Source organism: Hypomesus nipponensis, chromosome 12 (assembly GCF_054491055.1).
Source record: "Hypomesus nipponensis isolate SF chromosome 12, ASM5449105v1, whole genome shotgun sequence".
In the NCBI taxonomy this organism is placed as follows: Eukaryota; Metazoa; Chordata; class Actinopteri; order Osmeriformes; family Osmeridae; genus Hypomesus; species Hypomesus nipponensis.
Window position 1 is genome coordinate 10,333,525 of NC_140372.1, and position 121,896 is coordinate 10,455,420.

At 41.7% G+C, this 121,896-nt stretch overlaps 1 protein-coding gene and 1 long non-coding RNA gene across 4 annotated transcripts; both read right to left on the bottom strand.

Annotated features, from left to right (window-relative positions):
• Positions 1 to 47,781: 47,781 nt before the first annotated feature.
• LOC146261043 (uncharacterized) lies at positions 47,782 to 93,444 on the bottom strand. Of its 2 annotated transcripts, none has more exons than XR_014724793.1 (4): positions 93,307 to 93,444; positions 93,151 to 93,208; positions 48,395 to 48,537; positions 47,782 to 48,269 (listed from the first exon to the last, which is right to left on the bottom strand). It is a non-coding gene; the product is annotated as an uncharacterized LOC146261043 (long non-coding RNA). The 2 variants fall into 2 exon arrangements; XR_014724792.1 differs by having other exon boundaries at positions 93,303 to 93,444.
• A 4,641-nt stretch (positions 93,445 to 98,085) lies between these two features.
• LOC146261044 (E3 ubiquitin-protein ligase Midline-1-like) lies at positions 98,086 to 121,488 on the bottom strand. 2 transcript variants are annotated; one of them, XM_084667844.1, is made up of 10 exons: positions 121,340 to 121,488; positions 113,590 to 114,343; positions 107,705 to 107,800; positions 105,147 to 105,254; positions 103,831 to 103,979; positions 103,400 to 103,527; positions 102,524 to 102,667; positions 100,488 to 100,649; positions 100,005 to 100,212; positions 98,086 to 99,793 (listed from the first exon to the last, which is right to left on the bottom strand). In XM_084667844.1, the coding sequence occupies exons 2-10, from the start codon at positions 114,280 to 114,282 to the stop codon at positions 99,445 to 99,447; spliced, it is 2,037 nt and encodes a 678-aa protein (XP_084523970.1). In that variant the 5' UTR covers positions 114,283 to 114,343; positions 121,340 to 121,488; the 3' UTR covers positions 98,086 to 99,444. The 2 variants fall into 2 exon arrangements, with proteins under 2 accessions (XP_084523970.1, XP_084523971.1); XM_084667845.1 differs by lacking the exon at positions 121,340 to 121,488 and having other exon boundaries at positions 113,590 to 114,388.
• Between the last annotated feature and the right edge of the window lie 408 nt (positions 121,489 to 121,896).

Below are 121,896 nucleotides of genomic sequence, written 5' to 3' on the forward strand. Positions count from 1 at the left end.
AGCAGTTATAGCCACATGGCCCTTAACATTAATTCTGTCTGTCTGATGTATGTGGTCACTTAACATAGGAATTGAATATACATGAACCATAGTTTTGAAGTGAGAATTTCTACAGAACCAATAACTCAAAATGTCAGTGTCCTAAGCTCATAAGTGCATTAGAAAGCTGTAGGTACTAACAATCTTTAATATTGTGGGAGATAGGATCTCAGGATTAGGTTTTAGAGTAAGCATGGTAATTATTGGCATTTATTAGCATTCATATTGAATGCTAATTTTTTTTTAAAACAGGACAAAAAAAAACATCTATATATATATATATATATATATATATATATATATATATATATATATATATATATATATATATATATATATATATATATATATATATACACACACATGTAAACTACCCTTGACTGGTGTCTAAATAGAATGTGCTTTTCTTGAAATTGGGACTGAAATGAGAAGCAAAGCACATTAAACTCTTGCTCCTCAGACCCCATGAATGACATACAGGCACACCTTGTTTCACATGGACATACTTACTATACTGTGTCACAGTACATGCCCGTTTCCCCAAAATTGTATTTATTTATGAAACCACTCAGACAAACCTGTGACAACACTTGCAAAGTGACTCCTTACTGGGAATTATGCTTTTAAAATCAAGTGGCCCTTGAGTCATTTCAGTGGGGTCTCCATATTCCTGTAATTCGGCCAAACGATTCAACCTTTGATCACACACAAGCTGCTCTGTACTTATATGTGAGTCCTGAAAGAACAAGTGCATCGTCTGAGATTGCCAGCAATAAAGGGCTCTCTGAGCGCTTGAGCTTCAATTCGTGGTTAAAGCCTCAAGAAATACGAAAGCCAGAGCAAGTATGACATGCGTTCACATGTTGGTCTTAGTAAGGTAAAATGTTAACCAGTCTTAGTAAGTTCTATCCCCCAGTTGTCTTTCCAGATATCTCTTTATTTTTTGTATTTTTTTTTGTGGGGGGGGGGGGGGTGGGGTTCAATTCAGTTGAACTTCCTATGTTAGAAAACCATTTGTGTGTCTATTTCCTATGGCTGGACAGAGCAGTAAGCAATAGAATGTAGGAAAGCACAGCAAACTCCACAAGGGTCCATCGCAGCAGTTTAGAGCCGTAAGAGGCTTTGTGGCACAAAAGTATGAAGACGAGTCAAAAGAACTCCAAACACCATTGAGAGGGAGTCAGCACCTTGGGCTGCTTAAAGACCCCGGTCCTTTGTAGTGGAATCACAGGTCTAAGTCCCTCAACACAGTGAAGAAGAGATCAGAAACCTATGGAACGGAAGACCCATCCCCACGAAACAGGATGCATTTAGAACTACAGATGCTTTGCACAATAGCTTAATAAGGGGAACATATGCATGGATGCTCAGCTCCTCACATTAATTAGCTGAAAATACCTGCCGTGCTTATTATAATTATTGACCACTCTGCCACGGGCTCCTTGGCATGCACGCTTTAATTTAAGATGGTCATGCATGCAAGTGAAGGATGCCTCTGAGATATTGGATATGTGGTGAAAATACAGGTCACTCCATGGCTTTCTTCTGGCTGGCCTTCATGTGGTCCCCATAACTTGTTTATTTAATCCTAGATCTAGACAATGAAGTGGAATCAATATTGTACACAAGACCGTATTAAATAAGGTCAAAGTTTTGCTGGTCAAATGAAAAAGCCATGTGTGCAGGCACACCAATGAAACTGCCACACTATGTGTTCTTACTTATAGAGCCTATTCTAACAGAAAATGCATTCAGTTACGCTTTCTTGGCAGCATGCCGTATTGTCGATGTACACAGAGATGCACAAAGCTGTTGTTTAAATTCTAACCACTGTAAGACATGTCCCACCATTCGACGTACATTCCCATCTGACGACTGATGAGTACTGATGAGTCCACTACGATCACCTCTTTATCCAATTATTATATATGCTCCTTTTGAGCAATATCTGGTCAGTTTCATTGCTGCTTCACATGCGTGTGTAAACCCATCCACACACAAACAAACACACACACACACACAGTATATAGTACAAAGCTCTCTAAGATCTATTGTTCCCCATAGCACATTCTTCTGAAATACGCCGCCTAGCTAAATGCTGTGACACTGATCTGTGCATGATTAAAACAGAAGAACGGCCACCCCTATCCCTCTCATCTTGTCTATGCTTCAGCAGTCACATATTCTTTGAAGGAGAGATTTAATTGGATCACTTCAGTAGGTGCTGTCGGATTAACCATGCAGAAAAACAGTTTGGCTGGTCATGCTGTTACCAGGCCCTCATATTGCTTCTGACAGACAGCAATCTGCATAATTCCATTGAAACATGATAAAAAGAAAATATTGGATCAAAAGCATATACATTTTAAATCCGATGTGAAGGTATTGCGATTGGGAGATAGGATTATACAGTAATGATGCACCCTTGGGGACTCGTTTTATATGGAAATGATCTGTGCATGGGAACTGTTGATATATGTTTGCTTTCTCAAATGTGGTATTCTCTGTAAATTATCAAATTAAGTGATGCATACACCAGAGACTCAACCACCAAATTCAAACACACACCTTTTCCGGGCCACTCCCTTATCCAGACCTAAATCAAACTATTTCAGTTTCCAGTGTGATGCCATCCAAGGTGACAATAATTCATAGTGACTACAGTATGATGTAGTTGTGAATTATATTCTGACATTGCCAGATACAATGAATGAAGGTCAAATAAAGAAAGAGGCATTTCAGCAAGATATAAAATATGGTTTTCAGCTTCATGGTGTGTTGGATTGATAAAATGTGGTATTCTGTTGGACTTACTGTGACACTACTGTACTGAGAGGTACTTTACATCTAATGTACATAGACTGAAGCACTGCTGGTTTTCTTATCAAAAGTATTCGTCATTGTCAGTTTGTCCATGAGGAGAATGTGCACTGTGTGATATCGTGTGAAACCAAGACAGGTATCTATGCTATTTCAATCTCTATTGTTTGCTACTACATTACTTATTCTTGTATCCCGGGAAGGGTGATGCTTGTAGCAACTGTGAAATTTAAGGATGTCATCCACAAATTGCTCTCCACGGAAATGTCCAAATAAGCATGAACGTCAATGAAAGAATAGAATAGCACAGTTGTTGCTTTGTTAAGTGCACAGGTAGGCAATGTACAATATGCAATCAATTCAGTATATACCATTATCAGAGTAATGCATGCATGTCAACAAATGCATGTGTCCATTTATTGTCCTACTCCTGAAAGCTAGAATTAGTCCGGAGAGACCTGCTAACTGGTGACATGTGTTTCTGATACACAACCATCTGCTTGAATGTATGCTCTGTGATTTCATAAAAGGTTTCTGGTGGTACAACTATGAATACAAAAAGATAATGTATCCCATTGATAGCATAATGAAAATTATATTTGAACAGGGATTTGTATGAGGAGCATGACTAGTGTTTGTTTCTGGCTTTGACATGGTTATGGGGAGACTATTTGATTCTGACTGGAATATGGCGACATATAAACCAGTCAGACAAATGGCTTTTCCTGCCCTGTTGCTGTGATAAAGCTTTTTTTTCCTCTGGCTGAGATTATAAACCGATTCGTAATTATATACTTTAGGATATGGGTAAATATATGGGTCTTTTTGGCTTAGTGCAGCAAAGAATTGCATTCTAGAAAATTGTAATTCAATTTATAGAATGTGTCAACGGTTTTAATTTCATACTTTATAATCTGGATGTAAAATTAGGCTGTCACTGTATTCAAATAATATTGTTAATTGCACTACATTATATTATATATCTATATATCTATTGCCATCCTAATCCCCCCAATGTCATTTTAATTTCACCTCCCATCAACACAATAATGATAATATGATAATCTATCACTAAAGTTGTAATAATGTTTAGTGACAAATGCCAAATATTGACAATCTATACAGGAAATAGATGCCAATAAATGTTCTATAATAAACATCATGGTATTCATTAGAGATCTCTATCACCCACATAATACAATTTTCTTTTCACCAGCTACAATTTATGACCAATTCCACCTCTGGACTGGCAGAGACAGCAGACACTAAGGATGTCAAATGGAAGTAAGTGATAACCAGAAGCTTATTGGTGGTCTTGTTGTGCCTTGACCACTCACAACAGCCATCACATTAGTGCATGTTTCTATTTGATGAGGGTCTTGTGTGGAACTCGAATCAACACGGAAAAATCCTACTGAGAAATAACTCATGAACCCCATTAGTCAGTGGTGTATTATGCATAGGGTCCACGAGGAGTATGATAAACTCTCCTGTTGGAAATTACTTTTGATGAAGGTCATATGGTTAAAGACTTTCTGGATGCCTTTCACATATTTAATGTGGTGTGCAAGTGCTGCAGTCCACATTTCCAACACATGCCCCATTTTGCCTGGGCACAGAGGCCAAGGGAACACTTTTTAACAAGAGGCATATATGTAATTACATTAAATAAGGTATAGTGAAAACCTACCTAGCACAAGTTAAATCAAACACCAAGTATTTCTCACACAATTGTCAAGCTCAGAAAGTTTAACTTCAAAATGTCAATTTGAATGACAGAAACAATCTAGACAGGGTAACATGTCCACAAATAAAGAATGTATAATGTTACAAATGGCATTTACTTCATGCCAATAAAGTATATGACAATTGTTTTGAAAGGTTCAGCATTAATTGATAATTAATGTCATGTTTCCAACTAATCCAGGCTGTCAATGGCTATGCATGTTGCTATGCCGTAAAATGTTTAATTGGTGTTGACTGCCAAGGTTGCCACACTCTCCATCTGCAGTCGATGAGTCAGTGTATTTCCTCTACATACCTGAAATCCCCCCCTATCCTTTTGAAAGGTCCAACCCCTTCAATACTGTGCATTTCATTTCTCACACACTTGACCTTATAAAAGGTCACGTCCGCATTCAGCAGCTCTTCTGTCAATGCTTACTAAAAGCTATTTTGTCATAAAAGCAGGATATAAACCATTGTCATTTTGCATGCACAACTTGTTGAAAAGGACACAAGCAAGACGAATAGGTGGCAAAAACTGGAAGCAAAGAAAATAGGAAGAATCTCCAACATGTAAGCACGTAATCACAATAGTTAATTGGAAACAGACTGAAAATAATTATTGCTGATGTCCCTTGAGAGCAGTTAACTGATAACTATCTGACATAACTCACTGATCCATTGCTTTGATGTTGGGATTGATTACAAATTCTTTGAAGTGAATTATTACTAATGTTTGAGATTACAAATGCATTTCTGTGTAACGCTATACTGCACATCTACCAATGAAGGGGCTAGCAAAGCATTCAGAGTTTTAGAAATGTTGGTAATTCAGTTACTAAAGATTCACCAATCTGGATTAGATGAGCGATTACAGTCAGATAATCCTTATTTTCCAAAAAAGTGTAATCTTTTGTTTAATCAATTTGGGATTATCATGTTATCATGTTGCCCACCCCGACTAAAACATTTGAACCATTGTATTTTGTAGGATGACCATTGCATACCACTGAACAATAATATATATATATATATATATATATATATATATATATATATATATATATATATATATATATATATATATATATGAGAGAACAATGGTTGTGCTCGCTGAAGGCTTGAGCATACCCAATAACTATGCAAAGACTCCTTACCCTCACAATCTTAATCCATCTACTAAATCCACTGCTGAGATAATATGCATAACATTTTATAATATTCACACTTTGCACAAGCAATCTGTAATAGATGATAATTCAAAGGATTTTCTGTGCAAGGCACATTGTGCATACATATTTGAGATTTTCTTTAATGTCTTTTATGACTAATGGCATGTGTATTCCAACAGTGTAGAGATTTAAATGACTCACTCTCCAAACACAGTTGACTAATTATGCAAATTACCTCTCTCAATCTAAATTTTACTCATTCCGAGTCATTTCATTAATGCTGTCTGCAGAAGTTCAGAGACTAATAATACTGTTTTGGTGCCCTTCTGTTGCAATCACAAAATATCAAAACTATTACATGTGGTAATAACATTTAGAAAAGTTACTTTTTATATAATTGCAAAGGGTAGTCTGCACACTTTTTTTTCACATGTTCAATGTAATCAATGTTGTCATAGTCCCAACCATTGTCTGTTTATAACAATATTTGTGGAATTACAATATGTAGTCATGTCTTTAATAGGTTGTGAATATTAGCCTTGGACCTGAGGAAGTTCCTAATTGTTCTAATGATACAGTAGATGTATGGGTTCCCATTACCTCAGGACTGTTCAACCATATTCTCTGACCTATGGGGATAGCTGTCTCTAACTACTTAAATTGCCCAAACATCTCCAATGGGGCCTAATTAGTGGCAAGCACCCCTCAGCTAAACATAAAGCAGTTACCATTAAAATAACTATTGATTGACGGTGAGGAGTTCACCCTAAGTATATCTCAGTGAAATAAATACACTATCCAACTAATTACCAGCCATTACAAATTGTTCTAAACTTTTTTTTTTTACCTGTCCCACATGAATGTAACATTTATTAAACTCTGTTGAATGTCAAACAGTTATTGGTAAGCTTACTTTAAGGTAGTGTTTCTCTCTGTAAACAAACGTAACTTGTTTTCGTTCCCGTGTCTTCGGAGTGAACTGACTCAGAGACAGGAGTTTGCTGGCCTAATACAAAAAGTGGATGCATTAAAACTCATATGTTGACAAGTTTGTTTTATACCCTCTGTTTAATGGCACCAATTAACCTTAATCGGGTCACCTCTTCTATGTCCCCTCATGGACTGCGTACCTCTGGCAGTATGCCAAAATGTCAGTAACCACAGTCTGTGTGGAAGCTTGATTGATACAAATTATTACTTAATAAGTCCTTAAAAGGATTAAATTATGCAAAGAACAGGCAGGTCACCTTAAAACAATACCTCCTACACCAATATTAACCAATGTCCCTTCTTTACCTCTGCAGCTATAGACGTGAGGGTGAAACACAACCACTAACAGTGTGCTTAATTAACTAAATGCATGTCTGTGTTTTGTTGTAGTCTGTGGACCTATTCAATTGAATAGGAATCTAAATATATCTTTAGATTTCTTGTGTCTAATCTACCTCACATCTTTTGCATTAGAACTACCATATGTCAGTCCTATTTAATGGCAGTGCCTATTTGCAGGGTACACATGCACAATATGATTCGTTTTGAAGACTTGAACAAAGCTCGGATATCATTACGTTTTGATCTCAGTGTCTGAACATAGCTGGATGTGCCTAATAAAGTGATCAGCTGGTGACTCATCATCTAGAACTCTGCATCTAAACCAGTCCATACATGTATACGTCTCCTTGGAAGCGTTCCTGCTGAAAGAAGCCGCCAGTTGCAGTAAAACATCCTGATGAATCACATATACACCAGCATATTTAACAGGATGTTTATTTATCTCTCTATGGAGAGAACACAAATCTCTATGGCAGCCAGATCACACACACAATATGCTACGGAGCCTAGGACATTTAATATTGTAATCACTGGCCAATAGGATATTTTGTTCCAGGCTCTTTAATATAGTTTGGTAGTGGTATGCTTGACCCTTGTTGAGTAATAATGTTCTCGTTTCTAAGCTGGACAAAAACATGCATAATGAATTTGATGTAACTCTTGTAATACATATTTTAGAAACTAACTATAGGGAAACATGGTATAAATACATAATTGAACAGTTGATGTTACCTTACAGTCCCAGAGTGGGCCTTTTGTTTTGTTTAATGAGACATGGAAATGACAAGGATGTCTGTTAATTCACCACTGCTGAGGCATCTGAACTGTGCTGCTGGAATGATCACAAATGAACCCAAAGTCTGGCAGTTGCCAAAATGAATGTAGACACCTGTTTATTCTATGTAACATACATAATTGTATCCTTCAAACCCAGAGGTCTGGAATTGATGGTTACAAATGAAATGGAACTCAATATTTTGCGTTGTGACAAAAATGCAACTGTGTCATAAAACCAGTGTCAAGATTCAACCTAACTCCAAAGCAACAGCAGGATTTCTGTCAGAGAAGGGGAACTAATGCTTTTATCACACACTGTTTATTTCTGGTACAGCAGTTAAGTCAATATTGCTTTGTCGCACCTGCTCAAGACAGGGCTGTTCAGGTCGGCTTTGATAGTGGCACTCTCCCATTCTCTTTCTCTCTCTTTTTCTGCACAGCAATCCAGCACCCTCATGGCACACAACTTAATCTGCTGTTGAATAAGAGAGGGCAAAACATTTAGCTTCTATATCTCCCTTCTTTTCTTCATCCAGTGCTCCCATTCGCAGCAGACTACCTTGTTATAGGCATGTCCGTGTGCCCAGACATGACGTTGAGGCCAATGATAACTGAAGGGGATTGCTGGATTTTCTCTAGATTTACATCCATATGTTTGACAGGACATTTCTGTCTGAGCTGTCAGTTATATGTTTAAGTTTTGAACAAGAAGTGCTACTCAATTGATCTAAATTGCTATCATACTAACTGTGTTTGTAAATGGCTACATACACATTTGATCATGATTTATAGCATAAAGGCAATCTCACTTCATCCATCACCACTAACAACACACTAACAAAAGAGTTGTCTATCTTCATGTCACAATAAAATATTGAAGATGCAGATGCACTAGGGTCACTGATGATACATTTTGAGAAGTTTTGTACGTTCAAGCAAGCTGACTGTGAAGGGCATTTGAGTAAGTGAACATTATTCTCAAACTAGTTGATGTGAGACCAACTACTGTGAGAATAAAAATTCCAGTGAGATTTAATGGATTCAAGTGTGCCACATACCAGAGGGAATTATCTTTATCAGTTGGAAAACTAAAATAATATCTAGACTTCCTAGATCCAATAAGGAATTTAGATTAGAGTGGGATGCAACAAGGATGAAGAACAAATGAACGATGTGGCCTCTAGCTAACACCCATGCTGGGGTTTTTATTCCCTTCGTAAAAAGCACTATGAAAATAGTTTGGGAAATGATTATGGCATGTAAATCCATTATTCTCTCAGATACAACTGTCATGTTCATTAGCTCTTTGCAAAATGTCACATTGCCAAGATTTGCCTACACTTGGCATGAACTAAAATAATTGTCCATTGGAGAACATTTCTTGGTCCAGGATACCACACAATTACCTGTGGTTATATGTAATAGCAAACTTGAGTTTAGGGCAGAATGGGATCTCCCCAGTTAATTGCTTATCAAAGAAACAACGCAACATAAAATCAGATTTAGGCATAATCCCAAATATTTGAACATGGTGATAAACACCCAGAAAAAGAAAAGGAAATACTGCAAACAGAGTTTGATGTGATGTCATATTCATACTCTGGAGACAGATCCATTTCAACAGACATCCCGTGTCGATTACGCTTGTGTTAATTATCTGTCTCTGAAGTGGACCGCAAACCGATTATCCCCCCTTCATTTTAAACATAATGAACAGAGAAAGAAGGCAATGCCAACAAACAGATTGTTTCCATGTCCAGCAGAATGCAGGTGAGGATGGGCTCCAGGAGGGGTTTGTCCTCTTCCCTGGTAGAGAGATTTCGAAGGTTAAACACAGATTATTTGGCAAAGACAAGCCAAAAGGAACATGCAACCGACTGTTTCGCTTGTATTTGAAACTCTTTATTTGGCATATGAGTGAATGAATCGCCAAAGCATTCGAAAACGTGGAGGTGTTTCATTCAAATTATTTGCTTTGGAAGTTTCATGAGATGAAAAATGATTTGGTCTGCAATGGCAGCTAATTGGTTGAATTGTTTTGGTCTCGCTCATGAAGGCCTAATGAAAGCTAAGTAATGATGCATGGACCTGATGGCATTTTCCTTACCTTGCTGCGGTAAACTAAGCATCTCAAGAACATTTCAAGTCTAGGCATGTTTGATGCTACTTTTAGTTTTATTTGTTTGCAATTATGTTTGTCTCTCTGGCACTATTATTCAGACATTCACTGTTTGCCCTGTATTGTTAGCTAGATCTTTATTGATCCATCTTCTTGACTTGCTACCAGACACAGTTGGCCATCATGGTTAAAAATTGTTTAATTATTATATCATGCCTTCCTTTAAATTGGCTTTTCTACAAAGCAAGTGGTTGATAGAGGTCTCATAATGTTTCTGACTACCTAGATTAAATTAGTTGCCATCACACCAATCACCTGAGCTCCTAAAGGACACATACTTCCATTTGTTGCTGTAAGTAGGACACTGCTCTGCGGCATATGCAGCCCAGCTTAAAACCCATCTGAGAGCATACGGCCTGAATGGTTGAGCACGAAAAAACCTGCTGGCATACATAGTTCTATTTTTGAGTCTTTAATGGTTAAGAAGTTTAGATGTATCATCATGACATAATAAGTTCCTGATTTGTATGATGTAAAACTGTTCTCATTTCAGTTCATGAGTAATGCCCCTCTGGGCTCTCCTTTTTGCAACGGCCTTTGTGTAGACATTAAGGTCAAACAGTTTTCTGAATCATTTGTGAGTGCCAATATTCACAGAGAGCAAGGCAATCTTAACCTTGCAGTGACTTGTTTTAAATGTAACGGCCACACTGTACCAATGTCCTTAACATTTGTATTTTTGTTTATTGCCAGGTATCTAATGCTCAGTGGATAGCAGAGCAGTTTATGTGGCTATATGGACACTACAGTTAATGCTTAATGTTTTAAATGCATAAAGATTTGGTCACATGACATCTGGTGAGCCTGTTATTTTCCTTCAATTGTTTACTTGGTAATTGTTAAACGACAAATTCCCGACCATTCCACACAAGTCTTAACGTGCATCTCATAATGATGACTGTCACTTGACAACAGTCACCACAGTTACGTCACACAGGTGTCAGTGTTGGACAGAGCTGTCAGGCGACAGTACACTACATGTCTTGGTTGATGTATGTATCTGCAACAGACATTCTTCTCAAAAGAATGGCAGTGGATACAGAAGTACTTATCATTCCTTTTCCCCTCAGGCTTTTGTCTCTCTTCTCCAAAATTGAATTTAGGATATTTGTCAGGAATTGTGAATCCTGCTGCACTCTGTGTTCACACTGTGACTCACTATGGAAATCGAAACTGTGTCACCAGAGCTGGAGAGGTTAATCTTTCTAGACAGAGAGTGGGCAGTGGGCCTGAGAAGATAGACTTTGGAGTTTACCGCTCGCTATTTGTCATAGTAAGCCTTCCTTTAGATGAGGCTACAGGACACTTTGATCCGGCTAAATTAACTGTCAACATAAATGCTGCAGTGGGGAAAAAATAAATAAAAACACCCCACAAAAGGAGGGCTTTTGGATGGAAAGGTCGACAGGCAGCACAAGAGCAGACAGCTCACAAAGATGAGGTTTGAGTTGTTCTAGATCCATAACACAACTCCTTAAGGAAGAGAAACCTGGAGAACTTGACCTCAACCACTGAGGACTACCAATATGGCAGTGTGACCCTTATATAGAAAGCATAATTGGAAAATCATGGCTGGCAGATCATCAATGTCAGGTTAATTCAGACAAGAACTACATCATAGAGAGAATGCTTATGAGCATTTGAAATAGATGGTGTAGTTTGGCAAAGCATATTTTCACATAGAGGAATTTGCATTTAGAAGTTGCATCTATGTGCGTTTAGGGTTAGTATAGCATATTATTTATTGTTATCTGTATATTTAGGACATTTTAGTATTAGGGTTAGTATAGTGGATTATTTATTGCTATCTGTATATTTAGGAAGTTTCACTTATTTAAGCTCAGCATAAATGTTAATTATGTTCTGTGTACGTTATGTTATGCCAGGTGCTTGCATTGTCTTGTCTTAAGAATTTCAGTGCCCAGTCTGACCTTGTGTTGTTCTGTGTACCTGACAAATAAAAGACTTGAGTCTTGAAGTTGGCCAAACTTTCCATTGCAGCAGGTGGCATTCCAAGGTGGCATCTGTAAACAACAATGCTAGTAATTGTGAATGCTAGAAGCTGAAAAAGAGCAAGGCCAACACATATTCATTGGTGAGGGTTATACATTTTCTTTACTTAAATCTGGGAGTTCATGCTAATTAGATAAGATATATGGAGCCATACTTGCTCTGCCATATCTTACAAGAGGACAGACCTTGTAACAACGAGGTGAAGTCAAGCTCAAAGAAAGTAGAGTGGATTTTTGCTAATGATATTTTATATATGTATTTTTTCTTCTTTATACTCAAGGAATTTAAGATATATATAAGCATCCTTATGAAATTGTATCATTAAAACTTGGATTCATTGCTGCATATTTTCAATGAAGTGCAGTGGGTCTTACGAGTGTCTCACCAGACACAACCTGGACTGGGCTGCCTGAACAGTATGTGTAGGATCTTTAGATGTGATATAAGTGTTATAGCCATAATTGCATAATGTCTGTTATTATGTCCCATGTAAGTATTCATTTGATCATAAGTGTACAGTATTGGGGACAAAGGAGGTGTATTGCCCGAATGCTGTCTCCAAGATAAACGCTGAATTGATATTATCATATTATACATTGTCTATTAATCTAACTATTTATGTTCTCCACAGTTGATCCTTCGTGAAGCATAACAGAGAGCACGACCCACAGTGGAAAGAAAAATAGACTACATCAGAAATGTCTTGGCAGAAAAAAAAGATTCTGAGAATTACTAATGAATGCCTGACATCTTATCCTCTTCTGGAGACCATAAACTACAAAAAAATACGTCTAGTGTGTCTAGTTTTGCAGTCAGACAGAGCTGCCTTGCTTTTTTTATATATCAAATAAACACACTGCAGACTTGATGGTTGTCTTAGTATGAGTAGTTTTGCAGTCAGACAGAAATGCCTTGCTTTTTTTAAATATCAAATAAAATAAACACATTGCAGACTTGATGGTTGTCTTAGTATGAGTAAATTCAGAAAGAGTGCATACCTAGAGTGATTTCCTTGTGGCCACACCTAGCAGTAAAGTAGAGCAAAGGTTGACTAGGTCTCAAATTGTATGCAGCAGTTTCATAAAAGGTGGGAAATTGTGTTGGTTTTCTCTGCCGATATGCAGAGCCAAGGTGAAGGGCATCTCCCTGAATTCTCTCTCTGCTACACCAGAACAGATTGGTGCCTTTATAACATAGCTGATCTATGGGGGTAGTGGGCTACATAAAAACATTTCATGGGAGATTGCAATAAGAAGCACACAATTTAGGAGCAGTGTGTATGCATGCATGCATGGAATATGGAAACATCTTTGTCCACACAAAATGCATGTTGTCTAGACATGTCAGTATTACTTTTTTGATCTTCAGAAGTAAAGTATGATAAAAATGATGACATTATTGCAATTAAAATACTATGGTAAAACACGATTAGAGCCAAAAACTGTGATTATTTAAATCAAATCAGACTTCAGACTTAGAGCTGACCTACTTCTGGAAATATCAATGGTGGCCTGCATTGCAGATGTTCAAAGAATACACCTCAGTATTTAGGTAGAAGCGTTCAGATCATAGGATAGAGTGAGGGAAACTAGTCTGGTCTCATTACAGCACTACTCGGAGGCTCTATACATGGGTCTGTCTAATGTGAGTTCACAGTCCAAGCTCCTGGTTAGACAGTGGAAGAGAAAACCAGTTAGTGTTGAAATACCCGCTGTTCTTAAGTCACTTTCTCTCATCGTCTGAAACACCACACACACTCGCACACACACGCACCAAAGAGCACACACAGACTCAACCCAAACACAACTGCAATGAAATTTAGAGCTCATACATTAGATACAGTTTACTATGCAAAAATCTGCCCTTGTCCAAACCCTCTAAATTGATACATCAATTTGTGATCAATCATTGTTGTGTTTGTGTGTTGTCTGCTGTATAGATGAATATGGTGCAATTCCTGCATTCATTACACAATAACAACATTACATACATTACTTTTAGGTAAAACGAATAAAAAATGATCCTCTCATCCTCTCAATACTATTGGCTAGTAATTATGTTCCTGTGTGGATAGTAATGATGTTCTACATGTGTTTTCTCTGTAAAATATATAATAATTAAAACATAAGAAAACAAGGTTTGGAACATAATTTAATGCATTATTATTATTCTGGGCCCTTGTTTGTTGGTCTATTTAACTGCTTGTTGATTTAGGCAAAAACAGGTTCTGAATAGTCTGGAAGGTTTGGGGTATGCTTGTTGCATTGTTCAGATGTAAGTGCTCTTGACAGTGAGAATGTAAGTCTTCTGGGGTGCATGTATTCCTTTTAGTATGATAAGTACTGTAGAGAGCATAATAGGCTATCAGACAGTATTGTGTGAATTTAGTGGAATGTGTCTATAGGATAAGGATTAATTTGCATTGAAATTATTTAGCCTAAAAAATACTTAGCTCTTTACCCCGAACACTGGGTACACCACCTTATCCATTCCCTTAGGTTATTTTTGACATGTAGTTTAATTGATTCCGTTCTAATCTAATTCAGGTGAACACAACTCTTATCAAACAAATGGTAGGTTGCCCATCTTAAGAGCTCTTTGGATGCTCAGAAGAGACCATCCTCAGGTGATGAGAGTCCAACATATGGAGTCCCAGCAGAGTTCATCTAAATGTCCCACTCTGGATGTACTCAAGATTATTTTATAGCTATGATACTGATAAAAAGGTGAAAAAGTGAAAATATGGTCTTCCATATTTGGGCTGTACAGGGCCAGGCATGTTTACCTCTACAGTTGCTAGCAACAGTGTTGCAACAATCCATTAGAAACATCCCCACTATCTCTTACATTGCACTTCTATCTGCATCACAATATATCCTCCACTGAGATTAACAACCACAAAGGGAGAAAGTTGAATAATTAATGCAAAGAAATCGTAAAAAGACTTGAACATAATGATTCTGTTCAACTGCTGTTTGGAGAAGCTCGTTCCCGTCCATGAATGAGTTGTGTCAAGAGAATAGGTAAATAGATGAACCAGCTTTGCTGTCAGTGGCCAGAACGAGACTCTTTCGAAACAGTACCCTTGGGTTTGTGTTTACCATAAAACACAGGGCTTATTCGGGACGGAACAAGAGAGTAGAAAATAAAACAATAAACCATATGATCAAGGATAACAGTGGTCTGCTTTGGTAGGCAATGGGACGGAGCCACAGCACAATATCTCCTAATTTTTTTGATGAGTTATATGAAAACGTTACTGCAATGATGGACATAATATGGCCTGCCTCACTGTAATGGCATCGGGCCTTAAAGAAAGTTTGGGGCTTCCTCGGAGGTAAACACAGGATGTGAGGTCAGAGGATTACAAAAAAAAAAAACAAGATGGTTGTTTTCTGATTAATTGGGCCAAATACTTTTGCTTGGTACCAAAGGTGATTTTGGTGATTAGAATCCTCGAGACGTGTGCCTTTCCTAGAGTCCAGGCTTAAGATCAGCAGGCTACATCAGTCAACTGACACTTTACAGATCACTGTGGTTCCTGCCTCATAAAATGAACCATAGCACAAGTGACCCAGGGTGCATGAATCAGAAAGCAACGTTACCTCTAACACTCAGTCTATGTGCACAAAGCAACCAAGGAAACGACCAGTGGGTGGAGGTACAGGAAATAAGCGAGCCAATGACGGAGTAGCTCTCCCCACTGCAGTTAAGATATAATCCATTACTTCTCCATACTGCAGTTGGAAATCTCCGGGCAAATTTGATCTGTGAGATTACAAACCCCCCACGTACTACTGTACATCATTTAAAGCTCATTTCAGTGGCCTGAGAGGAGTACAATGCATTATCCTGCTGAGTGTCTATCAATTCCTACTGGTGCAGAACCAGTAGATTAGATGAGTGAGGAGTTTGTTGAACTGGGTCTGGACTGTCAGGTCGAGAGAATGTGAGACACGGACATGTTTAAATGAGTCTTTGAATGGGCGGGGATTCATCATCCTGGGGTGGCAGTGGCAAGCGGGCTGGCCTCGGTGGAAGCTGACCGTTAATGATGAACAGGAAAACGAGTGTCTCGGAGCCCTGGCTACAGCCCCACTTTGGCTGCAGACTCTGAAGGGCACGGCCACTTATGTAATTGGAGCACTGAGGAAAAACCGACTGTTACGTAACGTTTCCATCGGGAAGATGATAATCCCTCACCTATTGCCAACTTTGATGGGGAATCCAGGTTACTGTTAAATTTAGTGTCTATGAGAATGTGTTGAAGCATGTCCAGTAGGTTTAAGTTTAGCCAGTTCAGCCTCAGCAAAGCTAGACACAAATATACATTCTTACTGGCCGCTGCTAGGGTAAATGTTATCCCAAGTATATTTTGGATTTGTCAAGGCTACCGGTGAGTGGGTTTACGTACATTTAAAATGGCTGTAGAACACTATCATTTCAGGTTAGGCCTGAAAGAGAGAAAGTACAAGCGTTTACCAGTTACAGTACATTCACTGTACGTATTCAGTAATTTAGATGAATGAAACTGAAAGAGAAATTAGAATCTCTGTTAGATCACCAGCTTGGTTACTGATCTATCATTTGACATTCCGACAGGCTCGCCATTAACACACATTACCATTAACTCATTTGCATTGTGGTCCAGTTCCAGTGTTAATGTTACAAAATATTCCTTTTGAGAAAATTCCTATTGGGAGCCAAATGGGGATTTAAAATTTGCCCTCAATTATTCATTTGTTTGCCTAGATGCGTGTCCAGATTTGTAAACAATTCATTAGCCTCTCTTTGTAAAGGGCACCTGGTGTTAATACCATGAATTTGCTCTGCCTGTTCCCTTGTGATTGTGTCAAACACATCTGACTGCTGCTGTTGCAAAACCTTCCTCAATCCTCAAAATAAGATACAGACATATAACTGTTTGGTCCATTACCACCATGTCAACAACATAGAGATTTTAAGGAAGGTCATTTGAAAACACTCTCATAAACTGATATATACTTCATGATGGACGATCAAATGTCTCATGGCAGGGTGAGGTCAGATCTATAAACGTGTAATGCCCACGTCTGAAACGACTGATAATGATTAGGCCCTCTAAAAGCTATGCAAGTTAGAAGACTGATTTAGCCTGAAACAAGCAAATTCAAAGATATAATATTGCCTGTGTATTATATTAACATCAAAATGTGACGGATCAACAGAAATATTTCCATAAAATCCGAAATAATCTGCCTGAAAATAAGAACAATGTTTTAGGCAGCCTTTTGTTCAATATTTAAATATTTTCTTGATGTTTTTTTCCTTTCCCATCCCATCATTAAACTACTGAGTCCTATAGCAAAATCATAATGTGAGTTTTGCACATCATCTATTTTGTCTTCTTCCAAGCAGATGAATAGCTTAAGGTCAAACCATCAAATTAGTGGCGCCCATTACTCCCCAGACACTAATGGTGTCTTCATGAAAGAAACTATATGTAATCTTTCAAAAAGCTTTCTAGGATAAAACACTAAGACATATTCTCTGAAGATGAACTGTAGTAGGCTCCCGTAATGGAAATGCATTTAGAGGCTGACTTACATTTTTTCATCTAAAGGACAGTAATGTGTGTGTATATGTGTGTGTCTTTAATTATGGTGTTTTTCAGGGCACACAAGGTGCTTTTGTGGGGTCCCAAAAAAACAAAACTGACATAAATTAAATGCATAAAGAACACCATAGGTCACAGGATTTGAGAATGACTTGATAATTGAAAGTCATTTCACTGGGTACCATAACAAGCACAAAAGTTGTGTCTTTGAGGTGCATAATTAGCAGCATGAAGGTGTTTTAGTTTCCCATCCAAATAGCTTGGTATGTGGCTGGACTTGTGCCAGAACAATGTGAAATCAAACAGCTTGGCCTCACAGTTAGACCTCCAGTACAGCTCTGCTAGTCCATCATAAGGTCACCACCTGAATCCATCTCTGTCATGCTGGTGTCTGGTTTGGGGTTGATGGGCTAAGCATCAGCTATCAAGTCTATCATTACAACAACAGTAACTTAGCTTCCAACTGCAATCCCACCAAAATCATTCCCTCACTTAACCTCTATCTCAATGGGATGCTTTTGGTGGTGCTACCTGGTCAAAACTCTGCATTTCATTTGTTTAGGATGGATATTTCCTTGTACAAAACAGGTTAATGATTTAAGCTTGACCAAAAACCTAATGATTAAAGTACTGGGTTGTTTAAGGAAACACTCAAATGGTAAATATCATAATGAGAAATGCCTTTCAATCAGAAAGACAGTGACTCTAAGAGTATAGCATGTAGCTATTAACTGGGACTTTCATAAACAGAGGTAAGTGAAGTATTTTGCAATGTATGCTTAAATGTTTTAACAACAGTAGTGCATTGACTAATAATTGTATTTCTGTTATGAATTGTGTTGCAAAATGAATACAACATCTGGGACTCATTGAGTGAAACCTGCCAGGACTCATTTGTGTAAAATATCCATTCAATGCTCAGATGCATTTCTCAGAGTAAGGGCAATTAACAAGCTAATTACCAGGGCCGCGAAGATCATGCTAATCAGGAGAAGGAGTTTAAAACGTATTCAATGGCAGATGAAAACACAGTGGACATTCCAAAGGGGACTTGACCTATGCAGAACTTTTGAAAGTGATGCAGTCAGTGATACATCAAATTGATTGCTTCCTTGTGACATGGTAAATGCCAGAAATTGAAATTGTTTTAAAGTTGTAAAGTTTTTCAGGACATAACACCTTATGTATTTCCATTGAAAATGACAAAAAACCCTCAGTCATATGCTACATCTATAGCAAGACAAAAGCTCCGGTCTACAGCAATGACATTGCAAAGTACAGTGCTATGTATTCCTACTATACTGAAAAGAGGGAGAGAGAGTGTGTGTGTGACAGAGAGAGCTTCTAACTTCTAAGTCAAGAGTGCCTCAGTTAGCCATCTGAAGGTGATCACTCATAGGAGTCAAATGCCCAATTTAGTGAAGATGTGTGACTTGGAAGGGGAGCAGTGCCCTCCACAGTTATTTGTCTACCCATTTCCCTACTCAAATGTTAGAGTGAGGATTTTTACAAGCCTATTGACTTCTGAGTTTGCATCATGTGAAAGTTCAATGTCGCCAGCCAAGACATTCCACATAAACAACTTCACAGGTTTTACCTTTGGACACGTTCACAATAAAACATTTGCTCTATTTCCAATTTTTTGGATCATTGTAATGAGAACAATAGCATTGACAAAAGTTAACAAATCATCCAAATTCCAATCGTTCTATGTATCTTTACCTTGTTAGATTTTTTAATCAAGCACTTTGGTTTGATCTCTTGGGTCACTGTGCTTGGAAATAATACTGAGTTGAGCAACTTGTCTTTCATTAAACATCAATATCTAATGTTAACAAGCTGGAACTTATTTTCATCTGGCAGATACAGGCTTCATCTTACTAAATGTATTCAGATAATTAGGCACTGGGGACACAATTATGCAGACAGGTACTGTATGTGTGCCTCAGAGTTAATTGACTGATTTAAAAAGGCTAAGTGTGCAGAATAATGCTATCTGCTTGGCTACTCTTAATGAGTCAATTGTTCACATGGGTAAGATCAGTGAAATCATCATCCAATACACCAAATATTGGATTATAACCAAAACAAATATATTTACAACACAACATAATTATAAACCCAATTGTACTTTTCACTCAACAGGGGAGTTGATATAAAATGACACAGTAGAGTGATTGATGCAATATACTATATGCATGTATAGGTGATAACTGTAGTATCACTGATGTCATAACACAATCGCTTACACATTTACTTTGTGTACAGGCTTCATAAAAAGGAAAATGGCCTTCTGATTTGCCTATCAGTTCTGTACTTGTTTCATTGGTTTATTTGCTATAGGTGAAATTAATATAGGGCACCCAAGTATATGACAAGTATGTGCAAATAACATTTGACCCAGGTTTAGATGTTAGGTACTGAAACTTATGCTCTTGTCTGCTGCAAACACTACCTACTAATTGCCGGCAGTATTTGCCAGGGCATGATTCACTGGATCCAAAGTACAGTCAGCAGGTAAGGAGGACACAATGAGGTGTACCTGCTGAGATCAGAGTGTGACACACAGGGTTGAAAAGAGCCTCGAGGGTTGTCTACTTAACCACACAGAGGTGTAAAGGTGCAGGCTTGCATACACAGCGTCCTATCCCCAGATCACCCCTGCAGTTATAGGACACCTATTGTGCAACACTAGATCAGACTGAAATCCTTTGCCACACAAAGCTGAGGACTGAGCTTTAGATTATTGTGTTATATTTGCAAGTCTTTCACTAATGGGACTAGGAATACCGTTTATTTTTGCCAACCTAAAAATTGATAAAGCTGTGTCTCTAATTGTCACAGATATTTACTGTGAGCGAGCAGGTTGCTTTGTAATTATGTTCTTATTTGATCTCACCATGGCTCCCCGTCCCCAGTTAATGTTGCTGTATTGATTGTGTGCTCTAATAAGCCTGGTAAGATAAGTGTAAACACTGTTTTCAGCTCTGAAAATACAATTATGAGTCTATCATGTTCTCTTATTCTCAGTGTTTGTTTCTACTCCCAATCCCCAATCATTAGAGAACTGCTGGGAAGAGTAGGCTGTACTTGTTTGTCTTCATGACTATAAGGTCTGCATATAAATAAGCTCCCTCCAGTTACGTGAAGCACTAACTCAGACATTCATCCGGGCGGTAGTGTCAGCAGTTCAATTATGTCACAACACAGGTCTTTGGTTTTCAAAAGTATGAGTATTTCATCCATAAAGAGCACTTGAGTCTGGAACTTTAGAATCAGCATTGTTGAAGGTAACACAATGTAATGATATTGTCATTAAAGGTGACAAAGTCTGAAGTTGTTATGGCTGCCTAACATTTTGTTTGTATATTGTAATAGTTTAATGTGTTTTTTTTTTTCTTCAATATCTAGCGGTATCTCCAAGTGAATAATTGCATCATCCTGTATTGTACAACACAGCATAATAGTAGATCCTCCACAACTTAAAATATATGAACCTAGAATTAGCCTATTCATGAATTGGTTGAGTGGATTATTCATGTCAACATGGATGGATGGACCAATACATCTCACAACTTATTGGGATATGATGTTACAGTATGTTAGCCTGACAGTAATAGTGCATTTTATCATAACCTAGACACGGCCATATCATTAAGCGTTTACATGACACAAACCCAGAGCTCAGGTCGCTTCACACACAATGAATGTCATGTTTCATCTTTTGAGAGTTTGGAAAGATAAAAATGGTAATGAGTTTTGAAATAGAATTGTGTTATTTCCCAACTGCCCATTGATCAAAGATTTTGTAAAACCTTTTTTCCAAGATTGAACAACAATTTAAATACCATCTTGTTTTACAGCGTCTTGTATCACATTTGAATCTGGCTTTGCTGTAACAATGGTATTTCCAACAACAACAACAAAGTTAACAAAGTAACTATAAATAAGAGGATGACTTCTGGGATCAAACTACCTACTGTATATACCGGTATATATCGTTGTGAGTGACTGGAGGTTTGCAGTGGTGATGGAGTGAAATAGGAATAGAGGGCAACAGGTTTCCCACGAGCCACACTCTTATTTTTACTTTAGGGATCATCGGAGCAAAGAAAGAGAGTGCAGGAGAACAAAATTGAGAAATATACTCCTGTACTCCCCGGCAGAAGGATAACAGTAGCTCGGTAACCTTCAACTTGACAGTGACCACAACAGCTTTTATTTATTTATCTCTGTGCAAGAAGTCAGGGTCACAATATACCCTTGGATTAAAATGATTACTCAACAGTAAATCCCAATTTTGGAATCCTGTGTTCATATGAATGGTAAGACTAAGTAGTATCACTTGTCATTTCAATAAAATGTGGATGTACAGTATGTGATGTAAAGAGTGACTATTGCATTTCCATATAACATTCTGAAATTAACTTTGTGGTTTAGAGCCAATAACTCACAGGTCACGGCAAGCGATTATACTTTCAACAAACGGCCCCATGGGAGAAAAGCCTGTTCAGCAAAGGCTTCCTAAAGATTGGTTGGGAACAGAAATAAAACCATCCAAAAATGCAGCTCACATTTGTTTGTACGATTGTGAGCTTCTGGAATAAACACGATTATTTGGAAATGTAATGTGATTAGCCTTAGAAAGTGTAAGCCTCAGATCTCAGAGTCAGAATCAGCTGTAAGCGCAGGGGATAGAGGAGGCTCTGGAGAACATATATCATCTGCTACCCCTCTAAAGAGGTTACACATCCCTCTCTTTAGGAAATGTAATGGGTCACTGCAGGATCACTGCATTGAGCAAGTGTGGTATTGACTCCCCAACAAGCATATCATTTGCCATTAGGTTCCCATTCCATGGACTCAGTGGCATTATGGGTAGCATGAAAAAGGCTGAAAGTAAATGGTCCCCTTAAAAGAGCTCTCTCTGTTCAGACAAGGATGATGCAGCCTAATAGAGCAAAGCCTCTCTGAATAGCAGACAAAACAGCGTTCCCACTCTGATGCAAAAGCAACCGTAACACCACTGTTGGCTAATGCAGTACCAGTGCTATTCCTCACTGTTCAATTACTGAATTTATTTTACCTTTCTCAGCATGAAGCTGCAATGATGTAACCCGATACACTCAAATAACTGCTGTTGGTGGAAAGGAAGAAAAAGTTGCAAACGGTGCAATCCAGCAACACTCAGCAATGAATGCAAGAACGGTCTCACTAATGGTCAAATAAGACCAATGAAATGAATCATCGCCAATAAAGATTCCATCCTTGAGCCTTACGGTTGCCATGCGATTTAGATTCTTTAAGCATTTCTGCACACTAGCCAGAATCAAAATACTGTGTTAGTGGGCCAACCAAATTTCTACCTGAGGCGATTGCCTAGTTAACCTCACTTGGTTTCCTTTCAGCTCACAATTGCATTCATTATGCAGGCTTCTTAGAATCGCACTTGACTGCATCCTATGAAGGCATCAGCAGCAACAGAAAAATACATGAGCTTTTAATATTTTACTGTCAGAGTTCATTTATGTATTGCCCAATGGCTTTTCTTCACACCACCAAGCTGTCCAAGATGTGATTGTGGTGTCAATAAATCTGTAACCTATAGTTTAAACAGTGGTTAGAATGCCACACAGTAAAACACGGAAAAATACATATTTGTTTTCAATAAATAATTCATCAATGTTAAATATTTGATAGAATGTGAACCAGAAATGTATAGTAGCCACATGACCATGCAAAACGATCTAACAATATATGAATCAAGTACACATAACATCAGGTGTCAGATGCTTTAAAAGACGCAAAGAAATGTAAAGAATAAAGGTACTGAAACAAATCAATTCACGAAATAAAGTCTTAGAGAGGATTTAAGTTAGCTATGGTTGAATGAAGATTCAATTTGCTGATATTTTGTGCCGCAACACATTTAGTCATATTGACAAAGAACAAAAGAAATCAGTGTAATTAACTATACATGGTTAAATACATTTGGTCATACCCTCATTAGAGGGAGTGAAGCTGTATGCCAGGGATGAACGTCAAAACCACTGAAAAGAAATTAAATGAGGCTCAATGACAACGGCAGACAACATCTGTTTTCTGAGTGTCAGTGTGCAATGGAGTGCTAATTGCAAATGCCAGAAGATACAAAACTATGGCAAAGGTCTTTGGCAACTTCACTTCTGCTCAGTTGTGGCTGCTTGGGGGGTAAACACGAGATAAGCCCAGTAGCTAAACAATCACATTATACTGCAGCACCTCACGCTGTTGTTAGTGTGAGTCCCTACCTCAGGCTCTTTCCCCAACCAGACCATAATATGTCCCTGACAGGGACTGTCATATTATGGTCACACATTTTCACTCTTTATCTTATAGTGTCAGGAAAGCTCATCTACTGGTTGTTTGGTACTTGGATGTTCTTAGAAATGCAAGCATAGCATGTGCTTGTATTTCACACATTTTCATATCAAAGTGAGATGTGGTTACTTACATTGTGGTTAGTAAAGACAGATTCTTCCTTGACTGATCAACGAATTATCGCTGGAACTATGCACTCCTGATCCTTGATCTTCTGATGTCCTTTCTATTTGCAGTAGGTGTCTGCTAAATGAACAAACTGTAAATACAATGTCATGTTTGTTTGTTTTTTCTCTCCAAAATGTCCTGTTAATACTTGGCCCAGTCCTTCCTAGATATATTATGTGTTGAGTGTTTCTCCCATAGGAGCAATAACCCTTCTTCCGTTCTTCACTCTGTGTTCCTTCACTGTTAATTTCATGCAAGCCATTTATCAGCCAGATGTTTCCAATCAGTCACAAGATTAAGTACCTACGGCGATAAATGAGACTTTATCATTCATGAAAAGATTTGTATGGCAAAACTGACTTTCGACGTCAGTATAAATTGATGTGTAGGTCAAAAGAAAAGTGTCTATGATGCAGTGAAAAAGGGAGCAATACTTAACATGAAGGTTACGAAATAACTACATGGCAAAATATATAGCAAAAAAATGATAAGTACCTAGGAACTGTTATGTAGTGAAATAGTATTAAGTGGCAGCAATATACAAAAAGTACATGAAGGGGGAGGGGTGTAGGGAATAAGTGGATGTTGGAATAGGCCATTTAAAGGTTGTGTTGCTGTGATGGGTCATTATGTTGGGGAACAAAGTAACGTATAATAGTTGGAAAATTAAATGAAGGGTTAGCACTGATTAGATGGTTGCATTGTGGACCAAATACTTGATGAAGAACAAATACTGACGATTTAGAAAAAAAGGGGGAAGCGTAGTAGGGATATTGTGGTGTTGATGTTCAATAGGTGCTTGACCCCAGAAGAGACCAGATCCCAGATGCAGATTGGTTGAGACTGAATTGAAAAACTAATTTGGAGTCAATACTGCTGTGCTGAATTTGGTGGAGAGAAAAGAAGCAAGATGACATGGGGGGGGGGGGGGGGGGGCATCACTCTCAGTGGACCAGCTTTAAATGCTCTATATCCTTTAGTCATGTTCTTATTGATTACCTATATGGGTAAGGTGGAAATGTATGTGTGTATTTAGACAAGGAAGGAATCAGAGTTTTTGACCTGGTAGACCATTAAGGTTCCTGCTTTCCAAGATCAGTCACTACACACCTTTGTGTATGCTACATTAGCTAAATATATTCTGTAGTTCCCATGGGTTAGATGTCGACTGATAAACTGATAAATATTTTATGAATTGTTTTCTTTTTGTAAGTAAGTAATTACGATTGTAACTAAGTATGTAACTTGTTGGGAGTATTTGTAGTAGCATTTCTGAATATAATGCTACAATTCAGTCTACTGTTTTGATCTGTTGGGGATCACACAAAGGGGGCCTTACGGGAAAAGGGTTTGGAAACTAACACTTGGTCTGAGTTGACTGTTACCTCTCCCCAGGTGGCATTACCAAAACCAGATCAATGTTAACACTCACTTCTCCCTGAAAGGTCAAACCTCCACATACAGTGCCAAGTTTCACTTGTGTAATAACTTGTACAGTTACATTGTAATGAAGTAGCAGCTTCGATGCAACTACAATGCTGTTACTATATAAGTGCTACATAGTAACATATATGGGTTTATTAGGGCCTGTGGTGAAATTTCTATGAATAAATGTCCGAGGTCAGGAGAATTTGTCTTTATCTGTTTATTCTTGCAAGGAGGAGCAGTCCTAAAACAGTACCATAAATGATGTCTGGAGTAGAAAGGCTCTAAAAATATCATGATCTGAGCACTCTTTATAAAGTAATTCCAGACAGTTACATCTTTAGTTCAATTGTTAATGTCTATTAAAAGAGAAACTCTTCAATAAACAAGAAAGTAAAAAAGGAAATAAGTTGCAGAACTTGATACAGATGCTCAAAATTAAAAACATAGCTTGAGACAAGAAAGAAGAACTTGTCAGCAAAAATCTCTGGAGTATGGGCAAAACAACCAGGGTTAAACAGTCAAATTTGTTAGACGTTTGTCAGCAAACGGAAACTTAAGCAATTCTGTCTTAGGCCAAAAGGTTATGCTAATTTCACAAAAGTTAAAACCTCAGCAATAATTGTTCTTGGCCAAATAATAGTATAGACGTCTTAAAGAATTGTAAATTTATATTACAGGCCAATCAAAAGTGAGTGACTGACTGCTTGTTGAAATGGCCCATCAGATTAATATCCAAAGCAGGTATGTTGACAACACTGGTTGGTGGAATAGTTTTCTTTCTGTTCATGGGGTAATTCATAGTGTTGAAAATGAGAAATAGATCCAATGGCACTTAAGAAAGTCCACAAGTCCACCACGAGTCCAGCCTAACTAATGTGTTGTATAACTACCTTTGTATTCAACCATGCTGTGACTAGTATAATATGGATTCAAACAGCAATGAATCATTCTCAAAAGTGACCATATAGACATTTATATAGTTCCTTTTTAAATCAAAATAGACCATACTCAAATTTGTAGCATACCGAAATGATAATCATTACGATTATCCTGTTTCATTATACGCAATATCCATGAAAACCATTTTCTTCATGCATGGTCTAACTGGATTATGTATGATGAGGAGTTTTGACAACTAATGCATGGTGACTGATTCCATTACCATTACACTCAGGTAGACAATGAAGAGATTATTTCTATAGTTGTCTGTTTCTTTACCTTGAATACTTTGGAAGTTTTGGGGTTAAAGTATTTGTGGTTGCTATCCTCAGATGCACTGTAGATCATCATGCACGCAGACAAAAATCACCTGCATTTCTGAAAATTGAAATGGAAATCCTGACAGACCCCTGCAGATCTTGGTCAAAGGTGGTCTGTTCACACTAGGACATCAATAGATGCAGCACTAATGAGGCTGTGGGTGGGAACACCCCCAATAGGTGGAGATCTGATTGGGGTCCGTGACAGGAATACCGCCTTCCTGTTGGATTCCTGGTTGCCAGCAGAACCCTCGTAAATTTCCCACCAACTTGCACAGTTTGCCTCCAGCACAGAAAAATCTGTTCACATGGTGTGCAATGGAACTTGGGATTCCCTTACAAGTCATTATCAATATGCTTCTTTCCTCAGATTCGGTAAACACACACACACACACACACACACCATAAACACAACGACAATGTACAAATAAGCATGCTCGCATTAAACTATTTTATTGATTATTAATATGATTATGCATGCCGGCACATGTATGATAATATATGTGGATATTATCATGTGACATGGCAACGGGGAAAAAACATGTAAATAATGAGTTGCTCTTCCTCTGGGACATGATTACAGTGATTATAGTGAACTGTAAAATACTGTTTTGGTTTCTGAAGCAATCAGATTGTCAAAACAATCAATGATTCAAAAAAGACTTTTTTGTGAAAGCTGTAATTCAAGCTGCTGTCACTTACAGCATGTAGAGGAATTTTCTAGTGTGTCATCAAAGTTTAAATGTGTCAAAACCATAGGTAAATCATTCAGTAGCCTGGGATTATCCTGTACCCATTTCCCCATGCTCTCCTAATAACACATAGGCATACCATTCTGATCTTGGAATCCAAGCCAAATGGTTACATTTAGACAACAATTATTAGGTAAGGCCTAGAATTATGATAGACGGAATGCTATGGAAACGCATCCACAAATGATGACACACTACTGTCACATTCAAGTGCTTGGCCTCCAAACTGAAGAACCAGCTATTGTCTCACATTATTCGGTTGGTTATTGGTATAGTTACTTCTTCAGAATAAGAAAAACAATTATATGTAATCTTTGAGGCCAATGTAGTCCATTTCAGCCACATGAGTTCACTTATCATAAGTGTCTTTGGTTATGTCCAGTGTATCCTGGTAATGTACTGCAAAGGTTATTCATCTGAAAACAGAAGTCATGTGGAGGAACCGCTGTGACAGATTCCAAGACAAAAGAAGATACTGGCCTGTCACAGACCAAACACCGATTTGACATCCCATCTAATGCATTATTTAGGGTAAGACAATATGACAATACAAAAAAACAAGCTAAGTTGTATGATTCCACCCTCCGCTAACAAACCGATAAGCGAATACCATTCACATATATTATCTGCATTGACGAGAGCTTACCCAAGACAGTTTTGTCCTGCACAGAGTGAGGAAAGCTTAAGGAGCTGGAGTGTATGCATGTTTTTTGTGTTTTTTAAGTGTGCTGCAGTTGGGTAAGCTTTTTACTTTTGCAACAAAACCCCTACAAACTGCAACAAAACCCTACAAACTGCACAATAGCCATACATTAATCAGTTACTTATTTAATAAACTTAACTACAATTCAAACTGTAACATGATATAAAGGCAACTGGAAGTACAATGGCGGTCTCAAGAAACCTGAATCTGAATAGTGGAGTGAGACAAGTGTCTTAAGCCAACAAAGAGGATGATGACAAAAACCATCTGAAAAGATGGTCTCCCTTAGACCCACACAATTACAAAGATACACAGAAGGCTCGAAGAGGATCAATTGCCTAACACAGGTGAAACAGCGATCATGTACAGTAAGTGGCCACACCCTGAGCAAAGGTTAGTCTTTTGTTGCTAATTGGCTGAACCGTTACTTGGCATCCGGTTGCCAAGGTCTAAGGGTCAGCTGTGAAGTGCAGACTGGTAACACATCATCATCTGCAGCTGTAAAATTATTCTGAATCCTGTAACCTTTAACTTGATGTGGGTTAGGTTTTCCCACAGTAGTTTCTAAAACGTTCTAAAAGTTTCATTTCTTTAGCTATTGTTTTTCTTATATCCAATAAAAACATTAAATAGATTCTAGTGACTCCAATAGTAGGTATGGGTAAAACCCTGATAAAACATAAACACTGATTTAAGTTTTGAATCAGAGGCAAATGATGGGAGCAAATCCCAGTCAATGCTTTATGATTTGATTTGATCTAATCAAACATTTCCCTCGACTGCATTAACAGTTGAAATCCCCAATGAAAGCTGTCTCTTCAAAAACACTTTGTGTTTCGGCTCTGTAAAATTGTTGTTTACCTGTGATGCCTGTGATTTAAGGAACCAAACATGTAAAAAGTGATGGTTCCCACCACTGATCAGCAATAAAAATGCACAATAGTTCAAAATTACCTTGTCTTTGGAAAGGAAGAAATAAGGAAAACTGAGAAGAAAATAACATTTGACGATTGTTTATCAACCATGGTTTTGATTTTATTGATACCACTCAAGAATTCAAATATTGTAAATTGACAGTGTACATTTCATATCCTTTCACTGGAATGAATATGGTGAAAAGAGACCATTAATTAATATCTCTGTACTGTACTGTCCTTAATGCATGCTCCATCAAAACTTGAATCAAACAAAGCAATAAACTAATGAATGCTAACTGGGACATTAGTAATTGATGAATACAAAGTGGTTTATTGGATTTTCGTTTATTTACAATGCCAGTACAGAAATGATGGACAGGTACGAAAGGAGGATGAACATAATGAGATAAACTTTCCTAAGGAATTACTGAGGGCTTAATTAACACTTACTGGCTGCTTATAACACTGTACCATTCCTAGGCATAAGGACTGCAAGATTCTTTACTTGAGAAGTACAAGGACTGAACTTGACACCACTTGGATACAAAATGTCTCATTCTAAAACCTTTGTAAGTGTCGTCTTTGCACTAAGGGACTGCAGGATTTTTGGGGGTCAATTAGTTGGAGATGGTAACTCCTTTGCTGTGTTCAATTTCTTCATGCCATTGAAAAAGGCAGGCCTACAATTCTTAGTGGTAGTGTAGTGGGAAATCCATCAGCAAGCACAGTTCCACGCATGAGAGGATGCTGTCAAGCCTCTCACTGAGGAAAATGGCCCCGGACCCCTAATTTACCGCTTCAGTCAAGGAAAGATCCATTGATGCAGTCAGAACTAACTAGCTGTGTTCAAAGATCCATCTCTCTATCCTATTCTTTGCAGCTGTGCAATCAGATCTAATTGTGATATTCTCTGGATAGGGTATATTTCAGTTTCAGACACCCTTTTGTAATTGAAAAGAATAAGGACAGGTAGAAAGAGTTCAAGACACAGGTTAAAAGCCATTCAGGTTGCATACTCATAATTGTGGTCATGATTGTTCTATGCAAACTATTTAAAAATACCTAGAATACAACCACATAATGCCCCAATTAATGAAGCCCACTTCATATGACAAATAGATTGTTGTTAAGGTGATGCGTGAGGCCAATGCAAACCAAAGCCGAAGTCAAACTGTTATATACCCAGTACTTTGGAGAAAATAAATCAATATACGATTAGAAGAACATTCTCACTCAATGCAATGTGTAAACGGCATGATTATTTTCATACAGAGTTGTACTGTCCTGTTGTAGAGGAGAGGAGAAAAAAACGCTGCATATAGTCCACAGAGAAATGGGTTGAATATAGTGTGTTCTTAATAGTCTAGTTGAATTGAAACAAAAAAGAGAAAGACTTAGCTACAAGGACTAAAATTGTTTCACGGTAACTCTATTCTGAAAAAAGCAATAAACTGCACAGTCAAAAATTTACAATCACCCAATGAAAAGAGGAACCCAAAATCTTTAAATGCCAATACAGTAGTCTGCAGTTGTGTAGTAGCAAAGGAACAAAACAACACCGCTTCATCACTTGCATGCCCAGCAACAGTCCTTCCCTTGAATATTTATTTTTGCTCGGGTAACCAAGGTAACCTCGGAGCAATGGGAACGCCCCTCGGTTTGAATTGAAGAAATGAGACGATACCGCTACTGTAACTATTCTTGAACAGCAGCAGTATTAGCATCTGATTCTGAGAAAGCAGTGAATGTTATGCTAATGTGCCCCTCGATCTCTCTTCCGAAAGGGACTGCATGTGGAACAGTATCCATGGAAACTCACAATTATCGGTGACATTGACAATTCATGTTGAATAATTTTATCAGCAACTGCCTATAGAAACAGCAGCCTCATTCCCTCACCCCATTTAGTTCTCTGCTCATCAAGCATGCATTTCAGCGAAACGCAGATTTGTGAGAGTAAATATAGCATACTGGAAACAAATTATGCCAAGCAGTGGGATGACATGCTGAAATAAATAAGAGAGATCCCAATGAGTGGCTCTTCTCTGCTCCTGATACTACCTTTACTCAGGCACTGAACCCACAGAGGCACAATTATTGAGACTTGTTGTTGACTATACTGTTTCCCCCCCTTCCCTCACAAAAAAAAAAAAAAAAACGAACAAACAAGTGAAACAAAGGGAACTTTTGATTCAAGTGCCGTGACCAAGGTCAAAATATTGTGTCACTGTTAAAACCTACCCCTGGTGATGTTCTTTTTTGGTCATCAAGCTCTTGGGTAGGACTGCATGTCATCAGTTTGGAAGTGTGCTTCGAAAGTCAATAACACACTTTGTTGTCTGTCTAGACATAATTAATAAAGCATTTCTCAGCCTCAAAATCCCCAGAATTCTTTTTTGCATTCAGTCTAGAAGGCGTCGAGTGTGAATGTTGTGCCAGCAGAACATGGTGGCCTCAATGTGATCATCTAAAGCTGTGGGCTTGATGGGTTTGATGATGTGTGTAAAAAGGGGCAGTGCATTGTCGTGATTTTAAATACACTGCACTCTTGTTGAACTGAGCAGTCAGACAACAAACACGACTGCCCTTTTGTAGGGTTCTTTTGTTACCGGTCTCAGTATCCCACCCCCACAACTACCGGTGTGACAAGAGCATCACTGGCTTCAACGACAGGCCCCTCTGCCACACTCTTCCCGCAGTCGCTAATCTCCCTTTGAATTAAGAGCAGCGGGATATCGTGACACCCCTGTACTGTTGAAAGACATTAACGTCAGCGTTAATGCAGTGGCCACCGTCCACTGGTTATGCCCCGGATCCTCATCAGACTGGCGGGTCGCTCAAGCCTGCACTGCGCCTGTCCCTCTCAGGCCTAGTCGTTAAAGCGCGCTACCATACAGCTACTGGGGAAAACGCTGTGAGGCCAGAATCCCTGGGCCATTACATAAGCTAAAAACGCAATGTCACCGAAAGAGAGCGAGGGTGGGTTATGCAGGTGGCATGACATGACAGACGTTAAAACACACATGGCCATGTCACAGTGCAGGGATGGGTGCTCAGGGCAGGGTAGGGTAGGAGTGCTTTTAGTGATCCTCAGGAGAGGGAGTGTTCTTCCAATCATTATAATTCATGTCTTCGTTGTTGCTCTTGAATAAGATATGGTTGTAGTGTTGCTGGGAAAGGGGGATGTATTTGTGATGCTTTCCTCTCTCATGTTCTGTAAAGTACAAAACTCAATTTTACCTATTCCAGTCTCAACAGAATTGATAGCTGTAACATGTGAGAAGAAATTGACTTTCAGCATTGTGTATACACTTCCTGAAAGATCTACTGTGCTAGCCACACTTCCATTATTGTAATCGCACACAGACACACATACCAACAAAAAAAAAAGTAGAATTGTTATGAATCAAAACTATTTTTTCCATCCTTTCCAATACCAAATTCCCAGACTCAATTGATTTCAAAACAGGTGTGAAGCAAGGATGCGTCACTGAACCAACCTGATTCTCATACTCTTGACAGGACTGGTAAATGTGACAGAAAGCATCTTCCCAAGAGGCACATACAATGCCAACAGGGCTGAAGGGACTGTTGTTAACCTTGACTGTGTCAGTGTTTATGTCTCAATGACGTCCACATAATATTGATGTCGTGGGCAGTGGACAGGAACTTGAGCTGTACTGTTTGCGCATCAAACTTGTTCACAAATCCCACTAAACCTGGCTCTGTTTTGTATGACAACTGGCAGGACAAAAAAATAACACTGTCCTTGGACAAACATCCAGCATTCAGATTGAGGAGATCTTAAACGCCTCGCCTTCTTGGCAGGCCAAATATATAAGGACATCTTAAATTCTTACGATGCATAATCGCAGATAAATGATGATGAGAGGAAGGAACAGACCAGGGGCACAGATATAGGGCATTCCTTAACACTGTTAAAAGAGGACACTGAATGTGTGGTCGTGGAAAACTGACTTCATCCTGCTAGACGACTCTTCAGCGGTGACACGGCTACCATTACAGCACATAGTCAGCAGTCTGTATTAGCATACAGTATTTCACAACCATGGTCCATTTATCTGATTCCAATCTATATCCCTATCAACCTGTAATTGAAACTTTTATTGAGATGGAGGAGATAATGGCAGTAAATGGGTTACAGTAACTGCACCCTCCATGAGATGTGGTGTAGAGCCATCCAAAGACATAAAGCCCAGTCCCTCCACTTCAGAGATGGCCATGTCATGTAACAAATGCTACCATTAGGACACATGCCAGCAGTAACAGTGCATCAAGTTTGTACGACTGTGCAAGCCCTATTTGTCTAAGACCAAGTCTGTAATTGCAGAAGACAGGGTTCATTTCCCATTAGGTCTTTCTCACGGTCTCTCTTCATTAGATTTATTGCAATTTGTTTAGATGTGAAGCATGCAAATTCAGTGACAGCACTATTGCTGGCAGATCCCATACGATGATGCCTGTAGAGATATGTACTGCATCGTCCCACATGACTGAGCTTCAGCACACATGGTTGCTGCTTTAGAATTGTCAACCAACTCGTTTACACTGACCGGGCCATGATATCTGGCTGTTTATCATTGTTTGTGCTCAGCGCTACCTACCTAGTGGGACTATGCAGTGTTTGCAGAAGTGCCTTGCGTACTCGACCCAGCAAAAGGGAAAAAAGGTAAAATAAGATGGATGGATCTTAAAGAACCCCATGGCCTCCAAATAAGCTGTAATGTAATTTCAGTTCTTCTGTGATTTTCTTCATGACCCTGTGTGAGTAACAATCAGCAACTTTCCACGAGGAGGGGTGCCAAGGTTCAAATATCCCAAAGGAGGGGGGGGGGGGGAGAGAAACACACACAACAGCTGAAAAAAGTGACCTCGGAGTGAAACCCTGGAAACAAAGCAGGGGTGACCACTTGAATGTGCTGATGCACACTCTCTGTTCGAGGGTTCTGAAAATGAACCGAGATATTGCAAGGGGACAACAATGTTATGCTCGACTATATGAAAGGACTGTATACTGTGCATATTTAGATGCCAATTGTACATCCAGATCCACTTATATTCTGGCAAATACATCAATGTATGCGCTGTGATGAGGTGAAGACATCATTGTAATTGAATAGTCTACCAAAACAACATATGCAGAGCTCTGTAAGAGGCCTGGACCTTTCTTTCCACCAGTGTATTCTGTTCGTGTATTTCATCTTCCCTGTCATGGAGCGGGATCCAGGCAATCCTTCTGAAGTATGGCTGGACAGACAATTGCCTAGTCATGTTTGCGATGATACCCCACTGGGTGAAGATCTGAGAAAATAATCTCAAACCTTTGAAGTCTCTCCCTCCCTCTCATGAATTCCCTATCCTGCGATATCCGACTCAGACAGCACAGAGTAAGCATCACCAAACAGGAAGGATTACACCCAAAAACCCAAGGCTGTCCACTAGCTTGCTGCTGAACTGGCTTGCCAAACGTGCTGTTTAGGGGTTATATCTGTGTGTGTGTGTGTGTGTGTGTTTGCGTGAGCGTATGTGGTTGAGATTCACTCAAGAGTTACCAACACAAATCAGTGACTGCTAGTTATCTGACTGTTTCCTATGCGGCGGACATAGAATAGGGCACAGCGTGAGTGCTGACGGGACGCCCGAGATTGTAACAGCTTTGTATGTCCTTTATCCCAACCATCTTTTAATTTGCCCGCTGTAATTATTAAAACATATCTTCCCTATTCACAACACTGGGCAGATAGCAAAGCTTTCGCGTCACTCACTGTCTGTAGAGGCACCTAAGGACAAATCCTCTTTGGTTCTAGATCAAATCCCAGTGATCGTGACGCACCTGCATTGGTGGGTCACATCAAACAAAGCAGACAGAGGCTATCAGTATTTTGAGTGTGATACAGCAGAAAGGTAGGTATTAAACCTCAGCGAATGTCTTGGAAAAGTCTAGTGTCTCAGTCTCTCCTGTCATGGCAACATTCACTTGGTGGTTCTGAAAAAAATAACAAAGTGGAATCTCACGTGTACACTTTGTCTGATTTGAAAGTCAACATTTGACCAAAGGGTAGGACAATTGCACAGTAAATCCAAACTATCTACTTTCGATTAAAAGGAGCATGCCTTTAACTTTTTGACATTTGATGTTTTGTCTGTTTAGCAGATGCAGTGCAGAAATAGTGGATATCAAAACAAATCCTGAATGCCCTGACAATAGAGCCAGCCTGCTTATGGGAGTCTTAGCTCTTGTTTGCTTCAGGGGGTCAAAACAAACAACAAAATTGTGTTTGAACAGTTCAGACATGGACAGATGTAGAATCCTTAAAAAGCAAACCAATTACCATTGTTTGCAAAATTATAGGAATAGTTTTAACTGTCTAGTTTATAAACAATGCAAATGTATAATGTGGAAAAGATTGTGCTCCTGATATACTGAGTTTGAGTTGTTCAATAGAGGGTTTGTACCATGTCAAAAATGACATTTAAACAGACATTCGTTTTTCAGTATGTTTTTTTTTTTGTTTCACTAAGGATACCTAAGGAACGCTGCAGTCATCAGGGTGAATGTAATGACACCTGCCACACTCACCCCTAAGAGGTCAAATGACATTGAGCTCCAACGGAGACTCCAATTGAACCCATGAGAGCTAAAATCCCAGTGGGGCCAGTTCCAACCACTGAGGTTTTGCACATTGACCTATACGACATCACAATGGGCTCGTAAAGACGGTCTTGATTGTAGTGAGGCCATTTCTAGGCAATACAGCCTGTCGATATTGGTCATGCTGCAGGCTATTTCCTTCGTCTTTTCTTTAGCCACAGACCCACAGTCCCCAGATAACCTCCTCATTAAAATAGCTCAGGTAAAGTGTTTAAAGTCCAATTTCCTTATAGATTTCCCAAGACAGCCTCAAATCACCCCACCCCATCTTCCCCCCCTTCAGAAGTCCACAGGGACGGAACGACATAATTATGCATGTCATTTGAACATGCCGTGGATTCCTTCACTTTTGTTTGCACGTTGAAATGGGACGGGGCAAAATTCTAATTGATTTCACACTGATCTCGTCTGATCCATTTTTTAAAAACCCAATCCTCATTTTTATGTTAACTACATTAGTGTCAGTCTCATTATGTCCTGTTTTAAGAATGAAAGAAAAGCTAATTAACCATTTAAATCAGGATGGTGGTGTCTATTTTCTTCTGAGTTGTCTGTTTTCTTCAATGTACATGACAACAGTCAAGGTCACAGAAAAAGGGGAGATATGTGGACACATCATAAGTAAATATAATGTGTTGAAGTGACAGAAGCCCTGGGGCTTGTGCTGAACTCTTACACATCAACCATATTTAAAAGATTTAGAAATATTTGCTGTCATGTAATATCAAAGTTGATTTGAAAGGCATTGTTTTGAGGTATCTGAACTAGATATGTGATTCAGAGGGAGTGACAGACAAGTCTATCACTCTAAATAAAACTTACCCTACCCTTGTCCAGACTCTCAAGGGGTACAGAGTTGTCTTTCCAATCACTGATGTGAATGGAACTCCCAATCTCCCAGAGTAGAAATGCATGTGACACAAACAAACACACCCACAAATAGAGAGGGTGGGGAAGAGAGAGAGAGACAGAAACAGGGAGAGAGAAAGAGAAAGAGTGGTGATCTTTATTTAGTTGAGTGTGGAAGGATTCAACTATTATGCCATGAGTGGTACTTGGACTGATGAATACTTTGTTTAAATAGACATTTTCAAATGGCCAATTAAAGTTGCACAGACGGAATGTAAAGAATCCGTCTGTGTGTGTATGCCTTATTTCTCTATAAAACCCTTTCCCTTGAAAAAAAAACTTGCTGACAAACGCCTGTCATAGGATTTTCGAGATAAACACCTCCACTTTACTCTGAAGAGGGTCAAACAATAGGCCTATTTGAGCATGCAGTGCTCGCTTGAAGATGGTCCCTCTGTAACGATCAGAAACGAAGGGCAAGCGCACACAAGCACACGTCCCACACCAAACACGTCCCACTCCAACACATCCCACACATCCCACACCAACACATCCCACACCAACACATCCCACACCAACACATCCCACACCAACACATCCCACACCAACACATCCCACACCAACACATCCCACACCAACACATCCCACACCAACACATCCCACACCAACACATCCCACACATCCCACACCAACACATCCCACACCAACACATCCCACACCAACACATCCCACACCAACACATCCCACACCAACACATCCCACACCAACACATCCCACACCAACACATCCCACACATCCCACACCAACACATCCAACACATCCCACACCAACACATCCCACACCAACACATCCCACACCAACACATCCAACACATTCCACACCAACACATCCCACACCAACACATCCCACACCAACACATCCAACACATCCCACACCAACACGTCCCACACCAACACATCCCACACCAACACATCCCACACCAACACATCCCACACATCCCACACCAACACATCCCACACCAACACATCCAACACATTCCACACCAACACATCCCACACCAACACATCCCACACCAACACATCCAACACATCCCACACCAACACATCCAACACATCCCACACCAACACATCCCACACCAACACGTCCCACACCAACACATCCCACACCAACACATCCCACACCAACACATCCCACACATCCCACACCAACACATCCCACACCAACACATCCCACACCAACACATCCCACACCAACACATCCCAGACCAACACATCCCACACCAACACATCCCACACCAACACATCCCACACCAACACATCCCACACCAACACATCCAACACATCCCACACCAACACATCCAACACATCCCACACCAACACATCCCACACCAACACGTCCCACACCAACACATCCCACACCAACACATCCCACACCAACACATCCAACACATCCCACACCAACACATCCAACACATCCCACACCAACACATCCAACACATCCCACACCAACACATCCCACACCAACACATCCCACACCAACACATCCCACACCAACACATCCCACACCAACACAGCCACACCATACTGGCTCTTGGTACTTTATACGTGGCAAATATGCCAGCGAGCTGAAACCACTGCATTGCATCAGTGCTCCAAGATGTGAAGGTAATTTCAAGTTCACTCAGTGAGGGATGCCACTCCCGCCCACCCCAAAATATAGAGCGGGAAATATCCTTATCCTCAACTGCTCGTGTGTGTGATATTTTTGGCATGTTCACCATAATGAATTATGCATTGATCCTTGAAAATTACTGATTATATGTAATGGAGGATGTCAGGTAAATACATTTCCCGCTTGATCCCATCACTATTATTAGACCTGTATGTGTCACTGGCCAAGGTACACGAAAAGTTCATTAAGACATGTCAGCCATAAGCACTGAGATGTTGGATGCCTTCATTAGCCCGGCCTGCAGATTTGAGTAATGTGTAAGCAGTGTATATGTCACTGCAGACAACATTCAGATATATGTAGTGACACAGTTTCAATAAACAGAAGATGCCTGCCTCTCTCTACTTTCGACAGGATACAAGAATAAATTGAACGCCATTCATTTGACATATAGAACAGCCATTGAGTTATATGACCTTTGTCTCAATGTGGCATATGCTATCGGAACAATCCAGAAGTGATATTATAGCTGAGAAAGATACAACTGCGTTTACTCAAGTTGGTATATGACTTGGTACCAGTCTCTTCTTTAGATTGGATAAAAACGGTTTCTGAACAGTGCAACAAAGCACACTCTTTTGGCAAACTGTCTAGACAGCTAATACAAATATGACCCTGTGAGCGATGGGTTTGTCCATGGAAATGATTGAGAGCAAGGAAGCTTTTACACTCCAAAATGCCACAATGGAAGGATAAAGCTCCATGACTCAGATATGGAAAAAGATAATGTCAACAACACAACTCACTCGGTGCTCCGATTTCTAATATCACAATATTGGTTTTCTGCAGCTGTCAAGGAGACTACAATTAATGCTGTATTTGGTAGCCATCCCTTTTTTCCCCGATAGCAATAATAATCAAACAGAAGCGCAAACAGCCCTGACACATCCTTTTCTCATCACCTATTCCCACCAACTTCTTAAACTGTGAGCATGTCAGTATGTGAAATCTATACATTTCTGAATTCCATTAAAATGACCATATCCCCAACCAGACATCATTCTGAGACAAAATAGAATATGAGAGCAAGTCTGGGTGTGACATAGCTTAGGCTGGCTTTGCTCTCTGAATGCGAAATGTCGCTTCCCCCAGCGTCCTAGAAACACTGAGGGTTACGCAATGTTGACTTTCCACTGTTGTCATGGTCAGACCAGGGAAATGGAGTCTGACTCGCAAGATGCTCTCTCCAGATGTCTGAGTACCGGAAGGGGTCACCAAAGGTCAGGAGAGCTGTTGATTTAATCCATGTCTGATGTTGTCTCAGCTTACTGAAGCTCAAATGACGGCAGTGGGGAACTCTTGTCACCTGCCAAAGAGGCAGATAAGACTCACTGAGCCTGGCACTGATGTTGGTCACCGCACAGACATGAGTCTTATGAGTGGACACGGTCGTTTTAACACTGGGGAAAGAATAAGATAGGATAGAATATGATAGAATAAAAGTGCATTAACAGCAGCCTCTAAAGCTGTTGAGAACCACCGAAACGGCCCTGTTCCAACAAGCAAGCAGCTGTCTTTGCATGCCGTTCATTTACTTTTAGATGATACTTTGGAATGACAATGAGAAGTCGAATGAGTATTGACTGACTTGGTGATCCTCTTTTTCTCCTGCAAAATACGTATGAATTTACACAACAGTTTTTTTTTTTTTTCCCTGTTCTTTTCTCAGTCAATATTACCACAGTTTTAGAACAAGGTCACTCAAGGAGATGAACAGCCATGCTACTGATTAAGCTTCCTTTTGGGCCTGTGGCAAAGCATTAAATTATACATATGTTCTCATTCCATTACGACTCTGCTCGGAAAGAGTTCCCAGCATTTCCATTACCAAATTGAACTTACACAAACATGAAATAAAAACGTGGCCCACTTCTTTTACTCTAATAGAGCTAACAATGATTTTACATTCACGGAAAGGACTGTTTGTGTGAAAACTATCCCTTTCATGTTTTATGCATTCATTCATTTAGCTGATGCTTTTATCCAACATGCCAATGGTGTACTTATCATTCAAATTTCCCTCTAATCATGTATCAATCATTAGTGTGTACTTGTAGAGTGACAGACATGCAGTCAAGACTTCACAATAACAACAAAGACTGAATTGAAAACACTGAATTGTTTTCTTCTTAGTGTTTCAGCCTCCATAACAGTCATTGTCTCTTCTTGTATCGCTACCTGACAGGCAATTCAGATTCCAAACACTACCACAAAAGGGTGGCGTCTTTTCAGGACTATCTGCTTTTACAATGGAGTGTGAGAATGCAATCATCACGGTCGTTTCGAACGGGGAGAAAAACAATTTAAGGCAGAAGCGGCACACTCCCTGGCATGTTTATGGAGCCTTCAGATGAGAGACGGACGAGAGAGGAAAAGAGAGAGAGAGCAAGAGAGACAGACAAAGATGTATATAGAAAGACACCGGAAGACAGAACGAGAGCGAGGGAGAGAAACAAAAAAGGAAAAAAAACCAAGAGAACACCTCCTTGTCCGCCACCATCAGTGCCATGTAACCCCCACCATGTCATTTCCTGCAGACTCGCTTACATCATCAGCGTCTCCCTCAAACCAACCCCCGACCGCCACCTCCCAGGTTTATTAATCCGCCCCACTCCCTTTTATGTTACGGCGGAGCCACCATGAGATTGATAGCAGTGCTTTGAGTTTTTTCCTTCAGTTTTCTATTTCCGCCGTTTGTTTCTCTCCCTCACGGCAGACACTTGCTGTAATAAACTAAATGAGGTTGGGAAATGGCAAGACTCAAGGTGATATTTCAGCCCACACTCACAGCGACAGTCGGAGGGCTAAGATGTTGAATGAGATGTTGTTGTTGTGGTGCACAGTCAATACTATGGAGCAACAACATAACAATAACCTTGTGTAGAATTTACAGAACCATTTCCGAGAAACAAGCTGCCCTTTGAAAAAAAAATGTTTATAGTAGAAGTTTAGAAAGGTACATTTGCAAGCATTTTGTGCTACCATCATCACACTGAAGGAGAATTATCTCAAAACTATACACTGTATATCAACGTGTAAGCAGTTAGGGTACTTTCAGTGAGCATGGCTCTAAGTGGATGTCATTATATAATGAACAAATATTTATGTCCCCTTTCAATATTTTCTAGTAGCCCTTCAGCCAGCATTTTTACTTTAAGCTTCTGGTAAACTGAGGCAATTTATTACAGAGTTGACTTTTATTGTGCTTCAATTGAATGCCTCCAGGGATGCTGTAGAGGTTTGTGAGAGAGTGCCAACAACAAAGATATACTCCAGCTTTTATATTGTTCATTTGTTGTCTATCTTCTTGTGGATGGAACTCTGTTCAGTCTCTCTCTGAGTACAATGACTTCCCTGTAATAAACATACTCCTCCACAAAGACAGCTTGAAATCAAGGAATGCAAAGAGTCTGAGGGTTTGGTTTCCTGAGCAGGGGGTCAGGGTGGCTGAGCCTTCCAAACAACAAACTCTCCACTCCAAACTCGATGCCTCCGGGGTCTTCTGGTGCGCTGAGTTGTGGTTGCGGTGACCACTTACCAAAGAACTTTGTCCTCTCCCATCTGTCTCTTATTGCAACTCTTTTTCCTCAAAACCCTGTGGCTATGCATATATGTCAAGAAAAGCATTTCCTTGTTCAATGATGCCTGTCGCTGTGAGGTAGGTGGCACCAGCACATGAGGTGCCCATCTGTATCATCCGTGGCTGGACCAACCTGCAACATTTAGAATTATGAAATGAGAGGATGGCTGGCACTGGGCGCCCTCTCCATTTGGACCAGGTTTTGATTCAGAGTGACACATCACGCTCCTTTGTAGGTATTCCATTTGTAACTTGGCTCCTCACATTAGATCATTATTTGGCAATGGCTTGATGTCTGCTTCAACAAGCCTGTGTTTTCTGGGCATGCTCTTCTTCCTCAAAGTCCCTTTCAATAATGTAAATGTCCCTCACCAGAATCCCTCCCATCCCCCCCTTTCCTGTGTAATTGTGTCTGGCTTATCTATGGGGCTATGCTCATTCATTGTGGCATCTTGCTGTTCATAGATTGGGCTGGGTTATTGGAGCTTTTTGAGAGGGGGAGGGGCAGGTGCAATTGAAATGGCAGGGGCTGCGATGCTAATCAGTTGACTGATAAGTAAGATGGAGACAACTTGTTTGGTTGATGTATTGCATGGTTTGTGTCTTAGTTTCAGTTCTCCCCCTGGGCTGGAATGTCTGTGAAAATACTACTGATGCCTTTTCATAACAGGAGAATATAATTGGTTATAGATTCATCTGAATGCAGGCAGGAACACAGTGATTTGCGCCATCCTTAGTGAGATAAAGTTGTTTATGAAAATACTTTTATAGGAAATGTTTTGAATAAGTTGTAGCACCAGTGTACAGATGAAATCGAAGTAATGGTATTTTTTTTTTTTTTCATTTATCTTATTTTGGTAGCTTTATTTGCTTGGTGATGAGAACCTTGAGAACTTCTATAATGTCTATCTACTGTCTGCGTTGTTTCTAAAATGTGTGTCAAGATGGATGACATCTACCGCAAACCAAATCTACCTATGGGTACAAATAAAGTAACCTGACATCATCCAGCCATATGTACACACTTGGGTCCTTCGCTCTGTAACACCAGGTAGTCTTGGGATCCCTGCCCAGAAAAAGAAGGGTCCTCGCACTCCCATCATGCAGTGCTTCTCCTTCCATGCTCCACAGTGGTGGAGTGACCTCACCATTCAACTTTGCACCTTTCTGTCCCCATGGTCATCCCGACATGGCCTTCAGATGCTCCTCTTCTTCACTTCAGCCTCGGCTAACTACTCTTTTGCCTGGCACAATGGTACTAAAAGCAGAACAGCAATGCATTATTTCTCCTGACGGCTGCTAATGTGTCCCTTCTCCGCATGTTGTTTTTGAGATCCTGTTGTCCCACGGTCTAACATGAGACTGCACCCACAAAGTTGTCTGATGTTATTGTTGCACTGTATTTATTGATATTGTTCACTGAGCCTGGTTGTTGAGATGTGCTAACGTTGTGCTGTGACAGAGCAAGGCCCTGAATCAGAGCAAGGCCCTTTTGCTCCTTGATTTTCTGCTGTACTCAGTATAGATTTATATTTTGCTTTGAGTAAAACTGTCAGCTAAAGAAAAAGAAAGGTTAAATGTGAATATATTCAATCACTGCATTCATGTCGACTGACTGCAAGTATGAACACAGTTATACCATGCAGAAACGGAGCTATCCCGTAAGGCCATTGAAGGACTGATTTGGAGGCTCCCCACCACCTCTTCGAGCATGTCAATAAGGACGGTTGGTGCTGATGGATGTCTGACAAGGACATTACGAACAGTGGGTCTTTCGGAAGCATCAGCATTTCCCAATACTGCGAGGCATACACACTGAGGCCTACAGAGTTTCCCTCAATTAGTAGAACCATCTGTTTTCCCTCTGTCTATCACTCCACAGAACCAGCTTCACCTAGATCTCATTTATCCCCTCACCTGGTGTGATGGCTGTGTATTGGAGAAGAGAGACTGTTTTTCACTTTGCTTTTTGGCTGTTTTATACCATTGATTTATGTGTTGCTTCTCTCAGCACAGCTTTAGGTGAATGAGTCGAGCTTTAGTGTTTTGAAGGGAAAATGTGAGTTTTTCCCAGGTGCTTTAATACACATTGAACTACTTTAGCAGTTTAACATAATTGACCTATCTTGTACTCTGTATGAATGCTGAATAAATGCTCCTCATACTTTGTTACTTTATTACTTTTTATCACACAATTCAAATGTGTCGGCGTCTAAATATTATGTTTTCCTCCTGCTTTAGCGGGGCTGTTCTGGGCCTGAATTATGTCTGACTTTCGCAAGGTTATGACGCACATTCCCGAATGCTCTATGGTACCATACTTCTTTATAACTGTTTCTGCGACCCTGGGTTTCCATTGTAGCAGGGACATTTTCGATTGTTGGTATTGCTCCAAAGAGTGGCTGCTGCCTTCTATCAGACCCAAGGAAATGAGCAATTGCTTTTCCCACTTCTCTCTCAAAACATCTATGCTAAATTTGAGTCAAGGACTGTGTGGTTTCAGCAGCCATTGGTTCCAACAGCAGACAGACATGGGGCTGCACTGGTAAGTCTACCCTAAACTTAGGCTACTACTGTATTTCAGAGGTGTCTGAAATACAAAAAAAATCAGCAGATCCAAAGTATGACATTTTCAGTGAATGTGATTCCCAGGTTTCCTGATTTTCTTAACAAAATTATGAACATACAGAACAGCAGTCTTTTTGGTTTGGTTCTGGAATATCTTAGCATGGTTTTAAGGCTAGAGAGTCCAAGCTGTTGCCAACCGTTTTCCACCTGGTCCTATACAGTCCAATTACTGAAGGGTATTCAACGGCATGTGCCTCCTACTGTATATCTATTTAGCTTTAAAGTTTCAGGAGAGGCAGTATGCAGATGTAAAATACCCCCATGATAGGGAGAGAGCAACGTGGCCCCTGTCAGTTCTAACGCACAACATATTGAGCCTCAGCTCTCCATAAGCCAGAACTAATAGAAGAGTCATATGTCCAATGAGCAAGCAGCAGTAATTGGTCCAGAGAGACTTCTGTTTTGTCAGTGTCAGGAGAAACTCAATGAGGAATAAAAAGGGAGATGCACAAAATGAAAATGTTTGATTATGCAAACATTCTGACCGTCAAAGAGGCAAAGTCTGAGCAGGCTGTTGGGAGAAATTATTTCTCTGACAGATGATGATCTGACACATTAGGGGATAATGAGGCCGGTCCATGATCAAGTGTCAAAAAAAAGAAAAAAAAAAGAAAAGTAAGAAAGAGAAAATCAACACTATGTCGTCAAAAGACTGGGAAATAATAACCGATCCCAAATGTTTCTATAGAAATCTATAGTTCAATGCGCACATAGATTCTTCTCTGTCTAGAATATGACACATCTTTGAAACCGTCCAATTAATTGACGAGCTATGAAACCCTTACACATGCCTAAGGGACAGAACTCACAACCAAAGTTCTGCTCAAATACCAGCAGCCATCCCTCAATTAGATGAACGATCAGACAAGGGACTTCACATGCCATCAAAAACATGAGATGTGTGAAGACTGCAGAGTCCTCTTTAATTCAGACTCACAGACACTGAGTTCACCATGTACCTCTCCATTCCTTAATTCAAGAGAGCCACATGCATATCCACCTTTGAGTGGATGATACACATTGTGGTTGTAAAATCTGTACCCAGGAAACAACTGATTTGATGATAAGGATCTTCACAGTGCTATGGTCGCAATGAAGTCAAGCTTATTTGCAACCAAATTGAGGACTGAAATGCATGTTGCCTACCTATGATGCGTTTGATAGTGGTTCTTGTGTATGGAACAAGGCAAACATCCCTTGAATGTGAATGGTACTTTGTCGACATTGCACGTCTTTCACTCTGTAACAAACCTGAAAGTCGCTATTTCAAATGGGACCCGGGGGCACTCATTTCACCAAGGTTCTGTGAGGCTACATGAGCGTAGCGAGGCTCTGAAAGAGAAGTAAGATACACCGAGACATTGATAGAAGATGAAAACCGACAGAAGGCATAGTGCTGTTTTAACTAGGGCTCATTAAAGACGGCATCTCACTGCTTTGCAAAAAGAAAAGTTTGCTATGGAAGCATCGCTCATGCCAGGGCTTGTTTCTTTCATACTTCAAGACGAAGAAGACAGAATTTTTTTTTACTCTTCAGTATGGGCTCAAAGATGGGGGAAATTTCCTTCTTGGAATGAATGCAATAAATGCCATGACAACAACACACCCAAGCCCATGTAGTACTTGTGGCTGGTAGGTAAGGACATCACCCTTAAAAAGAATGATTAGCTATATTTTTTAAGTCTATCGGATATGGTATTCTTTGTATACGTTATCCTTTTTGGTCATACGTAAAGTAGGCTAAGAGCTGATAAGTGCCTCTCTTAAAGACTGCTGGTGAGCACTGAGGTGAGAAAGAGGAACAGAGCATAGTGGGAACTTATCCAGACAGGCAACGGTATTGCATTTCAAAACAGTCAGACTACATCGATAACCGCCACATTTATCTCATCCTTCAATGTTATTCACCTCACACCAGAAATCTTGGAAAAAAAACTACAGTATACAGTGACTATGAGGAGAGGTAATGGAACATATAAATGTAGGCAATGTGAAATGTACTCTGAAAAAGCCTGAGGACACTTATGTTTATAAATGGTAAAACTGGTTTGCCTGTGCTAGTAAAATGCAGTTAAAATGAAAGTTGAAGTTCCATAAAGAAATGTTTCTCTTCCCTCTGAGCCATGTAGTAAGTCATTCTATAGCCCATCTCTAGTCAGTTTCCATTTTATACTGTCATCTAATGAGTCTGGATTTTGATCTGATGTGAGGTTGATGTTCAAATGCTCGATGAAGAACCTAAGGCATTTGTTTTACAACTTCTCTGAGTTCCCTTCAAGCCAAAGAGCAGGTGGTGTGAGTGGCTCCCCAGTGACACAGTAACAAGGATTAAAACAAATGTTGAGTTGACTTGAGTAGCTGCTTTGCTAACAGTCAGACTTAATTCCATGATCAATGACTTGCCTGGTTAATATGTATGTAAGTGCATGAAACATGTTACACAACAGGAAATTATGCACTAATGAAAGTCAAATGAATGCCACAAACCATGAATACACACTATTTCAATACCTGATATTTCAATAGGTTGCCTTTTAGCGGAATATTTTGCATTCAAAATCATTTTGGCGCTGAGCTCATTTGCAAAGCATATTAGATGACAAACTGTTGTTTCTCTTCAACACTCTGCTGACAGACATTTTAATGTTGATCAGAATGGAAATATACCAATCGTTGTAAATAAAGTTAATTGCCCAAACTTGTTTAGACTTCTAAGCTGAATGTATTAACTGAAAATACTGAACATTCAGAAGTGGGCTTCACTGATGCATAAACTGTCTCCGTAAACTGACATTTATGTTTCAACCTTGAACAGTTTCTTATACACGTTTCCCCCCTGATGAAACCCTTGTTTGATTTGGCCTTTCTTAGATTGAATGTTTTCACTCATTATTAATTTATTTAACCCACAACTAAATTAAAAGTTTCTGCAAACAAAATAAAATAATTTCACTGCTAAATTGTAATTACAAGTGTCCAATTATGGCATAATTAAGTTTCCAATCAAGCACTTTAGAACTCGGCTCCAATTAAGTGAATCAAAATAGCTAAGACAAGTAATGATGCATCTCGTCGGAAATCTGAATGCTATACGGATATGTCAGTATTATTATTTATTTATTTTACACAAATTTAGCAGATTATTTTTCCAAAGCAATTGTGTTCATTTGTCTTAGTTGTTATATTTTGGATTTAATTTGATGGCTTCTGTGCGACCACTAACAACAAAAGCTTAACAAGACCAACATATTCACATACAGTACATGAGGCAGCACAATGACATGACATATACTGTATATCTGGTCTGTCAGCTTGTCCAGGTTGTGGAAAAACTGTACAAATCTTCGGTGACCCCAGTAAATCCAGTCCTTGGTGTGAACAACAGGGGGAACCTAATCAGGCTTTTGATTAGTGTGGTGTCGTCTAATTGACAGATTGATCTCACTCTGCATTCTCTGTTGCCCGTCCCCTTCCTTGCTGAGTCAATTATTCTATTAGTCAGCTCCCAACACTGGGCCCTGATGAAATCATGTGGTGTAGGCCTCTGTCTTAACAGCCTCTTGAAAATCTAAAAAATAAAGAAAACGGTAGTGCATAATGTCACACAAAAAACAACAACAATTGATACAGAAGAGCAAGACACTGATTTTTTAAAATGTTTTTAGCTGCGTCACAACATGCATTCATACATACTTGGAGAATCCTCCTGGATGCACTCTCCTTTGCTTCCCGACGAGTCACCATACTGTCTCCCAGTCTAGAAACACACCCTTGTTTTCCGTCTGCAGCTTTGTTATTTCATCTCGATTGTCAGATATTGTGACAGGCTCCCCTTTCTGTTACAGAGGAAAACAAAACCAAGCGATAACGGTTCTCACTTGGGTAAGAAGGACCCAAAAGAAAGAAAAGGAAAACAATACATAAGACACTATTGCATTGATCCTGCACCTGTATATATCTGTATATACTGCATATTTGATAGATGCGTATTTTATCAAAAAGAGAACAAGTTTGGAGCTTTTTAATAATAACGTAATTGCTACTCTAACTAGAAAAATAAGGTTAGTATTGAAGTATTCACAAATTGCTAAGAAGTCTCTCCTGGATTACATTTGTTCTTCATCATGTACACCCTCTCTATTTTAGAGTTATGTTTGATGACAATATAACGGTCCCCAGAAGCTCCAGACACACCCTTGCCGATCTCTACTCCGTAGAATTGCAGGCCTGCCTGGTGTTTTGTATGTTGCTGTCTCTGGTCAGTAAGGAAGACCCTCTTGTCATCTACTTTGTCACTGTCTGGATGAGAGAGATCATGAAATAGCACAGAGGCCCCAAAGGAGTAGTTTGTTTTGTACAGCACAGAAAAGCCCATCTGTCTTTAGCCTGGGAAAGAGTTACCATGTAAAAATAGTAGCATATACATCTCCTCTCACACAGCCTCCAACACACTGTTGTGATGAAAGGAAAATAAATTGCACGAGGCATTCATACTGGATACTTAACTCCATACTATGCGCCTACAGCAGTCCTTTATAATAATGCGTCAAGAATTACAGTTCCATGATTGGATTTTTTATGTATGTTGTCATTTCTATGCAATTTCTTAAGCAACCTTGTTAATAGCCAAAGATTGATTAGAATGCCTATCTGGAACATCCACAGAAGCTACGCCCCACATCCAAATGGACAGGCTCAGTGTGATGCTTTGAGATGCATGCCAAGCTTGGTTATGCATGAGCTGATTTATGCATAAAATGAAGATCTGGGGGAATTTAGGGACACTTTGTCAAGCTGCATTTCATGTAGCCATGGGTAATATTGCTAAGGAAGTAACGTAGTAGAAGACTTTTGAGGAGATTGTAACAACACCTTGAATATGTTGTAATGATAAATGTGTCTTCAGCACAAACAGTGCTGTATCTTAATGAAAATATTCACCATTAAACCCCTCTTGGACCAACTCGATACAGTTCATTTTGTTAGCCCTAACTGATGCATAATGAATGGCCCTAACATGAATTATGTATCCCGATCAAGACATAAATATTACATAAAATGAATAATTAAGTACTATCACATTTAAATGTTAGTCTTTTGACTATTGTTAACACTTTAAATAATACCAAATATATTTAGATATTGATTGTGTATGCCAATCCAACTGAAGAAAGAGAACTGATGATTGTCGCTAACCTGTTGCCTGGCAGAAAAGTCTGGTTAATGTCTAACTGATGTGTCAGAGAAATCCTGGGATGGTTTGAATTTTGGTGCTTTTTGTTTCGCACGACGATGAACACGAATAAAAACTGTACTTAAGTTAATAACATGCCTGAAACAGGTGACCACATTAATATCAGGCCAAGTAACTTAATTGCAGTGGGCTGAGATGGGTTTTACCCAGGTCTGGACTGGGACTGAAAAATGTCCCGGGACATTAAAACGCAGACCGGCCACAAACGTGTATTTTTTTAATTTTTATTTTGCATTATGTTGCGGCCGTTTGACCGGCCGTTGGGGAAATCTCCTGACTCTCCTACTTCGAACCTGATTTTACCCCTTACAAGACACTTGTGTGATATGTTTCTTGGTAAGGATAAAACCATTAGATGTTGCTAGATAGAATATTTCAGAAGGAAACTGTTTTCTTAGTGCCATCTGGCCTACATATCTTTAGTCTCCACAGGAAACATCATCTCCAATGATTTTCACTTAGATGGATGATCACTTTTGAAGTAAGTTAAATTGGACACTAATCAGAAGCCTCAAAGTTCGTTTCACTCTAATGTAGTGCTAATACAGCTTGTAGTGCATAAGCAGGCATCAGTGAGATGGAGGTGAACTTACACGCCGTTGGCCAATTTGATCCACATGTCACAATACATCCACTTGATGTACATGCTCAGTATGTTAGACATAAATACAAAACATAATGAAATCCATTCACCCAACAAATGCACTGTTATTGCATAAAACTCCACCATTAAATGCCTGGGAAATAACATGGGGCTATTAGTTAGATTAATCCATTACTTCTCAGCATTCAAGTATCCCAACATAATTTCATTATTCAATTAGTTGCCTGTTCCATCTGGATTGAGCCATTTAACCTTCAGCCCACATGATGACACATTTCCATAAAGACAGTAATAATGAATTAGAAGTCTGTCAGCCACCACTGTTAATTGCCACTGCCTTTATATTGTTGACAGGGTCAATGGCCTACTCAAATTCTGAGCGGAAATACGGAATATAAAAGTATATTCAAAGTTTTCTTTCTATTATTTTTTTCTTCAAATGTACCACTTTGGATTAAATCTGAGTTAGAAATCTTATCAGTTGAAAAATTGCATAATTACATGAGGGGACCAGACTTGCATCTTTAATACATTACAGAGAAGGAAATTCTTTGAACTTGAGAATACTACTCAGTTGTTAACTTCACACTGTAGAAGGGGGGATATTGGAATTATACAACTGCAAGTGCAGTAAGAAAAGGCTCAAGAAAGACGCACTTGTTGCGGGAGTACAACGGCACTTAGGAATGATTGGCTGGACCTGATGTTAGTTTCCTCCAGGATCACAGTGACTCTTATTGAGAGACTTTTTGCTCTTGTTGGTTTGTTGTAAAAAATGATTGTACTCGCCGTGAAATATATATTGTTGTTGCTTGTTTTTTTCCACAGGTACACACTTTCGAGGTTCTTGCTGTTAAATTGTAACTTGTCTAACGACATGCTTTCATTGTTCTTCCCTTTGGGACTTATTTGGTTTCACAATGTATGCTTCATGTTTGGCTACCCACAATGTTTGAGTCCATCTCGTTGTTATGATCAGTGACCTATGCACTTTTGTAAAACTCTCTCTTGGAAGTCACTTCAGATAAAAGTGTCTGCTAAATGCATACATGTAATGTAAATGTAAGTGAGGTATTCTATTTTAATACACATCCCAAATGTATTTTCATGTACTGTTGTTACTAATCCCGGAAGAAATAAACATAATGCCTTTGAAAAACACAAACCACATGTAGTTTGGTGTAGTGTTATATACAGTGTATTATATTACACAGCATGGCATACTAAAAGTATAGTATAGTATAGTATAGTATAGTATAGTATAGTATAGTATAGCATAGTATAGTATAGTATAGTATAGTATAGTATAGTATAGTATAGTATAGTATAGTATAGTATAGTATAGTATAGTATAGTATAGTATAGTATAGTATAGTATAGTATAGTATAGTATAGTATAGTGGTTGTGTAGGGGGAGCAAATACATTAAAAGGCAAGCTGTCTTCACAGTACTTGAACTGTGCTGAGGTGAGAGCAGAGATGTGGTGCTGAAGTGTTACCATCACTGTCATGGAGGACAGATGCATATTAATGCCAAATATGCTGTGAAATGGGTGAACATCTCAAATATGCTGATCTGGAATTCCGAGCCGCTAGCCGCAGGAAAGGCCTTATACATAATTCATCACTGCCACATCTACAATGCACGTTTATGTAAACCCAAAGTGAGATAATACTGCAAAAGCAAATCCTAATACATCTGATATGAAGGCATCCATTTGCATACCACCGTTCCATCAAAGGTCAGAGTTGTAAAAAACGAATGAAAAGGAAGTGCACTTTGATGAAAGGATAAACATTGTTGGAAGTGCATCTTTTTGCATTGAGATGTTCACAGTTTGAAAAACGTAATATCAGTAACTATGTAAGAAGCTAACCCCCCCCCCCCCCCCCCCCCCCCCAAACAACTTCCATTAGTGCATATTAGCACTTTTATAGCAAACATATTATGCAAAGTAACTCATAGAACAATGTTTGCATGGGCTCCTTCGTGACCTCATTTAGGACATAAAAATATTGATTAGTATGAAGGGTAGAATATAAATGTTTCACGAGACGCATTCAGTCACAATAGTTACACAATGCACAGACAGGCCTTTCTGTGTAAAACTCAAGCACATGATAGGCCCTCAGTATCAACAGTACCCTACACAATAAGAAACCTGCAATCAACAACCTAAGGTGAATTGTTCACCAGGTCTGAGGTGGGGCTTAGCACGGCCACAACTTGCCTCCCGCTTGATAAATCATTGCCTCCCTGCCAGTTTGAGTCATCTAATCAATCCAGCCCCCTATGCAGACACACCATGTAGAGAGCCTGCGGGAGCTGAGAGCAGACACTCCTACTGAGAGAGAGAGAGAGAGAGAGAGAGAGAGAGAGAGAGAGAGAGAGAGAGAGAGAGAGAGAGATATGCACTGGAAGAGCAGGCTCACCACTGACATCCTCTTGTCACTCAATTAAGACTGTTCACCACAGGTGGTAGAAGACATGGAGGTTTACCCCAGCCTGTTCTCCTGCTCCGTACAAGGAACACCCCTCCATAACTAAACTTTAGAGAGGCCATAGTAATTACAGTGCCTATGACAAGGGAGAAATGGAAACCCAGAAAATGGTCACTGCTACACGACAATGAGGTCTTAAGTAGACTACTTTTCATTGAAATTCCATTCAGTTTGACTTTTTTGGGCACATTGAAACTCAATGCAAGAAAGTGTTTTAATTGCCAACCTAAAAATACAAAATAAACTTGCCCCAAAAGATTCTAGGCTTGAGCTGTGGGAGCTTTCAGTTCACTCTTACTGTATAAAATAAACTGGCAAACAAGGACACAATTATCTTACAATTGGCCTCAAGGGGTGTTTTGAGGGTGTCCATTAAAGTTTCTGGCACATTTTCTGTTAAAACAACTACTCTATTGTCATAGGTCAAGCTGTAAATCTGAAAGAAAACAAAGACTAAAGAGCAACAAGCAGGAGTTGGAGATGAAGTAATACAAATGCATAGCTTGTTTGCAGAGCAAAGCACCAGAGTTAAATGTTATATAAGGTCTGGCTCTCCATTAACCAGTCAACATCCCTGCAGCGAACTGGAGGTAATCCAACCGCTGATACACTCTAACCAGAGTCATTAAAAAACTAATAATGGGGCAATGTGTTAATTAATGACCTGTTACATTATTGGCTTCTGGTGTTTTTACGGTGGATGTACTTGATCCAAGGCCAGGGATCCACAGATCACAGCATAAAAAGACACACTTTAGTGCAGTTTTAAGTGCACGGCCGGTTGTTCCTGTCTAGTTGGAGGAGAACAAGGAAGTGATTGATGCTCTGCATTCAAGACTCTGAGTATCAAACACATTCCACATCATGTTGTGGGGTATAACACTTCCGGCCAGATTCCTAAACCTAGATTTAGGAATGTATGTTTGGGAAAAAAAGGACTGTTTAGCATGTTGGTGAAGTGCATGTGAAAACAAATCAAAAAAGTATGTTTCAGTACAGTTTCTATTCATGTTCTTAAAATAACTCCTGGAACAAGTCTATCAGGCATGTGTGAGCATGTGTGTGTTTGTGTGTGAAGATTTACAGAATGTCTTCACATGAATGCGAACAATGTACCATGAGCTAGTATAAAATGCAGGAGTGCCTAGCAGACACTAAAAGCTAATCAACTTAAATGTGTAAAGGAGGTGAGGGAAATCAACTTAATCAATTAATAGTGCATTTCATTCATTTACTTGGCTCTCGCTTATCTGAAACAAAGCAGCTACTTCAGAAAGCACCCATTCTTCATTTTCTGCTTCTTTCATACTTACTCTGATAATAGCTGTGTGGCTTTTGATAAAACACGTTTGCATATCATTTCACACATGGTTAATTAATTTCCTTCTCCACATTTTCAATGGTGCTTTCCATGTGACTGAATTTGCTCTGTCATTTGAATACAAAACTGGTTCACCTACATATAAAAAAGAAGGTTCAAATCACATATAATCATTTTGAACACACTGTTTTGAGAAGATATATTTGCTTTGGTTCAACCTTTCATGAAAGCTTAATGGAGAGATTGATTTGTAGTGCATGTAGACGACAACATCTCTTTGGCAGGTGGTTTATTGAGTCATTTTTGATAACATGTTTGGGTGTGATAGCAAGTCCAGCTTTCCAACCTGCAGGGCAGCCACTCTCACTTTCAGCAGATGTGCTCTGAATGATCTAATAGTCTTTTGACCTTGAGCGTATATAAATATCTTCCCTCAATATCTGACCTCAACATGGACGTCTCCCCCTGCAGTGCTGTGTGTCTCCTCCTTAGACTCAGCTCCACTCCTGGTCCCTTTGGGAGACTCGGAGAGCAGAGTGTGCTACATATCTCAATACTAGCCTCTAGCTGGGTAGATAGCCGTGTGTCCCATGTGACATTCCTCGATGTGCCAGCCATACTTGTTTACTGCATCGTTAACCCTTCGCTGTCTCCCAGTCTATGCTCGCATGGCATTTGCTGTTGCCAGAGAAGTCCCGGTGTCTGGGGACTTGGTGGAAAAGTGATTGGGTAACTACCACAAGAGGACCACAATAAATATAGCCTCTGACCCCGTATACTTCCGTGGAGAATGTCCCTCTGGGCTTTGCTGGGGGTCGTAGAAACAAACTGAATCGCTCCAGCACATCTACAACCAAAAAATCCTTAAGTGTGTTACTTGCTGTTGAACAGAGGGTTTTAGTCATGACGACTGCGTTGGACATGTGGTTCACTTTAAATGTATTTATTTCATGTTGCTTTAGCCTACAGACATTTGTCAGTTACTCATTTGTATTAAGCAACAAATCACAATATCTGAAATCTAGAACTTGTTTTTGGCTTTATTTCAAATGGAAGGAGAATGACATAGATTACCTATAGTTAACAGCCTTGGCAAAGGCATTGGCATGACATGGTTACTGCTGCAAATATTGTGATGTGGTTGATTGAAGCAATTGTTGCCAAGGCTCTTGATTATTTGCCTTGACAATAAGAGACAGACAGCTGGTAATTTGCCTGTACTATTTATCATTCACAATGAGTTTTGTTTACTCTACTCAGTTGTGCACAACTACACTAAACTCCATATTTGTACAGGTTTGATTGCATGGCTCTATAAAAGACAAACTTCTCCTGCATCTATGGCTTTGGCTGACTTTTCTTAGCTGTTGTGACCAGGACTGTGACATTCTACAAAATAACTGAATGAAAACATATTACATCAAATTCAATTACACTTCTGTGTATCATGTCCGTGTACCCCGCCTACATTAGTACTTATTCAGGTACGCCTTCATAAGTAATGAGCCAATATTGAAGTCAATTTGAAATTGGCTGGGCACACAGTTTAGTACACGCTCAGGAATGAAATGTCACGAGGTGGAAAGGGGGTGTGTGATGAGAGGTTGTGATCAAGTCATATTGTTCCAGTCCAATCATCAGAAAGACTTCACTCCTATGCATTCAGACATTGCTGAAGGAATCATTTTGACACTAGTCACTAGGTAATCGGCCCATCTGTGTCATCCTCATGAAAAGCTGTTGGATATACATGACTGGACCTGATACAGCCTGAGCCTTGGTGCTCCCCTGCTTAACTCTTGGCAACATGAATAAATCAAAAACAGAAACACCCCAACCTTACAGCGGGTTATGTCTCTCACGTCCCTGCCTGTAACTTCCATGTTGCAACACGCTCCGGTGAAACGATGTAATGAATCTTTTATCCACATTAAAAGCATGCGTTTCCTTCCAGAAAGGACTTGAAGTAACGGCAGTAAAAGACATCTTAATCCTCCTTGTGAAGAACGTTGCACACGTTACTCTAATGTCTGCCTGAATCGTAACACCTCCACTGTGAAAAGGCACCAATTCAGCACCAACACTGCCAGCCAACCTACCCCTCTTCTCCAGCCCAACGCTGTCCCTACTTGTGCTGAATTGCAAAGAACAGAATATCTAAAAACTGTCACACAGTGTGAAAGGTCCCCCGCCTTTGGAGTTTCACCTTCCAATCGACAGATATGATGGAGAAGAAACTCAGAGGAAATGGCCTTACAATGCTTATCGTTTTCTCTTGATTCATAACAGTAATATTCCCAAAATGGGATGTACATGCACGTGTTCCCATGACATTTCTCAAAGCCCGAGCTTCCTAAAATGGGGCACTGTCAACTTGTGTTGACGTTTCTTGAAGAGACTATAGATCAGATACTACAAACAGTATCACCTACTATCAACACTTAAGTAATAAATTAAATAAAGCATCAAATACAATTCTGTGTTTAAACATGTCTCATGGCTTTACAGTATATTGTTTTTAAATAGTAAGCATCACAAAATGTATGAGGGATGGACTTAGATTGTTCTTTGTTGTTGTCATCAGCCTTTAGGAGATTGTTGAAATGAGACTTGCAGCACAATGTCAGCCATTAAAAGAATTAGATTTAGAGTAATATATCTCCTTTCATATTTAATGTCATTATATAAAACCATGGTAATAAGCCTGGCAATATATATCCCCCTGTCCTAGGCTTAGGCATGCAAAAGAGAAGCTGTGGGATTCCCGAATCTAAATTTATCTGAGCTGATCAGGAACACAATTATGCCTTGCTCTCTCATAATAAACCTTGGTTAAGTGGGTTTGAGAATTCATTTATTTATATTAACTCTATTGCTCCATGACAGTAATGGATGTCTTTCATTAATGAATGAAAGATCTCGCCAAGACCAGGCTTTCTTGTTCTGTAACTTAAAACCAATTGATAAATGAAAACTTTTAGGAGATTGTATTGAACGATTTGGAAAATACAGCCACGAAGCAAATTGCAGAAAAATCTAAGTCTTTACTTTCTTTTCCCCCCAGGTAATCATGTTCGCTCTCTTACAGTCAGTCTAATTGAACAAAATAAAATAGCCTTTTCATCGATTTTTCCATTTGAAAACAACATAAAAAATGTATTTATTTTGGTGGTCTACACGAAACAAATTCCATTGGATTTGGAATGTGATTTGTTACCGTAAAAGAAAAGAAAACTTATTGAAAGGGGTGGAGCAGTGACAGGTACGTGTTTGAGTCTGTGAGCTTGAGAGCCTGTGAGTGTGAAGGGGAGCGAAAGAGGGGGAGTACGAGGTGATCGTGGGGGTGAGGTGATTCAATGTCACACATGGGCACTCTCTCTTGGCCTGGCGTTATACGCAGATGTTGCAGTATCTACAGCTGCCAATGGGTCATCCTTATGATTGCCACCACTAAGGCGTCTAAGCTGGCTGCAATTTCCTGTTTGAATTAAGACATAATTGGGGCTTATGAGTCATTAATTTTGCATGGGTAACTGAAGCATCACCCTGACAACTTGATGCAGTGCCTTACTTTACGTACTTATAAGGATTCCAGCACATCAAACAGTCAAAACAAGCATCCAACAAGCAACAAGAGTCCTTGCAATAATGTTTTTTTTTTTTTACTACTGTACCGGTAAATTATGGGATTTTGGGGAACTTTGGAATATTGACTCATATGTATGTAATATACTATATTATATTCCTGTACAGTCAGAAGATCATAAACTGGATGTGTTGCCTGGGTTATTAATTAGCTAATCACTCTAGAGACACATACTGGTATATGTGTTACACATTTTTGTGAAGTATATTGACACATCAGTTTGAAAAAAGTGAAGAACTGGTAAAAAATACATATATATATTTATTATTTTTGTTCCAGGTTTCATATTTTGTTTGGGAGTTCCTGTGATTTGGTTAATAAAAGAAAAAAACGTAGAAATTGAGAAAAATAGAGTATAATTTCTGTGCTACTGGCGAACAAAATACCAATACTAACTCATGCTTAACATGGCCTTGAGATGGTCCCTCAATTGTGAGGGAAGACGTAAACAACTTAAAACAGAATGGGAGGTCTGAGAAAGTGTAAGATAAAACTCTGAGCTGGAAGCAAGAGGCGAGAAGGGAAGAGTGAAGTCAGTACAAAATATATGTTCAAAATGATCCCTTTTCAATTGCCAATGATTTTCTGTTACTCAGAACTTCAAGGCTTCAGGTGTAAACAAGAATAATTCAACCTATCTTCTGAAATTCTTTTCTGACTTGACAGTCCAGCACTGTGTCTGTTGTCATGGTATTCTTCAGAGACCTTCAGACACATTCTTTGTTGAAGTTGTCTGGTTCATTTGAGAACTAGCATTTCTTCATGGCCAAGCTGTTGGCATGTTGAAATAACTGAAGGTGCCAAGAGACAAGTGGGGAGAAATTGGAATTATTCTGCACATGGAGCCATAAATGCAAATATATTTGATTATGTCCGTAAATATTGTTTTGACATGGAACATTCTAGAATATGTCCTTAACCCCACCCCTGAAAAGATAGACATTGCATCGATTATACCTTCATACGATCAAAATGTCTACAGTCAACATGGAATACAAATCATTCTATCAAGGAAGACAAGGTTTACCCTCTCAAATGCCAACGTGTGTCTGTTCAATAAGAAATGACATCTACAGTGTCACCACTGTGCTGGGTTGTCATCTGCGTTGCTGGTGAGCACCCCCGAGGTCACATGAACCTCTGACTCATATGTTATTCGTCATCTCAGAAGTGACAGGGTTAGAGCGTCGACCTAGACAGCCCACAAATCTTTACTCATTCCTATGCACAGTTCTGAAAGCAAATCTGTCATTACTGAATACCAAACCAATGAAAGGGCCGAAATTACACAAATTACTTTACACTTTACACTAAAACCTCTTTATTCTGTCTGGATGATTATTTAGCAGTATGTCTCCGAACACTGCGAAATATATGTAATGCAAATGGTTTGCCATGGTTGAGGCAATGTCACCCCAACATCATGTAAAATTTATCGAGCTAGGTATTTGGTATTCTGACTTTTGGAGTGTGGAAAATAGGGCACTTTGAATACATCATCATGGATCAAAATCGCATTGCATTGTGGTAATCATCTGAATGTTTTTTGGAAACCTACTTTCTCACACTGCAGAAGTTGTCATTCAACAGGTGTGGATTTGAGAAATTTGGCATAATGTTGCAAATATTAAAATGTCACAAATCTGGCCAGGCAGGAGGGTTTCGATTTTCTTCCTTATTATGGCCCCTTGTCCTCCTCTATCTTCAGGGTGACTTGCCAGCTTTTGATTATTCAGGCCAGAAATATGCAATAAATGCGGAAAGAGCAGACAGGTAGTGATTTTGCCCCTGTGCTTTTCTGTAATTTATTTTTCTTTGCATATGAAATGTGTTACTCCAAGTCAAATATCCATTGCCTCTCAATTGGGATGTGGGAATACTTCACTCGTTTGATATTTATGCTATACTGTAAAGAAGAAATGGTTTAATAGGATCATCATATTCTAGTTGCCCAAAAAAATATAACCTGCTTACTTTGGCCTCTTCTGAACAGAGTTTTCACTACACCATGATCATACTGTATACAACATGATGTAAACCAAGGTCTTATTATGAATATTTTATCTACACCAACATATGAAGTAGTCAGACGACCCCTTTGATGTGCCCCTTTATTTGAAATGATCTTAAGTTAGGGTGCAGTTTACACTACGTTAACATTTCTATAGTTTTAACCTTCTAAGGAGTAATATCACATAATATGTGAACATTCAAATGCAGGTGCCACAGCGTAGCGTTGCATAGATTTAAACATTCCAATTGAATATTTTCCGGCAGTAAACTAAGCAACGATTGCTTTAGTATGAAGCGATTGTTCCCATGTATTTCTATGTATCATAGTTTTACTACATTTTTGGTCAAATGTTTCCTTGCCAAACCTTTGGGTGACAAAATAGAGAAATGTGTCAACGTTAATGACAATCCATCCATGCAACAAATATATGTGTTACTCCTTTGAATGACCATATTTCCATATTTGATTTAGTGTAGTGGTTTTCCATAGTAAAGGTTATAATGATTGATAAATTGGATCAATGGATAATGCTGTAAGTATAAATAAGTGTTGAAAAATAAGAGCACGCTTGGTAAGGTATACGGTATTCAATAACTGCTTGAATTTGTAACACTGAATTTCAAGTAGGAGTAGATAGGTGTCTCTGTGGTTGTGTGTGTGTCTGGGTGGTTTTATAGAAAATGTCTTGTAGAACGTATGAACAAACAAAGGTGATTATCTGTGGAATATGGAATTGTGTTCCTGATTGCAACATTGTGCTTTAAATACCCTGAAACCCTTCTCAAGCAACCGTTTTCCATTGCTAAGAAGTAGATGAATGCCACATAATAACCTGTAATCATGTCATAAATTGGTGTCTCTACGCTATTATGAGTTTTTCCAATCATGGATATGTACCTCTAAAATGTAAAAAAAAAAAAATAATTAAATGCAACATGGAAAAAAATGATTTTACTTTCTTCTTTCAGTCTATCAATGATAATAAGAAGTTGACCTTTCCACATATTCTCAGAGTAGGGCAGTGAATCATTTAATTTATGTCATTCACTGTTCTTTTCAGGGAATCACCTTGAAACCCTTGACACTTTGTTTATGATTTGCACCTTACACCCGAATGTTAACCCAGACTGTATATCTCTATGAACTTGAACAAGTTCCAAAAGGCATCCTGTCAATGTAATGTTGAATAGTGTTGTATTTAATATGTTTGAGAAAATAAAGCTTAAAACTGCAACAGGTCACTTTAATAATACATTTACATATGAGATACAGCGCCCCTCAATTCCTGACAGTGGTTTCACAAATAAAGCCGGAGGAAAGAGGATACAGGAAGGCACGCCTTGCTGAAATTTGATTGGCTGGAACAGGATTGCTGGAAACATAATTGGATGGAAAAAATTGGCATGCTTCAAAAAGTATAAATTCAGTATAAATTCCATTAGTACTGAGTTGCCCGTGTTGCTTAACGATTCTGGTAGGGTCTCATTATTTTACAGTATTTTATGTGTATAGGGGACACAACTATTCTACTGGGGGAAAAAATCCCATCTATTGTACCTTTAAGAGTTTGTAAAAGGTAAACTGAATTAAAGTTTTTTTCTGCATTGACATAATCTGAAAATGCTAATACATTCTTGGCTGTGGAGGACACTAATATTTAGGGCGCATATAGCACCATCCTCATTTATGAGGAATGTTTTGAAGCATCAAATACCTTGGTAGGTAGCTTTGTGATCATTATTGCACCAAAGTCAAGAATGAAGCTGTGTACAGCTATCATCCTTCTAAAGAATCTTGCTGTAAGGCAAATTTATGGTCAGTGATTCAAGTACTGTCACAGACCAAATTCAAATCAATCAGAAGCGATAGGGTGTCGGAGACAGTCAGGCACCTGCTGGCATTTTTAAGGTCAGTGCTGCCAGACTATCGCAGTGTGCTCTCTTTGCTGGTAACATTTGAAACTCTTCAGCAAAATATGATCAAACTTGCTAGGTTGGTGGATAGTTAACACAGCATAGAGTTGGGCGATAAATATGCAGAAAGTGAAAAACTTGTATTAAAATCCTTTTGTCTTGTTATAAAAAAAGCAGCTCAGTCTGTAATTTGTACTGTTTATACTGTTACCAATGTATTTTTAAAATGTGCCAGACTTTGATTATACCATAGGGGAATTCAACAAATAATAATATCTATTGTCCTTTCGGGCAGATTTTATGTCTCGGGACCTTGCCCTGCAACAATCTCTGCATTGTTTCTGTAAATCTGTGATATTAGTTTTAACTGTTGGAATGTCACATCTGTAATGGTTTTTGAACTGCCCTGGAATCCAACAGACTTTAACTGTTAGAATGTGTGTTGTCGCCATTTGAATGTGAAATCTTCAATAACTGATGTCAATATACCTTTGTATAACAATTGTGAAACCAAGGATGCACTAACATTTAAACCTAATGGATTAGTAAAAAAGCTACTGGATAGATTTTGTCCATGTCAGATTAAATTCAAATAGTGAATGAGTGTAACAAGTGGACTAGTATAAGAATAGCTACATCAGTGCACGTATCCCGTTCTACAGACCTGTGAATACCTCTACAGTATTTTATCACAATAGCTTTCTGCTCACCAAGCCTTTTGACACTTTTTGATTTGTGACTCAGAGTCTCTAATGACTGGAGCAGAAGATGAAGTCACATTGCAGACATCGTTTGTGTTCATTTGTCACTTGCATGGTGCCATTAACAAAACGTGGTCAGGTATCAGTCACTTGTTCATGGCATTTTCATCTCCTTCATGACATGAGTGTGTCTGTGTCATCCCTCGATCCCCCTTGAGGGCGTTGACAGGTTCATGGGTTCATGATTACCTCTTGGAGGATTATGCCAAAGGGTTATATTGTATGTATTGCTCTGGAGGATAAGTACTAGACACCAACATGTTATGATATAGTTGTGTTATATTTGTAGTGGTTGGTGGCTTTTCCAAAAGGCTAATTTGAGGAACCCTGTGTTTATGGATGGCTTGGTTGGGGAACAAAACAGAACTTCAAATGGTTCTGTCATGTGTTTTCAAGTGTAATACTTTTTTGGCAAAATTATATGATATGCCAGAGAACGGATATTGTCATGTTGTTTGCATGACCTCCTCCATCTTGTATGAGTAGCTGTTTTTAATCACGAAAACAGGATAGGCTCTGGGAGAAGGGCACCTGACTCAGCACTTCATGACAGAGACTAAAACCGACACTAAGAGACCACATGGGAGAACGAGAATAATGTGTGACTGAGTCCCAAAAATGTTTTTCATGTTTATTTTCCCACTACTTAATGTTATGTTATAAAACCAACATGGAGTAAAATTGTTTTTGTTGTAATTATTCTCAGATATAGTCTAAAAAACAAGCCAGTACAGAAAACAACCCAAATCAGTAAAACGCAAATACCCAGCCATGGAAAAAGAGACCAAGGGCAGCCATCTGCCTACGATGTCACTTGTCTACAAGCTTGAACCTCGCGGGGACAGCCTCCAGAGTCACTGTTCCTTCCCTGCCTTGAATTCCACAGAGCGGGCCAGCGTCTTCCTCCGTCAGGGTTATATCTCAGAGACCGACTGCTTTGGAAAGATAATGTCCTGGCATTGCCTGCCATCCACCGATTTGTTGCATTTGTGTGGGCATCTTATGCATTTTTTTTCCCCTCGTTGAGAGCATGCAGCTAAAGCCGAGCTCTTAGCCTTTTGACGCCCCACTTCCACCCACATGCAGTAAGGTAGATGCAGAGACAAACTCAGCAAGTGTGCGGAAACATGGCACAAGGCCCAGTGTGACCCCCTTCTTTGAAAGCGGGCTTTCTATGTCCACTGCTGAGCCCCCCCCCCAGATGTATTCAGGTATCCAATTTAAAAGAGCGGCAAAGAGCCTGACAGAACTAATGGGAGAGACTATTCTTGTTTCATGTTTGGTGTCGAACTCCACTTTCCGTGACTTCTGATGGAATGTTCATGTCAAACTAATAAAAGGACTCAACCTTGTCCAGTGACCACAAGCTCTTTTACAGCCGTTTGTGTGATGCACCGTTTCTGCTCTCTCTCTCATCAAACTCTTGGCTTGTGTCATCAGTTGCATTGTCAATAAACCTCTCATTACTCACACACGTTCCTTCCCTGGGCGCCATCTTTTATCTTGTATCCTCTGTATAGAGAGGGTTTGCATTCAAACATCCATCATGCTGGGACTATTTCCTGTGTGGGGGCCCTGCTCCTATATCATACCCCCATCGTAATGTGGGCCAAAGCATATCAGAGAGTGTAATGACGCAGTCTGACTCCCCCTACCTCTGGTCCTCAATCCCTGCTCCTGCATTCCTGTTCCTGCTATATCCCCGGCGAGATGGGAAATGTGGTACTAACTTTTTTTATGATGATATCAGAACTCCATGTGACATCTGTGTAATGGTTTCTTCCAGGTTGAGAAGGGAGTGGAGTGGCTGGAGAAATATGTGCCTTTATAGGGGAATTCCTTTGCTTTATGATGTGACAAGCAGATACACGGCAGCTCTCCTATGTGCTATTCTACTGAAACACCACCATTAAGGGCCACAATACAGTAGAGCGCTGTTGAAGCAAAGGTGTATTAAAAGCACTCCCTGTCCCTAAGTACCTATCATTATTTCCGTTGCATGAATGCAGTTGTCTATAACGGTTGGTCCATTCGGAGTGGTCTGCAAACATCTTGCTCTTTCATGAAAGGTGTCTTATTGAAGCACTACCCTTTGAAGTGCATTTAAACTGGGCATTTGTCAAAAATGTCTTCAGTTTAACGGTACTTAGGATGGCTGTGTACCACATGAAAATGTGACATGTACATCCATTTGTTCTGCCTTCATCCTCTTTTTATAGCATTTGTGCATATGGATGGCATGTGTCTATACTAAATTCTGCGAGAATATATACAGTGTATATATATATATATATATATATATATATATATATATATATATATATATATATATATATATATATATATATATATATATATATATATATATATATATATATATATATATATATATATATATATATATATATATATATATATATATACAGTGTACATATATATATATATATATACATACAACGGCATGTAAAGGCTACCTTGCCCTTGTCTCAAAACAACATCTCACTGGATTCCTTCTAAATATTCTCTAAGTAGACAGTGTGGATTGGAAACTGTGCTCTAGTCATCACTGATGAAATGTGAATAGCTGAAACATCAAGCAGTGCACCGCGGCCTCTACACAACCTCCATGCATTTCACAGAAAGAGGTCGCTTCAGTTCGCGGCCAGCACTCACCCGACCAAAATCACAACAAAGACATTGATGTTTTCATCTGGCATTGTTGTGTTTGAAGTAACCAGACTCCAACCCTCATCACACACTGTTTTGAATGCTGTCTGTATTACCTCCACCTACCTCTCATTTATGAAACGCATAACTTAACAGTGCCATAATTTTGTTCTCCACACAGCCAAAAATATGTTTTTTTTTTTGTCTAAGGTTGACCCTCCCTTTTAACACCTCACCATTGCTCCACAGCAAGAGACAAGTAGCCACTTACAATTTAAAGAACTGGTGGCTAGGGTTGTGGGGTTGGAGGGAGGGGGTGGAAGAGTGGTGATGAGGCTGGTTGCTGTGGCAACAAGCAGAACAGCTCGGCCAGGCTCTGATATATTGTTCCCCAGGAGGGAGAGATCGAAAAAAAGGGAGAGACAGAGAGAGAGAGAGAAATAGAGATGGAGGGAGAGAAGGATAGAGAGAGACAGAGAGAGAGACAGAGCGAGAGAGAGAGACAGAGAGAGACAGAGAGAGAGAGAAAAATGACAGCCATTAGAAAAAAGAACATAGTCCTACTGTTTCAGGTGCTTTATTATGTTCAGACTCTCACTGACCATCCTTTGATGTGACCCTCTATATTATGACAAATCTGTCTTATTGCTACAGTAGTCTGAGACTGGACACTGGCCTAGTCAAGTGATGTAAAATTGCTGCAGGTTAATGTCCTTGTCCTGTAGGATATAAGCACCTCCTGCTCCTAATTTGGTGTTTGTTGTCTGCGAGCATGGATATTGGATGGGCAGGGACACCTTCCACTAAATTTTGAAAGGGCCTTGTCCAGACAAGAAGCAATATCAGAGGAGGTATTTTGCAATGTATCTTGATAAAGGTCCTGCTGCAAAGCCCTTCGGATGAGAAAATGTAAGATCAAATGTAGTCCCTGTCATATTAGTGGAATGGGATTCAAGTGGAGTCGCAATTCAGTTTTGACTCCTGGGCATGGTCCCCCTATTAGAGTATTATTTACTTCCTCCTCTCTCTTTCTCTAGTGCGAGTAAAAGGCTGATGTGAAATCACAAACTGTGTTTAATTGAGTCCTGTCAAACGTAATCAAGAAGGACATTCAGAGTGAATCACGGCATGAATGTCTGCAAACAGGTAAAAAGCTATTGTTGAAATTCTCCTTGAAAAGCAGTCAATTTTTTCAGGCTGTGACAGCGAACCTCCATCATCTAAACGGAGGTGTTCTTTTTTGTCCTTTGTAATCACAGTATGCTACCAAGACACAATTTGTATACATATTCTGGATTGTTTTTAAATCAGTTATGTATAGATGGAACAAGTTGACACTAAATCTGATTCCAAGGCACAGAAATATTCTAAATAGAGAAAGAATAAGCATACAGCCTCTATCTGACATTACAATACGTTCAGTGAGTACGAGTCATGTTTATAAAAGCATGGACAACTCATAATGTCATGTACCCGCATAGTATCTCCTATAATCAGTGTGTACTTTGACTACTGTACACCTTGCTATTAAAAAGTATGCCTCGCAGAGTGCATGCTGCACACTGAGATACAGTAGCCCCAGCCAAGCCAACATGCTTTTAGTTCCAATTCCACAGCCCTTCCCAAACCTTCGGTCTGTTCCTCAGTGCAATTTCCACCTCTGCCTCCAGGGTCGTGACCCCTTCGCCCGTGGAGGGTTATACCATGGAATTATAAAGATGAAGATGCCCCTTCCCGCTGTCCTTTCAGGCATGGGGAATATTAGTCTCATGACCTCAAACAAAATGCCGGTTGCTCCTAGCAGCTGTGTAAACAAGTAATATCCCCAGTTAAACAGACCATAATATCCATGCCTTTAAACAGAACGCTTTGGAGATTGCCTGATGCAAATGCCATGCTCCCCTCTCGTTCCACTCTGGCTCCCATTACACAGTGCAAAGATTGGTACGGTGGTCAGAATGGGGAATGGGCTTTAATCATTTATGATGGTGCATGTCTAAGTCGGGCATGCCCCTAAGTGCTCGAGCTGTCTGATTTTGAGTTATCCAAGCTCCGGTGGGAGAAAAACGATTCCCCTTTCCCAATGTGAAACTGTGTCCGGCCACTGCCGTTATTGCACTGTTTAAACATGACAGATCTTCGGTGTTTTTGACGTGTTTTCCAACGTTTGCTTCTGAACAGTAGCGTTTTGATGTTTTTGCCGTCGTTTATTAAAGGGAGTTCAGCACCGGCCGCTTATACCTCCGAGTGAAGCCTGTGGTGTTTTTTCCTTTCAATATACTGTACTGTAGCTCGGCTGTGCTTAGCTCTCATATTAGAATCAAAGAGCACAAAAGAAGAGAGACAGAACCGGTCTGGAAGTTTGGATAGGGAGTTTACCGTAGATACCACATGCAGTTTCCTTTTGTGCACCTAAAACCCACTTGGTTATTGTGAGGAGGAACAAGTGAAAAAGTTACTTTTGACTTCAAAGTTACTTGTGTGTTCGCCGGTAGATTCATGCAACAGTAAGTAACTTTTTTTGATTCTGTTTATGTAAACATTGACTTTAGACGCTTCAATAACAGAGAGACATTTTCATTATTGTCTTTATCTCCCTTCTTCAGCACTGACTTCGTTTCAACCCATACTCTATAACTGAGATCATCGTGTCGAGCTGGGCTGGAAAGATATGGCCAAATATAATTGTTGCAGTCTTAAATGATGAGCCGAGTTGAGCATTAATTAGAGCCCTAACTGTCGTGTTGAGCAAATGCACAGCCTTGCGCCTTTTGTTTGGGAAAATTAAGAAATACAGCGTGTCCTTGGAGTGGTGGAGCAGTCGATTCAAGACTGCGTCAAGGCCAGTCAGGCTCCGGTGGGTCAGAGGAGGACCTCTAATGCAGCTTTTATGAGTGTGCTTCCAGTTAGTGTGGTGTGGCCTATCATAACAGTATGAAAACAAGGAATCAATTATTGAAGAGAACAGTAAACAGAGAGTGTAGCCAGTCCCTCCAGATTTCCAGTTACCCAACTGATGAGGTGAGGCCGAGCTTAGTAAGGTAAAGAGCATTGTGCTTCCATCATAGGAATGAGTCAACGATCAAAGCATACATGCCAAGCCATGACGGGTAATGAACAGTCATGAAACAGAGTTAACAGTTTGCTGAGCTCTTTTTACAGAATGCAAGATGTATAGCAGTACAGCAATCCAGTACAGTAATTAATGTTTATGTATAAAGCTTAGAAAGGTGGGAAGGCTGCTCAAGCATCAGTAACCTTTGTAATATATATATATATATATATATATATATATATATATATATATATATATATATATATATATATATATATAAAAATGCATTCAATAATGCTGTTAGCACACAATCTGTTAGCACACCTCAATTTCCCCTCTCTCACCTCAAAGTGTACCCTCTCTGATTATAATATGATACACTAATTATTGAGATGTTTCTAAAACTGTTGGACTCTTCATTTACACAATTATAAACATTAATTGTTGGCATTACTATCTTAATGACAGCAAAATACTGTTGTATAATAACATTATACAATAACATTAGTAGCAATACTGTAATGGGCAGTGCAGACGTTTTATTACAGCAGTAATACAATTACAGTTGAAAGCATGCAGTTAAGTAGGTCTTAAAAGTATTGTTATTAAGTTAATTCTATTCTGGTCTGGGGAATCGCACCTATCCAAAAAGTTTAGCTGTTCAGTTAAACTTTCTCAAGGAAGGGAAATCTCCATCGACAGGCCCGAGTTGGGGTATAGTATATTAAATAATGTCTCACCGTCAGGTCAGACTATTCTTCCTTAAAATATTCAAGACGGCGGAGGTAAAATTTCAACTTTCCCCGTCATCAGGAAGAGAAAATGATTTTGAAGAAATTACTCCAGGAGATGTTGTAGGTGGACAGAATGTTAAGAGAGCTACAACTACAGTTGAGGTCACTTATCACCACCAGGAATACAGGAGGGAGACAGATACAAAATAATCATAATAATAATAACTAACAACGGCTGTCTTGGAAGATGCAGTTGGGGTAGAAGCCTCAATCTTATGGATAAGTGCCCCTTGGCAAAGTCATGACTTAAGAGTCACTTTAGCTAAAGGCACATTACCTCTCTGTCACAGACTGCCTTTCTGTTGTTTCATGACATGACATCGAGATAGACTTGACATTATGAAATAACATAGAACAGAGACGTTTTAAAAGATTTAAAGAGAGTGAGGGAAAGAACATTTGCATTATTTCACAGAATGCATCCCCATTTGCTGAAATTGTATGAGCGATAACACAAGCAATTAAGAAAAATACGTATACTGCATAGTAGGGCTGGGCGATCATTTTTGTTGTCGATTTATCAAAGAAATGACTTCCCTCAATAAAGATATTGTGACAGTAATTCATTTTCAATAATATCGATAGAGAATAATTAGGAACAGCAGTCCATTTAATTTCTGTGACGCAGCAGCAAGTTGCGGAGAAATGGTAGCCTACATACGCTCACTAAAATATACTGAGCACCTCGAGTGGAGTAGCTAATGTTAACTGCGGAAAATAAAGTCTTATTGCCGAAAACAGTGGCAGCAATAACCATGGCGAGGGAGCAACTTCCTATGAAGAAATTATTGATAAGGGTTTGTCTTCTTCAGTTATTTGGAAGTGGTTTGGCTTTTTGAAATCCCACAAAGAGCAGAGCAATGTTCGGTGCATATTGTGTAGTAAACAAACAGGTGGCTACCAAGTCTGTTAATACGACAAACCTTTTTTACCACCTGAAGCAAAATCAATTGTTGGAACATGTGTGTGAGTTTGCGCCAAGGTATTGATAAAAAGCTTAAGTTACTTGACCCCAGGTACGTACCCCCTGGCCGCAAACATTTCTCTCACACCTCGCTGCCTAAACGCTATGCCGAGTGTAGGGAAAAAGTTGAGGATGAGACTTATTTTGCTACTACTATGGATCTGTGGTCTATCGTCTTCATTATCGTTATCAAATGGAAATATAAATATCTGTTCTGATAATGTTTTACCCATATTGCCCAGCCCTACTGCAGAGTGAAAAAGTCTGCCCACGATTATCAACATGAATGAATCAGACGAATGTAAAGTGTGCACTCTCTAATTTAGCCCTGAAGCTCATTTCCAGCATGCGAGCCTGGTGTCTTTGTCTCCTCTTCACACGTCATCTTCCCCATTAGCCATTCAGGACGAGCCTCCAACACTCGAGGAGGCACGGTGGCGCAACAGGTGTGCAATGTCAGTCTGAGATGAGAGACTGGTCCACTGGGTATCATGATAGTGCTGATGTGGTACCCAAATGTGCTCATCTATTATTGATACGAGTGCATTTGCAGATGAACTAATGGGGGGGGCGTCGGCACACGGACCTGTGTATTGCTTCCTTTTCTGAGTGAGACCTGAGTTGAGTTTGAACACCTCTCCTACTGTCAGAAAGACCGAGGGCCCTATGGGTGTATGTGTGTCAGTGAGTGTGGGAGCGTGTGCACCGTGTGCTCGCGTGTGCCTCCGTGTGCTCGCATGTGTTTGCTTCGCAGACCAAATTCGAGCGCAATTCAAAGACTTGCAAATCACTACACCGTATGAACACATTAGCATCTCTGAGGATCCACATCTGACCTTAGCGAGTCCTCAACCCCCCGCCCCTCACCACCGTCTGCGATACCTGAGGGTTGGCTACGACCTTCCGGGTCAGCCTGCCATGCATGGACCTGCCTGCAGCGCTGACCTGCTTAGCCCAGGGGTGCCACTCCAGACTAAGGGGCCCCGTCCCCCAGCACACTGTCCCTATGTGCCCGCCAGTTACATTACATAAAGGTCACCCAGAGTGGCTCTAAGGGGGGTCAAGGTTCGGAGCCATGTCGCAAAGCTGAGCAGAATCACAGGCGTGTGGTCCTGGTGGCTCCCTGTGCGTTTTCATTTAGTTCAGACCTGCATTTGCAGAGTCATCGCAGAGGGTGTAATAAAATATGGAATGCCACACCGGGGGGTAGGTCGAGGTGGAGGGGGGAGGGGGGGGGGTGGAGAAGTGCCAAAGCAAAGTGCAATCCTTTTGGTCGTGTTTGTGCTTGTGGTTGGAATCAACTTAACCTAGACCCCACACTGATAAAAACCTAACCTAAATCACATGAGGGGTAGCCCTAAATTCAACAAGCACTAAAAACTGAGGACATTTTCGAATCGAGTGCTTGGCAATGCTTTTATATTTATAATTTAAATGTTCGGTTTGTGGACGTAAAACCCTATTCACGACAGCAGAAGCATGAGCAGAGGTAATCTTTTCAGGTAGTGCACAGTCCCTACACCCAATAATAATACAGGACACACCCGTGTCCCATTTGTAAATTCTACTCTGTAAAGATTGACATTTAACAATGCCTACAACTGTACTCACTGTGATACAACTCCTCTGCAGTGCCTAGGTGTTTCCCCCTTTGTACCTCATATGTTTGAATAAGCCTGCAGACACAGTGGAGAATGATGGTGGCGGGTGGAGGGATTTTTCATGGTTTCCGACAAAGGCGTTTTTGCTCAAACTTTGTAACAGTGAGGGCAACTCGGGATGACCCGCAAGAGCAGCCCCGCTTTCGAAAAATAATCCATTACATCGGGTTGATTGGGTGCGTAAACCATTGCTTTGAGTGTGTCGGATGTCAGAAATGTTTCACTGGCCTTTTAGACAGGGAAAATAAACACATTCCATTTTGTATAGAGTAACAGCCCAGCCAGAGAACTGGGTCTTTTCTACAGAGGTGGTCTAGCGAGAGCCCGATTTAGTTAATATTGCTGCCATAAATTACATACTGACGCACAAGAACGCCTAGGCCTCATTCCCATCGGTGTTGGGCTTCCACACACGTAGGCATGGACAAAGAAATTAAAACTGAATATTTTGTTTCCCCCACCCCTCCTCCCCCATCATTGCTTGTAAGCATGTTACGCACCTCCGTGGAGAGCGTCTCGGCCCTGGCCTGGTCCCTGCAGAAGACCTAATTGTTAGACGCCTGCACTACTGAGGGGACGCGGCATGAAATATTAACCGCGGCTCATGGGAGGAGAGTCGCCCACGACAGTTGGGTAGATTTATAATTAAGCAGGGGGAGGATTAAAGACACACTGAGAATGAAGATTAATAAGCAGCCGGCTGGGCTGATGATGCCAGACCGGGAAGTCAAGAGTCATTAACCCATCCCGCTCCCCGCAAGCAGCACAGTGTCCCTCCGCAGGGGGCGGGGGGCTGGTGGGAGGCCAAGGGTCATAAAGTCCCAGGATGTTGTCTCCGCTGCAGTCTCTGGGTCGTTTCATACGGACCGAGGTTCGGCACTTTGACTTGTTTGACTGGATCGTGAGACATGGGTCGGTGAATTGTTTAAGCTGGGCAGAGGCTTTTGAATGGGAAACGTTCTGATCGAGAGAAATGAAGGAAAAGGCTTTGTAAGTCTGAAGGCTGGAGGGCATAGTGCTGAGAAAACACAAACATTAAGTTGTGAAAGTGGATGAGGTCATTTGTTTTCTTTCATTACTGGATTAATAGTGCTTTGTGTTTTGGCGTGGAAGGTGGAAGAAAGGCAGGGTGTGTGGGTGTGCGGTGTGTGTGCGTGTGCGTGGGTGGTTTGCGTGCGTATGTGATTGATGTCATACTCCGAAGAGAGAGACTAGGTTTAAGAAATGTATTTGGACTCATTATGCAAACATAATGAAAGCCTTCCTCCATTGACTTTGCATAGTTCTGCTCGGAGTTCTGCTCCAGAAATGTATGCACTGCAAAAATGAGGCCTGGCGCGTTCACTTGAACAAAGCAACATGTCATTGTTCCAAACCAAATATATATAAAGCCTTGAGTAAATGTCTCCCAAACCACCCCCCAATCCCCCCCACCCCCCCAAAAAAAAAAAAAAAATCAAGAACTGAAAGAAAAAGTTTAATAGTCCTCAACGCTTGCCAAGTATTTGTCTCTCATGTATTTCCCCCATCTTATCTTCTTGACACAGCGAGCATGCGGTGCACCCCAAGTGCACACTAGAAAGTCAGCCTGCAAAAGGGGGTGGATGAAGTGTGGCACACCTGCCCAAAGTTATTACAGCCGTGACACTAATGCGGCGCGCGAAAAAAAAACAACATCACTCTTCGGCGCAGAGCGGGCGGGAGCGTGTCTGAGTGTTAACGCCGGAATCGGGGCACGCCGAGGTCCCCCTCTGACAGCTCCCGCGGGACACCTTGAACAGCACGCCGCCCCATCCTGTGCCAAAGGAGGGAAAGTGGACAGCGTACGGCGCGCTCGTCCTTTTGGCGTGCCACGCAGTAAGGGCTGCGCTGGGGTGTGCCGCCCCTGCGACGCTGACGTGCTGTAAATGCATGGGCACAGGATGGGAGACCGGGAGAGACAGCAGCAGACCCCCCCCCCCCCCCCCCCCTGCTGAGATCAGGTACTGTGGGTTTGTAACCTGCATTATTAATACACGCACAAGCAGAGCGATGTGTGTGGTTTGTGTATGTGCATGTGTGTGCCGAGTCTGTGTGCGTGCAGTTTTGAATATGCTAACGTCTGCGATGTTCACGATGAGCAAATGAAACTTTAGGGGGGAAGTTGGCTCCCTCTATACTCCCTCTCCAACTTCCAACTGTGTGAGCGAGTCGTACTTTTTTCTGCCTGGAACATGGCTGTCTCCCTCTGCACTACTCTTAGGGACACACATTCCCATCTCGGAAGTCCTTCTCTGCCTAACTAGGGAAGTGGAGAGAAGCGCTCAGTGCAAAGAGTCAGTGTATTTGGCCTTCCAATGACAGCCTTGGACCAGAAACATGAAATTAGCATTCTTTAATTAACATCTGAGTCTTCTGTGATTATAATTTCAACTTGGATGGCAAATTGTTTAGAATTACAAAGACAAACAAATCTCAAAGGAATAAGGATTCTTATTTTGAATCTTTTTTGTTGTCCTGTTCAATGCACGCTCTGGTGATGCGGATGCATCGAGCATGATAGGTGAATTTGTGGGTAAAGGAAAACGTGTTTTATCACCTGCCATAGCGTGGTTTGAGTGCAAAAGAACAAGTGTGAATACCCGTAGCGGTAACCTTCGCAAACCCTGTCGACACAGGTGTCGGATGACATCACGTGTCGCCTTTGATTAGTGTCAAGTCAGCGGGGGAATATCAGATGAGCCCATCAACAGAGGAGCGTGCTGCTATCCTGGAAGGTCTAAACACACCCATATTTCCTGGAGTGAGGTGCCTCGGCATGAATTTGACATCTGAAGACCTATATACATATGCTTACCATCAATGTGTCGTCAAGTGAGGCCACGGTTTCCAAACATTTCACCATGGATGCGCATGGTGCACTGGTACAAAGGATTCACCCAGAGGGACCTTCCTGTTCTGCGTGGAGCGGCTGATGTGTTCCTCTCCCTTTTTCAAAGAGATGTCACACCCTTCGGTACACCTCATGTGCACTGTCAAAACTGAGGCATGTTATATGCACTGTCAAAACTGAGGCATGTTATATGCACCGTCAAAACTGAGGCATGTTATATGCACCGTCAAAACTGAGGCATGTTATATGCACCGTCAAAACTGAAGCATGTTATATGCACTGTCAAAACTGAAGCATGTTATATGCACCGTCAAAACTGAGGCATGTTATATGCACTGTCAAAACTGAGGCATGTTATATGCACCGTCAAAACTGAAGCATGTTTGATTTGGAATAGGGAACTGTCCTGTATTATAACAAGCCTTCCCTTTTCATAAAAAGACCCCTCGAGATGGCCGTAAACATTCCGTTAGCATTTCCATTTTAGGAGCTGTCTGCAAAGTTCACCTTAGAGAACCAATTTTAGTCAAATATACTGTGTGGATCCACACAATCAGCAAGAGGGGGAAGATGTTGGTCTGCCAGGGTTAGGGCAACAGTGAAGCAAGCCTCAGCCCCTCTCCTGCCTGAGCCCGGCAACAGGGAGCACACTAATGATGTCATGCATTTTGCTGCGAGGGAAAGTTGCCCACGAATGCCGGCCCTACCTTTAGGGCCACAACAAACAGTCCTTTATAGTCTCTCCCTCACTTTAGGACACACAAACACTCACACTTTGACACACGCACACGCAAACAGAAACACACATTCATGCCGTGTGCCCTCAGAGGCACATCTAGTGGTGCTCATTTACGGCTTCTACCGCAGCCCCCCAACCCCCCCCCCCCCCCCCACCCCCTCCACCCCCTGCTCCTCTTCCATCCCATGTAGGGTACTAATGGCAACCTCACCTTTGAAGTAGTGTGTGTGGAGATACGAAGAGCCGGCCTGTACGAATTAAACAAATGGGCACTGTATTCTCAGGAAAACATTAGGTTTCCAAAGCACCTTGAATCGATTTAGGAAACACTTTGGTCGATTCCCCACAGTATAGACTAGGGCACAGGCACCATCATACAAGCTGTGCTCAAGAGAGAGGGAGAGACAGGAAGAGAAACAGAGAGAGAGAGAAAGAGAAAGAGAGAGAGAGAGGGGAAGAAAGAGACAGAGCGAGAAAGAGCACGACAGATGGAACGAGGCAATGGACCACACAAGAGTGCCATCTAGTGGAGCGTGCATCCATCCAGCCACCCATCCACCCACTTCATCCATCCATCCATCCAGCCACATCCGTCCAGCCACCCTCTCATCCTCCTGCCTCCCACCGTTCCCATTCCAAATCCTTTCCTCCTGCGTTCCATCTCGGGCCCCCTTGCCTCTACAAAATATGCGAGTGAATTGTCATGCCAAAAGTGCGCCCGCCCGCATGTATCCTGTGGGTGCGAGGCGATGTTTGTCCGCTCGGAAACAAACAGGCAGAGGAGTGACTCGGGCCGCGGTGTCAGGCACTGAGGGAAGTGACTGTGCAGCAAACACTTATTTATGCCTGAGGGGCTGTGTTTCTCTTTATCTCTCTCTCTCTCTCTCTCTCTTTACCTCCCCCCTCCCTCTTTACCTCCCCCCTCCCTCTCCTCTCCTACGCAGCCTTGGACTTTACCTTGAAAGGTCTCAGTTATCACACGTTGCCTGTAAGCTGGAGGACCATCTCCAGTCAAGGTCCGAGCACCCCCCTAGACTGTAAATAGCTGTGATGGATTACTAATCGGCCTGCTTGGAATGCAATGGGGCCGGTCTGTGGGTGGATGCATCTGTGGGTGTGTGTGTGTGTGTGTGTGTGTGTGTGTGTGTGTGTGTGTGTGTGTGTGAGTGAGTGAGTGAGTGAGTGAGTGAGTGAGTGAGTGAGTGAGTGAGTGAGTGAGAGAGAGAGAGAGAGAGAGAGAGAGAGAGAGAGAGAGGGTGGGTGGGTGGGGGGGTGGGGGGGGCACATCTCCAAATACTTCCAACAGACAAACCGCAAGCGTCCCACTCACGTGCGACACGTTACGTCGCAGAACTTTGGATTGTTTTCCAAAGCCTTACATGGGAGCCACATAAACACTGCGGAAACCATGACTTCAGCTTTGTTATGTTCTAAACTCAATAGTCATTAACTCACTTGATGTGGCACTGAAAGAGACTGCCTTAATTCTAGTTCATTGACTGAGTCAGCACACATGTCCGGGGGCTGACAACTTTCGATCCGAACGCTTCCCCTTCTTCCTCTCCCCACTGGCGAGATCACCCATCAGTCAAGCAGATACCAGCGAATGGAGACGTTATCTGTGTGTTTTGGCCATGCACGAGGAAGAGAGAAGGAGTCGATAGCCATAATGAATTCACATCCATTATTTATTGCCAGCCCCCGGAATACTTTTAAGCAGAGTCTTGCTATAAATAAACCAGTGTCATTTCCCTAAAAAACAAGATATCACGGCTTCACACTTCAAGAGGATGCTTAGTGTCCAATTCAGGTTTCAGGTTTTTTTTGTCAGGGCGTGTGTTAAGCATATACGCCACACTACCTGTGTGTGCCCCCCCCCCGCCACTATCCCCTCTACCACACGCACACATACAAAGGCTCACCCCCTTACTGCCCCCCAACCCCACCCCCTCACCCTGCCCTCTCGAAAAGTTGCAGTTTCATTATTCCGTAGAGGAAACGAGCTTTTCATCTCCACCGCAAGTAATTAACAGTTATTTAAAGCCCACACTCACCCACCCACGCACCCGCCCCATTATCGGCTGTGTATAAGCTCAATCTACGTTCTGAGAGGCTGGACGAGGGGAGGAGGCACAAGAGATAAAAAGCCAAGAGAGGCGGGGGGGGTGGGGGGGGGGGGTGTAGACAAGCCTCAACCCTGCTCGGCGTCTGTCCGTGACCAGGCCGAACCATGCCCCTCGCTTAGCATCCCCACCGCAGTGGCGCTTTGCATATCGGAACATCTCACATTAGTCATACTGTCGGAGGAAAGAGATGTTTGTTTTTCCAATGCTATGTTGTTTGGTGGTGGGGGGGGGGGGGGGGGGAGGGGGAGGGGGGGCAGTGTCTATTCTCTCTTTTACACTCTTAATTCTCTTTCGCTGCCTTTCTCTTTGTCTCTCGCTCTCTCTCTCTCTCTCTTTCCTCCTCTTTCCACCACTCCCTCTCGTCGAGTCGCCTGTAGAATGTTAACACTTGCTCACATTGTGATGTCCCTGAAGCGCTTGGTCCTGAGCGGTAGAGTGAGTGGAATGTTAAATGGGGTGCTCGGCAATCGCCAACGTTCTCCACCCAGGTCCTGTTCCATGCATGGTGCGTATGTGTTTAGATGAGTCACACGTTTTTGCGTGTGTGTGTATGCATTTGCCTTCTATTTATGTCTGTGTGTGCGCGCGCGCGCGCGCATGTTCATGTGGGCGCGCGTGCGTGCGTGCGAGTGTGTGTTTGCGTCTGTGCATTCATGCGTGTGTGTGTGTGCTGGTGAGCTAAACAGGGTTACAAGAGGGTTGGCAAATGAGCCATTGCCACAGCCTCTCCACTAAGCAGTGTTAATGATGATGAGTGGGGAGCATTTTCTCACACTCAGGTAAGCTAAAGGAGTGTGTATGTATATGTACGTGTGTGTGTGTGTGTGTGTATGCCCTCACGTGCTGGCTTGGATGTTCCATGATTAGGTTCTTGTATGCATTTGTTCATGCATGTTGCGTGTGCTGCTGGTGTGATTACGTGGGGGGGGGGGGGGGGTGCAGGGTTCGGTGGTTCCCATCAATAACAAGGACCTCTATCCTCTCTGACACCCCTCATGGAGCCGCCGTCATGGCAGCTGTCCTCTGCTCTTCTCCACCTCCGTGGTTGCCTTGGATGGAATGTGATCATTGAACTTATTTACAAATAACAGGGAGTTTTGAAAAATCAATCGTTTGGGACCTGGGGAGAGATAGCGTGGGACTTCAGGGCGTTTGATGGAACAGGTATTTTTTACCCCCTGCTTGCCTGCCCAACCATTTCTCCGCAAAACAAATACACACTTTCAAGTGAACCACACACACACACACAAATAAACCCCTTGGTTTACCATCATCACAAAGGATTCACGGTGTGCTCGCCAAAAAGAAAATTTGCAATTCTCTGCCTCGGCGGTTGGCTATGGCTTGTCAGCACTTTAGTCAAGAGGATTCCACACAACCTCACAATTACACTTCCACTAGACATCTCTGGTGGATAGCTCTAAGATATAATCCTCTTTGCATCTAAACTCATCGTTGCTGTTGACGACACAACCGTGAGCATTTCAACAAATATTTGTCACCCTATTCCCCCCCTCCCCCCCCCCAAAGCTTCATCATTTGTGTCCCACCATCAAGGTGTGAGGACGTTTGGTTTAATAGGCTGTGTTTGTCACAGAGGCGCTAGACTGGAGACTCAGAGAAACTGAGAGCGAGGGAGGGGGGAGGAGAAGGGGAGGAGGAAGGAGAAAGAGTGGGCGAGAGTGAGTAAGAGGAGGCTGGAAGAGAGAGAGACAGAGAGACAGAGAGAGAGAGAGAGAGAGAGACAGAGAGAGAGAGACAGAGAGAGAGAGAGAGAGAGAGTATAAGGAAATCACAGCACAGTCTCAGCAGCAGGCCAGCTGATCAGCAAACATCAAAGTAAACAGCGCTTGTGAGAATGCCTCTGACAGCTACACGGCTTTTCAGAGAGGCCTTAGAACACTCGGCTGCTCAGAACACAGGCCTCATTTAGGTTAGCAGAGGATTAGCTACAGCAACGAGCACAAGCAGAGGAATTAAAATGCAAATTAGAGGGGGATTGCAAAGAGGAGAGCACAAAAAAAGATATGCTGAAAGACTGGATGCATCCCGTTTTTTAATTGAGACCATTGTTGCACCCCCCACCTCCCCCCATCAAAGAATAGTCAGACAAATGCACAGGCATATGAAAACACACCCAACGACACACACAGACATATATTGCATATATGCAAACCAATAAACATACGCAAATAAACAAAACGCCACATGTCAATTCTCAGACAGAAAGAAACACGCATTGCCCAATGGGGAAATCTCCAAAATGGATCTCGCATTGTAGGGGAGACAAACATGCACTCAGCCTGGCTTACCATAATCGTTTTTCTGAACTTGATGGAGGAGAGTCCATATTTTCCATGTCTTTTTTTTTGCACTGTCCTGGAGAAGCAATTATAAGTTTCCTCTACTCGCATCTCACCCTGGGCTAAAACACAGCAGCAAATTAATCATCATAAAATGGGCAAAATTAAAGGTCAGTTTAAGCTCACTATCATTGTCCAGAGACCCCCTACGTTCTTATTTGCCGTCTGCTGTATGCACTCTAAAGGGACATAGCGACAGTTAATGAATAAATCCAGTGTTCATATTTTTTCAGAATTCTATATTTTCTAACCAGCCTGTTCTCAGAGAACGTACTAAGTGGATTTGCATGGGTCAGTGGCAATTTTGTGTCGTAAAGGGAAACTGGGCAAATATTCCGCACGATATCTGTAGGTCAGTAGACAAGACTGTTTAATCTGGGTCTTTAGAAACCACATGTTTTCTATGCCCTCAACACTGTACAGTCAAAAGAAATGCCTTTCATACTTGTGCAAATGACCGCAACACTGTTGACTGTGTTTCCATTGAATAACGGCATGACTAGACACAGTTGGATGCTTGTCGATAAATAGTATAGGGAGCGAGGATTCAAAGTTTGGGGGGAAAATACTTTCTGTCAGTTTTGAGTGTGTCAGGGTCCACATCATCCCATCCTCTGCCTCTGACCCAGATACAACATGGAAGTGTGGATGTCTGGGTGTAAACAGAGATTTATGATGTTTCCCAAAATGATGGCTCCATCTTTGGTCTGATGGGTGTTTTCCTTCGCGCAGGGGGCATCTGTTGACTTGGGGCGCATGGTGACACTATCTGGCCCATGCATGATTGAAGGATGGAGTCAGAAACAGGAAGGGGGCTGTCACCAGGCCTGACTGACAGAGAGCTGGAGGTGACAGCTGTGTTTATGACAGACCGCGTACCCTCTCCCTCGCTCGCTCTGTCACTCTCTTTCTTTTGCCGTGTCTCACAATCATTCTCCTTCCCGCACTATCTCTCTCTCTCTCTTTATCTGGCTCACTTTCTCTGTTTCTCTGTCTCTCTCTTTGGATTAAAGGTGGATGAATTTACCCCCACCTTCAAATGTCATCTACCGAATCAACAAAAACAGCAGGGAGTCATAAATAGCATTTGAACAAACATGCACCCAATTTTCCAGGAGGTTGAAGGCGATGGGGTTGGAGGGAGGGATTGGAGGCGGATAAGATGGTAGAGGGGAGGTAAGTTATGGGGACAGCTGCAAATGAGAGAATATCTCAAGTATTGACTGACATGGCTGACGGGGGGGGGGGTCCCGGTGGCTGCTCACAATACGATGTCGTAAATCTGTGTTGAAAGTCTACCGATTTTCTTGGACTCCAGTCGTGCCTCGCTAAGGGGTAAGTTTAGCGACTCCTTAAGCAGAACAGAAGCTATTCAAATTACACTCTCTTCTTCTGTGTCCGGTCTCCAGGTTGCTTTTTCCACGTCAGGGGGCAGCGTCATTGAACTATTTGCTTAACCCAGTCACCATAAACCCACGTTACAGTCACCTAATAGGTCTCTATAAATGAGCATCGATCTATATCCCCTCCCCTCACCCTCTTTTCTAAGCATGCAAGCTCGAATTCTCTGAACAAACGGCAGTAAACTGGGTTAATGCACGTCAGTAATGGACCACGTCAGTCAAACCAAGGACACCCGGGTAGCAGCAGGTGTTACACTGCATGTGTCTTTAAAAGGGAGCCTTCACGTCAGAGCAGGGTTGCAGGTGTTCAGCATCCACCCTCCCAACTTACACTTACACTTCTACAAGAACAAAAGGGGTGTGAGATGGGGGGTCACAACTTTGTGACAGCAAGGGCGGGCTGGCTTTCCAGGATTGTCATAATCCCCGTATGCCCGAACATGATCCCACTTCAACTCTTTTGTTTGTCCTTCAGCACTGCATGTTCGTCATTTGCAGATACTGAATGTCGAGGCAGGGGCTTGCCCCGGCTATAAATATCCTCTGTTTGACTCGGGACGGCTATAGACGATAATTCTCCCAAGTATCCATTGGTGGTCATACTAATTGGTTTGGTGGGTTTGTTGTGCTACCAGCCAATTGCTGTCTGCCGTGTCGTGGGCTTGGCGTTGCTGTCAAAGAGTTGGACAACAAGACCCGGAACACGCCAAAAAACGCGAGACTCGTTGGCAGCCATGCAAGAGAATTTCGATGAAAGACAGAGAGAGAGAGAGAGAGAGAGAGAGAGAGAGAGAGAGAGAGAGAGAGAGAGAGAGAGAGAGAGAGAGAAAGACAGAGAGAGAGAGAGAAGGACAGAGAGAGAGAGAAAGACAGAGAGACAGAGAGAATGGAAACAGAGAAAAATGGATGGAGAAGATTAAATAGAATCCAGTCATTTGACTTGGCCTCGCTCTAGCTCCCCGCAAATCAATTCAATGACCAGAACGGATCTTTAGAAAATGTACATGAAAATCAATACATATTGACTGTTTCTCCAATTCATGCAGTTCTCTCTGCCCCCTTTTCTAATTTCTACTGATTGCTTTTTGCTCCATGGGAAAGCAGAGGAGGCCTGGTTCCTCCTTCCTCTGGGTTGATTGAGATTCCTGCAGCTTAAAAATGCCCATCATCTTAAACTGGCAGAGATGTGTCTTGAGTGACAGCATATCAAATCCCAATCTTCTAACAGGTCTTGGTGAGGAATCCGTGAACAGGAAATCCTGAAGGGCGTCGGAGAGTTGGCATATTAATTCTGTTTGATTTGTATGTATTCTCCATCTGTGTAATGGCTTTGACACTGAGCCATCACATTGTGACTGCGGCTCACTCGGTAGCCCAGTGTTGGGTCACCTGCCATGTTCCCAGTGCAAACAGTATTCGGCAGCTACAGACCCACCAAAGCCAAGTGGCTGACATTTGGGATAGGAGAGAATGACACATGCACGTGCGTGACTGGCATCATTACTATTTGGGCTACACATCTTTTGTCTCATGAATTCTACACGAAACAAAGCGATGATACAAAATGTGCCCTCAAGCTATGCTGATAGTAATGCGGAGATGCGGAAAGACAGACTAACATTGTCAGTATGAACACTGGTAGCGGATGAGGATCGGACGGCGAGGCAGAGACACTCCCTCAGTCAGTGTTTTGAATACTGATTTGGTTTGAATATTTCATCCTGACCGAAGAACTTAAGCACAATTTGACCTTCGTTATGTTTTGAGTAGAGTTAGTTTGGAGTATTTTGGGGTAAGTGCTTTAGGCTTGACTCAAGAGAAATAAAGTATTGACTATGCTATAGCAGTTGCATTCCATTCAGGACTGAGGTCTATTTAGTAATTCTGGCAACACATGAGCCAAACACACACACGCACAAAAAAATGATTTTTCCACAATCCTGTATGCCAGGGTGCAAAATGAATCAAGCAAGGGTGCTAAAATCAGAGTACAGTATTAACAGTGCTAAATTCTCTAATCAGGATCCCTTGGCACCTTGGGAAAAAAAAAACGGATCTATCAAGTCATCTTCAACAACCCTGCTAGATTATAACTCACCTTGTCAAACTCTATATGGGAAGGTCTCACTGACTGCACTTTTATGCAATCTTTGACAATAACTAATAACAGACTGAGGAATCCAAACCCCTGGAGCAGATTACCTCAAACTAAGTGAAGACAGAGTGAATCAAATGCAAATCACTGTAACATGACAGTTTTGTGTTGCAACAGCGGAAGACAGCATTCCACATCATGCCCACAGTTTAAGATAATAACTAGCCTGTTTGACAGTAAGTCTTGAAAAATCAGCCAATCATTGTCCTGCTACTGCCTTGGCACATAGCAGGGCCACAGTTATTATAAGCTTACTGGACATTTTTTTTTCTTCTCCACAGAATCTGTTCAGACAAGATAAGTGTAGGTCTTGTAATTGTGAAGACCTCTTCTTTCCAGGCCTCTGATAATGGGCCTGTGGAAGGCTTTTGCTCATTACGATGCCTTTGTTTTTTATTGCAGTGGGGTTGATTATTTTTCAAGAGAATTCTACGGTTTAATGCCATTCTATAAACAGTGCAATGGCAACCCTCAGCAAACCCTTGTCCTTAGAAATCAGGGTTTTATGAATGGGGCCATTAAATGCATCCATATGTGCTGCGACTTGGGCACTGGGCATTGATGATAACAGCCTTAGCACTGATCGGAAACTTTAGTCCACTTTATCTCAGTGTAGACAGGCAAAGTGCTGCTTACTCTCATAATGATTATAGCCAGACCTTGCAGAACTAGCATAGGGTAATAGAGTGAATTGTAGAATGTATAATCTACTGTACCAAACTATAATTAGTGTTATTAATGATGAAGTTGCTGACAAAAATGTATGTCCAGAACTGGTGATCCATAAGGATTGCTGAAAGTTAAACTGGAAACATAAATGCCAAAAATTGGTTTTTAATAGAAATGAAAAGAACCTGCTGGAAAGTCAGTGGAACCGCTTAGTCCTGTCTAATCCCCCTGTTTAGGAATATGAAGTTTTAACCAGTTAAATAGGCTTGGAATACTATATGAGGATAAGGAGAGCAAGAGGGTTAGCACATTAGCATATTTCTTTTGAAGGTGGCAGGTCAATGGACAGGATGAGAACAATGATCACTAGAACACCTTTCAAACGGTGTCCTCATCTCAGGTCAGGACATCCTTTGGTTTAAAAACCTCTTGATAGTCCTCATTTCCTGAAGTCTCTGTTCCTGTGCCATGCCAGTCTGTGACTGGAATGACAAGGAACTCAGGCATCAATCCCCAGCAAACCAGATTAAAGTCATGAGTCATCATTTGGGCCGCGGGGTGCAGTGACCAAAGACCCGGGCCAGAGTCTATTCCTCGATCCGGGGAAAAGAATAGCCAATCCCATTTCTCTCATCTCTACGTCTCTTTGAGGTTCAGTAGAGAGGGTAACCATGACCAATCACACCCAGCAAAACCCCCCTTCTCCCCCACTTCTTCCTTTAGCCCTGGGCTTGGAATGTAATTGCAGCTACTCTTGCGAAGGCTCATTGGAGGAAAGTGCAGGGGATTTCGAGTGGGGGGGACATAATATTGGATACAGAGAGACGGGTTGAGAAGTAAAAACCCTGGGTTGAAAGGTTTGGAGATTCCAAAATGTCAACAGGACTTTCTTAGTTGAAGAGCCAGAATGAAATTGCTTTGGCAGTAAATGGCAGCAATTATTCTATTTTGGACAGATGTACTTGGGATTCATTTAAGTCCAACTCTAAGGCTGTCAGTCAATGACAGAAAACAAAATGTATAGACAGAACACAATTCGGACTTTGCATACTGTAACAAGGAGCATGACTACACAAATAATAGTTGGTTTATTGTAGCTAAATTGTGTAAACAGTCATTGGAGGACCATTCATGGACTAAACAAATGGAATGTTCCACTTTTTAAGCGCACGTGAACAAACACATCTTTGGTCTCCATGACGTTGTTGTCTACTACCTTCACTGAAAAACCCAACCAATGCCTAGTTATTCATTCAACGCAATTTGTGTTGACAGGAAGTAGCTCATTACTAAGTTCTCGCCCAGTCTGAATAAATACATTACAAATATGACGCAGGGCCAACTTGGAATGGGAGCAAATGGTGCGGATAAAAAGGCATTGTCTGTTTTTAATGGTTTGATCAAGTGTGTCAAAAGCTGATCGGGGATCTGAAGGACACCGGGCCCCGGGGAGCCGGGCTGAGTCATCTGTGCTCCGCTTCAAAAGCCGACTGTTTCCCACTGCGCTCCCTCGTCAGATCCAGCTCACAGTCAGACGAGCCGCGGAGGAAAGTCTTGGTCTGCGGCATCGGCTCTAGTGATGCTGCGGGGCCCACACACTCCTCGGTTGACTTTGATTCGTGTCCAGACGTCTGTTGGTTCGCCGGTGCCGGCCGTGCGCCTGCGCGCTCGTGTGTGGAGCCGCTGGAACGAGGGCACATAATGAGCGCCGTTTGGGTTTCTTTTTTTGAGTGAAGTTGTAGAAACATATCTGTTGTTCTATGTGTCCCGCAGAGACTTATAGAGGTTACAGATTTTGTGTGCGTGTGTGAGTGGGTGGGTGGGTGTGGGTATAACTCTGGCCCTCGTCGGTGTATATTTGTATTGTATTCTCCAACACATAGACCCCATGTCATCTGAATTACTGTATTGAAAATGAACACTTTCTGGTAATATATAAAATACATGGAAACATATGGGAGGAAAATACATTTGTTGAGTCCGTTTTAGAAGTGTCCAAATGAGTGAACTAATGTCTCTGATCGTGAGCCCTGTGTTGGTCTCATTAGTGTGGAAACTTCAGCACCCTGGACAGCGACACAGAAAAAGCATTTTAAACCATTCAATCTAATATAGTCTGTAGTGTTTTAGCTTCTGTGGTAATTCTCCTGTCATCTTCTAACTCTTTGTTTTCTTTTCAAATTGAACAAATGTTGTCATTTAAATGCCTGGCAATGAGGCATATTGTAATATATATTCATATTTAAAAGAGAGAATGTCGAGGCATATGTTTAGACAAATGTTATTTTGATATCTGAATCCCTGTGGACCAATTCTCTGAAGAACTACCACATGCTTCACATTCCTGCATCTGAATCCATTGAGGAGTTCTCTCTGATAATCCATCTTGTAGACCTCAACTTCCTTAGCTCATCCCCTCCCCCGCTTCCTCCCTCTGTGTGTTTGCCTGTTGCAGTTATATCTGCCAATGATCTCTCTGTTTTCTACCCCCCCCCCCACACACACACACACACACACACAATGTTCCTTTTTCACAAAATGCACACACAAACACACACGCACACACTTATGTATTTCTCATTCTCCCTCAACGCCCCCCTTTGCAGAATGTGTGAGTTTGATTGGGGCATATTTGCATTAACAAATTGTACCGGGTGTTAGTGTGCCATAGAGGTTCATACCCAACCTCCCCAGTCTGCGTCAGCCTGGCTTCGACTCTCGCCTACACAGGGATGTTCTAGTGCTGGCTTCCCTCCGCGGGCGGCCTACTTCCCTGTCTCTCTCCTCCCCTCCCCTCCACCCAAACACCACTCCAACCCCCACCTCCCTTGACATGCTTGACATATTAATGCTTGTGGAAATATGAACACATTCAATGCTTGAACTGCCAAGGATTACCATTCTCCGATGTTCATTTGGCAATGAGAATTTTGTGTAAAATTCTTAAAAGGCAAAGGGGCCGCTTTGCCATCTCTTTTTTTCCCCCTTTTCTTTGAAATTGGTAGTTCTATTTAACTCGGAAGCCGATGCCAAATTCAAATTTATTTTGGAAAAATATCCATTGTGAAACACCTGAGAGCTGTTGAATAGGGTGTTGTGTTGGGAGATTTGATTCCTGCATCAAATGGAGAAATGTCCCGATAGGTGCATTCATAGGTTCTGTACCAAAGCGGTTCTTCATGAAAGCTCTTTCTCAGGTAAGTTAAAAACCCACATTATAAACACAAAATACAGTATCAATACTATGTCAATTCATGTCTGCTGGCAGCTGATGATCTGAACTGCATCTAGTATTTTTGTGTACACACCGAATTAAATCAGATTTGCATCCACACACCATAGCACAGTAGCTACTGAGCGCTGAATGAAGCCGCAAGTACAGTGACAAATACATATTTTGTTTCAAGTTGTCAAGTGGCCGTACAGTTTCCCAGGTGCCAAATAGTTTCCTAAGGTGATTCTTTGAACACTGCGTTTTTAAATTCATGTCAAAGTGCAATCAAGTTGTGCCAAGCATCGGCCACCCACACTGGCCAAAGCCTCCAGTAAGTAAAAAAAAAAAAAAAAAAAAAAAAGCAGAAATGCCGCTGCCACATTGTAAGACCATTTCGTTCTCTACAGCTTTCTTCCTTTTTTCGTCCCCCACCCCCCCTCCCCTGCAGAGTGACCTACAGAGCTGGCAGGCATTGAGCAGAGGGAAGTCAATCAGGCTTTGAGCAGAGAGGATCCTTGGGCAAGCGGAGCCTCGCCTGTGTGGGGGTCTGCCAAAGATTCTTATTGCAGCGGGGGGTTGTCAGCACAGGTTGGCCTGACACTGGAGTCAGTTTCAGGGGTTGCTTAGGCAATGAGGCAAAAGCAATTTTGCTAACTCTGTTGTAAAGACAGACAGGGAAAGTGACTTTGGGGAGTTAACAAGCTCCCACAAAAGACAGGGAGGAGGACAGAAAAGTACAGTGTATATATGCAAGTGGTTTCAGCAAATTCGAAGCGACCTATGAGGACAAACAGTGTTTGTAATCACCTTGCGAGCAAGCATTTATGTTATTTTAGGGCTGCGGCTCTATAACGCTATCTAACAAATTAAATGACGCCTCTCTGCCAAGGTAAGCGGGAAACTATTTTTTTTAAATAACTTATCCATTCCCCCCCCCCCCCACCTCCGAAGTTCAGAAGTGGGTGTTGTCATTTTGGGTTAAGAAGATGGTTTCCACTGAGCTGGAGAATTGCAAATAGCTCAAGAAGAACATTTTCAAAGACGGGGAGGAAAGCCGAGTCTAAATGAAGCAGGAATATTATTCCCTGACGGGTTATTTCTCATGTGATGAATCCTACCGTGGTTCAGGTCCTGAGCCGTCAGACACTTTGAGCACCGGAGAGCCAGTGATTCAGAAAATGCTAAGTGAACTAAATGCACCGGCTTCTGTCACAGGAAGAAGGATGAGTGTGGCAGCATGTTGTACACTCTCCTGATCTGATGCTCCTTTATAAATGACGTGTGCAATGACCTGACCAGTGGATTATTCATGTGCTGTACATAAATGTACAGAAGTGTCTACCTTATACACGTGCAATGTATTAAGTAATGCGTCAATGCTCACTGTGATGACACTCCTCTACATAAAAATGTCTAGTTCTTATTATGAACACATGCAGTCTCCCTGAAGGAAGGACTAAGGATTTTTTATTACTATAAAATGTATAATTCTATAAAAGTTATGAATACAAAGAGATAATCATTTGGGTAAGTGTGACTTACAGACTGTGCCTCAAATAATTGTTTCATGTTTGCTTGTGAAAACTTTCTTTTTAGTTTGTGATGCTCTGACACGTTGAGTGGGTGAATTGTATTTGTAATTACAGGAACACATCTCGAACAGTTCCACAAACACTACAACCTGTGTGGGTGGTCAGCTTTTTTGTCTTTTCTTGGTAGCCTGTGACCATCTTCCGCCGACATAAGCGCTGTGCCACTGATGCAGCTCTTCAGTGCACAATGTGATGATTAAAATACTGAATCAACACAACATAGCCACAGCCCAATGCTTCACGTCTTTTTCAAAATAAAACCAGAATATGTTGTCAAGTTTTGTTTCATGCAGGTGACACGTGTTCCGACACATGTTGACACAAATGGCTATCTGAAGCACCTTTGTGCTTATACACCAAAGCATGACCAGATGTACAAAATACCATCAGCTTTGTTTTTGAAATTTCTTGAGCTTGACTATTTGTAATTTAATATGTGAAGCATCATTTTGATGGGGATGATATGCTTGGTTCACTACTTTCCTACATTATTGATCCTCCATTTGGAGGCGAAGTTTACAGTACTATCACACACTCAGAGGCACACTTCCATATCCAATAGATTATGTTGTTCTATTTAGTAAATATGTAGTAGCCACAAGCTAATTTATTTCAAAAGCGGGCTATGAATCAATAAAAAGCTTGAACTTTGCCTATACTGTACATCATAATTATTCAGAGCATCCCTCCTGTGCACTGTTTAATCATGTTATTGCTTGTATAACCATGCACTGGATGTACATAATGTACTGTTTAACTTGGTGGAGAAGTTTTTCATTATTCAACAAACAATTGGACGGTGTCAAAAAGAACACAGCACTTTATAACATCAGCACTTTTCTAGAGATTCACCTCTAAATCCTGTGTGTTAAATTGGAAGAGGATGTACTTAAAGTGGTATTTAGCACTTCAAGCGAATAATGTGAGCATCAGCAAAATGTCACAGACTTTTCCAAAAATCGCCTTGAAAGAGAAAGACAAAACACACCCACTGTCAGAAAAAAAATAAAAGGGCTTGTTCAATAGACTGTTCTTTTTATTATCTGTTTTTGCCATCAAGGCGTGTTTACAAGACAGCTCCTTATTGTATTTCCTGATCTTATCCCTTGCCCCTTTCATTTCCTCTTAGTGCTTTTCATTTAGCCTCACTGGGACTGAACGCAACTCCTCTGCCAAGCCCAGTCAAAGCCCTGTGCTAAATATCCTATGACCAAAAGTCAGTCTCTCTCCCTCTCTCCCTCTCTCCCTCTCTCCCTCTCTCTCTCTCTCTCTCTCTCTCTCTCTCTCTCTCTCTCTCTCTCTCTCTCTCTCTCTCTCTCTCTCCTCTCTCCCTCTCTCTCCCTCTCTCCCTCCCTCTCTCCCTCCCTCTCTCCCTCTCTCTCCCTCTCTCTCCCTCTCTCTCCCTCTCTCTCCCTCTCTATCCCCCTCTCTTTTCACTTATAGCTGAAGAGAGCAACTGGTCCTCCAAGGAAATATAGTAGCTGCCAACAAATTCATTGAATTTGTTGTACAATTGATCCCTTGGAGGCTGGTGTGGGGTGGAGAGCAGAGGGGGGAGGGGAGACAGGGGAGGGGTCATAAGAGTAGGGAGCCAGGGTTAATGTGGGGGGCTGGCTGTGCGCCTAGGGATCCTGATTGAAAATAACGCTGGAAAGTCTCAATTTAAATAGATTCAAGTCAACCGCGCTTCCTCCATACCAATCTCATCATGCTTTGGTTAAAGAGGGAGTTGCGTTTGGGGCCCTGGTGAGAATAAAAGACTTTAAATAGACGTTCCAGAGCCCCCGTTTCAAGACTTATAGGTTTAAGATTATTTGCGATTGGCTTCGCTCTCCCTTTGCTTGCTACTGACTCAGTGGGTGAGGGTTACTGGGCATGCATCAAAAGATCAGCCCTCTCAATTCGAATAATGAGGCCTGCCAGAGGAGTAAAACACTGTCTTGTTGTGTCATACTGAACACAGAGGTCTATCATACGTGAACACACTACACGTCGAATAAATCTGCTCACACACAACAATGTCTGCCCATCAGTTAGAACCATTAACATTTGCGTTCATCCTGTGATTAGTCCAGTTCAAACACCAGTGAAAACGCATTTCACACAGCAGAGAATTGGCTATGCTACGTAACATATCAAAAATGCTCTTTATCTAGGATTTCTGTCACTTCTTAAAGGGTTTTAGAGTTGACTGCTGTCATAGGATATGTAGAAGACGTAGTCAATACCTGCACACTTAAGTCAACCACCTTGCAGCCACTTTGTTATCTTGTATCTGACAACATACAGATTGTGTGCATATGTACACAGCCGCACATGTCATTTAGCTATTAATACACATGTTACTTTATGTCAATGCGTCACAATGACTCTCTGAATATATAGTACAAAGACAGTGTGCATAACTTTACACAATCTTCTGAGCTTTTGGGGTCAAGACATGTCATTTCTTTCATTTCTCCTCTTTCTTTTGTACTTCTAAGAACTAACGGTAATGTTTTTCTCAGTTGGACCAAATGTTTTTCATAAGCGGTAAGCGTGAAGAGATACAAGGGGGACTCATTCATAAGCATATTGCGGACTTTCAGACATATTGTGGATATCTTCAGACAGATTTGATCATGAAAAGGATGAGTGCTGACCTATTGTAGTGCTCTGGTGATTATTTAGCGACTGTAATAGCTGGCCCAAGCTAATCTCACCATCGATTCAAAACTGTCTAGCCACTGTTCCACTGTTGGTATATCAAGCCATCAGTGGTTCATTTCATAAAGTACTAAAACCATTTGTGCTAATCGGACGAGGCTGTCATCCACAATGGGTACTATATTACTGTGACTGATACCTTCATCTTTAGTTGACAAGGAAGTGTTGGAGAATGTAACCCAGCTGGCCAGGGATGTGGATTTCATGATGAATGTGGAAATAGTTTGACAGTACAGGTAAAGCACCCACATACATGGATGAAAATTGGACGGAACACAAGGTCAGACGAGCAAATCTCCTGGAGACTAAAGGGTGAGGAGCTGGGAGAAGGTAGCAATGGAAAGTTGCTGTTTTGTTCCTCTAAGATAGCTTTGGCAGGGCTACAAAGAAGTACCTCTGTGGATTCGAAAATCCCCTCTCCCTGTGCTGGGTTTGAGTGGTCGCAGTTGAGCTGTTCACTCCAATTCTACAGGGCTGATTGGAGGAGTGATGTTGAATCCCTGTTGTGTTCTGCCTGACTATCTCTCTGAGAGCTTTGAAGTACCCCCCCAGACCTCTGGCAATCCATGGGTCAGACATGGTGAGAATCATAGGTGGAAAAATAGGGACAAACACATGCCCACACACAAGCACACACGTCATGTACTGTACACAACCCATGTGTCTTGACATCCTGACCCATAGCATCTCAAAGGCCAAAATTAAGTGTATCTTTTTTCATACATTTCATACATCACCAAGTCCAACATCGCTTCCATTCTTCTCCTCACTCCACCAGGCTTCAATGTCCTTTTCTAGTTGGTATTGTGAGTAATATCTCAATGTTACTGTATGTAGTTGAATATGCAGCCTCACTGCTGGCGCCATATTTTCATGCTTCCCCATGAAAGTGTGTCTCCCCTATGCTTGTGATATCACATTAGCATATGCCTTCCCCTACAGTAACAGCAAAAACTGTGAATTAATTACTTTGAGTGTCATGGCCGTGAGTGCCGTGTCAAGCCAATTGTGTCAACATTAAAATGTATGTATTAAGCTCAAGCTAACACTGTATTTCTGGATTGCTTACCAGCTATCTATTACAACTTGCTGTATTTTCATGATTTGATTTTGATAAGTGTGATTACTACTGCTAAGGTTGTTGCATATTTTCAATGGGTATGCACATTTTTATGGGATGTTTACTAATAGGCACCAGATCAGCCCCAGTTCTACAGTGCTATGACTGGGGGTCACTGAGAAATGTTGGGGCAAAATCATTTTCTTTACTGAATGTGCATTATGTAGGGGCCGGGCTCTGCTACAGTAAGTCTAGTTTACCGTGTAACGAATCAGTTTCAAATCACCTCCACCCCTTCTCTTAAAATAACAAATTACTATTAGCCTACAACTCCTTAGCACAAAATCGTACTCACCAAAGCAGCTGGATCACTCGTACACAAAATTGTACTTACCAAAGCAGCTGGATCACTTGTGCGGCGTTCGGTGTTTGCAAACTTCTGTTCGACCTTGCTGTGAAAGGGTTGTTAAAGTATTAAAATTGAGTAAAGTGTTACCGCACAAAGTTAGGTAGCTAGTTAATTTTCAAGATAGCAAATGCCAATACCTACTGTGATGATAATTGGGTGATCATGTCCAAATATTTAGGTAGCTACAATTGTAGCGTTTATATTTAGTATTAGCCTTTAGGCTACGAAGTATGCATCAAATAATGATGTGGGGGTAGAGCTACAGTTTTTCTATTTGTGGGTAATTAAACACCAACACCTATTTCTGGAGTGAAACCCCTGTGCTTAATCTTTCTAAATAGCTAAGCTCATCAGTCCTTGCCTAAAATGTGTTTTGTTTGTTTTGTTTGTTTGGCGATGGTGGTACCCTGACGAAATAAGGCCGAGTGCTAAAATATTTGAGCAATGTGTGACCCGTAGCCTACTCACAAAGGGTTGTGTATGATAAATGAATAATTTGGCAGCCAAAAAATTAATATTCATAAAAAATCCACCCTCCACAACATTTTATCGGAAAGTTTTTTGAGGCCGGCTAGGGATGAAATTGGAGTGAACTTTTTGAATGGCTATTTCAAATTAATTGATTGAAATGAGCAACATGGACAACCGCCCCATATCCGGCGGGGGCTGTGGCTCACCAAGCCCAATTGGATATATTTAAATGTATAGTCCAGGTCCACACTTTTTAAATTACCCAATTAGTGTTAACCAAAGGCATGGGATTTAATGATTGGTATACAAGTGTAAAATAAATGTCTTCTAATTTCTTTGTTTTGATTTTTTTCCATCTAAGCCTCCAACTTAGGTTCTGTTTTACGTTGCATACATAAAGATTTATTGCAATTGTTTCTTTGTTGTATGCTTTCTGCAGTAGACCCATAGCCCAAACTAATGCTTATAGCCTGTTGATCTTAAACACTGAAATACTCAAATCAATAGTTCATTGAAAGTGTCTCTTTCAACTTTTTCTCCGCACATGTGATTACAGCACAGCTGACCTGTGAAATCGTAAAGCCAAATGCATATTAGCCTCAACCAACAACCCTGGGTTGTTTGAATCAATCTGAAAATGCAGTCAGCAAGCCAAAGCAGTAGGCGGTAGAGCCTGGGGTGAAAGATGCCATTCATCAACTCGAAGCCATGGTTTTGCCTGTGCACCCTCCAAGTAACATACTCCGGGGTGTGAATGTGAATATGTTGCAAGACCCCTTGCGTAAAGACCAGTGGGAATGTGTGTTCATGAGTCAGATCCACACCCTGGGCACAGCGAGCTTTGGCTGGTTCTATGATCGAGCTGGTAGAGCAGGCAGAGCGGCAAAGCTCGTGTGACGAGCAGTCGGAGGAAAAGCACATGCCCCTGCCTTGTTTACATTGTCTTGCAAAAGTGTTGTCTTTCCCTGCCACTTGCTAGCTCTTGCCACACGGGTGTTGAAGGGTTGGTAATGATGCTTTGTGCTTAAAGTTGTGTTCTCTGGTCACAACCCATACTTTATTAGTATGTCTACAGCACACTCTACTGGTGAGCTGTACATAGTATGAGTCACCTTCCACCTCACCTTGTACTGTAAGGACATTTATTTTTATCTTCCCTATTATCAGGAAGGGATGTATTACTATTTCAAATCAATAAGCATTTCTTGCCAACGGGTTCTATTTTTGTATTCAGGTCTCTTCTGTGTTGTCTTGTGACATAGTCTTACTCTAGGTCATCCTGACTCAAAGACAAAGCCCAGAGGACTACTTAGGGAAAGTAATCTTGATGTCTGAGGGAATGGCTATTACACAGAATTGAAATTAATCCCTGTCTTGTGTAGTAAATCTTTGTTAGGAACTTTTAAATCCCCTTTGGTTGTTCGTAAAGAACCATGGTTTTACAGTGAATTTCAGTCCAATTATAGTTGTGCATGTGTTGTTGTTATTTGGACAAAGAGTTTGAAATCTGGCTTCAAAGAAGAACCTGTGATGTCTTCAAGATGACGTTTGTATGTTTCATGGAGAAAAAAAACAAACAAGTTCACACACACACACACACGCGCAATCATAGAGGGATGATAATCAAAGTCACACTCTGACAGGACATGATTTGAAGTTCTCCCTGGGATAGGGCTACCTCAACATATATCCAAGGGGAAACTGTGCAGGTAATCCATAAGCAATTAGCTATCCCAGTCATATCCTCCAAGTTGTATCCTGTCTCCGCAGCACAAACACACTGAATCTTGTTGTTCCACCTTTTGGGTCACAGAAACTCTCCGGCAGCTTGAAAAATGAAAGGTAGTGTGCTGTTTCAACCCGGGGTGACTTAACAGGCTCCCTGCTTTTTTGGCTTTGGAGAGTCAGCATCTATTTCACAGCAAGGGGTGTGTGGCCTGTGTCTATGTTAGAAGGAGAGCCAGCCACTGCTTGCAAAGCTTCAACTCGAATAAACCGCTCTCTACCTGAAGTGACCCCTTGGTGCCCAAAAGCTCATCCTCAAGTTTTAGATTATTGGAGAAGGAGCTGAACAACACCTTGGTGGGACACTCCCTGTCGATGCAGTTACCATTAAATTCATTGCTTTATCGCCTGCTTTGCTCGGTTGCTACCTTTTTTTCCCACCAATTACTTGAAAGCAGAGGTCCTCACAAAATTGGAGTGCAATAAATTATCATCACATAATTAGGCAAAGCAGTGAAAAGGGGGCCTGTCCAAGTAAGTTTCAACCTCACTGATGATTTGATGATTGAGGGCTGCAAACTAATTGGTTTCTCTCTTGGTTGTCGGCTAGAATGGCCTGACAGCAGAAAAGGAGTTAAGAGAGAGGATGTGGAAAAGAGGCTAACAAAAAGGAAATTAAAAGAACAGGTGGAAAGGAAATGTGAGGATGTGAGATACAGACATAGAGAGGACGGGGTTGGAGAAAAACAGGGAAAGAGGCAAACAAACCCACAGAGAGAAATTGCAGATTTTTTTCTACTGAAGGCCATTTGAATGTTCAATTTCTGTCACAGAACATCTGTGACAAAGCCTTCTCATTTCAGTTTCCAGTGGGAAAGGAGAGTGTGTATGATTCAAGAAAGTAGTTTGAAATGTTTCCTAAACCTATGTAGGCAATGGAGTGGCGCTGGATTATAAGTGATGGAGACCAGCATGTGACATTTTGGCATTTCTCTTCTCGTTCCAGTATGTCCAGACTTGGTAAGGTTGAATGGCAGAAGCCAGTAGTGTGTGTCAAGGACTCCATTAACTTCACCTGGACCATGAAGGCTTTGACTCGCTCCATGCTCTGTGTTACCGTACCATGTATGTATGGCAGAAACACTCAATTGCCCATATCTTCCCTTTCAAATAATATAACAGAGGAGGAAGGTAAAACATGGCACTGATCTTATGAACTACTCCTCTCAGCCCATTGATTTTCTCCACATCTTTTTTGAGGTACTTCTGTCGTTGACTCTAATTGCTTGCCGTGGTCTGATCTATCAGCGACACAGTTCGTCTGAACACTCTTCATTACACGGCATGAGGCGCTCATTTTTATGAGGCCACAGCGCAGTGAGGTTTTGATTGGATGCCAGCAACATGAGTCAGAGAAACGGAGCGTGTTTTGAGATGGAAGAGCCATATAATCAGTGAGTGACGTCACTTATGTGGCTCTGCTGTCCATTTCTTTTGTTTTTGTTGTGGTTTTGCGTGCAATTCTCATGTGTATTGATTCCTTTCACTAATGCTTAGGGCAAGAACTACAAAATATGTTGTTGGTTTGTTCTGTATAATCACCAGACACATAGTCAAAGACTTGAGATTAATTATGGCTCTACTGATGCAATAGATGAACCGTCTCTTGATGTTTATAGGGTTGAACATACATTTGTGCACACACGGACACACACACATACACACACTCACACAATGGCAGCCTTGGAGAACCAGACCCATAAATAAAGTGATCTTAATTGCATATTGATTTGTGTAATGTTACAGTTGCTCTGGAATATTTAGCTTGTATTTTGATCTTTTCTGCTTCATGGATTGCAGACAAAATAACACAGTTGTGTTTACTTCGTCATTCTATGATCATTTTTCTTTTACCTCTACTGACCTCTGCTGGACAATTTCAAAGCTAGCTCATCTTTTAGGGTTTAAGGTCACTGTACGTGAGGAGGATACATATTTTCAATACAGACAGACAATGTCTGTTTATTGCTAAATACTACAATAACTCAGCATATTGGGATTCAAGTACACAATTGTTTCTCATCCCGGTATGTTTTCCAAAGTTTGACACAAAAAGAAAAAATTGCAAGCTGCAAGTGTTTGTAAAATAATGCAGATATCCTTAACAAAACTATAGAGGAAACTTGTATTATATGTATTATATACGAAAACTGACAGACAGAATGTATACGCCTCCTTATCTTGTATCTATATAAAACCACTGGTGTAATGTTGGCCAAACAAGCAGCCCACAAGGGAAATGTCAGAGTGCTCCTTGTCAGCCCTGTCTTTCACTGAGCAGTAATTAATGTGTCAGGTCAATTCAAGTTCATTGACACACGCATACACACACACACACACACACACACACACACAGATTGGCAATGACCAGTTATGTATTTAGTTGTAAAAGGAAGGACTCTAGTGAGTGTCTTTGTCTTGTGCTCTCTGTTGTTTTGTGGAAGCACCAGTGAGTAAGGACCTGTGAGTAGAGGCGGTAATGGCTGTTCACATGGCAGCCCCTGTGAAACATAACAAAAGCTGTGAGTGGACCAGGAAGAGGTCTGTTTTCAACAGGAAGTTCTCAAGATAATTTCAACAGCTTTAGGTCTAAACTTAGGAGCACATCCTTGACTGGGCAGTCAAAAGACCATCTCTGATGCAAAACCACAAGGACATAAGGGACACACACACAGTACTTCTCTTTATTGAACCTTCAACATTTGCTACTGAAGAATTGCACAGTGAAGAAAGAATTCAGAACATGTTTCCTGAATAGTGTCCACAGCATTCATATCAACACATTGAAGAAAATTATGGAATATACAATTATGGAAACAAATACTAAACAATCTGCATGAAATACAAAGAAACATGAATATTACCCCAAAATGTATTTATGGGTAACTGTTATTTTGTTTCTTGTTTGACAGCACAATGACAAACTGTGAAAATACCAAGGTTTTCTTGTACCTTCTCCATTACTGATCCATGATCCAATGAGCACCGATAAAATATAAACAATTTTCAAAAATCAGTTGCTTGTGAGTAGTGGCCTAAATGATCATACTACTTGTGTTGGTGACCCCTGGGGTCAATACAAATTACTTGAATGTCCAGTGGGGACCATGGGCTCTGACTAAAGTAATGATTGTAGATAGTTGGCGCACAATGAGTAGACCACAGTGCAGCATAATCATGGAAGATTTGTTAACGAGTGGTCAGTGAGTTGAGCCGAAGACCAACTGGAGAAATGTATAATTAGTTTATCTGGGAGTTTGTAGGAAACCAGAAGAATTCACATGAAAATGCATGATTAAACAACCAAGAATCTATCTGACTGAAATAAAAACAATGGGACAAAAAATAATAATATTCAAATCCCTACCTTTCATTCATTTGATATCTATACAAGTACACAATTTGTAGGAAAGACATGTTTGTCTTGCAAAATATATGGTTGACACAAAATAGTTTACACAATAGTTTAACAGAAAAAAAGTAATTGCACAAAAATCAACTTCCCTAGAGTTCTCATGTCTCTATGCTTCCATCCACCGACAAACACATCATAAATAATGTATGAACAATGTGCAAATGCAGGGAAAAGTATACATGGAAACAACTGTTACTATTTTCCAACATACGCTTAAATAATGTGACTCTATCAAATGAGAACTCGTAGACTGTCAGTAAAAACTCATGGCTACTTTGGCTCTTTATTAATGGAAATGGGTTACAAACTATGATGCTTCATGTACAGCTACTTTGAGTGGACTCCTCCTTTCCATACCAACTGTGATCCGTGGTCAGACCCAGGGTGGGGTGTGACCCACCCTTGTCCGGCTAGCCCAAGTGCCAAGGATGAGATGAGGTGGAGGTTTTCTGTAAAGGGTTCTGGCTTGTATCTAGAGGACCATCCCTAGTCAGTCCACGATGGATCAAAGTGCCTTACAAAGGGAGCAGGATTGGGAGGTGGTTCATTAGGAGGGGTGGAAGGGGCTTGGGGCCTATAGAGCACAGTTTGGTATGGGCCTCTCTGTCTCAATCTTGGGGCTCCAGGCCTTCCAGGTGGTCTGGGATGGGCAGCCCAGTGAGGACCGTCAGACACTTGTTCCACACGTTGAAGACGGGGCACACCGGCTGTGCGAAGGACACCCGGAAGGTGTGGAGGTGCTGGGAGCCCACCGCGTCGTAGAAGGCCAGGGTTCCCACGTCGTAGTCCAGCAGGACCCCAACGCGCCGCAGGTGGGGGGAGGGCTCGATGGCCATCTCCTTGCTGTTGTGGCGGACCACCCAGGAGTTGTTGCAGCGGCAGAGGACCCAGGAAGCGGAGTTCTTCCCAATCCACTCGTGCTTGGGGGCCGACTTGTAGGCAATCCCCACCGCGTACCTGCCAAACCAACAAGCACCCCCTCTGTCAGCCAGCGATGCACTCCAAACAAAGCAAGCCCTTTTCCATCTTCATCAGCATGCATCATGCATCATCGTTCCAACACTTCAACTTTAACTTTTCTGACCGAGCAATAAAACACCAAAAAGGTCTCCAGTACAATCAAGCATTTCTTTCGAGAAACGTAACAACACCTGTTTATCGAACTCACCACGTGCTTCCTCCAATCAGAGCCTCCCAGTAATGGCGTCCACTGTCGATGTAGACGTTGGCGATGACGCCGTAGCTGCTCTGGCTGGTGAAGCGGTCCTGGCTGTGGCCCTTCTTCGACGTGCTCTCGTCACGTTCCACCGTCAGGTTGTCGTGGGAAACCTTCAGCTTTTTGTGGGCAGACTTGGGATCGAGCTTGAAGGGCTGGCCTCGGGGGGAGAAAAAACGAAGACATAAGCCGTGGGCAGAGAGGAATTCAGGGATGCAGTTTACTCATCTGTGGGCGCCATGTGCTTTCTAAGCCTTTTATGCTACTTTGTCAGCTAAAATGGCAAAGATGAACATGGCTTCAGCAGTTTTCCCTGGTATTGACTGCCTTGCCTTCAAATAACATTCCTGTGCAATTTCCACCAGTGCTCGGACTCATATGACTTGCATTTCTCATTGTGTCTGTGTTGTACTATGGGGTAGTCCTATTTCTTACTGTTGGTCTTCAGTGTCCCAGGCTCGCTGCTACGGCTGCCAGCCTGATTGATGGCCTTGACCACAAAGATGTACTTAGTGCCACTCTGCAGGCCGTGCACGGTATAGTGGTTCTGTTTTATGTTGGGCACAATCATCCAGCTGTCCAATGAGTTGCACAGGCCTGGGACAGAGATAAACACACACCCACACTTAGAGTTCAGTTATCACACAGAAGTACACACAGAAACATCCACCCACCCACACACACAAGTAACCTCAAATAAAAAAATGAAGGTGGTTCTCCATAAGAGACGTTATTGTTATTGTTGCCTGCAGCAAAACAATACAATCATCCCAATGCCAAGGTCAGCACCGTATTCTGCACCAATATCAACATAACAAATATCACAGTTCTACGGATCCAACATTTTTCCCATCGGATAGCTTTCTGCGGTCAACAGTACTCCCTATGACTGGAGAGGAAAGTTGCCTTTAGGAGGGAACAGGAAACGATTAATCAGAGCCACAGAGATAAGAGTCAGGTCAGAAGTGCGGTCCTCGAGCAGCTTCTTCCTCAATGTCAGACCACCGTACATCTTCCAAGTCCACACAAGACGGAAATTGGATGGGTGAATAATGAGACCATCCACAGACAGGTCCCAGACCATTTAATGGTTGATACCAGAGGCGGCATACAGTGTGTATATAGTAATTGTTTAATCTGAAATGACTTTCAAACTGTTCTGATGTACCTGCACACTCAACGTCGATAGTGGAATGGAAATCAGCAGAAATATTGGATGGAAATGAAGGAAGGCGGGGTCTTGGGGATAGTGTGTGGGTGTAACCATTCACACCTCACTAGCTGCATCGTTCCCCATGTGTGTGTCTGGGTGTTTGTGTTTGGCTGCATCTTCCTCATCTATGAACGACTTCCTGATGAAAGTCTTCCTCTTTAAGGGAAGTTTTTCAGACAATTGTAGAATTGATTGATGAATATGGATCCAATTATTTTACAGTATGACAGTGTGAAGGGGCCTTCCTTCCTTTTGCAACTCTGGAATGGAAGCCATTTTAAAATCCCCAGGAACCAGCACCACCCTTATGTGCTTCATCAGACAGCTAAAAATATAAGATAATTCAATTGGTCTTTGAAAACATTTAGATTTTGGACACGTTCTGGGATGTATTACTCAAAACGTGGAAGTCTGCCTGCTACCCATCCCACATCATGCGTTGTGATGCACTGTTGAGATGTGACAGTGAAGCCAGCAGCAACACATTTGTCCTAAGCTCTGACATGGCAACTGGATGTGAAACCAAAGCGTGAAGTAAACATGTAGGAGGGCGTGTGTGTTAAAAAAAAGAAGCTAATGTTGACCTTTTAAAAAACACCTTTGTCAGAAAAAAATGCTGAGGGCAAGAATGTATCGATTGCAGAAGACTATTCAAGACCGTTTGGTTGCATCTTTGGGTACGATTTTCGTATGGAAAAACGTGTAAATAATTCATCTAAATAAACTTTGTTTAGAGCTATAAAGAATCAGAAGATGTACTCTTGCCCTGACCTAATTGCAAATCCTCCTCAGTGAAGCATGCACGTGATACACTGAGATGTGTGAGCCACAAGGGAGTCAGAGCCCTGATTCGTGCCGTTACTGTAATCCGCTCAGACTCCACTGTCCTTGCTTGATTCGGGTAACTTGGCCCTGTTGGCCTCATCGACCGGCACAGAGAAAACTGATGCCTGCTTAGGTTGGGAGTCTGTAACACTGAATACGTCGTCAGCTGTGTGCTCTGAGCCCAAGAGCATTGGCAGACACATTGAGAGGGTCTGGCCAAGAACAACAGACTTATTATTTGGATCTCTTTCCATGAATAAAGAAAACAAAAAAGTAATAGAGTTTCAAGAGCAGAGAAGCAGCGTCTGCAGAAGCAGTCTGGGGTTTATACGTATGTGTGTGCATGCATGTATTTGATTTTGCGCACAGTTTATGTCTGTGTCTCCGGTGGCAACAAATGTGTCCACAACAACCTGGAGCAGTAAATACTCACTGACAACGTTGGCCAGGCCTGTGAAGATGGCATACTGGAGCTCGTAGGACACAACGCTGAACTCGTCGTCGGACGTCCAGTGGACGGTTATGGTGTCGTATGAGGCTGTGCACAGCTCTTCCCTGATACCTGGGGGACTCGGAGCTGCAGAGTTGGTGATTCAATAAGGGCAGGGTAGAGAATCGTTATGCAGGCTTCGTTCTTCAATAGCCACAGTGCTGCTAACAGTCATTTGCCGGTGAAGATGAACTGTTATTTCAGAGACAATGGCGTCTTGCTGAGAGTGAGGGGTAGTAACATAATATTGATTGCAATGCCTCTATCTTTTAACGAACAACCATTCACTACAGAGAGGGCATGTGAGGATAGAATAGTGATTTACTTGAAAATCGTTTTCACCCGGCTCTCCCCCCCCCACACCTTTCTCTTTCTCTCTTTCTCTGTCTCAATGACTGCACATGGCGGATGATTCACAGTGATTCATACAGTGATCTGGCCCTCAAGCTAAGCCCTCTGCCTTCACAAGAAAACAAAAAACAACCTTTTCTCCATGAGCTTTCAGAACATGTTTACTTGATCCTCTCTTGTACTCCTACCTTAGTACAATCTATAGTGACAAATTTGGTTTGGTTGCATGCTGGTCCATTCCCTGGCCTCAGCTTTTTATTGGCCAACACAGCACAAGTGTCCCATTAACACAGCTACAGTGTTCATATCTTGACCTAATTTGAACTTCTCATCAAACGATTATAAGCCAACTTTATTGTGCAGCACGAGAAATGGTAGTACCTCCTAACCTTGCTTTTCAAAATGTGGATTTACTGTACATTGTTAATGGATCTGACATTAATAAAATGTCTCTCAGGGTCTCTGTACCGGTTAGGTAGTCCAGGTTCTCCAATAGTTTCTTCTCCCGGGTGAAGTCCAGAGCAAACGTATCAAACGTGTCAGTCAAATTGATCTCTGGGATCAAGACCTGAGAGGAGGCCGTCGCCATGGAGACCCTAACACAAAATGAAGAGGATTCAATTTAACCATGGGCCATTGCTAGTTTATTGTATGCATTTTAGATGGACACGGTGCTACTGTTTTGGTTTTAGAGATATCCCGAAAGAGAACGAGTAGTGTTCTGAATTTGTTTTGTACTGTCGCCTACATGTTGTGTTTGTGATGTAATAATTCAGTTGATGCTGATCCATACAGGCCTATGGAATACAGGCATACAGGTGGATTTGAACCCACAACCTCTTGATCTGCAGTGTAAGGCTCTATGACTGAGCCATACCTATCCCCATCTCCTTCCTCACCTCTCTGTGATGCCCTTGGCGCTCTGGAGGAAGCGAGCATGGTCGGTCTCCTTCAGGGTCTGGTCAGCCTGGGTGATGAGGGAAGAAGACCTGTCGATGCACTGCTTACAGTTGGAGATCTGCTGGGCCAGTTTCCGTAGTCTCACCACCTGAAAGGCATTACATGGGAAATTGGGGATTGAAAGATGGATGGAAAGAATGGGTGAGAGGTGATTCAACTGGGACCCATCTCAGAGGTACAAGATTTATCTGGGGTTAGCTGTCATCCCATTCAGATGATCCGATGAAAGCCAGACACGCTCTCTAAGATTTATTTTGCTTTCTTTCTTGCTTAGGGCTTTCTCTTGCTCCTGGGGAGATTTAGAATGAGAGAGGCTATGTGGGTTGCAGATGAGTCACTGATCAGACACTTTATTCAATATTTTGGGAAAGTTACTGCTTACAAAATGTTTGGGGTCTGACACAGGTAATTCTGGTGCTAATAAGCCCCTTGGATTTCTCTATAAGACTGGTCACCCCTCTGTGTCCTAATCTAGTACCGTACATACCAGAGCAATAAACCTAGCTAGAATGTCTGACATAGCATCAGCAAATCAGCTTCAAGACTTTCCTTCAGCTGGTTTTCATTTCCCTTCTAAGGGCCACCAGTGGAAGGCACTGGCCCAAATTTGACTTTGAGCCCAACTACTTACTGTTTCTGTGAAACAGAAAGTGGATCGGACAAGTGAAAGCATTATGGTGACGATGCCACCCAGTCAATCAGAAGACAAAGAAGAGTTGGAGCCATTTACCTATTTAGCATTGCGTCCTATACCTGCAGACTCTCTTACAGGTCAATACAAGAGCAAACTGTGTGGCTCAGTGGTTGTTTTGTGAATATTCAACTTGTCTGTGAAGTATCGAGAGCACACCGGCTAGGGAAGGTAGGAAGGAAGGAAGGGAGAATAGAAACAGGAGACTTCCATCCTTCACTGGATTTCTGTTACTACCCTTCTTCTGTCTCTGTCCAGTTGTGATCATCCTTTAGACTACCAGGAAGAACAGGACAAACACATATGAAGATTCATCCAACGCATGTTTAAATGTGTCTGAGTTGAAAGATGATGTGTCCATGTAGGTCAGATGATTCTAGTGAGTGACCACAGTTCGAGTGCGCCGGGTGGAACAGCTTGGGAGCGAACAGACGGTGACTTCTACAAGATATCCCAGAGCAGACTCAGAACATATGGCCGCCAGCTCTCCCCCGAGTTGTTTGAGGAAACTCTAGAGGAAGAGGATGTGAGGAGAGAGATGTGTTCACTTCTGCGTTCGCTCACCTTTCCTTCCTTGATCTTGGTGCCAATGAGTTGTCTTCTTTGTTGTATGATGTCAATCAGAAGATCACACTCCTCCATCAGCTTGCCTTCCTGTCTGCACGCATTGACCTAATAAACAACAATGACAAGAACCACATTGGCGTTTTTGTGATAAAATCCACAGAAAAGTATGTGTCCTACTTTTTGAAAGTACATTATCGCTGTATTTGCAGTGGGAGACTAGTCTTGCAAGGTGTTATCTCTGCTATCTTCATACTACAGTATCTGCCATGTGCCAAGTTGCATATTAATAGTATCTGCTGATTGGCTAAAACAGTTATTAAATCAGATTATTTTATCTAAACAGTCCTCTTTCCAGTTACAGTACCATAAAAGTTCTGCTAACAAGTACACTTTTTACCAGTCACAAGTGTGGGAAGCAAAGCATTTTGTGTCTGTTTTATTTCTTACTGAAACTGATTTCTCAGCGGCAGTATTATTGTTCTGCTGAGGCTTGGCCAAATGTGATGAGGGGAGTCGTGAAAGAGTGGATTGTTTGAGTGTTGCTGGACCAACGAGGTGTTGTTGTGGCTGCTTTCTTGCATCGACAGGCTTTTTTAAATAATATGAATGGGACTCGTTCAAAGGCTCACTGATCTGTCTTTTCAGCACCACTAATTAGCTCCCTGGACCTGAAAGTATGTTTTTCTGGTTTCACTTTCCGCTCATATGGTTCAAAGGATCATGGGTAAGTGCTATCTTTCTCATCTGTTTGGCAGAGACGATTTGGGGATTTTATGTGAAGTGAACCATCCAGAGCTGTATCTCTTCTGAATGCATTTAATAGCTGTTGGCTCAAATGTCAACTTTCAGTGAAAGTGTTCTATGTAGCTTTCAAATCCACCGGTCTCCAAATATGTAATTCGAAAAAATAACAGACTCTAACCCTTCTTTCCAAAATAGTTTCCCGACCCCACACAAATTGAAAACGTTCCCTTTCTGTCTCTCTTTCTCTGTATATACGTATAGACACGTGTAGACATACAGTATACATCAGAACCGTCAACATTTACGTGCTCAGCCTTTGGCCAAGAAAAGAAGGATGTGACACGTCAGTGTGTGTCAGTGGATGCATTCAGTGAATCATTCAACCCCAGGGACACCAGGCTCTGGAAAAGGGCAACGCAAAGCCCTCTTAAAACTTTCAACATCATGTGCAGGAGATGTACTCTGTGTTTCTGAAATATTCAAAGGTCTCTCCAAAACACAAGCACGGTTCTTGTGTACTGTCTTAAGTGCAGGATCCTTCCACCTCCACTCACAGTGATGCCAGTGTGAACCCTTTTATTAGAAACCCCCCAGGTTGATATGGTGTGATGAAGTTTACGCGCACGTCAAATTAAAATCAACAGATTTAGCTCATTTCATGAGCTGCACAATAATTCTCAGCTCGCCCTGCAATGTTCAATTAAACATGCAGATGACTTTTGGTTAATTAAATTCTCTGAGCAAAATCAACAAATGCATGAATGAATACATACACACACACCACATCACACTCAAGACTAGGCTAGTTGGGTTATTAAACTGGCTATTTTAAAGTGTAAACTTGAATGGAAAAAAAAAATGTGAATGTATCTTGCAACCATCTTGCAAGTAAAAGGAGGAGTAAAAGGAACATTTGATTGCTTTTTCTTCCTACTTTATTCATAGAGACCCATTTTTTAAAAGGAAATGTTAACACTGTGTGAAAGGGACACAAGGATATTATTTTGGGGGTAGAATTTGAAAGTGGACCAGTGCTCTGTCCTCAAGTCAAATGTCATCCCAATGTTCTGGAAAATGTGGCCATGCAGAAAGTGCATGTATCAAGCCCAATCTAGTGGGGGTAACGTTGAAATATTTCGACATCTAATGTTTCTTAATATTTTTCTTCCTCCCTGTCTTTTCTTGGTAGTAATTGTAGTTCCTTGGCCTGATGACTAGTCCTTGGTTAAACTATAAAGTCTAGTGCTCTAAGGGCTCTCTATTTATAATTCATCACATAGAAGAGTCTGTTTTCTGTAGACAGATAATGTTGGTCAAGATGTCCCTACATTGGTTCAGTCATATACAGTACATAATCTGACTGAACAGACTTGACTAGACTGAGCTTTAAATTTCACCAATGACTTGCTTGTGCTTTAACTCAAATGAAACAATTTGCATGCTGCTTCAAGCTTGCACCTTGTGTTTCCTTTTAATTGTACTATAATCACATTGTGTATTACAGTACAGCGTGTTAAGAGACACTAGTGGTAGTTAAACTAAAATGTAAATAAAAAGTGACCTCAATCCATTGCATGTTACGTAAAAACAATGCACAAAAGGCACATGACCATCTAATAAAGACTTTTTTTCTTCAGATTTAAAAAAATGACAAAAAAGAGGCCTATTTAATAATGCACATGTTTTACCCTGAGGTGAACAGCATGTTGTGACTGGCTCTTGACGTGTCATCTTCCAATATACCATAATGCTACAGCATCGTTAGCTTGCACGTTGGTTTTAGGCAGTTACATGTCCTGTGGGAGACTCACCTCGACGTGCTGGCATGTCTGAATCAGCTTCCCCATAAGAGACTCCAGCTCGCTGTTCCTTTTAATCAAATTGCTCAGGTTGGAGTCCAACGCTTGCTGGAAAAATGACAGGAAGACATACATTGTTGATTCTAGAAACAAAATCTGATCAAATTACAGCACATAGTTTCACCATAAACAGAAGAACCCAATAGGCTGAGAAGCAACCTAACACCCCACTCTCAGAGACAGAGAACAAACAAGTGGAGGCAAACAACATCAGACGTTCTACACCAGCGTTAAGAGAGCAAAGAACACAAAACACAAGATGGAACATCCCCTTCCATCCCCTTTCTTCCCTCCGCTCGTGCTCCCATCCATAGTTGTCACATTGACTTTTGGGGACATGGCCAGCCACCCACTAACCTCCGGGTGATGCCCCTCGTCCCGATAGCGCCTCATCCTGACCCTCTGAGTCTCTGAGCAGAGAGGCTTACAGACGACGACTGGGAGAGCCACTCCGGGAGAACCAACCCATGTGTAAACCCGGCCGACCGGCAAATTAAGCGTCAAAAGCGCTTCTCTGACAGAGTAGCTACCTATCAACGGAGTGTCTTTACGTAAGTGCCTTTGCCTTAGCGTATCCAGCCCCTCTGCCTGGCAACAAGCTGTCTTCTTTATTTCACATTCCATCATATTATTGCCCAACCAACCATACTAAGCCACAATGTGATGCTGAACAGGGATTAAAAGAGAACTGCCCCATGGGAAGAATTGTAAACAACAGCTGAGACAGGGAAATGAGGGTCGGAGGCGGGGGCGTTTGCTTGCCAATGGTGGGGGGCTTAATGGATGGCCTTAATACAACAATGACACAAAACAACACAAGGTCTATAGGGAATACAGCATCATCAAAGGGTCTAAAAATACACCAGGCAAATGGAGGAAGACATCTGTCAGAGAAGGAGCTGCCGACCGGCACAATGAACGCCCCAAGGATTCCAAACACAGGGGTCCAATATGTGCGCAGTCAGGCCACTGGCGAGTGTATGTCCTTATATAATCTGTATGGCGACTATTGACTGTTGCCAACGAATCCTGTCACCCTGTGAGGATTGATAGTTGGTATTAAGGTCACGGGAATTAGATGTACGGCACCCCATCGTCTAGGCTTCAGTAGATCAGCGTATGTGGCTGTTTTTCAGTGCTCTCAATTACAGAGATCTTTTGAAAAGCTTTGAAGGCATTTGAAACATTTATATGTTTTCATTCTATGAATGGCAACATCAGAGTGAGCCATTTACTGGATGGAAATAATTGGGAAATATAGGACAGTTTGGTGACTCATGAGAGTGTGCTACCTAAAAGGAAACGGTAAGCAATACTCAGTTGCTTCAGTATGTCCCATGAAAGGTATGAATTAAAGTGAATGAAGACAGTTTGACAGTTGAAACTTTGTTCAATGGGTTGAATCCCCAAGCCATCAGATTTGTCCTTGTATTCCATCGCAGCATGAGATTCATTCAGCATGCAATTACAGTCCACCCTCGTTTCCCAATCACACCTGATACTAAGTCACACAATGCCAGCAATTCTAAGTGGAAGTGACGCCGCTGCACTTCATTGTAGGAAGAAACAGAGTATGGTGATGTACCTGTTGTGAATACAGCCTTATAAATAAGCGGACTACTCCTGCTTGTGGACAGATGACTTTGAAGGCAATTGTGTGGGGAACTTGAAAGAGAAAATGTTTACCATCCCTTATGGCATCTGCTTATAATTAAAAAAAAAATGCTAACAAAGCTCTTGGGAGATGTAAATGACTTGACCTTCTTTGCAAAGTCACTGAGAATAATTTCCATCAGGCGAATCCATTGCTCAAGATTTAAAATATAGCTTTCTACACAGCAATTCAAAGACAGGTGGAGCAAAGTTGTAATAATAAATAGAGTTTACGTACATGACCAGACTCTAAGTCAGAACGAGCTTTGAGAGTATTCGTGTGTGTGTAGGCCTCGGACAAGGTCTACATATTGAACATAGCTTGCTCAAGGCATTGTGGATGCAAGGTCTAGTTTTTTCTGTCACAGCTTTCTTCCATGCGTCAGTGGGTAACTGTGTTCAGGTTCACTATTTGTCTCACAACAAGCAATGGGATCCTTGAGCCAGTCTCCAAGGACTTGGACTTCACCTCCTTCTGTAACACTGTGTACATAAAACATGTGACAGGCCCACCTGTCATCGCCCCCACTCTTGACAACTCAAACATGATGCCTCTCCATGCAAGCAAGAGCCTGCATTTGTCTGTTTCTCAGTATACCAAGTGTTTGATTGCGAAGCCCTAATGTTCTTTCTAGCTGTCCATTTCATTTACATCTCTTTTCGCTCCTAGCCTCTCTCACAGCATCTTCCCTGCATCTCTGAGTGTTTCATTTGATGCAGTAATAGCCTGCCATGTTGTTTGTTCCCCTCTCCGGTCCCCTGTTTAATTCTTCCCAGCTGCCTCTGTCAGATATAAACACTGTGATTGTGTTCCGGTGGAGAGGCAAGCAGCTCTGACTTATCAGCTGCAGAAGCAATGTACCTGAGTCAGGCACTCTGAAGAGGGTGTGGGAAGAATGGAGAGAAAATGGAGTAGTGGAGAGAGACATTCCCGGAAAAAAACAAGATTTTTTTGGTCCACATCTTCACCACTGAAAAACACAGATTCATTGTGCCTCAACAGTGACCTCTAAAGGTGATAAACGAACGGCATTTGAGAGCAAGTCGGGTTGAACATGTAGGCGTATTCCTCCGACCAACAAACTGTGCGTTGGCGTGATAGCTGTTGGCAAGGCTTTCATTTTCTAACCTCTAAACAAAAAACCAATTCCTTTAGGTTATAGCCTTTATCTCTCCAATACGTCTTATTTCCACATCGTCATGCTGCAAAGCAATAAAACTGTAAACTTGTTTGTACTAGCAGCTGGATGTGGAAGCGAGACACTGTCAGAAATAGCCAGAGTTTGTTTTCCACCATCCCCTTCTTTTGCCCTTGACACATAGTCGTGGGTTTGGTCAGAGACAAGCCTCCAAGGGTCGTGCCTGTCACAGCATGACTCAATCTCTCACAGGCATGAGGAAGAAGAACAGCAGACTGGCTGAGGTGAAGTGTTATCGTCTCGGAGCTAGGGCTATTGTGAAGGAGGACAAAGGAGCAGGTCAAATATTTGCCAATCCTCATGCTCTAGTCATTCTGCTGAACTGTGGATTCACAGCTTCCTCTCTGACCTGAACTCGTCGACTTTCAAAGCTATTTTCAACTGTTTCCGCTCTTGGTCCATTTCCTCTAAAAGGGTAATTTTATCTTCTGAAAGGAAGGGTGTACCCACAACCACTAAGCCTCTTATCAGATAGGACAGTGCAGCAAACTGAAAGAATCACATAGTCCTGAAAGTTAGAATTGGATATTAATTACCTTGTGTCATGTAGCTAACTCATTTTACCACCAAGCTACTTCTGAAGCAACCAAGCGTGTCGACATATTTTCACTCCCTGAGAGGCAGAACATTTCCGTTCAGGACTTGAGCTCAAAAGTAAAATCTGTTTCCAATGAATTTTGCATAAAGCGTTGCAAACCTCTCCTGTGCAGGGGTGACCTACATTGACGTGTCTTCTGCCCTTACACGCCTGTTTTCATGACTAAATGAAGGTGGCAGGAGCTTTCCTGCTTGTACTTTTAAATCTTTGAAAATATGAAGAAAACCGACTTGAGAATGTAACATACAAGATGGTCCACAATGTACAACGGATATCAACCTAATTCAAATCAGTGACGTGCTACTTTTAAACAGGTGCTACTTTTATCACATACAATCTGTTCCAGTGCCCAAGGATAGGGTTATCAATTTTAGTTCTAAAGTCATCATTATTACATTTACATTTATTCATTTAGCAGACGCTTTTATCCAAAACAACTTCTAAGAGAGAGCTTTACAAAGTGCATAGGTCACTGATAATAACAACAAGATAGCCCCAAAAACATTGCGGGTAGCCAAAACATGAAGCACACATTGAGAACAACCAAACTAAGTGCCAAAGGGAAGAACCATAGGAGCATGTAGTTAAACAAGTTACAATTAAACAACATCAGCATTTGTTATAACGTAGTATTGCATATGTCCCATCTACTTTTGTAGATTTAGCTCAAAACATTTTCCCATTTCAAATGTAGTATTCTATCGATACAGCAAATAACCAACTATGGTTAAGCCATAGACAAAGGCCACACTACCCAAAGTCAACCTGTTACTCCAGTATCTGTGTCCCCCAATTCCTGTGATCTTGCAGAGTCAGAACCAGGGCTTAACCTATACAGTCTCTGTTGTGACCAGGAGCAGGAAAGCTGGCCAATGTGACCCTTTGCAGGCTTGGCAGGCGTCCAATAACAGTAATGAAGAAAAAAATGTTTCATTACATTTTAATTAAGTTCGTTCATAGGAAACAATCATGACTGTATGCACTTTTTGGCACAATACATCACAAATGAACTATGTGGTAATCCTGCTACCTTGACCAACTCTAAATCTTGTATTTAAATGATCCAAAATAGCATGTTAAATATGGAATCATTTTAGCATAAAGATTGCAGACACTCAGTCAGAATCCAGACACATCATAGCTTTTTAAAATGGTCAATTGCTTCATCACAATAAATAAAAACCCTTATCCAACTTGATAGTAATAGTTTCCCTCTGACGCTTTCGTTATCACTTTGAATCCTTGACACATGTTCTTCATATTTCAATTCTAAATTAGAGAGGCAGACCGAAGGCGCCCCAGTGATTAACCAGGTTGAGCGCATACTTGAAGGCCGAGGCCTTGGCGCAAGGGTCTGGGTTTGGATCTGGCCCTGGCCTTTCCCTGCATGTCCTCTCGCTCTCGCTCTCTTGCTCTCTCGCTCTCTCTGCTTTCCTGTCACTCTCTATGTGTCTCTATCAAGATACATAAAGCCCCAAAAGAAAGGAAGACCAAGGAACACATGCCACCCACCATTCAGATTATATTTGGTTCATCATTAACCTGGTACAGTACACACACCATTAGAACACATCAGGGGCCCTATTGCCCGGTAACAGCCAATCACCATCCCAGAAATGGACATGGGAATGCAGGGAAGAGGGGGTAATACCAGGCCCTCTCCCACGAGGCATGCTTTAATACTCCTTAACAGCTACGCTCAATTAAACAAACTCCCACCTCGTTAAGCAATTAGTACTGTTTAACCTGCTGCAGGATGCCATCTACCCCAACCTGTTTTCACAGTGCTTGCACAGGCGTGAAGAGGTAGAAGGTGCTTTCGGTCTGGGTGATGCTTTACTTGAACTAATTGCTTAATTAATCTTCTTGGATAATGAGGCCAAATTAAGGATAATTGAATTTAAGTTCGAAATTCATGGTCGAGAACAGAATCTGCAAGGATTTTATTTCACTGAATAGGCTCAAACTAAAAATGTATAGCAGTGTGATACTGAAATAGAAATGTCTTGATTCCCCCAGATACTCATTACAACATCACACCTCCAGATCACACTTGAAATCCCAATTCAACAATTAAACTATTTCAATTGTCACTCCATTTGGCTCACACTTGATAAGCACACAGTTTGCAACCTATTACATTACATATTGCAACAGGTTATATGCGATCCACAGCAATGCCCAAATGCCAAACACCTCCACAAAATACAAACTTTGAATGCGTAGTGTATGATGGCTAGTATTAGCTGGTCAAACTAAATCTACCTCCAAGCGGAGGTAACTAACTGTACCCATTGACAGCATTCTGATGTCACATTCCATCAAACTTATCTTACACATCAAACATACACATCCAGAGAATTCTGTCATGCTGCAGATAGCCTCACCTTGAGCTTCTCGTAGCGGTCGCTCAAAGCTGCGACCTGGTGGTCCCGATGTCGGCCCACCAGCTTGCACAAGGAGCAGATGAGCTGATCGTCGGTGACGCAGTACATGTTGACCTTCTCCTCCTCGTGCTCCAGGCACTGCAGGCCTCGCAGGTGGGTGTCTGGCATCGGCTCGATCAGCCGATGGCCCGTGAAGGGCTTCTTGTTGGGGTGTGTGGCGCGCAGGCACTCGTCGCAGTACGACACCTCGCACGTGACGCACGTCTTGACGGCGTCCTGCGGGGGGTCCTGCTCGCAGAACTGGCACTGGATGGGCTCGGGCGGCGTTCCAGGGCTGGTCATGGCGGCGGGCACCAAGGCGAGTCGACTCTCCACGCTGGGGGAGTTTGGCCCGCTGTGGGGCAGTGGGCAGCCCGAGGAGGCGGCCCTCTGGACGCGGTCGATGATGTTTTGGAGGGTGACGTTGCGTTTCAGTCCTTCTAGGCCGCGCTGAGGGCTCAGTGAGATGACATAGCGGCAGGTGGGGCACTGGAAGGCTCCGATGGACTGAACGGGCTCGTTGGAGGCGCAGTGAGAGACCAAGATGCGGTGGGCACAGCCGAAGCACAGGCTGTGGGCGCAGGGGAGCAGCAGTGGGTCCTCAAAGAGCTCGAGGCAGATTGGGCAAGTCAGCTCTGACTCCAACGTGTCCATCCTCTCAGGCGAGACCAAGCGGGCACGGTGTCAGCGAAATCCAGGGAAGCTGCTCAGCTGTCTGCAGAAGGGAACAACCACAGGGATTTGGAATAAATGGAGTGAAACAACTGCTTACTTTGAAGAAGGGAACAGGAGAGTCCTGGATTAAATTGATGTTATGGGAATATTCAGATGAAGGCTTAAATGTAAAGTTTTTACAGTTTTTACAAAGCTTAAAAGACTATGAACTGCTATTGGTGAACATTGGAAATATAGTGCCGGGAACCACAAAGGAGCTTTTTAAATATCTCACGCACCCCCTGTTAACTCAAAGCAGTTTATTTCCTGAAATGTTGTTTTGCCAACCTTGAATAAATCCAAACCTGGTTTCTGGGACACGTCTAAAAGGTGAAATATCTCTCCCGTCTGCATAGGATCAGGCAGAAACCCCAGCCGTGAAGCCCAGCTACACCTCACAGACGAGACAGGTCAGCTACCTCAGCCATGAAGCCGCATGACTCCTCAGAGATTAGACAGGTCAGCTCAACACTGATGCCTTTGTTTGGGGGCGCCAGGGCTGGTGCCTCTTGGACGCCGTTGCCTCTTATACCTGCCGCTCCTGAAGAGTGTCAGCGAAAATGTATCCTTTACGCTCCTCACTCAACCTACTTTTGGATGGACAAGCAGAGGTATATTGATTACCATTAAAATGGACACAGCCATGTGCTGTTTTCCTTCCTGGGTCACCAGAGCAACAGACACATTCAGGTACAGTGAAGCATTCCACTTTTGTCATGTTTTGAAGACACCGCTGTTGACATCTAACATTTTGTATTAAAAAAAAAATAGCTTGAAATTGATTTTGTTTGTGTACCTCTGTCGACATGAAAGCGAGATGCAGCACATAAATGCATGGTTGTCATGGTCAGTCTTACTTTATCAGTAAAGTATAGTGTCATGTGTCACTATCACTCATCAAAACAACCTATCCCGTGGCTTTGCTCTCTGCCATCACATCCCTCCCTTCTGAGTGTAACATTGCTTAAATTGATTAAATTCTGGTTTCAATAAAGTAGGTCCGGACGTTCTATGAAGGCTTTTCAGCAGATGTCACTGTTTACTGTTCTCTAGTGTCTCACCAGTAGATCACATTGACCTAGTTCCTAGGGGGACCAGGCGCTGGACTGTGCCACTCCCCTGCCAGCGACACAGAAAGTATAAACAGACAAGAATGCAGACCAACACACAACTGTCTGTACACATCTCATAACATAGAACAAAACACATTTAGCTCTCACAGACACAAGTGCACTGTGTAGAAGGCAGACACAAGATTAAGCTATTATCAGGTCGTAAAACTAAACCAGCCATGTACCTGGCTGGACAATTAATTTGAAATGCCAATCTCACCTAATCACACTTGCAATGAACTATGAGCAGGAAGCATGGACTCATTTGATGAACCACAGCTCAGCAAGGAGACAGTCTTTCCCCTGAATTGCAACCATCATTTCTGCCTAATAAGCCATTTTAGAGTGAACAAGAACTGCGAACCAGCGACTTAGATGATAACAGCAAGTAGCAAACGTGGAGAGCAAAAAAAAATGACTTAACCTTCCGGTCAAACTTGAGAGAGAAGCCAAGCTTGACAGTATACACTCAGTCTCTCACAGTGGATTACTGTCCTCATCCCAAAGCCTTTAGACTCTAGTACCCACCGATGGATTTCGCTCTGGTGCTTTTTTTACAGGCATCTCTGCTGAGGTGAGGAGGCAGTTGACGAGCAGAACCAGCAGCTAGGAGACAGTGGTTTAGGCTCAGGCTCCAAGGATAGAGTGCCTGGAATGTGGAGCCAACCGTAGGGAATGCCAGCCTCCAGTTAGGGACATCCCTCTGCTTCTCCTCACTAAACACACACACTCGACGAGCTGGCTGTTTTTTTTTCCCACAAGGGAGCTACGCAAGCAGAACCGGAAAAAGCTGTACCGACAATTCCGGGAAAGTTAGAGAGCTCCTCCAAAGCTTCATGCTCTGGGGGGACTCCTGGAGGAGGAAAGGAGGTTGGGGGAGAAGTCCACTTCAAACACACGCGCGCACACCGAGGCGGGACATCTTGATGTGACTCAGAACACACAGCGGTTGTGACACCACACTCCACAGGACCTCACAGGAGAGGTGAGGGAGGGGGCAGAGGAAGGGAGTTGAGAAAAGGGTTTCAAAGGAGAGGGTAGAGGTGCAGGGGCAGAAGGCAGGGGGGCTAGGAGGTAGATAGCGGGGATGGGGGGAACCCGTACCAGCTGAACTGCGTGACCTGCCCTCGGGACATTTAAACACAGCAGGTTTTGTTGACATGCTCAAAGGAGCGTGAAAGAGACAAGTGGAATGACATTGAAGTACAAATGACAAATCTTTTCTTGTCTCTATGGCTGATGTTACCTGTGGTGAGGATAAAACTGAATGCTGTCTCACTAGTCATATATATGTATAAACTAAAAAATGACACTTGAAACTGTGTGTATAATTGTTCACCCTACAAAATATAGAAATGTTGGTGTCCTTGACATTGCTGCAATCTTTCTACAGTGAAATGATTCTGTATGTTTGTCCAACTCCAAAACTCCAAAATTATGACACATTTTGTATCATTTGAGGCAACCTATTGCTTAACCCAAATAGAGTGCAGGGTACTTCTCTCCTGACATTGGTCAGCAATCAATCTACAGTTTCTGAGAACTAAATGTATATGATTAGAACAGAATACCTTGGTTCTATGTAGCAGAAAAAAAAATCAAAACAAATAAACAGATGGAACCAGTAATAGCCATGATACCAGAACAGAGGAAATTAAATGTGAGAAAATAAATAAATAACAAACCGGCCAAAAGCTACTCTTATATAAAATGGAGGGGAAATTGCCCATCCGGTGGGTTGATGTGAGTGACTCTGGCATCCCACGGAGCGTAACGCTCAAAGTAGGTCAAAGGCATTGACCTAGCTAACATAATCAGCATGTGTATGTGTGTATGCACTTGTATTTCAAAATGAGCAGGGCAGACAGGCCAGAAGAAAGCACATATGCAATAATATTTAGACTTAGAAAAGTACCCATTTGTATTTTAGTACAAACATAATGACCTATTGCACGGTAACAGATGTTATGCTGTTTGTTACATGTTCTTGGATGTTTAAAACATTGTATTTTGTATTTGTCAATTTTATGTATATGTTAATTTATGTTTTCTTATTAATACAATTTTTATTTAACTCATGCTGGATTATTGGATTTGCAGAGTATCTAAACCATAATCTCTTTAACGCGCATTAGTTCAGGGCATATGGGATTGACATTTGACCCTTAAGGATAAGACCTCATTGTCCTTTAAGTTCTCACGACGTTGTTTGGTTAACCTGTGCCCTGCAGACAGGCCAGTGCGAGACCCTGACTCACCCTCTTAACTTACACTTTGGTATAGATCCATACCAGATCTAGACCACATCGACAATGACCGTTCTGGACTGTGAAGGAGATTTAGCATCAAACAATGCCACTAATTGGAAAATGATGCGTGCACAGAGTCTTAATCACCTCTAATGACAGCCTACAGACCACACGTCCTCCTCATTAGCGCTCCCCATTTAGCCTCTTGCCCCCCTCAACCTCCCCCTGCCTGTCTTTGTCTGGCCCCAGACACACCACCCTGTTCAGCCCTAATCCTTGCCTGCCTAGTGTGGCTGTGACCAATCGTTGTCTTTCATGTTGGGAGCGGGTCAGTCACGCCTAACAAGATTGGTTAGTGGTGGGAAGCTGGGGTGCAGGACAAGCGATTAAAGGGGGTCTTAATCTGCCCAAATCTCAGAGTCAGGGGGGTCTGGATGGGACATCTCTACCTAACTCCCCATGTCTGACCCAGAACATTTCAAATACGGAAATCATTTTCTGTTTGTGTATTCGTTTTTTAATCTTGCGCAGTGACAAGACAGAAAAAAAAGAATAAACTGTCTCAGAGTGAATGAACAAGAGAGAGAGAGACCGAGAGAGAGGAAGAGTTCATGTCTCTTACAGTATATACATATATTTGTCTTCCATCTACAGATTGAACATGATGCAGAGGTTCGATGCAGCACAGACTTCTTTCATAATGGATGACGTCATTCATCTGTCTGCTGTCCCAGACATTTGGATAACAAATCACAGTGCTGCAGTTGTTTGACAAGCACATGTCCATGAGTTTCAGTGTGTTTGAGTGAGAGCATGTGTGTGTTTACGTGTGTAATCAGCACATCAACTCAGTATAAAGAAGTAGATGTAATCCATTTGCCTGTGTAGCCAGTGAAGTCATGGAGACTTCCTGCTGCGTTCCACTGATGGAAGGTGTGGAGGTTCCCAGGGGAACAGAGGGGAGGTCAGGGGTTCCACATGCCTCTCCGTTCACAAGGCTGGTTCTGGCAAAGAGAGCGGGGTGGAGGCTTGAGCAGAGACACAGGGAAAAAGCTACCTGGTGTCCCTGGAATGTTATGTAGGACTGGGGAGTATGCCGTCCTGGATTCACGGATGTGGATGTGTGTGAGAGTGAGAGAAAGAGAGAGAGAGAAAGAGAGAGACAGAGTACAGCCTCGATAGATATTCCGTTGTACTACCCAAATCACTTGAGTTTGTTGATTGACCTTAAGCAACAAGCCTGTAATTTAGATTTAACTATCATCTAAATGCCATTTGTGTCATTGTGATTGAGTGCAAAGTTATCGGTTGGTTTGAACACTTCCAGCACAGCCCTGGCATGCTAGAGTAACTGGACCACAGACCCGAGGCTCAGTGAACGCAATTCAGTCCCATTAGAGATACAGCAGGACCTAATCCACCATATGTTTTGCATTACAGTTCGACAAATTGACATTATTTAAATGCTTCCAGTAGAATAATGATATAGTCATCTAATTAATATCCTTCATATAGATGTCGTTTAAAAGCAGAAATCGGTACAACAGTTTATTTTTTTAATCGCAGAGCTTCAAAAGTTTCTTTACGGAACATCTTGTAGGACGCTCTCTAGTGGCAGCCATGCAACCATACCGAAAACTGCACTGACCTCTGAGCTGAAAGCATCTGCTCCTATGGAGCCTTGAGAGAAGGCTCTCATTATCCTGCACCTGGACAGACGCCATGAATCTGACCCTTCTACTTGAGCCGCTCCTCTCAAGTCACACGTTTCCCATCTTAAATTCCTGTGCTGGTCGTCTGTTTAGTCGAGTGGAGAGTGAAAAGAAGTTGAAATAGACCTTCCTCTCCACACGCCTAGCACCAGTGTACCAAATCTGTACAAATAACTCCTGAGCACAGCCCTGCTCTGAAAGTTAACATGGCAACGTGTATCACCCAACCACTGATCTGGGGATCAAATAAAGCATGAACTAGAGTGATTCATGTTGGGGAAAAAACACATTAGTGACAAATTTTCCAAAGGAAAATGTCCAGATTGCAATTAGCAGATAACCCTTCCAAGTCCAAGATGTGAACAGCGTTGGATAATTAAAGTTGCCTGTCACGTCAACCACTTCAACCTAGATAACCAAAACAAACTCACCACCCACCCATTCAGCTCTGTAAACAAACTATAAGGACTCCAAAGTGGACTGGGCATTCACGGAAAGCACAGGAAAGCAGAAAACAATACCCCTGCTACTATATATATATATATATATATATATATATATATATATGTTCCTGTTGACAAACACACACTTCTCAGGACTTTCCCACAGTCTGTTCAGGCTGGGTCATGGAAGCTATCAACCCCAGTGTCATGGCACTGTTCAACACTGAAGTCTACACTGTGGAATACACAAGAACAAAAGCCTCAGAGACTATCACAGGTTAAACTTATCCTTCACTCCTCATAGATCTGTGTTGAGAGTTAGAAATGTGAGCATCCCCATGCCCTTTGACCTCCTCCTTCTAAGTTAAGTGACCATGATAGGCCCTGGCTGCAGAGAGAACAGGCAGTTGTCACAAGGCATGCCTGACCGGAGATGAGATGTCTCTGAGCGGACGGACCTGACCTCCTCCCCACCACCCACCCTCCTCGACAGTGTCACACCTTGTTGACAGCGATGCGCTGAAAGCTTTTTTGATGGCCGAGGAAAAAACAAAACATAAACACAGACACAGACAGTCACACACGCACATACATACAGCAGCTGCAAATGCACTGGTGATGACTAAAACGGAATGGCAGGAGAGGGCTTTTTAGAAAAACAATGCAAATAGCGTTTTGTAAAACAGACTTGCACAAACATACACACATAGACAATAACAACTAGACGTCCACATACATGGATGTGTGTCTCTCTTTCACTTCCTGATCTGATGCCATTGCTCCCCTACCCTCCAGCCAACATGTACAATTCACTCCATGGTCGTATGTTCAAAAACGCCTACAGGTACAACATTCTGACAATCATCTATCACACACATACTTTTAGAATCCCCCCCCCCCCCCCCCCCAGCACTGTTCTCTGCCCCCATTACTTTGGGTCTAGTCAACGGACAAAAAAAACCCTAATCTGCATTTCCAGAATTAGGTCACACAAAACAGACTCTGGAGGGAAAGACTTCACCCTGTCACAGTGATAGCATCGCATTAGCGCCCGCAGGGAGCTCCCACCACATCCCTGCTACTGCGCACTGTAGGTACTACCATTACCCATGACTCAACTTCAACTCCCATTAACACGCAGTTAACAGTGTCCTCAAAAGCAGCCCCTGTGTTGTTGTCACACAGAAGTCCTGCTCCGGGGCCATCTCTACAGGGACGCTCAGATCCAAGTGATCAAGAACTCCTGAAGTAAGTGAATTAGCTGAGACGAAAGGCCATCTGGCATTTCAAAGCAACGGTCACTGGGCTACTTCAATCCATCCAGCGAATCAGTGGTCTGAATCCCAGAAATAATGCTACTCAAACACACTGTGTGTTACTTCTGCAAAGGTTTCGGAGGGGTTTCTTAAGGACCTTCAGAATGAAGGGCCCCTCGGGGCAGCGGGTCCCAGTTCCACATCCCACATCTGAGTCCTCCTTACCTTCCACATGGTTAAAGTCCCATCATCCACAACACAAGTGAAGAAAAAAAAAGGGGGAGACAGATGCAGAGGAGGAGAGCAATCGGCTGATTCAGAGAAGCCCCTTCTCCATGCAAAAGAAGCGGCTGTGTGCCTTCCACCTCCGGTCCCGGGAACTTTGTGTCAGCGCACGGCGGGTCTATCGCTGTGACATCGCCTCCCGTGGCATGTTTCCTCACACCCCCTAAGCCGTACCTCCCCCCTCCTCCCAGCCCAGCGTGAAACACGGAGGAGGAGAGAAACTAGAGCACCGCCCCTCTAACTGCCCCCCCCTCGCCCGCCCTCCCTCCCACTCTGTATTCAAATAGCCCAGTGGGCTGCCCTGCTTGAAGTGGACCAATCGCGCGACAGCAGGGTGGAGATTGTCCATGCAGGGATGGCAGTGGGCATGTCTGTTTGGGGATTATGGCAGCTTCTGCGCTGATGTGCTCTCCATCCCTGCTGTGGCGCCTTGTCTGTCTCTGTTTCATGAATGTGCAATAACACTGAAGCCCGCTCTCCCCTCTTTCTTTCAATCT

Bases quoted from the DNA above. Each gene is read 5' to 3' on its own strand.
- LOC146261044 (XM_084667844.1), bottom strand. From the start codon at position 114,282: ATGGACACGTTGGAGTCAGAGCTGACTTGCCCAATCTGCCTCGAGCTC. The intron at 103,980-105,146 runs GTGAGCGAACGC...AATGCCTTTCAG, and splicing joins CCAAGATCAAGGAAGGAAAG to GTGGTGAGACTACGGAAACT. The intron at 100,213-100,487 runs GTAAGAAATAGG...TCTCCCCCCGAG, and splicing joins TGGGACACTGAAGACCAACA to GCCAGCCCTTCAAGCTCGAT.